Below are 144,179 nucleotides of genomic sequence, written 5' to 3'. Positions count from 1 at the left end.
TTGAATCTTATTTAAAATTAAATCAGATTCGTGGTTAACCTGTTTTCTTAATAAACAGAAGGATTGTTTTTCTAGGAAGTGAACATTGCTGAAACCTTAACACTCTCAACATCATTATTTTTATTCACTCCTTTGTTATTTACTTTAATTCTCTGTTTACAAGTTTGATTCCTCATTCCTCTGTTTTAATTTGTCTAATTAGAAGTGATTAATTAACTATTGTTGCTCAGTCCATTATTCCTCCTGAGAACGATAACTCACTCACTATGGTATTACTTGATACGATTTAGTGCACTTACCGAGTATTAAAAAATATCCATCAATAATATATTTTAAAAATTGTAAGTTAAGTATACTAGCTGTCAAATGGGTCATGATGAAAACTAACCACTAAATAGCTCAAATATGGTGTAAAAGTTAGTGAAAATGAGTATCTTAATGTTAAAGTTTCATATATAACACACATGTCATATGTGATTTCTTATCATTAATATTTTTATAATATATTTTATTATTTATTCATAAATATTAAATTTCTTATTTTGTAGAGAGTACCAAAATAATTTATCTAAAATATGTAATATTTTACAAATTTACTCACTAAAATGTGTCGTATGATACTATCTTTTTACAATTAAAATAACTTTTTTTTTCTTAAATAAAGAGCTCTTTCTTTCTCTGCCTCTCTCTTTCGTTCCACTTCTGTTATGTACTTAAGTATGTGTGGTGCGAATTTTTGAATACCACAACTTACTAGCAAGTGCACCGGGTCGTACTAAGTAATAACTCACAGTAAGTGAGTGTCGATCCCACGAGGAATAACGGACTAAGCAAGCAATGATTGATTAGCTAATCTAGTTAGACAAGTTGAAACAAATGGGTGATGTTCGAATGGCATAAAAAGTAATATATATATATATATATATATATATATATATATATATATATATATATATATATATATATATATATATATATATATATATATATACATAATATTAACTTACAAGCATTACATACCACAATTACTATCCCTCTTACAAGATTAGTAAGAATAAAGACAAGGGAAAAATAAATAATTAAAATAATACACAAATATCGTATAAACAGAAAACGAAATAAACTCTTCATGACTTTTTCGTCCATATCCTGAAAAGGAAAAACCTGTAGGGGAGTGAGAACATCGTCCTCGCTGGTTCTCACTATAGTATTAGAGAATTGCTATAATAAGATACGTAAAATAAAACTGTGTTCAAGATATAGTAATCGTTGCTCGTCTTATATATCTTTTCAAAAATCAAAGATTTACATTCAAAAATCCAAAATCCTTTTCAAAAGAAAAATTCGTTAATTCTTCAAAATTCAAAACCTTTTCCTTTTGTACAAATATTAAAAGTTTTCCTAACAGCATGAATGACCAACCTGTTCTAAGTATAGGTTCATTAACTCTATACTGAACCAGTTTGATTTTTAATTTCATACTTTACTAAACCACAAACACAAACCAATCACAAATTCCGGCCCATCACATAATCTATCATGGCCTCAGGCCCAAACAACTCAATCAGCATCTAATTCACCACAATCCAACCAATTTCAACCACAAACACAAGTAGAGAGGTTCAAACACAATCAAAGTTGTTACATCAAGTATAGCAATTAGCAGTTAAACATAATTATTCACATAGGCAAACCAATTACAATATGCACACCCAAACAATGTCACATAGATGCATATGATGAATGTCTGTCCTATTAGCTGTGATATCACATTGTCGGTTTAACTGCTAACCCGACACATTCCTATGGAAATGTTGCCTTTCAAATAAAAAAAATAATAGAAATATTAGAAGAAAATTATTATTTAGATTAATAATATTTCAAATAAGAAAAATATTAGAAAGTCAATATTCTTTAGATTAATATTTTATTTTTATATTATTAGAATTTAGAATTTAAAATTTAATATTTAGAATTTTAAATTTATTAAATATTAGTCAAAAATAATAAATTTTGTTTATTATATGATATTACTTTTGAAATAAATAAAAATGTCACTCATACATGCCACCTACAACTATTAAATATGGAAAAAAAAAACACACATACATGGGATAAATATTATTTTTGTCCCTAAGGTTTGAGTTTAAATTAAAATTGTCTCTAACTTTTTTTAATTTAAAATGGTCCCCAACACTATAATATTAAAATTATTCTTTTTGACAAATTTACCTTTTATAAAATTTGATAATTAAAAAAAATATCATGCTCTTTCTGCTCCATCACCTCCTTCATCTTCCATCTTCACACACACATGCACAATCAAAATTGTCCCTAACTTTTTTTTAATTCAAAATTATCTCTAATATTATAATATTAAAATCTATATTTTTGAAAAAATTCATCTTTTATAAAATTTAATAATTTAAAAAAATATCATGCTCTTTCTACCCCATCACGTCTTTCACCTTCCATCTTCTTTCTTTATCTTCCTCCGAAAAGACCTCTATCTTCTATGTTGATTCTCAATCCAATCCCTCCATTTTTCCTATACATTATCATTGGTATATTTCAAAGTTCACCAAGCAACACCGCATCCTCCATGTGTACGACACCATTTTTCATGGCTTCTCTACGGTCCTCACGGACAACCAGGTTGCATCCATAAGCCAACACCCTTCAATCCTCGTTTTCGAAGAGCGCCACCGCCAGCTCCTCTTCCCTCGCTCCCTGCAATTCCTTGGCCTCCGCAACCAATGTGGCATATGGTCAGAGTCTGATTATGGCTCCAACATCATCATCGGAATCTTTGATACCGGTGTATAGCCGAAACAATAAAACTTCTCCGACTCGAACCTTGGTTCCATTCTTAGCCGTGGAAAGGCGTATGTGAAAGGGGAGTGAAATTCTTTTCCAGAAACTACAACAAGAAGCTCCTCAGAGTAAGGAGGTGATAGATTAAGATGAAGATGAAAGAAGATGATGGAGGATATGAAGGCAGTGACGGAGAAAGATGAAGATAAAGGAAGATAATAGAAGATGAAAGAGGTGATACGATAAAGAGAAGGGCATTTTTTCTTAATTATAAAATTTTATAAAAGGTAAATTTATCAAAATGATGATTTTAATACTACATATAATGTTGGGGGACCATTTTGAATTAAAAAAAATAAAGGCGATTTCGATTTTGACCTCAAACCTTAGGGAGCAAAACAATATTTTTATATACATACTAGAATTTACCATATATATATATATATATATGGTAAATTCTAGTATGACTATACTATGGTGACTAAGCAAATGTTGATAAAATTAAAGTCATATTTTTTTAAGTGATACTTTTAAAAAACGTTGTTTAACAAGAAAAAAACGTTACTTTAATTTTAGCCACACTTTTTAAAATACTATATTATAGTAGTCACTATAACATAGTCATACTCATAGTTATCAAACCCGGCTCGATCCGGCCGGTTTGACCAAAAATTCAGTCACCCGGTCATCTGGCCAGGCCAAGCTACTCGTTGAACCGGCTATGCAATGAACCCGGTGAAACTCGGTTTGACTCGACGAGTTTTAGTGAAAACCGGTTACTCAGCCGGTTGATTTGACCCGGTCCGGGTGGTGAAATTTTTTTTTTAAATCATGTTGAAACGGCGTCGTTCCACATTCAGCCCCCTCCCCTCTTGTTGAAAGTGAAACCCTAATCTAATGGCTAATCCCCCTTCCCCCCATTGCCCCTAATGGCATCTGAGACTCTGAGAGTCTGAGTTCCAATATAACCGCCGAAATCCCTGATACACCACTATTTTATGATATATTTTGGACTGAATTAAGTGGATTTTTGTCAACTTCTTTCACACTTATTCATGTAAATTTTATGTTTTTTATTTCCTTCCTAATTTTATGCTATGATTGAAAGCATGCTTCCTAGGCCTTAAAATTATTAAATTTTAATTATCCTTTGTACCATTCGATGCCATGATATTTTTGTTAAGCGTTTTCAGGTTTACAGGGCATGAATGGCTTAAAGGATGAAGAAGAAGCATCTTAAAGTGGAAGGAACATAAGAAACTAAGGAGCTGAGAAGCGAGGAGCGACGCACACGCATGGCTGATGCGTGTGCGTGAATTGGAGCATCTCACAGCGACGCATACGCGTGACTGACGCGTACACGTGGCGACGCGTACGCGTGACAGAGCGTCACGTGCTGCACTTATCAGAACTTGCTGGGGGTGATTTCTGGACTGATTTGGACCCAGTTTCAAGCCCAAAAATGCAGACTAGAGGCAGGGGTGTAGCTGAGACTGAAGACACTTTCGTTTTCACTTAGTTTTAGTTTTTAGTTTTGAATTCTAGAGAGAAAAACACCTACTTTTCTCTAGGGTTTGGATATTCGTAGTTTTGCATTGACTTGGATCTTAAGAGAGTTGTTAATTCCTTCAAGTGGAGACATTGTCGTTATAGTTTGCTTCTCTATTACTTCTACTTCTTTTATTTTTCCATTTAGTTACTTTGAATTCATGTTTGGATTTTGTTGTTTTTAAATTTTATTAATACAATAAATTATTTTTATGTTTAATTTTAGTATGTATTTGATTCATGTTATTTATTGTTCACGCCAGTTTTAACTTTATTAATTTCTCAGAATTTTACCATGTCTTTTATTTATTCCTATTATATGTTATTGAAAATAGCATTCATGTTAATAAAGTAGAACTCCCAACTTGGCTTAGGAGTTGATTAATTTGAAATCCTTGAGTTGTGATACTCAAGTGTAATATGTAATTGGAAATTGCTAGCTAACTCGATTTTCACCAACTCTAGTCCCCTGAAGTGACTAGGACTTGTGAGCTAGAGTTAGTGGTACCCACTTGACTTTCCTGCAACTGCAAGAGGATAACTACGTGGAAGCAATAAACCTTTGCTATTACACTTGGGAAAGACAACAAGGATAGAAATTTCAATTATCTCTCCTAACCAAGGTCTTTATTTCAAATACAAAACACCTCTTGTTATTATTCATTGCTTTAATTTCTGGTTATTTAATTTTTTTGTTCTCATCCTTAAAAATACTCAAAAAAATCCTGATCAATAATTTGGATCATTGTGTCAACTCTTTGGGAAACGACCTGGGATTCTACTCTCGGTTATTTATTTTTAACTGTGACACACTTTTAAATTGATAGTGAAATCTTCGTCGGTTAAGACTGTACTTGCAACGCTGTTTTTATAAGAAATTCTTAACCGACATTTTTTCACCCATCAATCCCCAGCCAACCTCGTCTCTCCATCGGCTCTCTGTCGTTCGAGCTCTACACTCGGCAGTCCCTCACGGCCTCACCCTCTCCCTCATGGCCTCACCTCGTCAATCCGTCGTCTCTCCCCTCACCTCGTTGTCACTCTCAGTCTCGGCCTCACCTCGTCGTCACTCTCAGTGTCGGCCTCACATCGTCAGCGATAGAACATATCTGCCTCTGCTCCCTCAGGTCAGTTGGGTGGTGGTGGTGGTCGTCAGAAAGCTCAGAAAGCGTTCATCAAGAAGCATCTATGCCTCAGTGCCTTTGCTCTCTTGGGTCAGTTGCTATTGTATTTGATTTTTAGAGTTGTTGAACCTGAGCATATTTTAGTTAGTATTGTTATGGAATCTGGTGGATATTACTGTTGCATTTGATTTTTTAGAGTAGTTGTTGAATCTGGCCGAATTTTAGTTAGAATTGTTCTTGAATTTGGTGGTTGCTGCTGTTGTATTTAGTTTTTTAGGGTTGTTTGTTGCTGGTTGCTGTGTTGGTATAGAATTGTTGCTGGTTGCTGCTGTTGTATTTACTATATTTTTTAGAGTTGTTGTTGTTTGTTGCTGGTTTGTTTAGAGTTGCTGCTTGTTGAATAAGTGAACTTTGGTGGAATGGTGGTGGTTGCTGTGTTACTTAAAAATTGAGTTAAGTAAATCTTTTGTTGCTGAAAATATTTTGTTTCTTTTGCTAGAATTTTAAAAAAGTCTTCATCTTAAACACCGTCAGAAACCCTACCATCTCAAGAACAAACATCATCAGCAACTCCTACCCTTGACCTTATTACCACTAAAAGAGTTTATAATAATAGAGAAAAGACTGATATGCTTGGCGTCATTGTAAATTTTTCAATCGCTTGAATATTTTAATTGTCAGTTGCTATTACGAATTATTCTTGATATTAATTTGTGGAAAATACACAAATATAGATCAATTAAATTTGGAATATGACCAAGATAATGATGGACCGAGTAACAATGCTATAGAAGATATGGGTGCAAATCAAAATGAGAAAAATATTGATCAAACTCCAAATTTGTCTTATGAAGATGTTGATGCCGACTTTGAGCTCACCCCTTGGACTTGATTTACTGATTATGTTATCTTTCACTTGCTCTTATTGATTTAAATTGGGAACGTATTTTGTATTAGAGACTAATTTATTATCTTCTTTTTTAGATTATTAGTTATGTTTAAAAATTGATATTAGATTATTAATGTTTGTAAAGACTTGTATTTTAAGTTTTAAGATATTATTTTAATTTTATTTATATAATTTTATATTTTCTTATTATGACCGAGTTAACCTGATAAATCAGTGATCCACCGGTTAAACCAATGACCCAGTAATCCGATCATATAATCCGATTAATTATCGATTCGGTTTTGATAACTATAGTTATACTAGAATAACCCTATTTTATTTGGAAGTCAACATGTGTATTCGCTTCTAAATCACTTCTGTAAAAGGAAAATAATAAAGTAACAAAGAAGTCAGTTCATGATAACTTCATTCGGGGGGCCTTACATGCCTTTCAGGTTGCATAAATTGATTTTGTAATACTTAATCTAGTATTTTATTTATGTTGAGACTATTTCTATTCTAAAGTACTTTTATTTAATTAGTAGCTCTAAATAAATAAATAATACTCATTCAAGTTTATAAACATTAATCATCTTTATCTGGTTGAATATTTGGTTTAAAAAATCCTAAGTCAACAAGCAGGGACAGTCTATCATTAATTTTAAATGGGTGTGACGACTTTGAATTTCTTGGCTAAGTACAATTATTTGTCTGAGGAATATTGGAATGTAGCACGTTATGTCACGTCGCTGTTTTATATTTTAGAGGGCATACCACCTTCGTTTTCCAATAAGAACACTCAACATACTCCGGTGGTTTAGGTCAATGTCATGTTTAAAGTTTCACATCTTCCTCACTTCACTGTTTTCTGCCACAAAGATGATATGGAACAAAAAAAGAAGGTTGAAGTATACAAATACGTACTTGCTTCCATTCTTCCAAAATCTGATTAACTGAATTATCATAAGGTCAGCAACTTATTAGTTTCAACTTCATGTATGTATATATAGTACTTATCTTCTCACCATATATAACGAATAAAGGATTTTCAAGGAAAGAGGTTAATTTAATTTCAAAGTAGCAAAGTCTACACGTTACGTTAGAAAAATGCATGAATTTTCCCAAACAGAATATATACATTTTGTTAGTGGCAGATTGTGGTTGTTATATTTTCAGAAAAAATAGTTTTCTTAGTTTAAAATTATTTTATTCCAATATAATTTTTAGATCGATGACTTCATTATTGACTAGCAATTGCATAAAACGCGTCATTTAAAAAGAAAGTCTAAATATAATCCTTTTTTTAATCAACTATCAATCAACTTAAAAAACTTGAAATAATTTTTTTTATTAACTAATGTTCAGCCAATTTTATTCTTTTTTGTTCTTTACTTTCTTGTTAAGTTAAAAATAAAAATTGTTTAAAATTTTTTAAGTTAATTATTAGCAGAGAAAGGGTCCATTTCTAAATGAATCGAATTCAATTCCTAATGTTAGAATTAGTGGGTCACAATTAGTAAACTCTATACCCGCTTCCTTGACTAAATCAAAATCGCCTTGGATAAGAGACTCAGGCCAGGGGACACGCATGATGATATAGGAAACAACACCCGAGCCAGAAATTTAATTAAATTTTACCAAGATTATTGATATATACAAATAAGGTGGATTTTCTGGTGGCTTGGAATTTCATGGTTAAGGGTGATTATGGTTTGACCAGCTACTGTATATGTGTGACGAGTCACTAACGGGTTTGGAAAAGACTATTGTAATCTAACCTATAATCAATGTTTATGTGATGATAAATGTGTGGTGACTTGCACTGAGTTACTGCGACTACAATATTATTATTTCATGTCTGAAAAGTCATTTTTGTTGTTTGGACCTTAATTGGGTTAGCCAAAAACAAAAAGTGTGGAGCCTACTGGATTTAGGGAACAAAGAAACTGTACCAGCCCAAACAAAACAAAATTGAATTTATTTTATTAGTTGATTCTCCAAAACAAAAATGCCATACGCAACCCTCATGTTATTTTATTTTTCTTAAATTTCAGCTCCACAAATTGAAGCTAGAAAGCTCAGAACTATTATATTTTGACTATTTTTTTGTATTTTCTTAGTCCACTAATACTACTTCATGAGTGAATTCATCTTGATTCATTTCCTATTTTCCTTCTTTTATGTTACTGTATGTAAATTAATTCATCGGAAAAAACATAAAATCGTCGATGGATAGCCAAGATACACAACAGCAGAAACATTAATGTCTTCTAAATTAGTCGTAATGCATCTCATTCTGCAATACAAAACATAGTTCATAAATATAATTTTGCTTTTTAATTTTACAGATTTTTTTTTCATTGATTTACTCAACTCTTTAAATTTGAATTGTCAATCATTTACGTTTACTGATCCAATAATTTTATCGTGCTTCATTACTAAAATCACCATGTTTAAATCAATCAAACACTTCATCTTCTTTGTTCAAACATAACACGTGCCACATTATATTGCTCTCATCAGCTTGCCCACCTTAGCCACCAATAAATAAGTATCACCACAGACGTCACCTACAAATAAACAAGTAATTAAAATATTGCAGAGAGAAATACGAAATGAGAATCACTCTTGATCCATATATATAGTGATGGTATCAAGGACAATTGGGAGATAGAAAAAAAATGTTCAAAACAGAGAATAGAGAATTTTAACAAACATTATATATACACTTATTAGTAATTGGTAGGTTCCCGCCAAGGCGCCAACAATTTATTTTAGGGAAAGTCACATTATATTATTGTTCTATTTATAAACTGATCTACTTTTGAGGGACCTAAACTCAACAAGCTTTGCTTGTGGAAGATGCAACTTGTGGAGGATGAATAATCTCATTATTTATTATTGTTATTATCAAAATTGAAGTGGAAATATATAGCTGGTCTTTTTTTTTTGTGTTACAACCAGCTTTAAAATTGGGTTTAAGTACTACTTCCGGCAAGGAACATTTTGACCTAGAAAAGAAGCCATCTGGAATCTGGATTACGTTCTTAGAAATCTAGCATGGGTCTTAAATGAGACTACACAAATCTTTGTCCACCAAATACTATAAATAATAGAGGCCAATAATTCGCGTCTAAAGTATGACATCTACTTCTAATCCTTATGTTTCTTGTCTCTTGGATTGAGATTTGTAAGACCCGGTTAATTAACGGCTAATTAACCCATAAATGAGAATTTATTCTAGAAAGCCAAAAAAATGTTATTTTATGGCTTAATATGATAGAGGAAATTGAGACGAGAATTTCAGTACCAATTTTATAGAAATCGGATCAAGATTGGACCGAACGGGCCAAACCGGTCCAACCGGACCCAAAGTGGACCCTTGGCCCAACTAAACTAAAATAAAACCCTAGTTTTCAGCACTCTCTCTCCTCACAACACACTAAACACGCTGAAATGGAGGCTATGGAGGGAAGAACACTCTCTCAAGTTCTCTCCCTTGGTTGATCTTCAAACCACCATAACTTTTGATCTAGAGCTCCGATTGCCACACCATTTACGGCCACGCGTTCACTGCGGAGAGCTCTACAAAACCCATATAATCAATCTTGAGGTAAGCCACGTTTTGCTCTTCGAATTTCCAGCCTTGATTTCGAATTTCATGAGAAAAAATGTTGAGATTTTGGGCTCTTTGATGTTATAGGACCCAACTCTCTTGAAGGAAAAGGTTAATCTTGTCTCCTTGGACCTTGGGTGTGGTAAGATTCTCAACCCTAGTGTAAATTGTTGTTCTATGATGTTTGGGTATTGAGATGTTGTGTATGGATATGATGATTGTGGCTTAGGTTGTGTATATGTGAATATTGGAGCTTGATTGATGATTTTGGAAAGCTTGGAAGAGGGTTTTGTGTGATAAAATCTGTTCTTGGAGGTGTTGATACCTTGAGTGCTTGTGGACAAGTGGTTTGGAAGTGCTCCGGTTGAGCGTGGAAAATCGGCTAAGGTATGGTTTCGGTTTCCCGTATCTAATATGTAATGTGGTAGGAAATACCTAGGCTAGAGGCCCTAAGATAGGCATTGAATTGATGATGTTGTTGAATGATTGAGATATATGATGTGATCATATATGTGATTATGAATATTGATGCCTTGATTGTGAGATATATGAGAAAATACATGTTGTGATATATGCTTGATGAATGATTGAGATTGAATTGATGGGTGGTACCATGTTGATGGTGAGTATGATGATGATTATGTATAATGATGGTTGATTGGAAATGGAATTATTGGAAATTGGGATGAGGAAGGATGTATGACATGATATTGTGTTTGTCCTTTAGCCATTTGATTGAGAAGTGTTAAAATGGTTGGATGTGGTTTTGGAAATTTTGGTAAAGTGTCAATGTGTGAGTTGAGGATGGCTTGTTGTTGATTTTGGTACATTTTGAATGATTTCAAAGAAAATGGTTGAAATTGGAATGTTTTGATTGATTTTGAAAAGAGTTGAAAGTGGCTTGTTTTGAAACTGGCACTTTGTGGTTTTGTATGAAAACATGGTTTTTGGACATATTTTGACGGGACATAACCTGGACTACGGATCTCTGATTTGTGCCAAATCTGTTTAGAAATGAAATTGGATTCGGGATATCCATGCCGTTCAAAGAACGGGTGAAATTTAAAATGAGAGAGTTATGACCGTCGGAAGATTGGGGGTTGAATCTGTGAATTCTGCAGCTTTTAACTTAGAAAATTTTTAGCAGAATAACCCTCCGCGCGTAGGCGCACTTGGCGCGTGCGCGCCATTCTTCCAGGAAGCACCATCCACGCGTGCGCGTGGTGTGCGCGGGCGCGTCGATACGCTGCGCCATATGCCCAGCTATTTTCCAGAGAGTTGTGCCAGAATTGTGCCAGTTTTGTGCCTGGGCGCAAGAGCACCCATGCGTACGCGTGGCTGACGCTTGCGCGCCGTTTGGATATTTTTCAACCCGCGCGTTCGCGCGTATGACGCTTGCGCGTCAATGAGTTTTTGGCCATCCGCGCGTGTGCGTGGAGTGCGCGTACGCGTGGCCCTGTTTTCATCCCAAAGTTAATTTTTGAGTTTTAAAAGCCAAATTTCATACTTCTAAGCCTCCGATCTCACCACTTATATCTTAAATCATTATGATATGCCTAGCATGAGGAAAAGGGCTAGTGAATGTGGTAACTTGCGAGTGAAGCAAGGGAAAAATGAATGATCAATGAGGATCAAAGATGATTATGTGAGATGCGGAGAATGGCGGTGGAAGTGCTTGTTGTGCCATGGGCCGAAGGGCCGTAATTGTTAATGAATTGGCTGGTTATGGATTTAACCGTAAGCCGGATGGCTAGATTATTGCCGTGTTACGGCGGAGCCATGATTATGGCTAAGTATAAATGCATATATGCTGTTGAATGAATTGTGAATGTTTGCACTTCCACCATCGGAGATGAGGGTTTCCCTGGGAAGAAGCAGTGGCTAGCCACCACGTGCTCCAGGTTGAGACTCAAAGCTCTTTTGAACCTATATCGTAAGTGTGGCGGGGCACTGTGAAAGGCCCGGATGAGCTCGCCCCCGTAAATATTCACCAGTGAGGGTGATGGATATGGATCATGATTATGATCAAGTTTATGATGAGTATAACTCGAGTTGGGGATGCGCGACAGAGGAACAGTCCAATGGTTAGCTACCAGGACTTGTCGGGTTGGCTCTATAACCGACAGATGATATCATCAGCCACTAGGGACAGGCATGCATCATAAGCATACTACATGAATTGTTTGAGATTGCCTATTTGACTGCATATTACTTGCTAATTGTCTAAATGTCTTATCTGTTCCTATTTGTAAATCTCTTGTCTGATATAACTGTGTTTGCTATATTATACTCCTGCTGGTGGTTGGGAGGTCTGAAGGAATTGGAAAGGGAAGTATTAGTTAGACTGAAGAATCTTTAGTCAGTTGCCACTTATGGTTTAGCTTGTTTATAAGCTTTGATATTATTTGGAGGAAGTTCTAGGATTTGCCTTTGGCTTTCCTCTATTATTATGTATTATATATGTGGAAGCTGTTACTGTGCTGGGGACCTCTGGTTCTCACCCATGCGGATTTTGTGGTTTTCAGATGCAGGACGCGAGGCTTCTCATTGAGGCATGCTGGAAACTTCTGGATTAGCGAAGATCCTTTGTTCTCGGGACTCTGTTTTGGGTTATATATCTTGTTTAGATACTTTTATCTCCATTAAATAATACAAACTGTGATGACTCCTCTTATAGGAGGTTTTGGAGAATAGATTTCTGTATTTGTGTCCCTTTGGGTTTCCTTTGGGGTTTTCCTTATTTTATTATATGTACATATTGCTATGCTCGGACCGGTTATCTTCGCGGCCGGATTTTGAGTCTTGATATTCCTGTTTTTGACACTCCTTTGTATATATATGATCTCGCGTTAGCTTATCCCTGTTTGTTACGTTATCGATCGGAGTGTTGCGCTTTCGAGTTACGGTTTTTGTTTACCCCTTTTTTCTACGAAGGCTCCTAGTTATAATCAATTATTCATACTACTAAACGTACTAAATTTTGGTTTTAGAGGTCGTAATACCTTGCCATCTCTGAATTATGACTTAAGCATAAGACTCTGTATGGTAGGGTGTTACAAGATTAACTTAAGCGTCGAAACTCTTTATAAGTACTCTTACCAACTGGTTCAAGGACCAAGATTCAACAAAAATTTCCGTCTCGCTCATGAAGAGTTCATCCAGATAACCCTTACTAAACATCTTACAAGTTCTCACACATTAGCTTTAATTTTCTTAAAACATGGATCCCATACTGCTTGTAAAATGATATCATATTTCTTGATGATGAAGAATCAGAGAGGAAAGGCAGAGAATTGACATTGTGTCAAGTTGTTCACATTGATCAGAATATGAAAAGTATGGCAAGTTAAGTTTTTTTAGTTATCATTTGAAATTCATAATGAAAAAATCAAAAGATTACTTTTTTATTGATAAGCGAAGAAAAGTAGCACAAGATGTAAATGGTAAAAGAGTACCTTTAGTGTAATTAGGAGTTGGTGATTGTTCTGGTATAGTTAGTCACAGGTGTTATTATAATTCATATCTACAAACTGATTATTATCTTGATAATAATGCCGAAAGAATGATGGTTGTGTTTGTTGGGGGGATTAGAATAAATTTTTGTGAATGTCCTTTGTTAGTGATTCATGTTTGTTTAGAGAAAAAATGAGTATTATGATTTAGAGTTAATGTATTTTGCCGATTTTGTTTTCTCCCCATTTGGGTTGAGAGTTTAATTTCATACAAAATATCAAAAAAAAAAAAAAAAAAAAAGTTCCACTAGTTAGCGCATTGTACAATATATACCAATAATTATGAGTTAGTTAAATAATAGAAAAACATAAAATCGCCTCATGCGACCGCTCTAACAATTAAGTTCTTATTAACTTTTTGTCCTTTTCATTTCATTTCTACACTATATTTCAATTTCATTTGCTTGTGAATAAATAACTTTTGATAGATTATGAGGTAAATAATGTTGTTACGAAAATTTATTGAATCGGTCAATTTAATCATATTAGTTGCGAATCGATCACTTGTTAAAATTGTTCATGCTAAAAAAAAAGTTGCTAAAAATCAATAAAAAAAATATAATAGATAAACTGATCAAATCGATATTCATTTTAATAATATAAACCAATTTTAAAAGGTTAATTAAAATAAAAGAAAATTATTTTTAAGAACATATTTTATATAAATATATTATTTAATGACTTTTAAGTATTTAATTTTACAAGTTTAATGACAATTGTGAAAAATCTTATTAAGTAGTTCATCATTATTCAGAACTTTGATTTTACCAATTTATAGTTGAATTGAAATATTTTACTGTATAAATCAATTGTGAAAAATTTCTTAAAATTGGAAATTAATTTGATATTTCAAGAATAAAAGTAAATATTGATATTCATTCACAAAATTTTATGATTTAGATCTAGCCCTCTAATTCTCGTAAAAATTAAATCAATCATCTCATTTAAGCCTCTTCTTCTGTTATATATAATGTGGTATTTAGTGTTTTATAATCAACGAACATACAAATTAGAAAGTCAACAATTTCTTTATTAACGCTACAAATTTTAAATCAAATTTCGTAAAATTAAATCGAAGAATGTAAATTCTAAATACACATTTTAGATTAAATGGAAAGAAAGAATTAAAAAGGAAAAGAAAAGAAATATTTCTAAGAGATATAGCAACAATGAAAAACCATGACTACTGATAATAACATAAACACGCCCTTACACTTGTAGGAAAGCATTTTCAATGTAACACCAAAACAATCATTATAATAATAGAATTATCAATTATTTATCAAGTTATTCCGAATTTATCTTTTCCTATTATTTCTGCAACTTCTTGTGTAGGATACATGCACCATGCGCCTGTAATTTGTTCGAGTTTGTTATTAGCTGAACAATTATTTGAGCCAGGTAAACCCATAGTGTGGCAATCGGTTTCTCAGAAATTGAATATCTTGCAGAATTGTTTTAATTTCTCCTAATGAACCTTGAGATTTTATTGCATGAATGAATTGTTGGCTGTCTCTGTTCTTCCCATTCCTAGATTTTCTACTACTATAAATGTTTGTCTAATTGCATTTGCCTCAGTTGCTAAACTAGAGTGAACTTTAATTTTTTTGAAGAATCCGAACTCTAATTTTCCTTTTTTTTTGGTGACTGAACTCTAATTTTCCTTTAACATTCTTGAATATTACATCAATTGCCGCATCTCCAGTTTTTTTTTGTCAAAGGCGGCATCAACATTAGCTTTAAGTCAATTTATAGGAGGTGGTTTACTTGTTGAGTGCTATCTTTTTTGAGTTCTTTAGTTACTGTCTTTTTCTGTTTTGTTGCTTCTTTGTGAATTCTCTTTGTTAATTCAACTCTTATGATAGTGTTTTTGGTGTAAAATCTGAAATTTTTAAAGATTATATTATGAACCAGTTTTAATTTATTTTATTTGTTCAAAATTTTATTTTCAGAAATTATTTTATTAAAGGTAATCAAATCAAGTTTTGATAAATTGAATTTTAAATTAATTAGGACTTATAATTTTTTATAATAATGGGATATTTTCTTATTTAAAATTTAAAGTTTTAGTAATTGAAAAAAATGCCTTTAGCTTTAAGTTTCGTTCTTAAAGACTCTTATGATATGTAAGTAGGTAATACAGGGTATGCTCATAATATCTTTGCCATTAGCAATATCATGACTTAAATATGATATTCTGATAATAAAAGTGTTACATTATGGTATTAAAGCAATCATTTTTGTGGAACCTGAGAAATTAATTGACTATACTTCATTGCATACTCTAAATGCCTGTTATGCATTAGGTCTTGTCAAGGAAGTAGGAATTAGAGTTTTATGCGCATGACCGCCTTTCGATTAATGCTATTGTCTTACCTTTGCATAATTCGTGGTATTAAGTTTGGCTAACTTAATATTGTTGAATTGCGTATATGTGGATGCTATTAGATTGTCGAAAACAACTTAGAAATGTTAAAAAGCTAGTGATGATAGTTTGAGCACGTGAGAAATCAAAGGAAGTTGAAATTAGAAAACTATACTTGCATGAATGCTAAGTTATCTAGACGCAATTATGAATTGTTTGATAAATTGTTGTGTTGGTTGAAATGATTATTTGTATGATTGATTGTTTGATTTTGTATGAGTCTTTGATTCTCGGAAGAACTAGTTGCTTGATGTACATATGGATTTTGAGAATTCTAAGGGTTTGCTACCTAAAGTAGTGATGGTGAGATTAGAACCAATGTGACTCGTTTGAAAGAGCTCAAATTGAGTTAAGATGAAATTTGTTATATGATAAATCTTTCTAAGATTTTGTGTTGTTGGTACTTTGTTGTAAAACACGTCCTTAATCAATTAGGAGATAAGCGGTTTGACATATTATCGGGTACTCGGATAACCTTAGTGCCTAGCCATGATGAGGGCGTAGACCCCTTTGAAGAAAGTTCTTATTTAGATGAAAATGAGTTGGATAAGAACCTTTATGATTCATGATGATGCTGATATAAGATTTAAAGAAAATTGATAACGACAATCTGTAAATAGAGAATTGTGGAGTACTAAAAATTTTTCTTAAATTAATAAATTGATCAGTGATCATTAAGGTCAGGAAGAGTTCAGAGAGGATAATTATAAGAGTGTGATATTCAAGAATTATGAGATAAAGTTTCATTCAAGTTTCTTATTAGGTGTCGGATTGGTAGGACCAATATTTTACGAATTTTTATGGTTAGAGTAATAAGGATTATGAAATTAAGAGGCATAATTAAATTTGCATGACTTGCTGATGAACTTAATTGAGTTGGATTGTATTATATAAACCTGAATTCTGTGAAACATTTATTAAATTATTTTGGATTTTTTTCTAAATAAATAATAAAAAAATCAACACATGTTAAAGAAGTGTTAATAAGGGTACATGTAAACAGGCATCTCTTTCTTTTTTATATACATGCATTGTATGTGATTAAGTTTAGCACAGGATCACTACACTAAATTAGATGAATAACTATACTTATTTTATGACCCTTACTTAAACGGTCATTATTAAATAAAATGGTGATACTTCTTTATATAATTTTTTTAGCGTTACTAAAAATTTAAGTGTCCTAGTAATAAGAAACATAACAATTTATTCTTTTGCTTCTTTTTCTTCTTATTTTCTATTTTCCAAAACCCTAACTGATTTAATTGGTCATGTAGCAATTGGAGTTGAGATTAGACGAGAAGAGATGAGAAGGTAACAATGGTGTTCGTGCTCTTCGCGGTTCACGTTCTTCGTGGTTCAGCTTTCTTCGTCGTTCAGTCCTACTACTGCAGAGATGAGATGAAAGATGGCGTTCGCAGATTTGAATATGAATCTCTAGAAAGTTAGCATTTGTCATTCGCCACCTCTGAGCTAGTCTCCGATCAGCTCTCTTTTTCTCTTTTGTGCCTCTCTCCGCCATTGCTCTGTTTTTGCTTCAAATCTGCTCTCTGCTCCGATCCCCCAGTCTCCGTCACTGCCTCTGAACTCTCCCACCTTTGGTCAATTCTCTCCACTGATATGCTCTCGTCTAGTTTCTGTGCCTCTCTCAAGATCTTGTTTTCTGATTAATCGATTATTGATGACTTGATGTGTTAACATATATGGATTCAACTTTTTAAATTTCTTTGTTCATCGATCTATTTTACTAGATTAGCTTTGATATTGCCTCTTTATGAGATGTAAATTCAATGTGTGATTAAATTCAGCAGGAGCTCTTTAATCTCTGGGCTCTTTTCGGTAACCATTTCTTCTCTTTCAACTATAATATTCAACATGTTCGATGAAATGCTTCAACCAAAGTTGTTTGATTTTTTTTCTTTGCCTTCTCTTATTTCTATTGCTATTGCAGTACAAGTTTGACATTAAAAATGCTCTTATCATTAGGTTTTATTATAGTCTCCGCTTTGATGTTTTACTTTTGTTCATATTATATTGTGAATTAGCTCTTCAATTGAGTATTTAACAATGCTTTTAGTTGGCTCTAAGTTTATATTGTGGATTAGTCATAGGTAGAATTTGTGGTTTCAATCTAATCTCGTAACCAACTTCAGAGTTGCCGCTCTGGTTTTGTGCAATGCAAAATTTATCATAATATATGATGTTCTTCTTTGAGTTAGCTTTTGTGTGTGTTTCTTGTTTCAAGAACAAAGGCACAGATTTTTCCATGTGTCTAATATATCTTTGGTCATTTCATATGATTTGTGATTGCACTACTTTTGCTTTGCACTACGTTAGGCATCTGAATTCTGAAGAGGGATGGATAGATATTTGCATGGACCAAGGCCTTGAAGAATCTAAAGGAGAAGGGTGTGATTAATCCAACAGGAAGAGAAAGGAAACTTCCTTTGAAGGTAATAATCATGTATTTATTCAATTGCATATAAATAATGTGGCATATTTTTCTCTTACGGTATTAGGATATATGATCTTGAATTCTCTGATTTCTTTTTTCTGCACTTAACATGTTCGATGAAATGCTTCAACTAGATTTCTTTGAATTCTCCCTTTATTATTTCTTCTCTTGATTTCTTTGATGTTTTTGTGCCTTGATGACATCATGAATCGGTTAGTCATCTTCCTGAATTATGCAAATTGCTATACTAGAAATGGAAAAGCTAATTAGCTGAACTTTAGTCTTAGATTTCATCTCTCTATCTTATGTCCATCCTTATAAAACCTGGTAGTTTTGTTTTTGTGCACCTATAAACTTGATGTGAGCTTGATGACTAATTTATAGCAAAAGCTAAAAGCAAAAGACCACCATCACTACTAGTATAAAAATTCCATCTCTTACTAACTTTCTTGTGTTCATATTGACTTAGGTGTCTAACTTCTATATTATAGGAAATAAATTAATGTAGCATATGTGTCATGAGACAGAAATGAAATTGCTAATATATATATGAGATTTTCAATTCTCCATTGCTAATATATTTCACATCGCGAGACTACTGCTGTTGCTATTTTTACTAGTGCTTTCTTTCTCTTTAATACCAGTTTTGGACCAGAATTAGTGTTTTTCAATGTTGGACCAGGATCAGGAAGGATAGAACTAAGACATCTGCTATTGGGATCTTGGACCGTCAAATTTAATTAAAGCATTTCCCATATATATATATATATATATATATATATATACTTTGACTTTTTTATGATAAGGATTTATTTTTAAGAATCAAAACTTTTCTAACTATTAAAATTACTTTTCAAACCTTATTATTATTCCACAAGAGTCTAGCAAATTTTTCCACAAGAGTTTAGCAGTTGATAACTATCTTAGAGATTATAGAGATATTGTGAAGAAAAGATTAAGAAGCCGAACAAGGGATACTATTGACATAGATAAAAAGGTTCATAGAGAATTTGTTGATTGGTTCTCTAATCATGTAAGAGAAATTTCACTTATTTCATTTTCTATTTTTGCAATATGTCTATGACTAACACAAACATGTTAATGTGCTTTTAGATTTGTACTAATCTCAACAAACTTCCTGATGTAGATAAAGACATTCTTATCAGTCTTTCTCAAGGACCATATGACCAAGCAAGAAAGTTCTCTTCATATGATGTTAACGGATATAGATTTTGAACTTTGGCAAGGGATAATGGATTAAAAACTCAGAATAGCGGAGTCTTTGGTACATTTGGAACAAGAAGTTACTCAAGTAGTAAAGATACCCGAATGAACTTTGGTGCTGTACCTTATTATAGAAAGTTGGTAGACATCATTGAGCTTTTCTACAATGGCTTTACAGTTCTCTTGTTTAAATGTCAATGGGCAAACACAACTAGTCCTAGAGGAATCAAAAAGGACAATTTGGATTTTTTATCTGTGAACTTTACAAGGCTCATACATACTGGTGAACATGAAGATGACGAGCCATATATTAAAGCTTCTGAAGCCCAGATGGTATATTATGTGGATGATGAGAAGGAAAAAGGATGGTGCATACCAATTCACTTGAAGCCAAGAGATTTATATAACATGGGTGGAGATAATATGGGTGAAGATGACGAAATTGCAGTATCCAATGATAATTATCCACCACAAGACTTAGAGTCTCTTTTTCCAGATGAAAATACAAATATAAAATTAGCGAGAATAGTTGTAGATGATGATCTTCCAATAATCAATGAAAACTATGATGAGAATGAGGATATGCTTGTGTAAAAGACATTGAAGTTTTTCAGAAGTTACTAAATACATTTTCAGAGCATTCAAATATTTTTCTTGTTTGGCAATTATGAGGATCTAGAATTATTCTTGTATGTTAGATGACATTGCTTCATTTGAATGCCTAGATTCCTCCTTTGTTTGGATTAAATTGCCTTTATCTTGTAAGGAAGAGAAAGAGCTTTCAAAGTGCTCCTTGTTCTTCTCTGTTTAGTTTATAATATAGCGGGCAACTGGGCCTGCACTTTTACAGAATTTATTCTAGATTGCAGGTGATTCCGAGAAGTTGATAAAGGTGTTATTTGAGCTTACAAGACACCATGTCCCCCTCAACCATATTTCTTGATGAAATTGATGCAATCATTAGTCAACGCGTTGAAGCACGCAGTGAACATGAAGCAAGTAAACGACTAAAAACTGAACTACTCATACAGGTGATGCTTTCTTCTTAAACTAAATATATTTCATAATCACCAGCTTAATGATAGTAACATGATTTGTATTGAAAACACTTTATATGTTAGCTGTCCTTGGATAAAAATCAACTATGATAAGGTCGGTCTTTGAGCAAATCCTTACTCTAACTCTTTCTTTTCTTCTCCAGATGACGTAAATCAATCTATAATTATAAGGTCGGTCTTCTTTTATGAGCAAGTTATCATTATTGGTTTAATCTTAAGTTTTATCTTCTTGTTACTTGTGCAAGTAATGCTTAAAGAATACTGGTTTTAAGTCTTACACAAGATTAAAAGGGTTGCACAGTAACTCCATGCTTTTACTGCTCTAGAAAAGTATTTATTTAATTTCGACAAGATTTCAAATTTTGTTCAGATTAAAATGATACTTGATCAGCAAGAAACTGTTTAGTACTAAACTTGATTTAAATTTGGTGGCTGCAGGCTTGTAATAGCCATTCAGTAACATATGTCCCATTATATGACACACTTGGTATGTTTTTCACTCCTTTTCTCATTGATTTTTAGATGCTTTTTATTATTCCAAGCATTTCCCTAATGATTCTTGAGGTACCTAAGAACAGGTCCAAATGCAGTGGAGTTTATCATAAACCATGCTCAAGTTTCAATAGCATTTGTACAGGAAAACAATATTCCTTCTGTGAGTTCTACTTCCTGAGTTTGGATTTGAGTTAGTTCTTCAATTTGTTGGAGATGATTAACTGTTTTTGTATTTCACAGATTTTGTCTTGTCTTGGTCAGTGTTCTTCAAATCTTATAAGTTTGTCAAATGATTATACTTTCTTTCAGTTTTTGAACTTCTGTTATATTAAGGTTAATCTTTCCTTCTTCTCAATGCTAATCAACTTCTACAATCTAATAATGTAGCTATTGTGAGTTTTGGTAATGTTTCGACTGTGCAAAAGAAGGAAGCTGAGGAACATGGTACATCCTGCTTCTCTTGGGAAGAGTTTCTCCAGTTGGTAGGAAACAAAGCTTGATTTTTAATTTCATATTCATGTTTAAAAGCAAAAACTTTGAACCACTTTGATTTGTTTAATCCTGTATATTTTGCTCTGCATGCAGGGGACCTACCACCAAAAAAGAAGACTGACATTTGCACATTCATGTACACAAGTGGAACCACAGGCAAACTGAAAGGTGTCATAATTAAGAATGAGGCTTTCATAGCGAAGTTTTGTCTATTGATCAGATACTTCATTTAACAGACAAAGCAGTAAGATAGCAATCTTCTTGAATGTTCACAAGTTTCATACCACACTTTGTCCTGTTTCGAATTTTCTCTACTCATAATATATACTACTTGCTGCAGGCAAGCGAAGATGATGTGTACTTCTCTTTTCTTCCTCTTGCTCATGTCTATGACCAGAGAATGGAGACCTATTCCATTTAGAGGGGAGCCTCAATTGGATTCTGGCAAGGCGTAATATTCGGATTCAGTTTTCATCATTAGTATTTTGCTCTTTCTTGTATATGTCTCATTTTGATGCTTTGTTCCATGTTAATTGTTTCAGGATGTAAGGTACTTAATAGAGGATGTTCAGGTGTTGAAGCTAACTATATTTTGTGGCGTTCCTAGAGTTTTTGACCGTGTTTATGCTGGTAGAGAGACATTACTTTTGTCCTACTGCTACCTTAGCTCATAAATGTCTTAGTTATAACTAATGACTTGTTCCTGAAGGTATCAACAGCAAAATTTCATCCGGAGGAGCATTCGAAAGTGCATTGTTTTAGTATGCATATAATTAGTACGTTTTACCACTCTATTTTAGACCCTTAATTTCCAATATCATGCAAAGTAATTAGTCTAGATTCTGATGACAGCAAGTTAGGATACTTAGATAAGGGTCTTCCACAAGACAAAGCAGCACCATTTTTTGATAGGCTTGTATTTGATAAGGTAACTGCACTTTACTGTGATTTCTGTTGGTGAAATTTGACCTGAAAATTGGATTGATGTTTTCTTTTATGACAGATAAAACAAGGCTTAGGTGGAAGAGTTCGGCTTCTATTATCCGGCGCTACTTCTATTTATTTATGTCACATGCTGTTTAAAATCTCTATTAAATCATAAGAATGTTTCCTAGATTGAGATGCAATTCTATACTCATTTATTTTGCAGAAAGCGGCAACTAAGAGAATGGATATGCAAGCATCAAAAGAATTCCTTGCTGAACTCAAGGTTCTAACACACGTCCATCACTTGAACTTGGTATGAATGAATTTTTGCTTCATCTTATTCAAATTTGATCTGATTAGTCTTCTTTTTCTTTTATCTTCGACGAATTTGATCTGTTTATCTTCTTTTCCTATTAAAATAGAATGTGGGCTAGGCTATTATCTTTGACGAATCAACCCAGCTTTTTGGGCAACAAGTGTTACAAGATAACATCGAAGAAGAACCACTAAACCAGCTACTACATGGAGAATTTCCAGATGACACCTTGGTTAAGAAAGAAATTAACAGCATTTAACAATATGCTTCCTAAATGTTATTGTCATTCCTTCATACCCCTTCACTATGCTATATGCATTTAATTTTTAGTAGTATATATGAGATTTTTTCTTCTCTTTTTTTTGAGCCCCTCCACTCCATAAAATGGCTGGGGAAAAATTAGCCTCACATTGTTGTTATTTTTGTAAAACTTGTGGGATTGAATTTGAATTTGTTGAAATACAATGTCATTTTTGGAGAATTCAACTTTTGATAATAGAAATCTTTGATGTTGGAGAGATTATGACAGTTTAAAATAGTCACTAAATACAGGAAAAAATTGTCACAGGAATGAGTAATTTAGTAACGGCTTTAAATCGAAAAACTGTCACTAAAAATATTGTGACGGTTTAAATAGTCACTAAATATGTCTAAAAACTGTCATAAAAATTAGTAATTTAATGAAGGTTTTAAATCGTCGCTAAATATTCTGATGGTTTAAAATAGTCATGAACTATAAGAAAAAACTGTCACAGAATTTAGTAATTTAACGACAATTTTAAAACGTCGCGAAATATAGTACAAAAAACACCTTTACAAGTGTTACAAATTAGTGACGGTTTTATATTTTAAAAACCGTTACAAACAATTTAGCGACACTCCTTACCAACGGTGGTCCAAAACCGTCACTATGGCAGCTGGCGACGCTCAAATCTGTGACGCTTTTTTTAACCGTCGCAAAATCATTTAGTGACAATTAAAACCGTCACCAAGCATTAAAAAAACCGTCGCCAAAATGCTGTTTTGTTGTAGTGCGATGTGGAATCATTTATAGGAAAACATGTAACGAATTACTTCTAATCTTATAGGTGTAGTATCTGCCAATAGAACACAAAGTTATATCTCTATTTTTTTTTATTTCACCCATTTCATCTGGTAGGCTTAAACCCATTAAGAAACCATATCTGGTAGTTGTAGTTAATTATTTTTTAACCTTATGTTTTGGTAATAATACTCATAAGTTCCTCGCATGTAATTTTTTTAATCGTCAGCAATGCATTAAAACATAATGTATTAAAATACACTAGAATTACTTTTTATTTCATGTATTATTCTAATCACAGTTCACTCTTTTTTTCCTCTCAGACATAGCACTATAATATAGCCCGAGGACATTTCCTTACTTTGTTAGTTATGCCTGATAATCTATTATATCTATTATATTTATTATATATTACTAATTTTACAATTAAAATATATTATATATCACTCTATAATTAAAATCAAATCTTTTTTTTTAAATTAATAAGTTCTCTCATTCTCCCTCTCTATTTTTCTATCTCTTATTCTTTAATCCTATTCTAACTCTCTTTTATATTATTATCAATGACTAATTAATAATTATAAATTTAACAATTAAATTATATCACATGACATTTTCTAGTTATAATTAAAATTAAAATTAACATACAACTATATTATAATACTAATTTAACAACCAAAATATATTATATGACATTTTCTCATTAAAATTAAGATGAAATATTTTTTTTTTCAAAACTAATAAACTTTCTTTCTTCATCTTCTTATCTACCTCTCTCTATTTCTCTATTTCTCTCTATCCTTTTCACTCTAGAGAATGTCATGTGGTACAATTTGATTGTTAAATTTATAATTACTAATTAGTCATTGATAATAATGATATAAAAGAGAGCTAAAGTGTGGTGAAAGAATGAGTAGAGATAGAAAAAGGGAGAGATAGGATGAGAGAATTAATTAATTTTGGAGAAAAAAATTGATTTCAATTGCAATGAAAGAGTGATATGTGGCACATTTTGGTTGTAAAATTAGTAATATATAATAGAATTAAAATTAAAATTAAAATACAACTATATTATAATACTAATTTAACAACCAAAATATATTATGACATTCTCTCATTCAAATTAAGATTAAATATTTTCTTCCAAAACTAATAAATTTTTTTTCGTCATCCTCTTGTCTACCTTTCTCCCCTTTTCTATTCTCTTTATTCTTTCCACTCTATATATAACTTATTATTTATATTATTAATTTGACAAACCAAAATATGTCATGAGATATTTTTTCATTACAATTAAAAAATATTTCATAATATTATTCACATAAAAAATATATTATTATTATTGTATGCATACTTTTTTAATTTTTATTTAGTTTCAAATTTTTATTTCTTATCTTTTTAATTTATATTTTTACTTCTCTACCTTTAAATATTTATTACATATAGTTTAGAAAAAATACTAATATTGTGATTAATAATTAAAATCAAAATTTAATTGTTTCAGAAAAAATATTTTAAATTAATTTTATAATTATTAATATAATTTTTTTATACTAATATCTAACTATATTTTCATATATAGAGAGAGAAATTTTTTTTTAAAATAATCAGAATGAAAATTATTTATTTTTATTTGTGCCATAAATTTAATACTTAATCAAATATAAAAATATAAATATTAAATTCTTTTAAATTTTAAATAATGAACGTTAAAATTAATTTTTGTAAAAGATTAAACTCTTTTACATGAAAATAATAATTAAAAATTGATTATTTAATTTTTTTTATCTGGAGACTCTAGTCTTTTTAAATAAAAAAACTTTCGTCTTTTATGATTTTTTTATAAAAGTTGTTTGATTTTATAAATTTTTTTGTCATAATTGATAACATCAAAACAAAATTAATAAAATTTTAAAAAATTTATATTTCTGTAATATTATTTCAGACAAAAAAAAAGCTAGTGATTCTCTAATATCCTCATCTCCAAATTGCACGAGCTGATCCTCCTCCTTCAATCCTTCACTTCTGTCGTGATTAGTAGTAGCGGCTGATGTTGCCATGTTATGGCGAAGGTCTCACATGGAACGTAACTAACAAGAAGTCACGAATTAGAATTATTGTGCATACTTTAACAGGACACAAGAAAATCCTAAAGGGGACAAATTTTTTCTTTTATCAAAATATATTGTCAAATTATCACTATTTTTAAATTATTTGTATATGTGTTATTTTTTCTGTTTGACTATTATATATTATCCCCCTTTTTCCAACTGGCTTTAAGAAAAGTAGTTCTTAAATTCATTAACTTTGCTCAAAACTAATTAAGAAAAAGAAAAGAATTGACAGACCTAGATAGCTAAAGCCAACAAGCTTAACCAAACACATAAATGTAGTGGTAGAATCAGAAATTTTATATGAGAAAAGTCAAACTAAATATAAAATAAATTAGAACATAATATAATAAAATAATATTAACAAATTATAATTTATAGTATATATGTCAAGTCAATAATTATATTATATAAGAGTTACATTCAACAATATATTTTGACTTTTTAGTATTTTTAGACTTCTTTAGTAATATTTTATATAATTGAAATAATCAATGATCATATTTAACGTAAATTTTAAAAATGGTTTTTTTAATATATATACAATAATATAATTTGTTAAAAATTTGTGTTTTATCTTTGTTTAAAAAATTTTACTTTAATAGTCTTCATTGCTGAAAAATTACATTCAGTTGTTGTCATATGAAGAAAATATATTTAAATATTTTCTTACGAAAATTACATCAAAAAACATGAAAGAATAAAATTTTATTAAAAATAAATTATAATTTTAATTTGTTTTTGGATATTTTAAATTTTTAAATAGACTAAATTATTGTTCTTATTTAACCGATGTTTATTATAAATTTATTATATATTCATACATGATACAGTTATTATTATTATTATTATTATTATTATTATTATTATTATTATTATTATTATTATTAAACACTAGTCGCTATTGAAAGATAATGAAACCCCATAGGCCATAGATCCGCCCGCCACTGCTTAAATCAATACATAAATGAAACATGATGGTGTATACATTACAATTAACATGGAATAAAGCCAGTAGATCCAAACTAATATTATTACTATTATTATTATCACCTCAACCACACAAAACTCTACTACATTAAAATTCTTCATGGGTTTTCTAAGTCATCAAACTCATACCGATTCCTTCTTGTTTATTACTACTTTGTTCATATTTGTTAGCATCCATTTGTGTTTGAGCTCCGCGAATGACACAATCACATCAAACACATCCATTGAAGACAATCACACAATAACCTCAAACAACACTAACTTCAAGCTCGGATTCTTCAGCCCTCCAAACTCAACCAATCGTTACGTTGCAATATGGTACCTCTCTGACTCCAACATCGTATGGATAGCAAACAGAGAGCAAGCCGTGAAAGATTCTTCAGGGGTTATCAAGATTCACAAGGATGGAAACCTCGTAGTAATGGATGGAAGAAACTATATAGTTTGGTCAACAAACCTCACATTCTCAACTAAATATGTCACCAATATCTCAAGTGCTCAGCTTCAAGATAAGGGTAACCTTGTTCTTAGGGATGACAACACTGGAGAAACGGTTTGGGACAGTTTCACCCACCCTGCGGATGCAGCCATGCCAATGATGAAAATCACGGCGAACAAGTTCACAGGCAAGAAAATGGAGTATGTTTCTTGGAAATCCCCTACAGATCCTTCTTCTGGAGACTACTCCGTTAGCATGGAGCGGTTGGCCGCTCCGGAACTTTTCTTATGGTACAAGAAAACTAGGCCGTATTACCGAACCGGTCCGTGGAACGGTCGGACTTTCCTCGGCTCTCCGACGATGCTAACAGAGTATCTCTATGGGTGGCGTCTGGACCACGATCCAGATGGAACCAATTATCTAACGTATAATTTCGCTGATCCAGATGCATTTGCTATTGTCTGGATTACTTATGATGGAAAACTTAGGATGGCAAAATTCTTGAACCAGAAGAATTTCGCGACGATTGATATTTCTCCAAAAGACTGTGATTTTTACGGCGCTTGTGGGCCATTCGGAAACTGTGATCCATCTAGCAAACCGATTTGTAGCTGTTTTGAAGGGTTTGAGCCAAGGAATGTGCAAGAATGGAGTAAGAAAAATTGGACTAGTGGTTGTGTGAGGAAGAAAGAGGCACAGCTTCAGTGTGATAGGTTGAAGAATTTGAACAATAATAGTAATAATGGAGTTGATGAAGTGCAACAAGATGGGTTTAAGGTGTTTAATAATATGAAAGTGCCGGATTTCGCTGAGAGATCTGATGATGACCTAGACAATTGCAGAACGAGTTGTTTGGCAAATTGTTCTTGTTTGGCTTATGCTTATGATTCTTATATTGGATGCATGTTTTGGATTACAGACTTGATTGATTTGGAACAATTCTCAATTGGTGGAGTTGATCTCTTCCTTCGTGTCCCTCATTCTCAACTTGGTATGTTTTTTCATTTTATCTCTTTGAATTTTTTAATCGTTGTGACAAATAATTATCTAAATTTTGATGCAATACAAATTAAAAGTGTGCTAATGTTTCGGTTCTTTGAAGTGGTTCAAATCAGCTCAAACTAGACTAGTTTAATTTTATATCAATCAAACATTTAAACTTTATAGTCCAGTGGCTAAAATAATAACAAAGATGTCGATTATATTATATTGAGAGATGTTATTTGAATACAGAATATTGAAGTTAGAACAGTCAGATTTAATTGATCAGTGATAATTGATAAAGTGATTATTAACACAGAATAGTCTGAATATTAGAATTTGAAGTTACAATAAAATTATAAATACTTAGCTGATAAAGTGAGTATTAGCACGCCATACAAATATTTCTTAAATGTTATAAATAGTAATAATTATGAATCCAAAAATTAAACTAGACATAATATTCTAACGAAAACCTGAACTCTTTTAATATCTTTTTTATAATCTTATCTCTGTACATATCATTGAGTTGCCTTAGCTTTACAGTAGGGATCGAAGTTGATATATATGAACTTGTCTTGACTCTCAGATCCTTCTGTATATATGCTGAATACCTTGCACTTGCAGCTACAGGTAACAAGGGAAGAAGAGTAAACAAGTCATTAATCATTGCCATTATTGCTGGGGCGATAGGAATAGTTGCCTTAGCAATTTGTGCATACATTACATGGCAAAAATGGACCGCCAAACAAGCTCGTAAGTAACCCTACCCACTTTTCATCTAAAACAGCTAAACATTTAATTTCTCATTTAATACATATGGTTCCAGGTTCCACATTTTTTAGATCATTCAAAGAGTCTTGACCCAATGTAGAGCGACAAAGACTTTTGATAACGGTAGTGTATATAAAGAGTGGCTAGGAATAGTCAGCCATTATCCAATATAGTGAGGCAGTGAGTATTGACTACTGACTGCAACTTCTTATGACGACTTACGACTTACGACTTACGAGTAGACTATGTATATACATATCTTTGTCCTCCTGACGGGTATATATACTTACTAACTTTTTAATGCGATTTAATGATAAGTAGAAATAATGTTATTTTATTTTATTTATAATCGAATATATCAATATTACAATTAAAAAAAATTATTCTTATCAGTTATCACCATCATTTATATAATGTATTCGTGTTAAGTTTTATACTTTTGTTTTGAGAAATGTATGTTAATAAGTTATTTTTTATTAATGTTAGCTAATATTTTAAATTGATATTTTATTTTTATATTATTAAAATTTAAAATTTATAATTTAAAATTTAACATAAAATATTTTTAATAATTAAATATTAATTAAAAATAATAAATTTTGTTGGTGACATATATAACCTTTCTCTTTTGTTTGGTTATATTTGTTACTAATAAAAGACTTGGCGCGGCAAAAATACTTTCGGTGATGTTTACTTTTGTCCATTATGACTTTCTGATGATATTGAGAAATAATTTTCTGTTATATAACTACTAGTCAAAAAATATTAAGAGTAAAGACCCAATTTGTTTTTTATCTATTTTTAAAATAATAAAATAATTAAAAAATACTTCGATATTATCATTATTATTTTAGGACAATACAAAATTTTTCTTAAAAAATTTGTCAAATAATAACAAAATTTAGTTTTTAAAATTAGATTGATTTATAATTTACGAAAATTTTAAACTCCACAAAATTCTTTTCAATAATAGAGCCAATTATCATTACTATTATTATCACTTTTCTCATCACTATTATCATAATTTCTATTTCTATATTTTTACTTTTCAATCATACTTTGTCATCGTTATATATTTTCTTTATCCCCAACACTAACACTAATATCAACATCATAAACATCAACATTCCCTTTTTTTATTTCTTGTGAGATGTTATTTTTCTTTTGGAAAAATCTATATACTGTAATTATTTTTTTTCTTGCGATATCACTTCTAGCAATAATCCTTCTTTACTTAATCATTAATAGTGAATGAATTTTTTAAAAATAAACTTAATAATAATTTGTAATAATTTAAAATCCCTATAAAATCAATTTTCATTACTACTTGACAAATTTTTTTTAACAAAGTATTTATATTGTCTAAAATTAATAATGTTAGGAGTCAAAATATTTATTTTTTTAAAACAAAAATCGCATTGTTTTTCAAAAAAAAAAAGGACAGGAACTAAGTTAGATCATTACTCCTATATTAATCCTAAATTTGATTTTTTACTTTAAACATCTTTTGTTTGACTATTTTTAGTAGAATAGAAAAGATATTGTGAATTAGTAAGTAACAACTTATTAATCCACTTAACTATGTTAGGTGCATATCAGAATCAGCTATTAAAATTAGTTATTAATATAAAATATATATTAAAATATATAAAATATATATTAAAAATTAGTTAAAGAGCATATATATGTATTCATACATAAATAAATATATAATGATTGATTTTAATAATTGACTTTGATTAACAAATAGCATTCTTTTGATCCACTGGTATATAAAACATGTAGTTGAAATTCTTTAAGAGAATGTGAGAATCCAACTTTAAACAAACATGAATAAAGTAAAATAAAATAAAAAATTAGAAACACCCTTCAACTTCATGTTTCCAATAAAATTTCATTGGAGAAAGAAGCATATTCATCAATTTTGTTTCTGTGTGCAGTGTAGATTTCATTAATTTTTTAGTCCAAGAATGTATGTTTTTCTTTCTTACAAAAGAAAGTTTCAGGAACTCTGTCTCAAAAAAAGACTACTGTTGGAGAACAAAATCAAATGAAACTCGACGAACTACCGTTGTTCGAATTTCAAAAGCTTGCAACTGCTACAAACAACTTTCATGCTGAAAACATGCTCGGGAAAGGAGGTTTTGGTCCGGTATATAAGGTAATAATTCACCCTAAGATATGTCAATAATTCTTCACATTATGCTACAAAAATCAGTATGTATGAACATTTTTAACTATCGTTTAGGGCCATTTGGAAGATGGACAAGAAATTGCAGTGAAAAGATTGTCCAAAGCGTCTGGACAAGGGCTGGAAGAATTTATGAATGAAGTAGTGGTTATATCGAAACTTCAACATCGCAATCTTGTTAGACTTCTTGGTTGTTGCGTCGAACCCGACGAACAAATGTTGGTCTATGAGTTCATGCCAAACAAAAGTTTGGATGCCTTTCTCTTTGGTTGGTTCATCCATCCTTCTTAGTTTTATACTCTTTGGTCTTGTGTCATCCATTTTCCCTTCGACTTAATTAAGCATAGCTTTTATCTGTCATTATTATGTAGATCCACAACGAAGAAAAGTCTTAGATTGGAAAAAACGTTTCAACATAATTGAAGGGATAGCTCGTGGTATACTTTATCTTCACAGAGATTCAAGACTTAGAATCATACACAGAGATCTCAAAGCAAGCAATATCTTGTTGGATGATGCAATGAATCCAAAAATATCAGATTTTGGTTTAGCTAGAATTTTTAGAGGAGATGAAGATCACGAAGCTAGTACAAAAAAAGTTATTGGAACGTAGTATGAAATCCTTTTTAATTCAACATAATTAACTTTATGTCTTGAGTCGTTCAATAATAACTAGTTAGTCAATTAGTTAGTTATTGTATTTTGTTTTTTGGATGTAGCGGTTACATGCCACCTGAATATGCAATGGAAGGATTATTTTCAGAAAAATCAGATGTCTACAGCTTTGGTGTTTTGTTACTAGAGATTGTCAGTGGACGAAAAAACACCAGCTTTTATAACCATCGGCAATCATTAAGCCTTGTGGGATATGTAAGTCATTGTTCCTCTACCACTTTTTAGTGACAAACAGTTTCAATTTCATTTATTATACTCATATTAACAAAGTTTTGTTGGTGTTTTTCAAGGCATGGAAGCTATGGAATGAAAATAACGTCATATCATTAATAGATCCAGAGATTATGGATCCAATCTTTGAGAAAAATATTTTGAGGTGCATACACATTGGACTTTTATGTGTGCAAGAATTGACAAAAGAAAGACCAACTATATCCACTGTGGTTTTGATGTTAATAAGTGAGATTACACATCTTCCTCCACCAGGACAAGTTGCATTTGTCCACAAACAAAATCTTTACAATTCAGAATCCTCTCAGAAAAGTCACCCATCCACCAGATCAAACAACAATTTAACTCTTACTGAAATAGAAGGAAGATAATAATATGTGAAAATTGAATTCTTGAGATTTCAAGCTGAATATTGTTCTTTTTATTTTCTTTTTTGTGTAACTATTAATGATGAGAATGTTGAAGTTTTACATTAGCACTTAGCAATACAAAAAATGTCGTCAGATATTGTCGGATTTACTAACAGAATAAATTCGACAGTATAAACTTCGCCGGTAATTATTTTCTAGCAGATTTTTTCGTCTATCACTAATTACGAACGAATTTAGCGGCAGATATAAATTTTTAATTGACAAAATTTTAGATTGTTACCGTCGAATTTTTTTCCGGTAAATTCGACAGTAATATATTATTTATTATTAATAATTAAATTAATAGTCATTGACGGATTTAACCAACAATAAATCCGATGATAAACTTAAATTTTAATTTTTTTAAAAACTTATTTAAAAATTTAACATATAATTTTAAATATTTAAATTTAATAATTTTTAAACTAACAAAATTCAAAGTTTTAATGACATCATACTTAAACTAATAAAATTCTATATATATATAACAAAATTCAAAGTTAAACCATGTCAATTATCGGGTACCAAAATTTTTTAGTGTTATATATCAAGTTTCAGAGACTAGTTTATATATAAACACTATTAACGTTAAACCACACCTCCCCTTTCTTAGGCTCTGAAAATTCTTCTTGAGCCACCAACGGAACCCCACTTTTTTCTTAAAAAATATCAAATACAAAAGTTGCAATGAGAATGGAATAATCCACAGGCATATAATATAATGTTAAAAGATTTATTTAGTGATTAGGATATAAAAAAGTATAGGTAGACAATGAGAATATTAAACAATGTGAATAATGGATATGTCGGATGTTCAATTCAATAGGTATGCAGATGATTATGCTGATTATTTTTAATTGGATGGTTATTTCTTTTGATTCAATTTACTCATGTATAGTTAATAATGGCTGGATGTTTAATTCACTAGATGTGCAGATGATTATCCTAATGTTAAGGTTTAGGAGGTAATTTGAACTGGAGTGTTATTTTACTTTATTAGATCGATTCTAAAGTCTATTAATCACATTATTTAAAAAAATCATTATCTACCTAATAAAACCGTTATGATATTACAACATAGAGTAAACTATAATATACAGTATGACCCATTAAATATAGTTACTTCTAAGCTTACTCCCTTTCCAATTTTTTGAGATCATTAAAGTCCCGTGTATGTTGTTTTAAAGTTGAAAGTTCTGCTTTATTAATCAAATGCACAATAAACACTAGACGGCAAAAACTGAAACTTCAAATGTATAATAACTGATAGATCAAACAATTAACTTTTTCAATGACAAAAATATATTTTACTCAACAATATGCCACCATCAACAAAGCACATGAATTATATTTATTTTCCTTAATCTTGTAGTTAACATACACAATTTGAATTATACCAACTACCAAAGTTACCATAGTGTTCATTTATTAGAACTATATCTTGGTTTAATAAAGATATCACTCAAAGTATATTAACTAATGGTCATTATCGAGTGAGAACGCAAATCATATGCAGACCAATCTGCAATGCCAACACACTCAATCCCTCAATTCCTTCTAAAATACACAAAATGCAAATTCCAATCCATCAAAACATTTCTATCCAAAAAAAGACAAGGTATTTTTCCTCAAGTTCAAAATGGAAATAAATTTCACAAAATGGAAAAAAATTAGAAAAAAATATACAAACAAGCACACAGAAACTGAAATAGTAAACTGAACCTTTACTTATTTTTATGAAGCTGACTTTTCTTGATCCCCACAAACAATCACAAAAAATGAACCTTTATTTATTTTTACTGTAAATTTCTGCAATACACACGCACAAATTAAATTAAATTAATAAAATAAACAAATAGAGATATAAACTCCGAAAATTAACAATTTCAAAAAAATTTCAAACAACTAAACAAACCCTAAACCCCAAATGTTGAGAAAAAAATCAAAAGAAACTAACCAGAGAAAGAGAAGACCGATTGGAGGAGGCCGTAACGGTGCAGGACGTGACAATGTTGAGGCGGCGACAATGGTTGAGTGGCAATGACTGATGCGTGAGCATCATTAGTGTCTTTTCTATGTGATTTATAGGATACTTTGTTGATTTATTAGAGGATTTTAGTGAATTATACCCTAGTGGATGCTACTTTGAGTTTTTGTGGCTGTTTGTTGTTTTCAGAAAGCATTCGAATGAAGATTTGGTGAAAAATTCATAAAGAAGCAAAGGAGGACTCATGCGTACACATCATGCATGCGTATGCATCACTAGTGCAATAAGGGACTTCATGCATACGCATCTATTACGCGTACGCACGACTGTGCAAGCTCAACAAGACCAATTCTTCTCTGGACACGTGGCACTAAACGCCACAATTCGGCGTTTAGCGTCGAGTACCTCGTAAATCTTGCAAGGCTTACTGGACAATTGGCGTTAAACGACATTTCATTGACGTTTAGCGCCGGAGCCATTGATTTGCATGTCACCATTCTGGACTGGTGTCGTGTCGCTAAACACCACTAACCCGGTATTTAGCATTGAGAGGAGAATCAAGGTGGTCCCCATGCGTGCATCAAGACTCCGTTTGGTTAGTGGGTGACCATACATAAGACATAGACATAAAGACATAAAATGACACAGACACAATGGAACATAAATTTTTAACTTTGTTTGGTATTCAAGTACATGACACTGCATTCAAATTACAATTCTAATAAAATGACACTATTAACCTTACCACCATTATCACCTTTCTATCTCTATCACCATCACTATTATTATGTTAAATTGTTAACTCAGATTATCACCATTAATAATTTTTAACGCAATTACAAATTTAATTCAACAAATCAACAAATTAACACAAAATCACTCTAACAACAAGGTTAATCAAAATTCAAATAAAAAAACAGATAGCTCTCCCTCGATTTTCTTCTTCTCATCTTGCATGTGAAAAGCACAATCTAGTTACAGTCACAAACAAAAAAGTTAAAATTGAAATTAAAAACAAAAAATTATTCTCATCACAAAAAAAAGCTCAAAGAACTGGAAAAGGAAAAGTAGCAGGAATAGAACCAGAGCAAAATAGATGACCACATGGTGGAAGAGGCAGAGGCATGGAAGAGAGACGGAGGCAGATCTGAAAAGAGAGGTACGATAGTGGCAACAACAACGAGAAAAAAGGAGAACGACAGTGACTGCAACAACACATGAAGGAGGAGACAACAATGGCAAAGACGGCATGACAAAGGAACGCGACAGTGGTTGCGACGTGTGAAGGAAGAGATGACAGTAGTGGCCATGGCAACGATGAAGTGCAAAGGAGAGAGACGGTGGTAGAATGAAGGAAGAGTAGGAGAAGAAGATGAGAGTGTATAATGGAAGGAGGTGAATCAGAGAAAGAGAAAGAGAAGGAGAAGATGAAAAGGAAATGGATAAAGAATAAAATTGAAATTAAAGAAAAAAAGAAGGGATAATATTAAGAAAGTTTGTGTCTTATAATTTGTGTCTCAGTGTCTTAGAGTAAAGGAGAGACACTAAAGACACGTATTTTATGTGCTTCTGTGTGCCACTGTGTCCATCGAAAATTTGTGTCTAATGAACCAAACGTTGGACATGTACCACCGTGTCCATCTCTTGATGGACATGTATGACAAAACAAACACTGCGCAAGTTCACGGAAGGCCTGTTATATATTTGTTTTAAAATCTAAATAAATCAATAGAAAGGATATTGTTATGCTTTTAATTTAAGTTTTAAATCAATTACAATTAGGACTATAAATAGGATAGAGATTTGCCCTTGCAGAGATCTTCTCTCCTATTCCTCATTCCACAATTTACAGTTTTTACTCCCAGATTTTTCTCTACACCATGAGCCATTAAACCTCCATTGTTAAGCTTAGGAGCTCTGTTTACTTTGATGAATTAATAATTATTTGTTCTTCTACTATTGATTAATGCATTGATTTATGTTTAAGAATTGGTTTCATTATTTATCCTACGGATTAGTGTGTATTGGAAAATAACCTTAATCTAAATTGAATCCTTTTGAATCTTGAAAAAGTTACATCACTAGAATTAAAGCTTGAAACCTTTTCTCACAACTCCTTAATTGTCTGGATTTAATGTGATACATGACACATAATCGAATTATTTTTGGATTCTTAAGGATTGTGTGATTTATAAATCAGATTTTGAACTTAACCTTCTAACACAATTGATTGATCAAGGAATTGATGGTTGGCTGGATTAGAGGAGATTGAATTGCCTAGGAATAGGAATTCAATCACTTAGGATTTGCCATAAACTCAATCTTTGCATGATCAACGTAGTTGACATTGAATGTTAATATGAAAATGTAAACAACTCCAAAGCCTTAACTCTCTTCTCATACTATTTTCTCAATCATTCACTGTTTGTTTTCTTAATTCACTGTCTTTTATGCTATTTGATATTCAAAACTCTCATTTCAACTTGTCTAACTATAACAATTAATCAATCATTGCTTGCTTAGTCCACTAATCCTCGTGGGATCGATACTCACTCACTTGAATTTATTACTTGGTACGACCCGGTACACTTGCCGGTAAGTTGTGGTTAGAAAATCCGTACCAGTGACCAACAATGAGAGTGAGTGAGGGTGGCGGTGGTGAATAGTGGCGATGGGGGGCTAATGGCGAGAGACAAAGAGAAAGTAGAGAGAAGTGCTCTGGCCTTATTAGTCTTTTCTGAATCTTCTTTCTGATTATTACTATTAGTCCCAAAGGTTCCAATTGCAAGAAGTGCTTGAGGCCAATCACCGAACTCTTGTTTGCAAGGTTCATAATGTCTCATATAATCTGTTGTTTAGGGAAAAAAAAAGGTCAGTGATCAAATTAAATTCTCTCATAATATATATTGATGAATGAATATGTAGCTGAAGTATGTTATTTTTAACTGTTACTTTTTTTCTTATATATTCTCCTATTTGAAAATTTGGACATTACAATAACTCCACCTTAAGTCCTATTACGTAGTCACGTAGATCCCCCTGTTCATCCAAAACAAAGTTTAGGACTTTAGGTGTGACACATTCTTTAACATAAAGTGATTCCACAAAACTTAATTTTGTGGAACATTAGTATTTTTTTTTCTCTATAACTATATATGCGATCTTAAATCCATAAAATAAAATTAAAAAAAAAGAAAAAATTTCATAGAAAATACTGTGTTATATTGTTATCTAAACCTAGAAACAAAAAACCTTAGTCAAAATCTTTACAAGTTATGATTAAAGAGACAAGGACTTATAACACAGTGTAATCTAGCTTTTAAGAAATTTCCTGTGTAACTGGATACTAATGTTGATGCAAAACAAGAATTAAAAGTTGGATTTAAGAAAATTAAATCTAAACTACCCTAAATTCTAGAGAGAAGGGAGAGCTTCTCTCTCTAGAATTCTCACCTAAAACATGATGAAAACTAAACTATGACTACTTGGTTCATATCCCCCTCGATCCTTGGGTTCAATAGCATCAGAAATGAGTTAGATTGGAACCAAAATGCTTCAGAAATCGCCCCCAACGAATTGCTTAAAGTGGACCCACGCTGCTCCATCAGCGCGCACGCGTACAGTGCACGTGCGCATCCCTAGACATCAGGCAACTATGGAAAATTTTATATCATTTTGAAGCCCCGGATGTTATCTTTTCAACGCAACTAGAACCGCCTCATTTGAACCTTTGTAGCTCAAGTTATGGTCGATTGAGTGCGAAGAGGTCAGGCTTGACAGCTTTGCAGTTCCTTCATTTCTTCGTGAGTTCTCCCACTTTACATGCTCTTCCCTCATTCCTTCAATCCAATCTTTGCCTTCTAAACCTAAAATCACTTAACAAACATATCAAGGTATCGAATGGAATTAAAGTGAATTAAATTTAGCTACTTTAAGGCCTAAAAAGTATGTCTTTACATTTAAGCACAAATTTAGGGAGAATTACAAAACCATACTATTTCATTGAATAAATGTGAGAAAAGTTGATAAAATCCCCCAAATTAAACACAAGATAAACCACAAAATCGGAGTTTATCATCAAGCAGAACAAGAGTCAAAGGATCGTCTCAAGGAAGCAATGGATCGACTTCAAGCAACCATCCGTCAAAAGTTCGACCCATGTGAGAACCAAGGACTGAAGTGTGTTTTACAACAAGTGGAAGAGATGGAGAGTGATGAACCACCTTCCTATCATGAACCTTTCCTCCCAATCAATGAACCCTCATATCCACCCCAATCTCCAATGGATGACACTCTTGGTGTTCTTCTTCAAGAGCAAAGAGAGATGCAAAGGGAGGTACTAGAATTCACGGCTGCCTTGACTGAGGTAGTAAGTCGATTAGCTTCCCAACGTTTGGACACTCAAGGAACTCCCATAGCTACATGTAGAGAATCAATAGAAGAGTGTAGCATGAAGGAGACACTAGAAACTCCGGTGGAAAGTGAGGAACGTGACTTCATCTTGGAGCAAGTGGAGGAAGCCGTAATAGTTGAAGAGGAAAAAGTGGTTGAAGACTTAGGAGATGCTGAACCTCCATGGGAATCTAGAGTAGAAGAGTATTCCTCCAAGAAGCTTGAAATCGATGTTGAGGATGCTAGTGCACAACCTCCAATGCATATTCCTTATGAAGAATTGGATGGAATAGATCAAGAGGCAAGTTCCCTTGGTGATGATGATCATGAATCAAGTCTTTCTAGTGATGAATCTACATCCGCAAATGAACTCCTTGGGTATGAAGAACCTTCTCTGATTGAGTTTGAGAATGATGTGGAGGTAGAAGTCCTTCGAAAAGGATGGACGAGAGTTGAATATGCTTTGTCAAGATCGTTGGAGACTTCTCTACCTAGGCTGCCATCTACTACTTCATTTGAGTGGGTAAAACTTATCTCTATTCGCTTTACTATCCCACTTGCGTTTGGTATTCTTGAAACCGATGGCTAACTTAGGAGGCTTTGTGGAATGAAGCGAAAGAGAAGGATGTTTAGTGGTTGGAATTACAAATCGAGACTCATCAAGGTTGAGATTTCAAGAGCTAGATGCAAGGGTTGGACTAGTGATCACTTGCTGGGATCTAAGAGAAGAGTTTGGTATTGCATTGAGAATTCGGATTGCTTGCCACCCGGTTGGAACAATAATGATCAACTTGAGGACGGGTGTAGAAACAGGATTTGGGATCTCGGCATACATGATGATCAATTTTGGGAGCTCAAAACTTGTAAAGAACTTCATCGAGGCTTGGTGACTTCACTTGGGAATGTTGAAGCTTATTGGAAGTCCAAGCGTTGGTGGAAGTTTCAAGATGAGTTCAAGCACAAGCCACCATGACAAGGAGCTCACCAACTGTCCAACTTAAGGACTTTAACTAAAAGTGCTAGGTGGGAGATACTCCACCATGGTAAACTCTTCCAATTTTATCTTTTATTTATGTTGGTAATAAATTGAATTTTTATTTTTAGTTAGAATTATTTAGTTTAAGTTGTGGTTTTACTGGTTTAATAATATTTGGATTTATCTTGGCAGCTTGTTAGTTTATTAAAAAAACGGGGGGAAGCTCACGTGTGCGCGTGGCCGACGCGCACACGTCGAATGGAATTTTGCTCTTCACTCAAATGAACAGAAACTTACGTTGGAACTGTGCTGAAGGGGGTGCTTGGCGCACAAGCCACCCCACGCGTACGCGTGACCCATGCATACGCGTCACCTGCAATTTTGCCAATCCACGCGTAAGCGTCAGCGACGCGTACGCGTGGAATGAAAATTGGCGTAGTGTGGTAATTGGACAGAGAGTTGGGCTGGAGGTGTGCTGCAACCGTGTGTCTGGCACGGACAGTAGTCACGCGTATGCGTGACCGACGCTCACGCGTCATTTTTCATTTTGGGGCATCCACGCGCATGCCTGGACGACGCTTACGCGTCACTTCTTCTTACTGCAACCCACGCGTACGCGTGGGCGACGCTTACGCGTTGCGCCCTGTTTTTCATTTCTTTCTCCTTTCTTCTCTCCTTTCTCCTTCTTTCCTCTTCCTCTCTTACTTTCTTCTTCTTCATTTCTTTAACTTCTCATCCTTATTATTTTTCATTCTCTTTTACTTCTTATATTTGTATACTTTAATTCATTGCATTTTTACTTTGTGCATGTTTTTGTTGTCTTTTCTAAGTTTATTATTTTTCTATTGGTGTTAAATATTTTTATTCAACTGTTGCATCTTTTCTTGCATTATTTTGGTACTTCGTGACTTGTTTTAAATTGTTGGGTATTATTATTCATAGGTCAATGCTAATTTTTTATGATACTTGTATTCCATTTGCATCGATGTGCACTTATACTGTCTTTCATGACCCACTCTCTCTCCCATTGTTGCAATTTTTTTTACACTATTGATATGCCATGTGCTTCTACTGTTTTCTCACTTGCATGTTGTAGCTACCATGTAGTTGAGACCCTCATTATTCGGCAGTAACCCACCCATATTTTATTTGTTTTCTTATCTTTGTTTCTGGGTTACATTTCTTTCTTTTTATCTTCTTTCAGGATAGCCATCGGGAGGGAAAAGGAAAAGCTTCTCAATGGGGCAACAAATAAGTCCATCTGCACAAGCTTTGGAGAAAAGGCATCAGTTGTAGCCACCCGTCCACTTGCACATCTTTGCATGCACCGAGGACGGTGCAATCTTTAAGTGTGGGGAGGTCGATACCGACTTCCGTGGGTTAGTTACTTTCTTTTCAACACCAATGTTTAGTTTTCTTTGTTAATGAGTTGATTGCATGATAGATTGCATGTGTAGTTCATTGCTTGCATGTATGTACTACTTGGTTGAAGTGATGAATTATTTTCCAAGAAACTATTCTATAGCATTTCACTAATTTGAATTGACACTTTTATTGAACTTGTTTGAAGAAATTTTTTTTTGGAACATAGTTTTGAGCTAGAACACAAATCAGTGAGATTTTGAGGCTATTTCATTGGTTGCATTTTATCAACTAATATTCTGTTTTGGTGTGTGTTCTTCTTTCTAGAATTGTGATCTTTGTGTTGCTTAATTCTATATTTCCATTGTTTGATGTATGCATGCACCTATATGATTGAGGCCTTGTTTCACTGAGCTTACATACCCATATGGCCTTACCATTTCATTATCCTTTGCAAACCAATATTGAGCCTATTTCACCCCTTTTGTTCTTTATTTTAGCACATCATTAACTCTAAGCGAAAAACAATGTCCTTAATTTGAATTCTTGGTTAGCTTAGACTAGTGAGAGTGCTCATGAATTAAGTGTGGGGAAATTGGGTTTGAAAACGTTTGGTTTGGGAATTGGGTGTTGTGTATTTTTATTAAAATGTGAAAAAAATGTTGAGAATATATTCATGCATTCAATACCTTAATCATACGCATTGAGAAAAATACGAAAAAAATATAAAAAAAAAGAGAAAAAAAAAGAAAAAAATAATAATAATAAAAGGGGACAAAATGTCCCAAAATAAATGATGATAGCAATGCATATGTACTGTATTCAAAATTGGGATGCATGAACATGTGGAAAAGATAGTTAATGGGTAGTTGAATTTTATATTCTAATTACATGGGTTGTCTTAAGTTAGGTGAAAAGTTTAGATTAATCAAGGATTCTGATTATAGTCCACTTGACCAAATACAATCTTACCTTGACCCTAACCTCATTACAACCCTTAAAAGACCTCTTGATATGTGTATTTGTGCATTAAATTTCTGTTGATTGGTAGAAGAAGAGCAAGTCTTAGAAAGCAAGGTTAGTAGAGAATTGAGAGAATCGAACCTTAAACACTTGAGTGATTAGAGTGTATACACTTCCGGTGAGGGTTCAATGCTCGATTCTTTGTTTCCGGCTTTCATAAGCTTTCTTCTTGCAAGTTTACTTGTATTTTATTTCATGATTTGAATTAGTGAGATCTAATTCATATTTGTTCTTGAAAAATTTATTTACTTTTAACCAAGTAGGTAGAAGCATTTTGCATTTAGTTGCATTCATATAGATAGGTTGCATTTCATAAGTTTTACCATTCATCTCACTCTTTATAGCTTCTCTTGAGCTTAGCATGAGGACATGCTAATGTTTAAGTGTGGGGAGATTGATAAACCGCTATTTTACGGTTTATTTTGTATTGAATTGAGCAAATTTTATCCATTATTCTCACACTTATGCATATAAATTGCATGTTTTACATTTTCCTTTCTAATTTTGTGCTTTGATTGAAAACATGCTTCTTTAGCCTTAAATTACTGATTTTTAATTCTCTCTTATTATCATTTGATGCCGTGATATGTGTGTTAAGTGATTTCAGATTTTTCAGGGCAAGAATGGGTTAGAGGATAGAAAGGAAGCATGCAAAAGTGGAAGGAACACAAGAAATTGATGTTTTGAGAAGCTGGCAACGACGTGCACGCATGGACGACGCGTACGCATGACCAGCGCATCAGGCAAGCGACGCGTACGCGTGGATGATGCGTACGCGTGACCGGGAAAATGACCAACGACGCGTACGCGTGACAGAGCGTCACATGCTGCAATTTACAGAAAACGCTAGGGTGATTTCTGGGCTGTTTTTGGCCCAGTTCTAAGCCCGAAAATACATATTAGAGGCTGCAGAGTGAAGCTGGGAGAATCATTCATTCACACTCTATTGACACAACTTTAGGTTTTAGATGTAGTTTTCTAGAGAGAGGCTCTCTCCTCTATCTAGGTTTTAGAGTTTCTTTTAGTTCTTCTCAATTTCAAATTTCTATCTTAGTTTAATTAGTTTTCTTCTACTCTTACTTATTTTAGCACTTTAGTTATCTACTTATCTTATTGATTCATTTATTTTGCCCATTTAGTTTATGAACTCTTATATTACTTTCAATTCCCTTTTAATGCAATTTTATGTTTCATGTTTATGGCTTCTTTCTTTATTTGTTGTTATTGATTCCTTGCAATTGGTTGTTTAGATTTTATTATCTCTTGTTAATTTTCCATGCTTTTATTTTGTACCCACCAAGTGTTTGATAAAATGTTTGGTTGGATTTTAAATTAGTTTTTTATGTTCTTAGCTTAGATTGAGTAATTTGGAAACTCTTGAATTGTCAAAGTCTCTTGTTGGTTGGTGATTGAAAGTTGCTAGTTGGCTTGAACTTCACTAACTCTAGTCTTTGATTAGGACTTGTGAACTCAAGTTGAATTGTTTACTTGACCTACCTTCAATTGTTAGAGGTTAACTAAGTGAGAGTAAAATACAATTATCATCACAAGTGACTATGATAATGGGGATAGGAATTTCAATTATTAATCCTTGCTAGGACTTTTCTTAATTGTTATTTTATTTCCTTATCATTTACATTACTTGTTCCTTATTTCAAAATCCAAAAATATACTTTCTCATAACCAATAATAACTACACTTCCCTACAATTCCTTGAGAGACGACCCGAGGTTTAAATACTTCGGTTTATTTTTATTGGGTTTACTTTAGTGACAAACAAATTAAATTTTGATTGAGGTTTAATTGTCGGTTTAGACTATACTTGCAACGCGATAATTTTTGTGAAATCTTTACCGACATTTTTCTTCCGTCAAGACTCCACTCCAAAGAAGTCGAGATCGAAGGATATAGCTGGCAGATAACACTTATTCAAATAAGTAACTACCCATAAAATCTCTCAACCCACTTCCAGGAGCCATATCTCAACTTCCCTAAGATAAAGGGACGGTTACCCACTTTAAAAGGTAGAATTACTCTAACGGTGGTTATTGGTTCACCACTATAAAATACACTGATACCCCTCAGGTATCTCTAGGTTCCAATACTTTTAAAATCTGCTAAACCCTTTGCTGACTTAGGCATCGAAGTGTCTTTACAGGTACCACCCCCCATTCCTTCATACACACAAGTCGGGCGACGGCTCCCAGATGCAAAACCAAGTCGGAGACTACCTCCTCCTAACGTTTGGGCTAACCTTATAAGTCCAACCCATTAATCTCCGGTTACCCATCGTAAAACATAAATTTGGACAATTCAGGAATTGAATGACAAGAATGTTGTTGTAGAAAAGCCTAGTTGGTGTTAATGATTTCATCCGCCATAACTAAAGGTGTAAAGGGGAAACGAGTTGTGCACTAAGACTTGGTATTTTGTCTGATATAGTAACACAAATATGGTTTTGTAACTTAACTTATCAAGTAATTTATAGACTTGAACAATTGCACTAGATTCGTAATAATACTATAAAAAACCTTAATGACCAAACTTCTTTAGTCTTTCTTTGAATTTTATATTTAAAAGTTGTATTAGTTAACAAGTTAACCAAAATAATTTACCTAAGATAAAGAGTCAAAATGATATGAACATAATTGATATACAGGTCCACACGGTGAGATCTAAATTGAGAGAGTTGAATTTTGTAAACAATATTTAGTATATAGTAATCTATATTAATTAATAATTTCACTGCGAGTATATCTTTTATGATAAATACTATTTTGATATTAATATTTTTTAAACAACTAAATATACATTTTTTTATTTTATAAAAAATAATTTAAATACATAATTAATTGTGTTGATTATGTTATCTTTTTTGTAAGACATACATATTTTGTCGATCTAATTTTGGGCAATCTAAATTTGTTAGAGTTGTTTGCTAGTGAAATGTTTTTACGTTCTTGAAAAATTTACGTTAAAAATTTCTAGTAGAAGATTTATAATGTAATGTTTCTAAAAATTTAAAAACATTATATGAACCACAGTACCACACATTTTTTTTTTTTTAAAATTCCTTTTCCCCTTGTAGAGGTAGCTCGGTGAGCTACTCTCAGTGAACTACTTGATACTTCTCGGTAGAAATTAAATTGTTTTTTTTTGTTGGTTTATTCTTGCATATTTTGAAATTTCAAAATAAATTGAAAAATAGGACATACTCGGTAAATTATTATTGGTGACTAATAATAATATTTGCAGTATATTTAGCATTGTTCTTTTTATCTATGACGCATGAACACTGATACGGATATGAGACATGATACGGAATACGTCGACATACAAATTTTAAAATCTTATAAAATACGAGGATACACATATATAAAATATAAAATACTTTTTAGATAAATTGTAATGATATTTTGATATTTTATTGATCAGAAAAGCTCTACATACAAGCCCTAATGGCTTGTATGCTTTACAAGTTCATTAACAAATAAAATCCAAAACGCGCTGCTACACATACGTCGTATACACGCGCTATATTAGGGCTCCCGCTTTTATCTAACTACCAAATTTAAAAGATTTCTTTCCTTCTTCGTTTTCGTTATTTGCGGATTTGCTCGTTCTTCTTCTCGCGCGTCTTCTCTCCTTCTTCTCCGTCGTTCTTTTCCTCTCCTTTCTCACTGGTATGTTCTTCGTCATTTACGTTAGTTCTTCTCTATGCAACTCCAGCTTCGTTTTCTATTTGATTTGTTGTTTTCTGAAATCAAAGTTTGAACTCGTTTTGAAGATTATGGATGATTCAAGCTCAGATTGTCAGCTGAATCAGGGCGAAGTGGATTATGAATTTGAATCTAACGAAGTCCCTGAGGTTTGATTTACATACTCTGAATTTTGTTGCAGTCATTTGAATAGCATTGTGTAGCTGAAAAATTCCTGAACATTGAAGTAACACGTTAACATGAATCTGTCGATTGAATGTAATGTATTAATTTTGATTAATTATCTGGAATTTATAGCAGACGCTCGGGTGTAGATCAGAACTTTTTTGGGTGTATTTTTGCGAGAAGTGTGGGTGTATTTACAGTTTATGGGTTTTTCTGTTTTTAGCTGAGTTGTTGTCGTTCGGGTGTATTATATCAGACATGATTGGGTGTGTTTTTAGTTTTTGACATGGTGTATTCTGCAACTTGTGTATTTACAGTCTATGGTTTTTTTTTTGTTATTTTAGTTGAGTTGTTGCGGTTCGGGTGTATTATATCAGCAATGATTGGGTGTATTTTTAGTTTTTGACATGGTGTATTCTGCAGCCTCTCTCTGTTATTGATGACCAGTTTGTTCCGAAGGTTGGAATGACCTTTACCACCCTTGAAGATGCTGGAAAATTTTACAGGAACTATGCCAAGGCTGCAGGTTTTTCTACAAGAGTTCAGAGCACAAATAGGAAGGAAAACGAGATTAAGAATCAATTGATTACATGTAGCAGAGAGGGAAAATGGAAATCTAAAATATCTCCGACCGAGAAGACTAATCCGACAGCCGGTTTAAACTGTCCTGCAAGAATTTATATACACACATTGAATGATGTCGGTGCTTAGATCATTTCAAAGGTTGTACTGGATCATTCACACCCCTGCTGTCCAAGTAAAGCAGAGATGCTCAAACAGCACAGGGAACTAAGCATGTCCATTCGTCGTACAATAGAGAATAACGAGGAGGCCGGTATCAGACCAAGCAAAACCTACCAATCATTTGTTGCGGCTGCCAGGGGTCACCGCGAGTTAAATTTTATCGAAAAGGATGTGAGGAATTACATTACCAAGGAAGTGCGGAATGTTTCCGAACAAGAAGATGCAAAGGAATTCGGGAAATATTTGTTAAGAATGAAAGAGAAGAATCAGAATTTCTTTTTTGAGCTCGAACTCGAGGAGGATCAATCGATTAAGCTGGCTTTTTGGGCCGATGCAAGAAGTAGAGCTGCCTTTGAGTATTTCGGAGACGTTATTTCATTTGACACCACCTACAATACAAACAGGTAACAAACTGTCCCTGTTTATGATGCTAAATTAACGTATTTTTATGAATCCGCAGCAGAGGTGTATATTGGCTATTTTTTTGGGTGTATACGAAGCATTTGTTGGGTGTACCTAATGATTTTGCATTCTGCACTATGGAAATTTGTTTCAGGTATAATTTGGTTTGTGGTTTTTTTGTCGGGGTGAATCACCACGGTCAGTCAACACTTCTCGGATGCTCTTTGATGAAAAACGAAGAAATTGAATCATTCAAATGGTTATTTGAATGTTGGCTTCGTTGCATGGGAGGAAACGCTCCAAAAGGATTTCTCACCGATCAATGCGCATCAATGAAAAGGGCTTTAGAGGCCTGTATGCCAACAACAATTCACCGTTGGTGTATTTGGCACATCATGAAGAAGATACCAAGCAAATTAAATGGGTACAAGGGACATGCAGATATCGAACAAGAAATGAGCCAAGTTGTTTGGAACTCTCATAGCAAAGACTCATTCGATAGGAATTGGAATGATTTCCTGCTGAATTTTGGTCTTGTGGACAACAAGTGGCTTTCAGGTAATGTTTGTTAAAAATCTGCAGCAGAGGTGTAACTTACATTTTTTTTCGGGTGAATTTATAGTCTGTGTTTGGGTGTATTATGCAGATCTGTATGAAGACCGTCATATATGGGTTCCTATCTATCTGGATCACCACTTCTGGGCAGGGATGAGAAGCACACAAAGGAGCGAGAGCATGCATTCATTTTTTAACAAGTTTATCACCCGGAACAGCTCGCTTATTCAGTTCGTCAAACAATACGATAATTGCCTCGGAAGCCGGGAGCAGGCAGAGAGAGAATCAGATGCTGCAGATTTTCATACGGTCATTCCGTGTGCAACCAAATCCTCCATTGAAGCTCAGTTTCAAGATGTGTACACTCATCAAAAGTTTAGGGAAGTCCAAGCGCAATTCAGAGGAAGGGCGAATTGCATCACCAGATTAACGAATTCCGCTCTAGGCTATTCAGTATACAAAGTCGGAGAACAAGTTTCCAGCTCAATATTCAACAAGTTTGTGGTTACTTACGACTCAGTTGCAGCCAAGGTAAAATGCCAATGCTTATTATTCGAGTCGAGAGGTATACTTTGTCGTCACGCACTAAGCGTGTTAAGCTTTGAACGAGTAAGCCAAGTGTCACCGAGATATATACTGGAACGATGGAGCAAGAAGGTAAAGAGGCGACACACACACATCAAGAGCAGCCACGATGAGCCACTATTGGAGCCAAGAAGCAAGAGGTTTGACCAATTGGTTTTTCGTTCACAAAATATTTGCGAATTTGCATCCGAATCAGAGGAGCTGACTGTAATTCTGCACCGTGCGTACGATAACATCATGGCTGAGATGGAATCATTAAAAGCCAAAAGGAAGGGGACATCTTCTTTATCTCACGAAGACGCCAACTTGGAATCCGTTAACGAGCTTCAAAGCCCGCCAAGGATTCGAACAAGAGGACGTCCAAAAAATAGGCTAGGTTCAAAGTTGGACAAACAGATCGCAAATGCCACAAAGAAGAAGAAAACGAAAGTTTTAAGCGAGGTAAAAGTAATGTTCTTTAAATTTGTGGTGATTGAGTTTATTTTTCTCGTTAATAGTTTAGCTAATATGTGAGTTTCTTATATTCAGATAAACTTGTTTGATGCCGCATCAGTGGTGCATTCAAATTCTAGCCAATATCAAGGACATGTTATGAATTATCAGTTCAGGGTACCAGGAGCAGGGGATAACTCTTTGGTTGTATAGTTACAGAATTTGGGTGTAAAAGCACTGTTCTTTTGGGTGTATTTTTCTGAATTTTCTTGTGATTCACATTTTACATATAGATACATATATATAATATTAGGGTTCAGGGTTTTAGGGTTTACAGGTTAGGGGTAAGGGTTTAGGTTTTAAGTGTTTAGGGTTCAGGGCGGGGGATAGATTTCAGGGTGTATATTCAACTTTTGTTGGGTGTAAAAAATCGCAGGTTATGGGTGTATATTTGATTTGATGTTTTTCTTCATATTATAGTACCTGTAATTCATACATTTTGAATACAGCACAGACAGTTTGGGTGTATATTGAATCATATCTATGGGTATTTTTCATTTCAGAGAAAATATAAGGTCTAGCAATATCAAACCACCGAATCCCAGATCCCTCACAATCGCCTTCTTCTCCTCACTCATGTTTCTGAATTTATCACTTAGGAGATGTGTGGCACACTTAAGGTCTTTTGTTTGCTGTAAGACAAAAATAAAATTATAGTCAGATATATATCTATTATATAAAACTGATTTCATGTAAGACATATATTTGTTCTTACATTTCTTCCAGGTTGGTTTCTCGCTGTCATTTTCTCTGAAATGAAAAATACACCCAAAGATATCAGTAAGATACACCCATATATATGAGTCAGATACACCCATTGATAACAGTAAGATACACGCATATATATGAGTCAGATACACCCAAAGATATCAGTAAGATACACCCATATATATGAGTCAGATACACGCAAAGATATCAGTAAGATACACCCATATATATGAGTCAGATACACTCATTGATAACAGTAAGATACACCCATAGATATGATTCAGATACATCCATATATATCAGTCAGGTATCACTCAAACATGCATCAATATCAAGCAACATTACAAGGTCAAGCAATATACACCCATGGACAAGCAAATATAAGCAAGTGCTGACTATTACAGTATATCAGTTCAGAAATATACACCCTACATTTTATGCCATATACACCCAACAAATTACTCCATATACACCCACCAATCTACGGAATATACCCCCAAAAATCAGCTACCAGAAGATCTAGAACAACAAGAACAGTAACACCTACAAGAACGAAGAAGAACAGTGTAACATAGAACCAAGAATAACAGTAAAACCTAGAACATTATAAACTGTAAAATGAGATGTAGAGCAAGAAGAACAGTGAAACATACAACAACGTAGATGAACAATAAAACCTAGTTCGTAATCCGGAAAATATACAAGAATCGTAATGTAACGTACCTTGAGTATTATAGCTTTGTTTTCTCTGGAGATTCTTGATCGAGAGTTTGATGGTGTGTTGATGGAGGTTTCGAAGGTTAGCGACGAGTTGTATATCTTGATTTTCGAATTTTGCTCGAAAATGGAAGGGTTGCGTTTTCTTTGAATTGCTTTGAGAAGTTGAAGAGTCTGCCATTAAGGGGTGGTTTACTCGAAGCGAAGCGTAACCGTTTGAGTGGGAGCGCGTGAATGTTACGCTCCATTCAATCTAATTAGTGCGCGTCTGGAATGTGTGTAGGCTTGGGGCTTGTAAGACTTGTAAGGCCTTATTGCTTGTATGTGTAGCAGGCCCGTTTATTGATATTAAAATATAAATTAATTTTTTAGTTATTTTTAAAGTTTTATTTTAATTATATAAAATATTTAAAATATTTTTTTAATAAATAATAATATATATTATTTCTAAATTTATTTCAAGAATACATATTAAGAATAATATTAGACACATTGATACATGATGGTATTTAAATATGTCTAAATATATCTAAAAATATATTTTTATTTTTTTATTAAAACACAGTTAAACACAACACGCGTGTCAGACGTATTGATGAGTGCGTGTACGGCAACTCGACAAAATGTCGGTGCTTCCTAGCTCTTTATTTATTGGTGAATATTATGGTACTTAAAATGTGGTGCCTATTCACTAAAAAGAGTTAAAAATCAATATTTAATTTAAAAGATATAAAAATAAATAATTTTTAAAAAATTTAAAATTTACTACAAAAAAAAGTTAGACAAAATTTAGGCCCAAGTCATTCGCACCATAGAATTGGTCTTATTTATTTGCACAGTAGTGTGTACTCGGAAGTCGGAAGCATTAAGGAGACCAGTGGTTTGTTCTTATTCAATTTAGGGAGTAGACTATGGATTAGGGAAAATTAAGTAGACCGTAATTTGTCTAGTTTAGGAAATTACGTGAAGATGATTTGTTTCGAAGTTGACACGCTACAAGGAGGGTCTGCTACTTCTTTTCCGTCATTGAATCAGTCGGGACTTGGAGACCATTTTGTTTCTCTCTATATATATTTATCCATCAAAACATTCCCCGTCTCATTCCACGAATCATAATCTTGAAGCATACAATGACTTTGGTCTCATTGTAGGTCTATCATTTGGAATTGTTTTGAATACACCATAAACCCACAATCATCATTTTCTTAACCAATTCAGTTTCCTCTATTGCCACCTCTCTCTTGCGTTCTCTTCCCTCTCTCTGTGGTTCGTAACTCAGTTTCTGTTCCAGTGTTGCTAGCCCTTTTTTTCTTTTCCCATAGGTTCCGTGTTATAAATTATAAACCTCGTCATTTGTTGGTTTAAGAATTAAGAACATGATGAGACAATGACTTTGGTGTTTCTTTTGAGTTTTTAGTTTAAGTTCTATATCTTATGTTTTATAGTGTGTTATGACTTGATGTTATGCTAATTTGTTGAATTTATTGCTGCATATGCTGAACTAAATGTCTTATGTGTAGAAAATTGTTTAAATTGATTAGATTTTTCTGCATGTTTATTGTGCAGGTAATCTATCATAATTTTATGATGGACTTTTGGCTGAACGTCATGAGCTACCATCCGCAATCAAAATCTATGCACGAACAATGATTCAGTAATTGAGGAAGTTGTTTCTAGAATGGGAGTTTGTCTGAGCGCCCAAGTTAAAGTTAAGAGAGAGGGAGAGATCTTTCACTGTTCTAATTTAAAGAGCTTTAGTTTATCAGAACTTAAGAAAGCCACAAGAAATTTCCATCCGAACAGTTTGTTAGGAGGTGGTTTTGGTTCTGTTTTTAAGGGTTGGATTGATGAGAATTCTTTGATGCCTGCCAAACCTGGCACTGGCATTGGTATTGCGGTGAAGAGACTTAAACAAAGTGGCTTACCGGATCACACGGAGTGGTTGGTGAGTTTATGTCCCTTGGACTGCATTTGGTTTTGAAAATATGATAAGATAGAGACACAAAAATTAGTAATTTTATATTTTGTGTTTCTGTGTCCATGTTTCAGTGTTCTGTAAACAAACGCAGCCTTGCTTATGTTAGTTTATTTTTCATTTTCAGGCCGAAGTAAACTATCATGGACAATTTTCTCATCCTCATCTAGTGAGGTTGATTGGATATTGCCTTGAAAATAAACACCGCCTTCTCGTCTATGAGTTTATGCCTCGCGGTAGTTTGGACAATCATTTGTTCAGCAGGAGTGAGTATTTTCTGCCCCATCATTGCACATACTCTTAAAAGTTCAACTTAGGACTAGTTTTAACATTTGGATATACTATTGTAGCAGGACACTCACTCTTACAACCTCTATCATGGAGTCTCCGTTTAAAGGTTGCTCTTCATGTAGCCAAAGGGCTTGCATTCCTTCACAGTGCAGAAACAAAATTGATGTGTGTTCATTTTAACACTACCAATGTCTTACTTGACTCAGTATGTGCTTGCAGTATATGACAGATTCATGACACAGTGTTTTGGTAATTTGTTAAAAGCAGGGGTAATTATTTGGACATCATAACTGAATATATTTCTTGATTTGGTTACAGAATTACAATGCAAAACTTTCGGTCTTTGGGTTGCCAAAGCATGGACAGATAAGCAACATAGGTCATGCCTTTGCCACGGAGTTCATCTCTGGTAGATATATAGCTCCCGAAATTTTTTTAACTGGTACGGTTGGTTTCAAGTTGCTGAACAACTTTTGATCCCAATTTATATTAACAGAAAATCTTGGAGACCAGCAGTTTTCAATAATTTTGGTTATCATTTGGTCAACACAACAATGAAATTGTCTTTAACAAATAAATTTTACTAATGTGGGTAAATTCTAATAAATGTGGGTGCAAGCTATGTTTAAACTCTAATATAGGTGTAAATTATGTGTTTTATGTGTGTAAACTCTTGTAAATGTGGGTGCAAACTATTAAAAGCCAAATATTGATCTAAAATAATAATATTTTTTAGTCATGTAATATTACTATGATATTAATTCATGATTAATATCTTTTTGGTTAGTTGGCTAAACACAATGTTAGTGCAGGCCATTCTACTGCTAAGGCTACTGTCTACAATTTCGGAGTAGTCCTACTTGAAATGTTTACCGGCGAGAGGCTGATCGATAGGAATCGACCAACTGGGCAACTCAATCTGATGGAGTGGGTTAGACCATACCTGGCTAACAAATGCAAGGTCTTAAAAGTTTTGGACACGCATCTTGAAGGGCAGTATTCAGTTGAGGAAGCCTATGAACTAGCCACACTCACCTTGCGATGCATATCATCATCACCCCGTTTCAGGCCAAAGATAGATGAAGTTGTTACATTACTGGAGCAGCTGCAGGCTCCTAATAATGCTGATTTAGGCAACCAAAATCCTTCTTCTAGCGAGTCTCGGCCCTCTGCCTCAATTCTATATACTTGAAACTTAACAAAGCCTAATAATATAAGGTAGATACTACAATGAAAACTTTATAATTATCTTCATGTGAAAATCTTTTTTTTTTTTTTGGATGTTGGATTATATGGTTAAATTTTAATATGATATAAAAGTGTGTCTTTGTTTAAAACGTGGCTAAATAAATAAATCATACTTTTAAATAAAACATCTTTATGAAAAGATATTTTTGCCATCTTCTTTTGAGTAGTTGCTATAATATAATGCTCCGAGGCAGGGTAAAAACCATGATGCATGAACTCAGGCACTTCTATAACTAATAAATTTTGCACATATGATATAATTCAGCTGATGTTGCAAGTATGCTGAGTTGGTTCAGTGTTTGTAACAATTCAAAATGGCTAGGAGTGTAAGTACCTCTATCACGATTAGCATATTTTGGGGTGCTGTAGTTTTCTAGTCTAATTATGTAACACCTGATTTCAAACACATGAAATACACATGGCATTATTTAATTAAAAGAAAAAGAAAGTCTTGCATAAAAATATAAAACACACTAGAACGATCCTGTTGACAAAAAATTATTATCAAAGAATAGACTTCACGACTCTAACGATCCGTATTTTTTAAAATTTAAATATAAATAAGTTATCATTTATTTTAGGGTAAAAAACAGAAATAAGCCAAGGGAGAAAATAATTTACGTGAATAAGCCAAAACGAAAACTGCTTCATGAATCTACCAACGCACATTTATATGTAGTTCGAACCAACTTGGTTCGAACTCTATTTCTACATAATTCGAACCAGCTTGATTCGAATTATACACAAACACATGCACACACATAATTCGAACCAGCTTGGTTCGAATTACACACAAACACACGCACACACGTAATTCGAACCAGCTTGGTTCGAATTACACACAGTAATTCATAGTATAATTCGAATTATGCTGTTAAAAAATTAATAATTTATTAAAAAAAATTTATTAAAAAATTTATTAAAAAATTTATTAATTTAAAAATTAAAAAAATATATATTTTTATTTCATACGTTAAAAAAAGCTAACAAAATATTTAATTACAAGACTTCTTTAAAATATTAATGAGCTATCAATTCGAATTCCATACAATACTTTTCTGTCCATTTTTAATAGTTCATGAATATTTTTTAATAAATTTTTTTAAATTATACTACAAAAAATATTTTATCCTATGCAAAATAATTTAAAAAAAATGGCTTAAAAAATATTAGGAGTACTATCAAAATTTGTAATGTTATAATAACTTAGGTAAATACATGCATGTACTCAAATTTTAAATAAAATATTCTACATAGTCAATAATAATTTAGAAATGAAAGAAAATATTTTATTCCATACAAAATAATTAAAAAATATATTTTATTCTATACAAAATAATTTTAAAAAATGGCTTAAAAGATGTTATGAGTACTATAAAAGTTTATAATATTCTAGTGATTTAGGTAAATACATGATAAAAATATTTTTTCTTTAATTTCTAAATTATTAGTGATTATGTGGAGTATTTCTTTAATGTCCTAAGTCATTAGGACATTACAAATTTTTATAGTACTTCTAACATCTTTTAAGCCATTTTTTAAATTATTTTGCATAGAATAAAATATTTTTTTGTGGTATAATTTAAATAAATTTATTAAAAAATATTCATGAGCAATCAAGAATGGGCAGAAGAGTATTGTATAGAATTCGAATTGCTCACCATATAATTTGAATCAGAGTAATTCGAACTTCCCTATGCGTAATTCGAATCATGTAATATTTCACCATATAATTTAAATAATTTTATTAAAAAATTATCATGAATATTTTTTAATAAATTTATTTAAATTATACCATAAAAAAATATTTTATTCTATGCAAAATAATTTAAAAAATGGCTTAAAAGATGTTACTATAAAAATTTTTAATATCCTAATGACTTAAGACATTAAAGAAATACTACACATAGTCACTAATAATTTAGAAATTAAAGAAAAAATATTTTTACCATGTATTTACCTAAATCACTAGAATATTACAAACTTTTATAGTACTCAAAACATCTTTTAAGCCATTTTTTAAAATTATTTTGTATAGAATAAAATATATTTTTTAATTATTTTGTATGGAATAAAATATTTTCTTTTATTTCTAAATTATTATTGACTATGTAGAGTATTTTATTTAAAATTTGAGTACATGCATGTATTTACCTAAGTTATTATAACATTACAAATTTTTATAGTACTCCTAACATTTTTTAAGCCATTTTTTTTAAAATTATTTTGCATAGGATAAAATATTTTTTGTAGTATAATTTAAAAAAATTTATTAAAAAATATTCATGAACTATTAAAAATGGACAGAAAAGTATTATATGGAATTCGAATTGATAGCTCATTAATATTTTAAAAAAGTCTCGTAATTAAATATTTTGTTAGTTTTTTTTTAACGTATAAAATAAAATATATATTTTTTTAATTTTTAAATTATTAATTTTTTTAATAAATTTTTTAATAAATTTTTTTTAATAAATTATTAATTTTTTAACAGCATAATTCGAATTATACCATGAATTATTGTGTGTAATTCGAACCAAGTTGGTTTGAATTAGTGTGTGCGTGTGTTTGTGTATAATTCGAACCAAGCTGGTTCGAATTATGTAGAAATGGAGTTCGAACCAAGCTAGTTCAAACTACATATAAACGTGCATTGGTGGATTCATGAAGCAATTTTTGTTTTGGCTTATTCACGTAAATTATTTCTTCCTTGGCTTATTTTTGTTTTTTACCCTTTATTTTATTAAGTTTGATTTTTTTATTTTATTTTTAGAATTTATTTATTAAAAATAATTAAATTGATTGGTTGATAACTAAAATTTAAATTAATTAAAATTTTTATATAATTTTTATTATAAAAGATATAATAACAATAATAATAATAATAATTATTATTATTATTATTATATTGATATTTTATTTTTATCCGTTTGAATTAAAATAAAAATTTGTTTAATAATATTATTATCGAGTTCAAAATTTGTTGATATGAATAAATATCAGTATTTTTCGATGAACTTAACTTTGTTAATGCTTCATCAAATATCTTCTATTCTTATAATCATTATGTTACTAATAATGTCATTTATATTAATAATTTATATATATTCATCTCTATATATATTATTACTTGTGATTTAATATATTCAACTTTTATAATTATTCGTCTAAGATATTTATAACTTAACTCACTCACTCAGCAGGCCTAATGCTTGACACCCAACCCCCACCCTTGCCGCCTAATCATCATTAACACCATTAATCATTATCAAATTGTATGGCTGAATTCATTTTGAAGAAAAAAAAAAGGGGAAGCTGAGAGAGAGGAGAGAACCGTGATCCTTTCAAGAACTTTCAACCTCGATTTCTTGAGCTCCATAACTTTAATAACTCCTTTTCACGTTGACGTCACTTTTGTTCAGGAGAAATCGACAATAGAGTTTTTTTCCCAAGCTTGCATTATTCGGCCAAAGTGAGGAGAAGGTTGAGTAGCCGATTTTTAACGTTTATTTTCAATTATTCGGTCAGAAACTTTTCCTAGAGCTTCAGTTGTTGTAATTATTGTATAGAGGTAGAGTTTGATAAATTAATTAAGAATTAATTGTGTTCTTGAAATTTAATTGATACACTACAACATTTTTCATTTGAAACAACATTTAGAAAATGTTGCCTAAAGATTGAAAAAGAGTTGTCTTTAATCTATGGCAGCAGTTTTGGACCTAAACCAACGTTTTCCAGGCCCTTGCAGATACGGCCGTTGCATTAGGTCAAAGACAACGTTTGTTTGCTTCAAAAGCAACGCTCTTAGAAGCAACTCTTCAAAAGCGTTGCCTATTTTAAAACAAAAACAACGCTTAAAGTCTAATGCAACGCTTATTAGAGACTCTCTTTTCTACTAATTTTATAACTAGTGAAAAGCGTTGTCTATTCATTTATATAGCAACCCTTGGAAGAGTTGCATATTCAAGTGACTATGACATTTTATACGCGTTGTCATTTCTTTTCCTACTATGGCATCAATTTAGAGGCCTTGCCTCTTCTATTATTACCATACAAATCATTTTAAAACCATTGCTTTTTTATTGAGATAATACACTACCTAATAATTTAAACATTCCATTATAATTAGGGTACAATAAAATTAAACACATGATAATAGAGACAAAACCTCAACTTATTCTAGTTGAATAGATATTATCAAATTAAAAAATTTCAAATACATTATTATATTATAACAATTTCTAATTCACATATGTCAAGCTAATTAAAGTTCAAGGATTATTCTACTTGAATACATACATATAAATTTTAATTTGCTAGATAGTAAAGCTCAAGGATTATTCGAGGGGTTGTTGGTTGAAGGAATTGTTTCTAGCATTTACCAAAATGGTCTTGTATCAGCTACTTTGAGGTATGTTGCTCCACCCACCGTGCGTTGAGATTATGCGAACTTGAGCTGTGTAATTCAGGTTTCCTTTGTCCCATGGCAGCATCCTTTACTCGTTAGCTGCAATTAATTCAAATGTATTCACATCAATATTATTATAGTCAGTACACATTAAATGTTAATTGATTGTTATTTGAACGAGTAATGGTAATACTAATTAATACTTACTGTTGGAATGGCAGTGGCAATGCCAGTAATATTAGCTGCCTTAGCTCCAGTCATCACTCCTTCTATTTAGAGATCAAATCATTATGAACAAACCAAATTATTATAAAATAATTATTACAAGATTACATGCATGCATACAATGCAAGTTCAAGTTTAATTATTTCTAGCTAAAACAAAAAAGAGAAAATGGAAAATTATTGATACCAAAAGATCATAAGTGCATATCTAAATCATGAATTATAGACTATTCTCAACCAACATAATTTACAACAAAACTCAAATAAAGCACCTCAAAAAATAATCTCTATCCTCAAAGAACTAGCATAAAGGAGTCAATCAAATAACAACTCTAACAAAGTGAACCACCAACAATTAGCTGCCAAAAAATTGCACCACTAACAATAAATCCCCAAAAGAACTAAAGAAATTCATGGTACTTAAAAGATGTACTCTGTTTTATACATTCCCAAAACATCATCTCCCTTAATAGTCAAACATTATCTCTATTAAAGATCTACCTTATCTACCTTATATAATTGAGGTTTTCAGAACAAAAGAAGCTCACCGATCAAGAGGATTCACCATACCAGGAAAATAATCACCAAAAGCTAATCTGTTGATGTGGTGACTTAACTGTATCACATGTAGATTATTTAGTCTCTTGAAATATGAAGTCTCATGATTGACAAAAAAAATTATATTTCCAGATCATGCATAGTAAAAATTGCAATTAGTTCACCAAGAAGTATGCAAAGTAAACAGATCAGCTCTTACATTAAACGAGTCCTTTTGAAAAGATAGCAGATCATGTACATGTACACCAGATTGCTAAAAGCTTTTGCCCGGAGCAAATTGAAAATTACCTGCCACCTTATTTACTTCCAAGAAGCCATATATGTTGCATCCTTCACCGTCTACTTCCTTGATTCTTTGCAAGAATCCTTCCCTTTTGCATTATGTGATGTACAACATACAACAAATAAGCACCAAACTAAATTAATAATTTAATTTTAGAATTGTTATTTGAATTGAAAAAATCATAAAATGCAGATCATTATTGAAGATACAGCTTAGAGAAATACAATAAAATATTTATGCTAAATACTAGAAGGAGGAACAAAAAGGAAAACTATGTAGCATCCATGGAGCCAGTTAATTTGAATGAACACATGGCATTTATACACAAATTCAAGGTGAAAGTCACCAAGGAAAATAGTATCTGTCCTTAAATATACTAGTGTCGTGACCTTGTTCTGAGAGTACAAACATCAAGCAATAATGCAGAACTCCAACAAAATGCCACAGGATGTTAAATGCAAAACTAGTTGTTGGATATCATCTTTATCAAACAGCTTTATGCCTGTAGCCAAGGAATGATTACATAACCATTTTGGTTATCATATTCACCATTTCCACATATTTTACAAGGTACAACCCAAACCGAAGTATACTAATCAATAAAAGACATGATTACCGCACTATGAAAGGTTCAAAAACCAGCTAATGTTATAAATTTTCGGTTACCAGTTAATTCCAAACTAACATAGTAAGCATCTTATTAGAATGGAGAAAAGAGATCTGTTAGGACATGCAGTTTATTTTATGATGAAAACCAGGTATAGATGAATGCGAAAAGAGAGGAACACAATTTTTGCCGTCTCAGGACCACTTTTTCAGCCCCTTATCCAACGTCTCCCATTCCAGTCGCCAAGGTTTCTGCCGTCACCGCCGCAATGCCACAGGAAACTGCTCCCCTTTCAACCATGCCATTTGATTGTTCTCTGTGTCCTTAGCGATGACGCTGATTGTGAAGCAGGTGCTGCCTTCGAGCTATACAATGACGACGGTGACGAAAGCGATTTACAGCCTCTGCTGCCGGCTATTGCAGAGTTTCTGTTAGGTTCGTGATTTGACCAGTGATGAGCGGATATTTTATACGCTTTTTGGCATCATTTTCATATAGTTTTTAGGATGTTTTGTTTAAATTCTATTAAGTTTTCATAGGTTTTAGTGCAAATTTCACATTTTTGGATTCTACTTTAAGTTTGTGTATTTTTATGTAATTTCAGGTATTTTCTGGCTGAAATTGAGGAGTTGGAATAAAAGTCTGATTCAGAGACAGAGAAAGCACTGCAGATGCTGTCCGGATCTGACCTCCATGCACTCAAAAGAGCTTTTCTAGAGCTACAGAATTTCAAATGGAGCGTTCTCAATGGCTATGGAAATCTAACTTCCAGAGCTTTCCAGCAATGTATAATAGACCATACTTTTTTTCAGAATTGAAGGTCCAAAACTGGCGTCCAACGCCAGCCTCCTACTCCAGTCCAGGCGTCCAGTGCCCAAAGGAGGAGACCAGCATCCAAACGCCCAAAGAGGACCCCCTAGCCACCGTTCAACGCCCTAGAGGCCTCCTAGCACGTGGATCTCAATCAAGCTCAACCCAAAGACTCACCAAGTGAGCCCCGGAAGTGGATTTTAGCACTAAAATACTGTTTTACCCTTCTTATGTAATTCTTAGTCATTAATTTAGTATTTAAAGACCTTTTTCAAATATTCTAAGGGGGGGATCTGCCATATTTCAGTTTTCACATTGTATTTTCTATTAGTATGAGTTTCTAAACCTCCTAGGTTGAGGTGAGGAGCTTTGCTGAGTTTTATGGATTAATAAAAGTATTATTGTTTCTCTTCAATTCGTGTTTGATCCAATTCTAAGATATATCTTCGTTCTTCATCAATATGAATGCATTGAACTGGTATAAGGTTATCACATTCTACATGGGTTCAGAGTGAGTCTTTCATCGGACAATGATGAACCACCAGCTTGATTATACATCTCTTAGACGGCTAATCCACGACTTCGTTGGGGACTTCTCGAAACATCAGTTCAGCCGAAGTACGGGGAGATTAGGGTCTCTGTGGTAGAGGTTAGAACCCAAAGGCGCAGCATTCTCTGATTCGGAAGATCCGACCTTATCTGTGGCATTTTGAGTAGGATCATGAAGGGGAATGGACTATAGGACTTCACCCTCAATCAGAATGGATCCGCACTAACCCTGGGGTTCAGATATGGAGGAGTATTGGCGGCTGCTCAAACCAGCGTCAATCACATACAGCCTGCCATAGAAGAAATCATTCACAATTGAAGAAGACAGTAATACCAGAGTTAATCCAGAAGGACAAAGCATCTCTAAGCCTTAACTATCTTCTTATCACTGGTTACATTCGAATTCACAAAGTATTTTATCCCCTTTTTTTTTTCTTTATTTTATACCCTGACTCACTCAGGTATTACTTGGATGACCCAGTGCACTTGCTGGTTCAGTTGTACGGAGTGTGAGGATTCGTGCACCAACCAGCTTTTGGAGCAGTGATAGTAGAGCAGAACAAGTTTAAAATTAATGTGCACAACAACAAGTTTAAGCCAAAATTAGGATTCAAAATACAAAGGTGATAAAATAGAACAGAAAAAGAACGGTAGAATCATCAGGTGTAGTACCTACAGAAGAACGCCAAAAATAAGAATCTCACAAAAAATGCGAGCAATGATAATCGAACAGTGACCGGTGATGATAAATGCGAGCAGAAAGGATCGAAGCTCAACGAGCAGAGAATCGAAGCTCAACGAGCAGAGAATCGAAGCTCAACAAGAAGAGGAGCAGAGGATCGAAGCTGATTCGCGAGCAGAGAAGATCGAAGCTCAACGATCGAAGTTCATTCGCGAGCAGAGATTGAGATCAAATCTCAATAAAGGAACGCGCATCATCATCGAATGGATTGAAGAACCAGAGAGGAACGAAAGATTTGGAATGAATTGGAGTTAGGGATTTTGTTAAGGTTGGGGTTTTGTTAGGGTTAGGGATTGAAGAACGAGAAGACTCTTCTTTCTTCTTCTCCCTCTTTTTATTTCTCTGCAAAATAATTAGCCATGCCGTTTGGATTTTTTCTTTTAAGAAATATTAAAAATTTTAGGCAACACTTGATAAGTGAAGTTTAAAATAAATTTTAAGGCAACTCTTAAAAAGAATAATATATTATTTTTATAATGGTTGTTTTTGTATATTTGATAGAACAACATTTGATAAGTGTCTTTTAATTTATCAATAGCATCACTTATAGTATGTTGATTAAAATTTTTTGTTATAATCTTATTTTATTGCTACTAGTATAAAATGTTGCCTATATATATATTAGGCAATTTTTTTTAAGTATTGTCTTGAATATATGTTGCAATAGCCAAAAAATGTTGTAGTGATAATTGATTGTTTGGTGGTTGAAATTGAGTGTTTATATGTTGATTTAATAATGTTTCTTTGAAGAAATTAAGCTTGGAAGTCATTGTTGTTGTTGTTGAACCGTGAGCTTCTAAGGCTTGAATTCAAGCTTAATTGATGTATTTTGATGTGTTTATGATGGCTGAAATATTGTTCTTTGGTTTGAGAAAGATTGGATAAATTTGGTTACTGAAAATATTGAAAAATTAGTTAAAAATTAATGAATGTTTGATGAGTTTGCTTTGGTTTCTTGAAGAAGACTAAACCCTCATGTTTTTAATTATTTCATGGCTAAATTCTAATTAAGAAAGAGTTTTGGGACTGAAAATTAATTAAAAAAAATTTGAGAGTTAAAATGAAATTTCTAAAAGTTAAGTGATTAAAGCAGATGAAAAGTTTTAGGAGTCAAAATGACTTTTTTAGACTTTTGAGGAGTTAAATATTATTAAATAAATTTTGAAATATTATAATATATTATTATTATCATTTAAATAATTATCTTAATAATAAAAGAAGGAGGTTAAAATAATTAATGAAAATAGAGAATTGATAAATAAAAGCATGACTGAGGATAGATTATTGATGACTGAAAAAAAAAATATTATACAACTTAGAAATTGAGAATTGAATGACTAGACTAGGCACTGAATGATTGACTGAAAACTAAAAAATGATTTAAGAAAACTGTATGTGAGAACTGAATGTTTGATTAGGCTTTGGGTCAAACACAGGGACAGAGACACTCGTAAACTGTGTGCTGCTTTTTCATTAGCCCTAAAGATCTTGTAGGCCGAAGTTCATCTATAGAGAGTTGCTATTCCTATAAGTCAAAGTTTACTTGTAGAAGTGTTATTTTTGTAGACCAAAGTTCACCTACAGAGGGTTGCAATGTTGTGTTTAGTTCTGGAACAGCCATATCCAGCTAAAAATAATAGGTTACGTCAGGAGCGGATAGAAACCGATACATGAGCTCATGACTTACACTAGAACTAGACATGCATCATACTTGTTTCCACATATTTCTCTTTGATATATTTTCTGTGTATATGTGTGGGTGTTTTGTATGTACTTTATGATTGTTTGACTTTTGTGTTCTTTATTTATTAAGTTAAATGTATTATGTTGCTTGTTGTTGGCTAATAATAGTAAAATGAATTTAACTTCTAACTCCGACCCTACTAAGGACTCCCCAGTTCTTAACACTCCCCTCCCCCCCCCTCTCCCCCCTCTTTCTAACCTTTTCAGCTATAGGTGCGAAGGCTTATTGCGAAGCTGCAGAAGCATAGAAGAATTTATTTACAAGTTGTGTTATTATTAGAATTAGAATTTATTTCTTCCCCCTCACCTTATTAGTTGAAGTTTTATTTAGAGGGGTAAGTTTGTATTTATTATTCATTGATTAACTATAATGTATATTATGTAATTGTTTTTTATTGGAAGTCTATGTTAAATGATTTTTAATGAATAAAAACAAAAAATTTACTAGTTTTTACCTAAAATCGGAACGTGTTAACGTATAAAGGCTCAATATTAAATAAATAATAAAAGAAATAGGTTTGTAACATCTTAATTTTGGTACGATTATGATGTACTGAAAGTTGGACCGTTATATAAATAATATTTAAAATTAGTTAATGTTTTAATCAGCTATGTTATGTATACACTAAAATTAGTCATTAAAATCAGCCATCAGTATAAGATATATGTTGAAATATATACATATTAAAAATAAATTAAACTACACATATATTTATATATAAATACATTAGTAGCTGATTTTAGTATATAAATAGTATTTTTATTTTTTTTAATAGTTATGGAACTAATTAATCAAATTAATTACTTAAACTTAACCTGAATTAACTAATGGCTTGTCATTTGATTGCATTTCATTACCTTAGTAGAGTTTTTTTTTTTTTTTTCCTAAAATGATTCTTGTTTATGTGAAGTTTAAATTTTTTCTTTTCATACTTTAATTTTTATTGACTAAAAAGGCTTATAGATTTGGCACCCCTAATTAGATAGGATGTGTTTGGTTTAGTGTTAAAAATTTTAAATGTATATTTAATTTTTTTAAAAACTTTATTTTTTTGTTTGACTATTTTTTTTCTATTCTAAAAATGTGATTCCGTAATCTAATCCGCGATCACCAAAAGTTAAAAATTCCAATTCTTGTGTTCACTTTTTTTGCTAGATCATTAATTAAAAAAAATTATTTATTATCTACTAATTCTACCCTTCATTATTTATATCATGAATTTTATTATTTTTTTATAATTTTTTTTAATGCTCTCTCATACATGTTATTATTTTTTATAAAATTTTTATTTTTTTATTTATATGAATTTTTTATCACTCTTGTTATTTTTTTGTATGGAGCTTTCTATTTAGATATTATAATTCTATTAATTCTATTAAAAATACTAGATTAAATAAGAAAATTAACATAAAAATAATATTAAAATCATAAGTAGTAAAAAATTATAAATAAAAAATACTAAAGAGTATTGATATTTAATTTATTATAATTTATTTTAATATAAAAATTATCAATCATAAATTATATTAATACCAATTCTTTTTTTTTTTTTTATGGAAAAGGGGCCTAAAACCCAATAGACACAAAGAAACTAATTGTTCATCACTCTAACAAACATAAAATATTTTCTATCTGCATCCAGCGCTTGAACAAGGAAAGGAGGCGAGGCTGTGAAATGATGGAAGCCTACCCGAAGATTATGGATTTGCTTAGCAATTCGCTTCTAATTGAAATTAATTTTACAAAATTAATTTTATATAAATTTTATTTATAAATTTTAATTCAAACATATATAATCGTTAAATCAGTTAACATATATATATATTACTAATTAAAAATAATTTTATAAAAATATAAAATTTAAATTTTTAATATATTTATTTTATATTTATTAAAATAAAATACTTAATTATTTTATTAATAATAATCTTAACATGTTCTCTAAAAATACATATTAGCAATATCCTTTTAATAATTTCTTCGCGCTAAGTAGAGTGAAATATTTACATTGATTCATAGTTATTAGAACCGAATCAGTAATTAATCCAGTCATATGACTGGATCACCGAACACTAATTTAATCGGTGCCTGGTCATAAATAAAAAAATTAAAATTATATAAATAAAATTAAAATAATATCTTAAAATTTAGAATGTAAGTCAAATATTAATAATCTAATATCAATTTTAAACATAACTAATAATCTAAAAAAAGATAATAAACTAGTCTCTAGTACAAAATATGTTCTTAATTTAAATCAACAAGAGCGAGTGAAAGATAACTCAATTGGTAAATCAAGTCCAAAGAGTGAGCTCAAAGTCGTCATCAATATCTTCATAGGACAAATTTGGAGCTTGATCAACATTTCTCTCATTTTGATTTGCATCCATATCTTCCATAGCGTTGTTACTAGATCCATCATTATCTTTGTCATCTTCCAAATTTAATTGATCTACATTTGTGTATTTTTCACAAATCAATATAAAAAATAATTCGTAATAGCAACTGACAATTAAAATATTCAAGCAATTTAAAAATTTACCAAGATCATCTAAAGTTGGTTGAATGAACATATTTGCCAAATCATTTCGTAGAGCATCAACCACTTCAGGAGTTAAAAACGACGGAAAATCTTTCAATATCCAATCCGAATAGTCATCAAATGCATCAAGACAAATTGGATCATAGTTTTGCTTTCTCATTTGATTCCTATGTTATCAATTTATGTAATTACTAAACTAAAGCATAAAAATGAACAATACCTTTTAAAATTAGGTAAATAATTATAGAAGATACCTTTGTTTTGGCCTCAAGTTATAATGAACGAAAACAAAATCGTTAAGTTTTTTATGTTCTAACCAATTCCTCTTCTTTGTGTGGATGTATTAAAAAATATTCCAATTTCGCTCACAACACGAAAAACTACAAGTTTGACATAAAACATGAATGGCTAACTTTTGTAAATTTGGTATTCCGATTCCATAAGATTTTCACCATTGGTCTTAAAATCAAAAGATGCAATGCATCACAATTAACTTTTTTAAATAAATAAACTAATAAAAAAAGATAAAACCAAATAAAATATTTACCTGGCTGTGCTTCGTTCACATAGTGTAGATTGTCTTCCAAAATCATCTTCAGCATTTTTATATATTTTCATCTCTTGTCAACTTAGAATTCAATTCTGGATCACCATATGCATAATTCTCAATTACATCTAGTAGGCCAAAAGTGAGTTGCTTATGTTTTTCAAATTCATCAGAATTGAATCGAAAAGCAGGATTTAACCAATAGCCCGCAGCATAAAGATTTTTGTGAAGTTGTGAATCCCAACAAGTATCCAAAATCTTCAAGTAAGGCTCCACAATCTTCTTTCTTCGTTGAAACCTCTTCACCATCTCTTCTTTATCCTTATAAAAAGCTTGATAAATAAAATCCATTGCAGCTTTATCTTCACTATCCACAATACGGAGCACACGAACAAGTGGCTCAGTAAAATTGACAATGTCTGTACATTGATTCCAAAACTTAGAGTCTAAGACTTCATCTACAAATGTTTTAGCTTCTTTGGAGTAGGTTGAGATTGTCCATTCTTTAGAAGTTACCATAGCTCTAAATGCATCTTTTTGAGCTCCAAGGCGACGAGCATGTACGACTCATATTTGACATCTATGGGAGAATCACGGCGGAATAAGTGATGAAACTTTCCGCCAAAGTTGATGATGTTAGTGGTGGTAGTTCTGTACACTTGACATTTGTGCAGATGACCCACCTCTCGCACCACCACCGATTCATGTTGCCAGTTCAGTGGAAGACATAGAGGTGGGTAACGAAAACTCCGACGAAGAGTACGTTGCGAATAGCAACAATAGTGATTCCTCTGAAGATGATGAGGAGGAGAAGTTTGTACCAAAGACGCCGGCCGAGAACTTGGTGCGCTGTGTTTTGCCTCTCCCCCACCTGATTTCGGCGCTATCAAATGTACCAAGTCACTATCATACATTGGATTTAGACGTAATGCATGAAAAATCTCTGTTTTCCAACACCAGGAAAAAGGATTACAACCTAGATGGTGGGGTAAAGTTTCGGGTCGGCCACAGATTCAAATGCCGAGATGCAGTAATGCAGGGTGTGAAGAACTACAATATTCGCAAAAATATTGAGTACTGAGTGGGCATGTGCATTGTCGTCAAGCTACAAATGGATATCCATGGAGTCTCCGTGTTGTCCTCCGACAGAACCTTGGATACTAGTGAGTTCAAGTTTAATTGAGGCGTACTTACTCATTTATGATTGCTAAATATTGAGTAGTTTCTAACCATGGATATTTTATTTCATTAGGGAGGTCTGGAGAGTTGGTGGAGCGTATACTTGTTTAGCACCCACCATGTCCCAAGACCATCGACAGTTGGACAACAGCCTCATCTGCAAGATCATCTTGCCGTTGATACAGTCAAACCCATCCATCAGCATCCATATCCTGCAAGGTGCAATTCAGCAAAGCTATCACTTCAAACATTCCTATAAAAAGGTCTAGATGGCGAAACAAAAGACAATTACGCAGATATACAGAAATTGGAAGGAGTCAAACAACAAGGTGGCAAAACTACTGCAAGCACTGTAGACTTGTTGTCCTGAAACTATTTGTGAGCTCAAGGTCGTACCTTACTACGATGGGCACCTTCTGTAGATGGACCAAGTTGTTCGACTTGTCTGTCATCAGGTACCCCCCGATCAGTAATAAGATGCAACACCTCGCATACTGTCGGAGTGTCTCTAGGTCGTCCGTCTGTGGCATCTGACGTACACGGTCACACAGCCATGTAAGCTTCAACGAAAACGACTCCTTTCTCTGCGTCCCCTGTTGTGGTACCATTGAAGGCCGAGCACTGAGTAGCCGCTCCACCAACTCCCACATCTCCGTGTCGTACCACTTGTAGAAGTCACAGAAGCATCCCCAACTGGCTCCCTGTGTTCACGTAACCCAAAGTGGTACGCCACGTCCTGCAGGGTGATAGTGGTCTCACCCTGCGACAGATGGAACGTGTAGATCTCCGGACACCATCGCTCCACGAATGTCGTGATTAGGGAGTTGTCGAATACGAAATTTCTGAGAGGCACCATGTCGCCGAATGCAGCCTCCCTCAGACACGGGACGATGGCCTCGGGTGGTGGAAACATGTGACTCACTCGCCGGAGCAGGAGTAGGCGAGGCCTCTGACAACCAAAAATATTTCAAGATCATTAAAAATTAAAAATTTGTATAGGTCCATCAACATATCAAGCTGTCTTAACTATTCTATACATTTGCTTAACAGAATTTTACACGTAAGTACTAACTGAATTTATGTCGACACAACATTTTTCGTTAACATGTACTTACTTAACTAATACAAATTTTCTCAATACGTTACATGAAATTAAAACATTTAATAAAATAATTAATAATCTAACCATCAAACTTTGACTTAATAATCTAATTATCAAACTTGGATAGTTAATAACTAAATAATAAATTAACAAATGTGTGACCAAGAAACTAACGTCAACGGTCGGATAACATCTACCCCAATATTTAAACTCTAAATAATTATGTACTTAACAACTTAATTACCAAAAAATAATAACCACATTCCTAGAATTATTAATTACTATCAGTAACCTATTTTTAATGATACAAATTGTATTCTAATTCTTGACAAGTACCCTAACCATGGCTATATATATATGGAATTACATCAAACTTAAGTTAATAAAACTAACCGCAAAGTCAGCTATCCCGGCGTAGTGCCATATCGCATTCAGCCTGTTGATGTCCCGATCACGTGTATCTGCGCGCACCATCTTTGTCTTACTCAATAATATAGTCAGAAAGGGATAGAAGAGAGAAGAAAGTGGTCGAAAGATTCAAACTGGGACCCAGAACCTCATTGTAAATGATATCTATACATAGGCATCCCCCAGCCTGTGTAAACGAAATATACACGTGTTAAGGGTATACATGGTCCGGTCCGACCCGAAGACCCAACCCAAGACAAAAGAATTTTGGGCCATGATGGCCCGGACCCGAAGTGGTCCGGGGCTGACCCGGAAAAAAAAATGAAACCAGAGAGAGGGATGAAACCGAGACCGGACCATAGCTCAGGTCACCCAAACCCGACCCGATGAGAATCATAATTAACAATGAAGAATGAACTAAGGCACACATTCATAGTTTCATATAGCCATTAGCCTCACGCAGTCACGCCTCACAAGCCCTCAACCACGCACCCTGCCGCTGTGCCACAGTCCCCTCTTAGCCCTTTCCCCTCAGAACTTCACGGCGCCGTCACCTGCTTCTTGTTGCAGCCCTCTCTGTGCCTCTCACCGACCGTCGCACTCTTTCCCTTTCAGCCCTCTCTCTGTCTCTCACCAGCCACCATGACAACGCCCATCACCGCTCCCCAGCCTCGAAGTCACAACGGTGGTGCACTGCTTCTCGCCTCCCCGTGATGACGTCCCTCAATGACTGCAAATGGCTACAATTTCTATGACCATCAAAACCTGAACAACGACGACAACGACAACGACTGCTTCTGACGCTGGTCTTCTTTTTCTTCTTCTTCTCTTCTTTGGCCCCTACTCAAGCTTACATATATAATTAATGTTTTGAATTTCTAATTAAGGGTTTGATTATTAAAATTTTTTATTAGAAATTTCAATTATTAAAATGTCTGATTAGAAATTTGATTATTGAAATTTCTTATTGAAATTTCTGATTAAAAATTTTGATTATTGTCCTAATTAAGTGTTTATTATGCTTCCTTTTTCAGTGAAGTGTTTATTGTTCTAATCAAAATTTTGATTATTCTTCTAACTCTTGATTATTGAAACTTTTGATTAGGTGCAACTATGTTCTTCCTGTTTAAGTGTTTTGTTCTAATTATTACTAAACTTTTGATGAGTTGCTAATTATTGTTAAATTTGTTTAGGATACGAAAAATGAGAGAAGAGGATAATTGTGTTTCTCCACCAATTACCGAAGAAAACAAAACAATAAAAATTGAGATTGAAAATCTTGCTGCTCCTGCTCTTAATGCCTCCACAACTCCTGATTAATTGTTCTAGATTTTTTTAGGTAAATTTTACTATGTGAATTGGGAAATAATGGTCGAAAATTTTCACATGATAAAAGCTCAGTTTTTACCCGATTTTCAGCCAACCTGAAGGTGTGTAAATTTCATCGAGTCTAGGACCAAGTTAAGGTCTAAGAAATAGGCTCGATATATATTTCGAACAGGGTCTAGATTAGGACAAACTCGATGTAACCCAACCCATGTACACCCTAACACGTGTCACGCGTACTAACAAGATAAGGCTAGAAAACGTATTTTCGTAATAATTTTTTTATAATTATTTATTTCAGTAAATAAAATATTTATTTAATTTATTTAAATAAAAAATCCTATATATATATACAAGATACAAAATAAAAAAAAAATTACAATATTTTATAATATTTGGAATCTTATCTTGTACTTGTTACCCAGAACAAAGAATAATGAACAGAACGGACATGATAGACAAAATAATTACACTTAGTTTGAGCTTGGAAAAAAAAAAGTACTACAATGAATACGTACTTTTTTTTTTATAATTTGAAGAATCTTGAATTTCTTCTATTGTTTTATTATTATTATTATTATTATTATTATTATTATTATTATTATTATTATTATTTTGTCATTGCTTTATTAAAAGCCACATTCAAGAGTCTTAACTTTCTCTCACCGGCGTTTACTAATAGCATACTCAGATTCTAAAAACACCCATAATGATCTATAAAAAACAGAAATGAGGCAAAAATTGAAAGCAGAAGTTAAGACTATCCTGTCGTGCTATTTTTACAAATTTTTATATGGTTCCCAAAACAAATAAACCCGTGTATAGCTTCGTGTTGTACTGTCATATACTCATATTCCTCCCACTATGTTAGAAGAGGTTATACGTGTTTCTTCTTTTTGTGAAAGAGTAAAGTATCCGTATTGTTAAATTCATCCACATTCAAGTACAGTCACATAAGGCAGGGTAGAATCAGCTAGTGGATGGACCCCAAACAGTGTAGAGGGACTCGATCCATAAAGAACATTAAATGCAAGAATGTAGACTATCATTGATCTCCCAATGCATTAAGCCTATCTTTTTGTACAGATGTGATTGTAAACAATATTAGCACAAAATACCACACCCCATAAAGAGGACAAAATACATTAGGAACAGGTAAGTGTTATTTTCCGAATTTTATTGTACCTCTCATGTTTTGAACGAATAAGTGGAACCTAATGAAATGAGGATCCTCTAGTTGCCTGTTCCTGCAAAGACAGCAAAAAAAAAAAAAAAAAAACAAAGAAAGCAGCAACTAATGTACAAATCAATAAAAAATTCATGCCAATAGGTATAGATACGATAGACAATACAAAATTACTCTTCACAAAATTCATACCTAAGGCAACAATTGAATCTTCTGGGACTAAACTGTTCCTTGCCACAAATGTCATCAAAAACCAAATTCATACCTGCAAGTAACTTGCACAATATTCCAGTGAAAAATTTCAGGCTCAACTTAAGGGTAAGAAAAGAAAACCAGAATCACAAGCCTAAACGGGACCAGAGATACAGAAAGAATTTAATATCATTTAGACAATGTACTGCCAAATGTAGAAGCCACCCATGGTTGCTGGCAACACTACTTTTGCTTTGTCAGTCATTGCAAACACAACCTCCTTATCGCCACCGATAGCACATCCCTTTCACTTTTGTTAATGTGGCCAGAAGCATTGGTGTTATTATTCTGCTGAACCATATGTAGAGTTAAAGGGGAACGGTGAAGCAAAAACAGATCAGAATTATAAGAAAAATTAGTATGGACCGTCATTTAGAGTAAAGGTGGATCTTGACAATGGATTTCAGAGTACATGATAAAAAGGTGGAGTTGAGGGTGGTGTTTTTGATGGGGATGGAACTTGGAAGGTGTTTTTTTTTTTTTTTTTTTCAGTGGATTAGACTTGTTACGATGTGAAGAATGTATAGGCAGATAAGTCGTAAAACCTGCAGTTTATGGCATTGAAGAATTTGTAGTGGCAAAGGAGTTAACAACTACTGCTAGAGGTAGAGATAGTAACTGCACAAAATTTTTACAACTTATACCTGGAGTGTATACTCCCATTGTCTTGCTAAAATTCTTCAGAATGTCAACCCTTTGTCTATGATCACTTTATTCCTAAAGCTCTATGTCATGTTACTTTCAACCTTAGTTAGAAGCCTTAATTCCCTCACGGTGACCTCAGGCCCCACCAAGTGAATCCCAAGCATCATCCCTTTCCATTACATGACACCCTATCTGAGCAACACAACACAGAACAAACAAACAGCCGAAAACACAGAATCGCTCCCATAGCTGCGTTCAAAATAGCCTAAAATAACCTTAAGCATATAAGGCATGATTACTTCTGGCAAAAGGATGCAAAAATCCCTTCACCCCTTTTCAATCACTGATAGTGGCTTGGATATACTAGTTCACCATCATGTTTGTCACATTGCTGCATTTTCTCTCAAGCTTTGAAAACCCAAAATCTAATTCTTAGATTGATGTTCACGGCTTATCTAAGAAAATAATCAAAATATAGAAATAAAATCAAAACATGATGTAAGCACAATATTTTTATTAGGTATATCAGGTAGATAAATCTTGTCAAAGTATGGCTCCAGTTTTGTACAGTACTAAATGATGTGCAGTAGAGTAAGCCAAGTATTACAGAATAAATTATATACCATGATAATCATGAATGCATAGATTATTGTGAATCAACACATGAAATAGAAAGAAAATGAATGAGAGTTGTTCAAGCTCAATAGGATCAAAGAAAGAGACCAAAACTGAACTCCATAAAAAGGACTGAAATATTAATAAGTACTCTACCCATCAATATAATAGATATTCAAATATTCAAATATAGTAAACAATGTACCAGTTTTATCAATCTGGTAGTTATATTGAACAAAATGAGTAATCATGTTAGTGACTCAATGCGCTACAATACAATAACTTTATTCAATCTATGTGGTCCAATTCTTCAATAATAGAAAGAATATGCCTATTGTAAAATTTGTTTGTTCTACTCAACTAGCCCCAACAAATTGGATGGACAAAATGACTTCCTAAAATAGTTCCACCACAGTTATAGAAGATTAGACCTAGAATATTACCATCCATCACTGTGAAAACATTAAAATAAGCTAACACTATTCTATAACAATAAAAAGGTCCCCTGAAAAAATAGGAATTTGATAATCAAAGTAGCCATTTTCACAATGGCAGATCATACTGGTTTATCTATTTTATACAATAATAACTAAGTCAAGGAAACTACCCAAAAATGCAATCAACATGACAAGGTTTTCCTTGGTTGTGTTGCAAATTAAAAATGTAAATGTTATGGAGCATCAACCATTGATACATAATGCTAATACGTGTAAAAAACCAGAAACATCTGCCAAGATCCATATGTTTCAAATGCAAATATGCGTGCATAGTCACTATATATTGTTCATTGTGTAAAACTTTTGATAAGACGAGAAAACTGATATAACTATTTTGTGCAGAAGGAAATTAGAGATAAATATATACCCAAACTTAGCCACAAGCATTTTAAAGTTTGGGTTGTCATATGGACATATGGAGGCTTCTTGGACCCCTCAAGACTAAGAGACATTATCGCAAACCAAGCATTGGATTAAAAACAGTAAAACCTTATACTAAAATAACATTGGTTTCCATATCGATTACCTGCTCAAACACTAAGTGGTTTGGCTTGTTGCCAAGAGGCCCTAACAATCGATCAACATAAATGCAAGAGTTTATAGAAATAACTTTACCATACAATGCAGCATGTCCTAAAAAAGGCACCAAGAGGCACTGACCTTTTCAATTGCCTCTCATCAATGCCATAGCTGCTTCACCTTCTAGATTATGTGACTACAAATATAAGAATAGCATAAGATAGGAAACAGGATAGAAAACAGACCAAGAAAAAGTCATTACAAAATATTACAGAGACATTTTGTATTCCAAATTAGACAGAAGACGAAAGGTTCATGAGCCAACAACACCAGTTATTCCTTCTTTTTTCTTTACTCTCTTTTTTTTTTTTTTTTTTGGCATTTGTTTGAAATGACATAAAGAAGATGGCTCTAAAACCAATAACCCACATCACAATAAGCAATACAAGTTTCAATTTTTCATATCTACCCTCAACTCCACAATCCTACTAAAGCTTTTTGCCTCCACCACCTGCATTGTTGCCTCCAGCAGCCTGACCTGCTTTCTTTGCCGCTTTCTCCTGTAGAGCTTTTGCATCTCTGCCCATGAAAATAAATAAACAATCACAATCGAGCATTAATCAGATATAGAAGATAGAGTTTATGTGTTGTTGGAAGAAGAACAACCTTTCCCTGCGTTGTTCTGGGGTCAATCCATCACTCTTAGACTGTTTAGCTTTTCCAGCATTTCTGGCCTGAGCCCTCTCACGGTCTCGATCTCTTTGGTTACCGCGTTCGCCAGAGTTAAGTCAAATTTTGGAAAAATTTGCATAAAAAAATTTAATGTATCATAGCATTCATTATGCAACAGGTTATCAATTTTTCTCAAGAAACAAAAGGAACTTGCTATACAAGAAAAGGTAATCAGAACGCATCAAAAGGATATGAGTCATTGTTGATCGATGATTCTTGTGAAAACCAAACGAGATCGTAGACTAAGAAGAGCCCCTTAGGAATCAAAACGCAAGCAAAATAATAAGCAAGATTTCAACACCGAAATGAGGAACATATAACGAAATTTATATATAAGAAATGGGGGAGGGGGGAATTGTTGAGAGAGAGAGAGAGAGAGAACGGAATGTGGCAAAGGAAAAGTACCTGGCGAACAGAGAATAATGAATGATAAAGCCCTGCGAATTGTGGAGAGAATGGAAGAGAAGGTGACTAAATATAATGCAAAAAAGTGAGGATTTGAAAACAGGAATGGAAGAGTCTAGAGACACAACTCAAATCATGAAATCAAGTGGGAATAAATAAATTAATGGGCTTGAAATGACGCGGCAACTGGATTTTTTATTCTAATAAATAAATTAATTATAATAATTACTGAAAATAAATAATTTAAAAAAGAGAAAGTATAAGGAACTAATGGAATATCTGTACAATGTATATAATGGGGGGTTTAAGAATGTTCAATTCAGTAGAATATCTCGGATGGTTATTCTGGATAGTATGAATGTATTGTGTTTGAGAAATTAGTAGTATTTTACCTAAATGTTTATTTTTTAACTCATATTAAGCCAAATAAACAGCTCATTGTACACATTGTACAGACTCCATTAACTCTCTAACAAAATTTTTTAAAAAATATTTATCATAAACGTGGAAAATAACCGTTTCATCATGCAACGTGTGACAATCATAAACGGTTATCTCCCACTCTTCAATTCTTTTTCTAATTTATTTATCTTCCATTCTTTCATGAAACTTGAATTGCGTACTAATTTTTTATTTTTTAAAATTTAAATTAATCTAATTTGAACATAATTTAATCTAAAATTTTTTATGTACTTTTTAATTGAACAAACATATTTATTTTAATCTCTTTTACCAATTTTTTTATGGATTGATTATAAGCTAAAAGTTTGGATTGTTGAAATTATTGATATTATTAATATTTTTTATTATTTTTTAAAAATATATTTTTTTACAAATACACGTATAAACGAGATATATACGTATCACGTCCACTTGTGTTACCTCGTTTACAATGTAAATAAGGTAAAAAAGTATTTATTTTGATAAATATTTTTTAAATTATTTATTTCAATAATTATTATAATTAATTTATTTATTAAAATAAAAAATCCCGCGGCAACTTCACCTTATTCCCCCGTTCGCAACGTCCCTTTTCCCCTTTTCTATAAATTCTAATTAACACCATTTTATACTTAATGTAATTTTTTTTTCTTCAAATAAACCACCAATTGTAATATTGGTTGTTCAATTGGTTAATCTTTTTTGTTTTCTAACCTTCTGTCCTTTTTTCCTTTTAGAAAATAAAACTCTTTTTTAATCTGAAAAAAGAAACCACAAATACAATACCTTTATAATTTATTTATGTTTCATTTGACTCATATGATCATGCAGCTAGACGCCGATGACCACGATTTCACGGTTCCTTTTCTTCGTTTTTAACCAGATATTGTCATTTTCAAATGGATAACATTATTCTTTAAAAATTATAAATAACAAATAAATTTTTTATTTGATAAATGATTGATGCATTTTATTTGGATTATTGATGAAGATTTTGATTTATTATTTAAAAGCTACATGCAAAAAATAATTGATAGGGTTCCAGACGCCGCATAGGCGGTAATAGCTTGCCAAACACTATATAGGCGGTAATAGCTTGCCAAACACCATATAGGCGGCAAGTCTTTAGCATAGAAAATTAGAAACTCAGAAAAGCAAGTTATTACTGACCTATCATGAACCAAAATCCAATCCGATATTTATAATTTGGTTAATTTAAAAACTAAACCAAATTTTTAGTTAATTAAAAATATAATTTTTGATTAATTAATTAAATTAGTTGTATACAATAAAATTGGTTATTTATGGATTAGTAAAATTTGAAACCAATTTTTAATCAGTTATTAAAATAAAAAATAATTTTAAAAAAATAATCAATTTTTATATAGAAAAATCAGAAAAATTGATTTTGAATTGAAGATTTTTATACAAAAAATTAGTTTTTACATCTAAAAATCGATTTTTACACAAAAATTAATTTTTTTACATACAAAAATTTAAATTTTTATCTTTTTTAAATTGAATTTTTTTAATTTAAAAATTAATTTTTTTCTTTTTAAATAATACGACTAACCTTTATAAATAATGAAATCTCTTCCGTTAACATTTCTAATTTTCTTCAACACCTTTTCTATTCAAATAAGGCACAATTTCCTTCACAAAACCAACTTTGGAAAAGCAAGTCTAATCACTTTAGTAATTAGAAAACATAAACATAAAGATAAGTCTAATCATATATGGAAAAGCAAGTCTAATCTCTTTACCACCTAAGTGTTTAGAACATAACTAAAGAAAACATAAACAATAAGACTTTCTAGTCATTCTCAAGTGCAATTGAATCTGAACCTACCGAGCAAGTAATGTCCTCTGATAAAATCGAATCTGCACAAAAAAATAGCTATAATTATCAATTTAAAAAAAATTATAAAAATTAACAAAATAATTTAATTAATTTTATTTATCATTTGAATCTACATAAGTTAAACTAAAATATTTTCTAAGTAAATCAAACAAACCGATTCTTTTTACCAATTAAGCAACAAATAAAATTATGCTCTATATTCAATTAACATGGTTAAATCTCCTCCCTTAATAATTTTTTTCCCTCCAATCATTGCTCATGTTCCATATAACTATGATTAGAGTGTTAAGCATGTTCCATATTCAAGCTAACTAACAGAGAAAAATTATAAAATATATATTGGAATTGATAAATTATCATATAATATATTTAAGAGACATTTAATATTTAATTTACCTTGCTCGACTTTTTCAAGCTCTTCGAAATTCTCAGGTGCAAGAGAAGAGAAAAAATCTTCTTTAAGCCAACCTTCAGTGCATACGATGGCTTCTACCATTTAGGAGTCAATGCGCTATGATATTGATCGATGATTCTTCTCCCATACTAAAAGCAGACTCGAAAGCTATTGTTGAAACTGGTATAGCCAATATAATATGTCCTGTGCCATATTTGTTAGGACGGAAAACCGATTTGAGTTAGCCTTCCACCATCCTAGAATATCCAAAGGCTTATTGTCTGGCTTACAGTCTTCATCCAAATAACGATCAAGCTCAGATTTAAGATTGGATTTGCAAACCGGTTGATCGGCGATATAACCCCATATCATAAATGTCTTTGGCTTTATCACTTGCACTCGGTTGGGAGAGGGTATCATCTTGGTTTCCTTCATCTGCACCTTGATATAAATTATAAAGTGAATGAAGACAAGAAGACAACTTTGTCTTCAATTCATCGCCCACTTCTGCACCAAAAGAATTAACTAGGCACCACTCAACATAATCCAATTTATGGCAAGGATCTAGAACTACGGCAATTAACAACATGTTAATTTTTGCATTTCCTCAATACTTGTTGTATTTTGCTTTCATCTTACTTTTCATAAGACTTATGCTCAAATCATCATCATCACAATATTGTGAAATCCTCCTTCCAAGAGCAAACACTTCTTTCATGTATAAGTTACTAGTGACATAAGAGGATCCAACGATGCAAAGTGTAGCATCATAAAACATCTCTAAAAATGATAAGACGGACTTAGCATAATCCCAATCTTGAATTGAAGGTACCCCTCTTTCCTTGTTTAATTCTTCAACAAATTTTTTGTCTTGCATCTCTAATAGTTCAAATGCCTTCTGATGCTTTAAGGTTGCTACAAACATTAAGTATGTAGAGTTCCATCGCGTTTCAACATCTAGACAAACAAGACTCTTATGTGGAATATTCTCTTGTACAATACATGCCTTGAACCTAGTTAATCTTGAATTTGAAGATCTAACATACTTCACAGCATCTCAAATTTTGGTGACCGAATCATTAATCTCCTTCAATCCATCCTTCACAATCAGGTTTAAAATATGCGCACAACACCACATATGGATACTCTCCATTCAAAATTGAACTCTTCCAAGAAATGAGCCTTCTTTATAAATACATAACTCCTACATCGTTAGAAGATGCACTATCAACTGTCAAACTCAAGATCTTGTTCAACTTCCAGCTATTCAAGCAAGCTTCAACATTTTGAGCCATAATCTCTCTTGTGTGGCCGGTGACTTGGCAAAAATTTAGTATTTTCTTTTGTAACTTACAGTTCACATCGATGAAATGAGCAGTCAAACACATACATGCCATATTCTGTCACGAACTCCAGTTATCAGTTGTAAGACAAACTCTTCCTCCATATTTGGAAAAGTATTTTTGAAGTTGAACCTTCTTTGTTTCATAGAGCATCAAGATGTCACGTGCCAATGTAAAACGTGAAAGAGAGTTGAATCCTAGTTGCAAAGCCATCGAATATTCTTTAAAACCTTGACTTTTTACAAATAAAAAAGGAAGTTCCTCGCAAACAAACATTGATATCAATTTTTTCCGAGCATATTCTGCATCAAACCTACCCACTTGTGCTTCTGGGCTAGGCGATGTGCTTGTTTTCTGTCGTTTGCCTTTATCTGAACCGGGATTGCTTATGCAAAGCTTTAAATGTGATTCATTGCACTTGTTTCATTCTCGCACTTGATCACTTTCAAACAGTGTTGACATTGAGCCTTATTTTCATCGTCAAGGATTCTCTTGAAGTGGTCCCAAACTGTTGATCGATTTTTGCGCTCAGATGATGTGGTTGAGAGAGGAGGTAATATAGAAGTCGAATGCTTTGCAGACTCTGACATGGAAACATCACGATCAGCTACCTCATTCTGAATAAAAAGTCATAAAATCTAATTATTAAATACTTTAACAATATTAAATCTATAAATATATACAAATTAAAATGTAAATATCCATATAGTATACTAGCACCAAAAACAAATTAATTCATATAATATTAGCTTCTTACATAATGGACTAGTTATCAAGCACAAAGCAAAGTTCAAACAATATATACATATACTTGAAACCGATTTAAGTTCAGTTAAAGGTAATAAGATTAACACTAGTTATCTACCATGTTGCATCCAATCCGATTTATTTAAGAAATGACCACTTGCCATATGTAATGTTGAATCAGATAACCATTGAGAATTTGTTAGAGTTTGAAAGTCAAGCACCAAAAGTTGAGTATCATTAATTATTACCATGCCTAATTACTAATTAGCAAGTAAGATTTTAGGGAACAAGAGCTAAGAAATGTCATCAATTATAACCATTTAAGAAGTTAAGAAATGTATATTATGTAATATATAATAAGAAGAATGCTAGGGGCCAGTGGTACGCGGAATCGTGATTACACTTTTAATTCATTGCTCTTTCTTTCCCTGGTAAAGGCGCCAGAACATGATGCCAATACCATGGTTTACAATTCCGTGTAACTGACCAGCAAGTGCACTGGGTCGTCCAAGTAATAACTTACGTGAGTAAGGGTCGAATCCCACGGAGATTGTTGGTATGAAGCAAGCTATGGTCACCTTGTAAATCTCAGTCAGGCGGGTATAAAATAGTAATGGGGTTTTCGAAAATAGATAAATAAGATAGGGATAGAAGTACTTATGTAAATCATTGGTGAGAATTTCAGATAAGCGAATGGAGATGCATTTGTTCCTCTGAATCTCTGCTTTCCTGCTATCTTCATCCAATCAGTCTTACTCCTTTCCATGGCTGGCTTTATGCAAGGGCATCACCGTTGTCAGTGGCTACATCCCCTCCTCTCAGTGAATAATATGCTAACATGCTCTGTCACAGCACGGCTATTCATCTGTCGGTTCTCGATCATGTCGGAATAGAATCCATTGATTCTTTTGCGTCTATCACTAACGCCCCACAATCGCAAGTTTGAAGCTCGTCACAGTCATTCAATCATTGAATCCTACTCGGAATACCACAGACAAGGTTTAGACTTTCCGGATTCTCTTGAATGCCGCCATCATTCTAGCTTACACCACGAAGATTCTGACTAAGAGATCTAAGAGATACTCATTCAATCTAATGTAGAACGGAAGTGGTTGTCAGGCACGCGTTCATAGGGAATGATGATGATTGTCACGTTCATCACATTCAGGTTGAAGTGCGAATGAATATCTTAGAAGCGGAATAAGTTGAATTGAATAGAAAACAGTAGTACTTGCATTAATCTTTGAGGAACAGCAGAGCTCCACACCTTAATCTATGGAGTGTAGAAACTCTACCGTTGAGAATACATAAGTGAAGGTCCAGGCATGGCCGAGATGGGTAGCCCCCAAAACGTGATCACAGGATCAAATTACAATCCAAAGATGTCAAATACACTTGTAAAATGTCCTATTTATAATAAACTAGCTACTAGGGTTTACATGAGTAAGTAATTGATGCATAAATCCACTTCCGGGGCCCACTTGGTATGTGTTTGGGCTGAGCTTGAGTGTTCCACATGCAGAGGCCATTTGTGGAGTTGAACGCCAGGTTTTGATCCATTTCTGGCGTTCAACTCTGGTTTTGGATCCTTTTCTGGCGCTGAACTCCAGAATTGGGCAGAGAGCTGGCATTGAACGCCAGTTTACGTCATCTAAACTTGGCCAAAGTATGGACTATTATATATTGCTGGAAAGCCCTGGATGTCTACTTTCCAACGCAATTAGAAGCACGCCGTTTTGAGTTCGGTAGCTCCAGAAAATCCATTTTGAGTGTAGAGAGGTCAGAATCCAACAGCATCAGCAGTCCTTCTTCAACCTCTGAATCTGATTTTTGCTCAAGTCCCTCAATTTCAGCCAGAAAATACCTGAAATCACAGAAAAACACACAAACTCATAGTAAAGTCCAGAAATGTGAATTTAACATAAAAACTAAAGAAAACATCCCTAAAAGTAGCTGAATCCTACTAAAAATATACTAAAAATAATGCCAAAAAGCGTATAAATTATCCGCTCATCAGCCAGCAACTTTTGTAATTTGTAACCATCAAATAGCCATCAATGATAATTTTAATGGTGTGAGATTGGTGTGAGATTTCATCCAATAGCTCACTTTTCTTTGCTGGTTATATGCTGGCCAGAATTTAACAAAGTTGCTGGCCCCCTAGACTTTTCTATATAATAATTAGATTACATGATGTAATATATAATGCTATTAAAAAGGTCACTGAAAAAAGGATCATAAAATGGATCTCTGCTTCCAAACACATTTGGTATCATCATCATACTTCTATCGAATCCAAAATCTCCAAAACCATATCTGGATTAAAAAATATTATCTCCAATTTCTCTTTTACAACAAAATTCTATTTTAATTTTTCAGAACAAAACTTTATTTACAACAAAAATCAGAACAAAGATGTTGGAAACATGTATAAGATAAGTTAGTTTTCTTCAACTAAATAATGATTTTTCATATGATTGACAAATTAAATAAAACAAAATAAAAGCTCAATCACAGAAAAATAAGAACTGATATGCACTTGAATTGCCAAAGCCATTTACATAATCAGAATTCAAAAACTAAATGTTGTTCATCTAGTTCAACAAAATACAGAAGGTGGAATGGGGTGGCATCAACATAATAGATTAAATCTCCAAACCCATATCTGGATTCAAAATTATTATTTCCAAACCCAATAGGTTATGATCACAAAAACATCAAATTAGATTAAATTAAATATAGCATAATTTACATAACAAAAGATTAGGATTATGCATAACCCTCTTTTACTGTTAGAAAGGGTGATTTGATTACTGGTGAAATCATGGTATCAAATTTATGATTATACAAAGTGATCCTACAACCCCCTTTAATTGAAATCAGTGGCCAAATTACTATAGTTTAATATTGCAGAAACACAACATAATGCAGTAGCCAGAACAACAATTCTCCATTCAATGAGACAGATAATTAGAACAACAATTCTCCATTCAATTCATACAAATTAATTAAGTCCTAACTAATAAAAAAGTGAACCACAATGAAGAAGAAACTTACAGCAGGATCCATTGAAATGAAGAGTTTAATACTGAGAGATTTTAAAATCTGCACATTTTCAATCCACTGAAATGAAGAAGTCAGATGTATACTAATGAAGGAACAAAACAGAACAAATAAACAAAATAGAAAAAACCCAGATAACAAACCCAGGATAATACTCAGAACTTAGAACCAAAGGCAAGGAGGAGGCTTACCTCAATTGATGAGCTCCGGCGAGCCACCAACGAAAGAAGAAGAGAACCAAAAAAGAGAGATACTCTAGCGAATCAAAGTGAAGACAGAGTTGCGAATGGGAGGTCGAGGCAGAGAGAAAGAGTCTCGAATCAAAGTGAAGACTCGAAGAGGTAGAGGTCCAACGGACCACCGACGAGCTCTCGCGAGAGGTAGAGGAAAAGAACTATTAACGGTGGCGAAGAGTGAATTTGGTTTTGTTGAAGAGGTTTTGTCGAAGAGGAGAAGAACTGTCATTTTGAAATTAGGTTTTGATTTTAGTTTGGTTTTGGTTTTGGTTAATCGGTTAAAAACCAGTTTTTTTAATTTGGTTTTGGTTGACCAATTCTAAAAAATATGGATATGATTCTTAAAATTATTTTATTAAATTGGTTAACCAAAATGTGGTTATGGTTTTTTAACTGGTTAATGGTTTTTTAACTGGTTAACCACATTTTGATTTTTTTTTATGAACACCCCTACAATCTAACTCATAAATGCAATCCATAAGGCTTCACCCAAGGATCTAACTTCTATCATGTAGGCAGACCCTTCTCTAGGTGGAACATTAACTTAATGGACCCATTTCTCGTCATGCCGAGACAACTCAAGTTTTTCATTGTTGCAATCAACTACTATACTACATGGATCAAGGCCGAAGCTTTCTTGACCATCACAACCTGAAGGAAGTTCTTCTTCAAACATGTAATCACCTACTTCAGTATCTCTGGAGTTGTTATCTCTAACAACTATACCCTATCCATAAACAAGTGCGACATGAGATCCTGAGCATGTTAGGTATCAAACAGAACTTCTCTTCTGTAGGGCACCTACAGTCCAATGGACCAGTAAAATCAACTAACAAGGTCATTCTCAAAGAGCTAAAGTGATGGCTAAAAAAGCCATGGGACTAATGGTCAATTAGTGAAACGCTCTTTTGCCTTATCTACAGATCAAAGCCATTGTGCCATAGAAGTTAGGGAACTAAACCCAATAATTTTTCTTAACGGATCAAATAAAGCAATAGAAAAAGATCTCATCAAACAAAGCAGTGAGTCTATTAGAAGTATAATTGAGATGTCAAACAGATGCTCTTTTGAGAAGGCGACTGGTGCACGAAATTGTGATCTCTGGTAATGGCTCCAAAGGTTTGGTGCTCTAATCTCAATTCATAATTTGTCACAACTTCGATACAACTAACCAGCAAGTGCACTGGGTCGTCCAAGTAATAAACCTTACGTGAGTAAGGGTCGATCTCACGGAGATTGTTGGTATGAAGCAAGCTATGGTCACCTTGTAAATCTCAGTCAGGTGGATATAAAACAGTTATGGAGTTTTCGAAATTAATTAATAAAAGAAGGATAGAAATACTTATGTAAATCATTGGTGAGAATTTCAGATAAGCGCATAGAGATGCTTTCGTTCCTCTGAACCTCTGCTTTCTTGCTGTCTTCATCCAATCAGTCTTACTCCTTTCCATGGCAAGCTTTATGTAATGCATCACCATTGTCAATGGCTACTTTCGGTCTTCTCTCGGGAAAATGATCCAAATGCCCTGTCACGGTACGGCTAATCGTCTGGAGGCATCACCTTTGTCAATGGTTGCATCCTATCCTCTCAGTGAAAATGGTCAACGCACCCTGTCACGGCACGGCTATTCATCTGTCGGTTCTCGATCATGCTGGAATAGGATTTACTATCCTTTTGCGTCTGTCACTACGCCCAGCAATCGCGAGTTTGAAGCTCGTCACAGTCATTCAATCCCTGAATCCTACTCGGAATACCACAGACAAGGTTTAGACCTTCCGGATCCTCATGAATGGCCATAAATGACTCCACCATAAATAAACTAAGCCCAATTACCCAAATTACTATCAATATTGAAGTGAAGAGAAATAAAATAATATGACACCAAATCTCTCATTATTTATTTGCCTCATATTTTCAACCTTTGTTTTCTAGTCCTTATCTAGTGGTCAACTTCTCTTCATCAAAAGATAAATTGTAAATTTTTTATGTTTTTTTTATATATAGCTTTCTATGACTCTGTATTTTTCCAATTTCATTATTCATCTTTTTGATGTTTTCAATTACAAATTTTAATTCAATCAATTATAGTTTAGGTGTTAATCTAATTTTTTATTCTCTTTATAATTTTATATATTTTATTTTATTCTCGATTCATTGATCATTGTTATTTATTTTTTTATCTTCCATTTTATTATATGTAATTATGTTGCATATAAATTTTTAAAGTGAATTAATCAATTTACTAATTTAGAATATATTTTATATTTTTAGAAATAGTAATGGAGAAACATTTTAAAAGAAATCTACCACTAAAATTTGAAGTCACTCCATTAGTCTCTTCTAATAAAAAGAAGTTCTTAGGATTCAATGTGAAAAGCCTGATAGCTGATCTGGATAACGATCTAAAATTTCGAATTATGATCTAAATGACAGAGACAAAATTAGACAAACTTATTTGCAAAATAGTTCTTGTCAACCAAGAGAACATGATTTTTCATAAACATATTTTGGGACTTCCCTCCATAGATTTAATGCTGATTGGTTTGATGACTTTGGCAATTAGTTGGAATATAGTATTTCTAAAGATGTTTTTTTTATCTTTATTGCTATCTTATGAAACCTAATGGTGTGAATGGTGAAGCTTTTGTACAAGAAGGCTTTTCAAATTGGAATAAGAGGGAGTGATTGCAAACACATGTTGGAAATAATGATAGTGCGCATAATTAAGTTCGAAGAAAATGCGAAGCACTCATGAAGCAAAAGCAACATATGGAAGTTATTTTTCAAAAGCATGCAAACCAAGCTAAAAGAGATTACTGGACTCGATTAATATTAATAATTGAGTGCAATAGGTTCTTATTGCGATAAGAATTGGCTTTTTGTAGTGATGATAAATTGTACAATTCAAACAATCAAGGAAATTTCTTAGAGATTGGTGCAAAAAAATTGAATTTTCCACAGCTTGACCGGCAAGTGTACCGGGTCGTCCAAGTAATACCTCAGGTGAGTGAAGGTCGATCCCACGAGGATTGTCAGATTGAGCAAGCAATAGTTGTCTTGCAGGATTTAGTCAGGCGATTAGAAAAACTAGTTGTTGGTTTAGGCGCATAAAACAAGAAAGTAAAGAAAAGCAATTAAAGATTGATAGAAAGATAATATAAAGGAATAGTTAAGAACTCGGAGATACTTATCCTTCTGGATTAATACTTCTTATGGATTACTTCAACAATGATTGATTCATTCAATGACAAGGCTATTAGTGATTAAAGCCGGTGCTAATGGTCATTAATCTCCTCTGATCCACATCAAACGCCAGTGCTAATGGTCATGCAATCTGAACGAGGGTGAAGCTCTAGCATCAATCTCTGGTGATCCTACTCAAAACGCCACAGACAAGGTCAGATCTTCTGGATTAGAGAGTGAAGCTCAATGGTTCTAGCCTTAGCGCCACAGAGACCGCAGTTACCCTTGACTAACTGGATTTTATGTCACTTATCCCAATTAGTCCAGATAACATGTTGGAATCCGCGATGTATTCTCAAGCTTGTGGCTCACTGTTATCCTGCTAAGACTCAGAATGAACCCATGTAGAATGAGGGGTCATACTCTCGTTCCACCCTAAATTCATAAAGATGAAGAACAACAATACATCAGAGGATGGAATCAAAATGTTTATTGAAGTAGAAAAGTAATAATATTAATCCATTGAGATGAGCAGAGCTCCTATCCTTAACTTAGGAGGTTTAGTTGCTCATGATTTATAGAAAAGAAATATGAAACGTGTAAAGGGTCAAGTGTGTCAAACAAAGGTGAACTCTTGTCTAAATATACTAATCTAATGACTAAAGATTACAAAAATAAGATAAACTGGACTCCTGGTGCGAAAATCCACTTCCTGGGCCCACTTGGTGAGTGTTTGGGCTGAGCTTGGGGTGAATTCACGTGCTTAGACTCCTCTTGGGGCGTTGAATGCCAGATTTGGTCCATTTTGGGCGTTCAACACCGAGCTTGCTACTTTTGGGGCGTTGAATGCCGAGCAGGAGATGATTTGGGCGTTCAATGCCCGTTTTGGGCCATTATTTCCAAAGTAAAGTATAGACTATTATATATTGCTGGAAAGCCCTGGAAGTTAGCTTTCCAACTCCGTTAAGAGAGCATTATTTGGACCTTTGTATCTCAAGATATGTTCGTTGAAATGCACAGAGGTTAGGATCTGACAACATCTGCTAGCCTTTCTTTGCCTCTAAATCTGACTTTGCCAAAACTTGCAGTTTTTGCCCAGAAATTACCTGAAATCACAAGAAAAACACCAAAACTCATAGTAGCATCTAAAAAGTGAATTTTGCACTAAACCATATTGAAACTTGATAAAATATGACTAAAAACTCTAATAAAATAATACCAAAAAGCGTATAAAATATCTGCTCATCAGAGCTTCTTGACTTTCTTGCTCAACATAATATAGAGATTGATCGTGTTTTCAAAAATGCTTGTAAAAATCTTAAACTAGTAGCACCTAAGATTCAAAAAGACATTGTAAGAGCTGCTGTAAATGAAACTACTAAAGTTATTATTGATGATCTTGAAAATGGTGTATTTGTTGTTTTAGTTTATGAAGCTCGAGGCATTTCTGTTAAAGAGCAAATGGCTGCTTGTTTACAGTATGTGAATAAAGAAGGGTATGTAATGGATCAGTTTCTTGGCCTTGTTCGTGTTTCTAGCACAAATGTGTTGTCGTTAAAATAATAGCTTTGGAATCTTTATTAGCAAAGCATAATTTAAACTTAGCAAGAATACGTGAACAAGGTTACGATAGAGTTAGTAATATGCAGAGAGAATTTAATGGCTTAAAAAGTTTCATCCTAAAGAAAAATACTTGTGCTTTTTATGTTCATTACTTTGCTCACCAACTTTAATTAGCACTTGTGATTATTGTAAAGAAACATGTTGAAATTGCACTGCTTTTTAATTACTTGCTAGTTTGTGCAATATTATTAGAGTTTCTTGTAAATATAAAGACATGCTCCGTGAAGGTCAAATACAAAAGACAATTGCTTTACAAAATGGAGATGCTTCTAATAGGTGTGGCTTAAATGAAGAAATAACATTGAAAAAGGCACGTGATACTCGATGGGACACACATTATGGTACAATACATAGCTTTATTTCTATTTTTTCTTCCATAGTAGAAGTTATTGAAGTCATTGAGGAAGATGGAAATAATCCAGAACAAAGAGCTAAAGCATGCCAATTATTGAATCATATTCAATCTTTTGAATTTGTATTTAATTTAAATTTGATGAAAAATATATTAGGGATTACTAATGAGTTGTCTTAAGCTCTACAAAAAAGTGATCAAGACATTGTAAATGCATGCCATTAGTTAAAGTGTCCAAACAATGATTGCAAAGTATAAGAGATAATAGTTAGTATCATTTGCTCACTGAAGTTTCACTATTTTGTGATAGTCACAATATTCATGTTCCAAATATGAATGACATATTTGTAACACAAGGAAGATCAAGGTGCAAAATTCAAAAGGTCTCAAACTTGCATCATTTTCAAGTTAAATTATTTTATCAAGTGGTTGATAACAACTTCAAGAGCTTAACAATCGTTTTACAGAAGTAATACCGAGTTACTTCTTTGTATAGCCTGCTTGAATTCAAGTGACTTGTAAAACTTGTAAGATTAGTAAATAATTAGCCAATAGAATAATTATTAATCCAAGAAATTAGAAAATAAAATTTTAGAGTTTAATATGGTAGAATTAATTAAAAAATAAATTTTGACACCAATTTTAAAGGAATTAGCCTAAGATTGGGCCGAATAGACCGAACCGGGCGAACCGGGCCCGTATTGGACTGAAGGCCAAAACCAATGAGTTAAAGTGAAGGGCAATAGCCCTTCCTTTCCCCTAAATCAAACACAAAATGTTGCACACTCATGGAAGGGGGAAGAAGTACTTCCATGAAACCTAAACCTTGATCAAAATTCAAATCCACATAACTTTTAATCCGGAGCTCCGATCACTGCACTGTTTACTGCCACGCGACCAGCGCGACTAGCTTTACAAAGGCCGGTTCTTGATTAGGTATGAAACCCACTTCTCAGTTTCAATTTTCTTCTCCCAAGTTTTTGAAATTCAATATGAATGCATGTTGAATTTTATGTGATTTTGGTGTTTAAGTTCAAATTAGCTTGTGGGTTTTGTCGGCTTTAGCTCGCTTGAGTTGTGGGTAAGGTAAGCACCCTCAAACCCTTTGTGAAATGTGGAATTAGTGAACTTCATATTGATTATAGAGAGTGAAGATTGAGAAGAAATTGAGTGCTGTTTGGGCCTTAGTGCCAAGTGTCTAGTGGGGACGGCGATGCGTAACGTTCACTTGATACTATAGGGATGGCTCAGTGAGGACGGCGATGCGTAACTCTCACAGGAGATTGAAAGGAAGGTTCTCCCATGAGGACGGCGATGCGTAACGCTCATGGAGGGATCGTTGGCTGAGATAAGGACGGCGGTACGAAACGCTTATCTCAGGACCAGTGTCAGGAATCGAGCAACAAATCGACACATGAGCTCATGGCTTGTATAGGACTAGATATGTATCATACTTGTTTGTGCATATTTGTTTGTGATTGTGTTTTCTATGATTGTGTGTCCTTGTGATTGGATTCTATATTCTGTAATTGCTGAGTTGGATTATACTTTGTTGACTGTTGCTATTGATTGAGAACATAATGAAATGAACTTAACTTCTAACCTCAACCCTACTAAGAACTCCCCAGTTCTTACCGCCTATTTTCACCCCTTTCAGCTACATGTGCGGAGGTTTAGCGCGTAGCTACAAGAACATAGAAGATTATGCTTACGAGTTCAGTTGTTAGAATTTATTTTTCCCTCATTGTTTATTCTTTTTGTTTTTAGAGGGGTAGGACTTGTAATTGAGGTTCTTTGAATAATTCTATGTATATAAAGCGATGTGAATATATATACTTTCGTGATTAAGTGATTTAAAATAAAGTCTCCTTTTGTTTTCTTAATAAGAGTTTCGGTTCGTATTCGCGAAGGCTCTATATTAAATAAACATAGTACATAATTAAAGGAATAGAGGTAAGTAGCGCTCATACTTTTTGTAACACCCTAATTAGCCTAAGCTTTACCTCGCATTGTAAAGTAAAGGTTAATCAAGGATTACGACAGTTCTAAGCTCATACATATAATATATAGAAAGAATAGTATAATCTAGAAGCCCGATGAAGGATGCAGCTCAAAAAATAGGATTTTAAAAGCGCAAAACGTGCTAACGAAGCTACTGACTTAAGGCACAAGAAACATGTATAAAATAACAAAATATCATAGTATAATAGTATAATATCATAAGACTCTAGCCACGGCTCGTGGAGTTTAAGCCGGCTAGCCATATACAAACCATACATGAAATTAGACAGTAAAAATAGCTTATACAAGTTTTGTTCTCTCAAATTCAAGCCTCTAGGCAAAGCAAAATACAAAAGATGAGAGACATATACAAAAGAGATCAAAAGACTTCAAAACAGATAGATATCCTCCGCTCCTGTCACCATCAAAGCAACTCACCGAGGTGGGTTATGACCAACATCTGAAAAATACAACAAAAATATGGTATGAGAACCGGAGGTTCTCAGTATGGTAACAGTGCCCAGTGATGTAAGATATAAGACCCCGGGACGCCAAAGGCAATCCTAGACTTCATATCCATCACAAGATTCAATCTTAAGGCATACTAAAACAAATAAGTATCTTATATAAACTTTCACATAAATAAATAGGGCATTCTATCTTAGGAGATTTCTATTCTAACTAAACACCGCTGCCTTCCAAACCTCCTCAATCCCAGTAGAAAACACAATTTTATACAATGCAAGTAAAACACAAGTAGAAGCATAATAGGCAATTAATTCAAATAGCACTTAGACATGTTATACAAATAGGCAAGCAATTTCAAGTCGGCAAAGCATGCAAATAGATAGAAAATGCACATGATGAATGCCTGCCCTATTGGCTGTGATATCACATTGTCGGTTCAACTGCCAGCCCGACACATCTCCATGGAGACGTCGCCCTTCGGAATCATCATATGGGAACCCCCGAGATATAATGCTCGGATCACTGTCCAGGATTTTGCGCCTGTACGCTTGATGAGCGGATAATTTATATGCTTTTTGGCATTGTTTTTACATAGTTTTCAGTATGATTTAGTTAGTTTTTAGTATATTTTTATTAGTTTTTAAATAAAAATCATATTTCTGGACTTTACTATGAGTTTGTGTGTTTTTCTATGATTTCAGGTATTTTTCTGGCTGAAATTGAGGGACTTGAGCAAAAATCAGATTCAGAGGTTGAAGAAGGACTGCAGATGCTGTTGGATTCTGACCTTCTTGCACTCAAAGTGGAATTTTTGGAGCTACAGAACTCTAAATGGCACGCTCTCAATTGCGTTGAAAAGTAGACATCCAGAGCTTTCCAGAAATATATAATAGTCCATACTTTGCCCGAGTTTAGATGATGTAAACTGGCGTTGAACGCCAGTTTCATGCTGCATTCTAGAGTCAAACGCCAGAAACAGGTTACAAACTGACGTTCAACTCCAAGAAAGACCTCTACACGTGTAAAGCTCAATGCTCAGTCCAAGCACACACCAAGTGGGCCCCATAAGTGAATTTCTGCATCATTTACTCATTTCTGTAAACCCTAGTAACTAGTTTAGTATAAATAGGATTTTTTACTATCTTTATAGGGGATCTTGGATTAGTTTTATGCTATCTTAGACTTTCATGGGGGCTGGCCATTCGGCCATGCCTGGACCATTATCACTTATGTATTTTCAAACGGTAGAGTTCTACACACCATAGATTACGGTGTGGAGCTCTGCTGTTCCTCATGAATTAATACAAAGTACTACTGTTTTTCTATTCAATTCAAGCTTATTCCTATTCTAAGATATCCATTCGCACCCAAGAACATGATGAATGTGATGATTATGTGACGCTCATCATCATTCTCACTTATGAACGCGTGCCTGACAAACACTTCCATTCTACATGCAAACAAGCTAGAATGAATATCTCTTAGATATCTAATACAGAGGACCGAGTCCGAGATATTAGAATCTTCGTGGTATAAGTTAGAACCCATGGATGCCCATTCTTGAGATCCGGAAAGTCTAAACCTTGTCTGTGGTATTCCGAGTAGGATCAGGGAAGGGACGGCTGTGACGAGCTTCAAACTCGCGAGTGCTGGGCGTAGTGACAGACGCAAAAGGATAGTAAATCCTATTCCAGTATGATCGAGAACCGACAGATGATTAGCCATGCAGTGACAGCGCATTGGACCATTTTCACAGAGAGGATGGGATGTAGCCATTGACAACGGTGATGCCTTACATAAAGCTTGCCATGGAAAGGAGTAAGAATGATTGGATGAAAACAGCAAGAAAGCAGAGGTTCAGAGGAACGAAAGGCATCTCTATACGCTTATCTGAAATTCTCACCAATGGATTACATAAGTATCTCTATCCTAGTTTATATTTCAATTATGTTTTAATTATCAATTCATCATAACTATCTGAATCCGCCTGACTGAGAGTTACAAGGTGACCATAGCTTGCTTCAAGCCGACAATCTCCGTGGGATCGACCCTTACTCACGTAAGGTTTATTACTTGGACGACCCAGTGCACTTGCTGGTCAGTTGTGCGAAGTTGTGACAAAGAATTAAGATTATGAACGTGCGTATAAAGTTTTCAGTGCCGTTACCAAGGAATGGAACCGTCACGATTTCTGTGCACCAAATTTTTGGCGCCGTTGCCGGGGATTGTTTGAGTTTGGACAACTGACGGTTCATCTTGTTGCTCAGATTAGGTAATTTTATTTTAATTTTAAGTCTTTGTTTTTATTCTTTTTATTTTCGAAAACTTTTCAAAAAAAAATACATTTCTTCTTTTTCGTTTTTCCCAAAATAATTTTCAAAAAAAAAAAAAAACCAAAAAAATTAACAAAATCATAAAATCAAAAATAATTTGATGTTTCTTGTTTGAGTCTAGAGTCAAGTTTTAAGTTTGGTGTCAATTGCATCTTTTTAATTTTCTAAAAAAAATTATTTTCGAAAATTTCATGCATTGCATTCTTCATGATCTTCAAGTTGTTCTTGGCCAGTCTTCTTGTTTGATCTTCATATTTTCTTGTTTTGTGTCTTTCCTTATTTTTCATATGCATTCTTGAATTATTAATGTCTAAAGAATAAAAATTTTTAAGTTTGGTGTGTTGCATGTTTTCTTTTCTTGAAAATTTTTCAAAAATAAGTTCTTGGTGTTCATCTTGACATTCAAAGTGTTCTCTTGGTGTTCATCTTGACATTCATAGTGTTTTTGCATGTATTTTTGGTTTTGATCTTAATTCTTCATGTTTTGTTTCATTCTTGCTGTTTAGTGAAAAAAAAAAGAGAGAAAAACATCAAAAAGATATCTTTTCCTTTTTTCTCTTTCTTTATTAAAATTCAAAAATCAAAAAAATATCTTTCCCTTTTTCACTCATAAATTTTCGAAAATTTGAGTTGACTTTTTCAAAACTTTTTAAAATCTAGTTGTTTCTTATGAGTCAAATCAAATTTTCAATTTAAAAATCTTATCTTTTTCAAATCTTTTTCAAAAATTAAATCTTTTTCATTTTTCTTTCATAATTTTCGAAAATTCCAAAATGATTTTCAAAAATCTTTTTCTTATTTTGTTTCATAATTTCAAATCTTTACTAACAATTAATGTGATTGATTCAAAAAAATATTAAGTTTGTTACTTGCCTAGTAAGAAAGGTTCAATCTTTAAACTCTAGAATCATATCTTTTTGGTTTCTTGTTAGTCAAGTAATCAACTTTAATTTTCAAAATCAAATCTTTTTAAATTTCTTTTTCAAATCTTTTTCAAATTAAGTTTCAATCACATCTTTTTCAAAATCAATTTCAAAATCTTTTCTAACCTCCTTTCTAACTTCTCACCTTTTTAAAATTAATTTTCAAATCTTTTTTTTTCAATCAATCCTATCTTTTTGTTTCAATCATATCTTTTTCAAAACTACCTAACTAATTCTCTCTCTCTAATTTTTGAAAATCACCTTCTTCTTTTTCAAAAATTCCTTTTTAATTAACTAATTATTTTAATTTTTAATTTTAATTTTATTTCTTTTCTAATTTTCGAATTTTATTTTAATTTTAAATTAAAAACAAAAATATTTTTATTTTAATTTATTTAATTTTCGAAAGTTCTTCTCTCTCACCTCCTTCTAATTATTTATTTATTTACTAACACTTCTCTTCATCTCAAAATTTGAACCCTCTCTTCCTCTTGGTGTTCGAATTTCTCTTCTTCTAGTCTTCTATTCTTATACTCACATAAAGGAATCTCTATACTGTGACATAGAGGATTCCAGATTTTCTTTTCTGTTTTCTTCTTTTTCATATGAGCAGGAACAAGGATAAGAACATTCTTGTTGAAGCTGATCCTGAACCTGAAAGGACTCTGAAGAGGAAGCTAAGGGAAGCCAAAGCACAACTCTCTGGAGAAAATCTGACAGAAATTTTCGAAAAAGAAGAAAACATGGCCAAAAATAATAACAATGCAAGGAAGATGCTTGGTGACTTTACTGTACCAAATTCCAATTTACAAGGAAGAAGCATCTCAATCCCTGCCATTGGAGCAAAAATTTTTAGCTTAAACCTCAATTAGTTTCTCTGATGCAACAGAACTGCAAGTTTCATGGACTTCCATCTGAAGATCCTTTTCAGTTCTTAACTGAATTCTTGCAGATCTGTGATACTATTAAGACCAATGGGGTTGATCCCGAGGTCTACAGGTTTATGTTTTTCCCATTTGCTATAAGAGACAGAGCAAGAGTATGGTTGGACTCTCAACCTAAAGATAGCCTGAACTCCTGGGATAAGCTGGTCACGACTTTCTTAGCCAAGTTCTTTCCTCCTCAAAAGCTTAGCAAGCTTAGAGTGGATGTTCAAACCTTCAAACAGAAAGAAGGTGAATCCCTCTATGAAGCTTGGGAGAGATACAAGAAACTGACCAAAAAGTGTCCTTCTGACATGCTTTCAGATGGACCATCCTGGATATATTCTATGATGGTCTGTCTGAGCTATCAAAGATGTCACTGGACCATTCTGCAGGTGGATCCATTCACCTAAAGAAAACGCCTGCAGAAGCTCAAGAACTCATTGACATGGTTGCAAATAACCAGTTCATGTACACTTCTGAAAGGAATCCTGTGAATAATGGGACGCCTATGAGGAAGGGAGTTCTTGAAATTGATACCCTGAATGCCATATTGACTCAGAATAAAATATTAACCCAGCAAGTCAATATAATTTCTCAGAGTCTGAATGGATTGAAGGAATCATCCAACAGTACTAAAGAGGCATCTTCTGAAGAAGAAGCTTATGATCCTGAGAACCCTGCAATAGCAGAGGTGAATTACATGGGTGAACCCTATGGAAACACCTATAATCCCTCATGGAGAAATCATCCAAATTTCTCATGGAAGGATCAACAAAAGCCTCAACAAGGCTTTAATAATGGTGGAAGAAACAGGTTTTGCAATAGCAAGCCTTTTCCATCATCCACTCAGCAACAGACAGAGAATTCTGAGCAGAATCCATCTAGCTTAGCAAATAGTCTCTGATCTATCTAAGGCCACTTTAAGTTTCATGAATGAAACAAGGTCCTCCATTAGAAATTTGGAGGCACAAGTGGGCCAGCTGAGTAAAAGAGTCACTGAAACTCCTCCTAGTAATCTCCCAAGCAATACAGAAGAGAATCCAAAAAGAAAGTGCAAGGCCATTGATTTAACCATCATGGCCGAACCTACAAGGGAGGGAGAGGACGTGAATCCCAGTGAGGAAGACCTCCTGGGACGTCCAATGATCAACAAGGAGTTTCCCTCTCAGGAACCAAAGAAATCTGAGGCTCAATTAGAGACCATAGAGATTCCATTAAACCTCCTTCTACCCTTCATGAGCTCTGATGAGTACTCTTCTTCTGAAGAGAATGAGGATGTTACTGAAGAGCAAGTTGCCAAGTACCTTGGTGCAATCATGAAGCTGAATGCCAAATTATTTGGTAATGAGACTTGGGAAGATGAACCTCCCTTGTTCATCAATGAACTAAGTGATCTGGATCAACTGAGATTGCCTCAGAAGAAACAGGATTCTGGAAAGTTCTTAATACCTTGTACCATAGGCACCATGACCTTTGAGAAGGCTCTATGTGACCTTGGATCAGGGATAAACCTCATGCCACTCTCTGTAATGGAGAAACTGAGAATCTTTGAGGTGCAAGCTGCCAGAATCTCATTAGAGATGGCAGACAACTCAAGAAAATAGGCTTATGGACAAGTAGAGGACGTGCTAGTAAAGGTTAAAGGCCTTTACATCCCTGCTGATTTCATAATCCTAGACACTGGGAAGGATGAGGATGAATCCATCATCCTTGGAAGACCCTTCTTAGCCACAGCAAGAGCTGTGATTGATATGGACAGAGGAGAATTGATCCTTCAACTGAATGAGGACAACCTTGTGTTTAAAACTCAAGGATCTCCTTCTGTAACCATGGAGAGGAAGCATGAAAAGCTTCTCTCACTGCAGAGTCAACCAAGACCCCCACAGTCAAACTCTAAGTTTGGTGTTAGGAGGCCACAACCAAACTCTAAGTTTGGTGTTGAACCCCCACATTCAAACTCTAAGTTTGGTATTGGGAGGTTCCAACCTTGCTCTGAACATCTGTGAGGCTCCATGAGAGCTCACTGTCAAGCTATTGACATTAAAGAAGCGCTTGTTGGGAGGCAACCCAATGTTATCTAATTATATTTATTTATTTTCCATTATTATTTTATGTTTTCTTTAGGTTGATGATCATGTGAAGTCACAAAAACTACTGAAAAATCAAAAACAGAGTGAAAAATAGAATGAAAAATAGCACACCCTGGAGGAGAACAGTCTGGCGTTTAAACGCCAGAAACAAGCATCTGTCTGGCGTTTAACGCCAGAAACAGGCACCAAGCTGGCATTTAACGCCAGAAACAAGCATCTACCTGGTGTTAAACGCCAGAACAGAGCATGGAAGTGGCGTTTAATGCCAGAAACAGGCAGCAGTCTGGCGTTAAACGCCAGGATTGCATGTATAGGACGTTTTACACGTCTAAAGGGTACAGGGATAAAAAATCCTTGACACCTCAGGATCCGTGGACCCCACAGGATCCCCACCTAACCCTATTCTCTCCTCTTTACACCTTTTCATAACTTTCTTCCCCAAATGCCCTTCACCAATCACTTCAATCACTCTTTCCCATCACCTCCTCACTACTCACATCCATCTTTTCTTCTCCATAAACCCCACCTACCTTCAAATTCAAAATATTTTCCCTCCCAAACCCAACCCTAAATGGCCGAACCCTAAACCCCTCCCCACTTCTATATGAACCCCTCATTCCTTCTTCTATTTCACACAACACAACCCTCTCTTCTTCCACTTGGCCGAAACCTACTCTCTCTCCCTTTCCTCCATTTCTCTTCTTCTACTTCTTTCTTTCTTCTTTTGCTCGGGAACGAGCAAACACTTTAAGTTTGGTGTGGTAAAAGTATTGCTTTTTATTTTTTCATAATCATTTATGGCACCTAAGGCCAGAGAAACCTCTAGAAAGAGGAAAGGGAAGGCTATTGCTTCCACCTCTGAGTCATGGGAGATGGAGAAATTCATCTCAAATGTCCATCAAGACCACTTCTATGAAGTTGTGGCCAAGAAGAAAGTGATCCCTGAGGTTCCTTTCAAGCTCAAAAGGAATGAGTATCCGGAGATCCGACTTGAGATTCAAAGAAGAGGTTGGGAAGTTCTCACCAACCCCATTCAACAAGTCGGGATCCTAATGGTTCAAGAGTTCTATGCAAACACATGGATCACAAGGAACCATGATCAAAGTGTGAACCCAAATCCAAAGCATTGGCTTACTATGGTTCGGGGAAAATACTTAGATTTCAGTCTGGAAAATGTAAGGTTGGCGTTCAACTTGCCAATGATGGAAGAAAATACACGCCCCTACATAAGAAGGGTCAACTTTGATCAAAGGTTGGACCAAGTCCTCATAGACATAAGTGAGGAAGGAGCTCAATGGAAAATTGACTCAAGAGGCAAGCCGGTTCAACTAAGAAGGCATGACCTCAAACCAGTGGCTAGGGGATGGCTAGAGTTTATTCAACGCTCAATCATTCCTACTAGTAACCGGTCTGAAGTTACTATAGACTGGGCCATCATGATCCATAGTATCATGATTGGAGAGGAGGTGGAAGTTCATGAGATTATACCTCAAGAACTTTACAAGGTGGCTGACAAGTCCTCCACTTGGACAAGGTTAGCCTTTTCTCACCTCATATGCCACCTCTGCAATTCAGCTGGAATTGACATAGAGGGAGACATCCTCATTGAAGAGGATAAGCCCATCACTAAGAAAAGGATGGAGCAAACAAGAGATCATGGACCTCAACATGAGCATGAGAAGATTCCTCAACATGAAATCCCTGAGATGCCTCAAGGGATGCACTTTCCTCCACAGAATTATTGGGAGAAAATCAACACCTCCCTAGGGGAATTAAGTTCCAACATGGGACAACTAAGGGTGGAGTACCAAGAGCACTCCATCATCCTCCATGAAATTAGAGAAGATCAAAGAGCTATGAGGGAGGAGCAAGAAAGACAAAGAAGAGACATAGAGGAGCTCAAGAGCAGCATTGGTTCTTCAAGAAGAGGAAGACGCCACCCTCACTAAGGTGGACTCATTCCTTAATCTCCTTGTTTATTTATTTTCCTGTTTTTTTATTTTTGAGCTTTATGTTTATTTATATTTGTGTCTTATTACATGATCATTAGTGTCTAAGTGTCTATGCCTTAAAGTTATAAATATGAATCCATCACCTCTCTTGAATGAAAAATATTTTAATTACAAAAGAACAAGAAGTACAGGGTTTCAAATTTATCCTTGAAACTAGTTTAATTATTTTGATGTGGTGACAACACTTTTTGTTTTCTGAATGAATGCTTGAACAGTGCATATGTCTTTTGAAGTTGTTGTTTATGAATGTTAAATATATTGGCTCTTGAAAGAATGATGAAAAGGAGACATGTTATTTAATAATCTGAAAAATCATAAAAATGATTCTTGAAGCAAGAAAAGCAGTGAAGAACAAAAGCTTGCAGAAAAAAAATAGCGAAAAAAAAAGAGAAAGAATAAGAAAAAGCAAGCAGAAAAAGCCAAAAGCTCTTAAAACCAAAAGGCAAGAGCAAAAAGCCAATAGCCCTTAAAACCAAAAGGTAAGGGTAATAAAAAAGGATCCAAGGCTTTGAGCATTAGTGGATAGGAGGGCCTAAAGGAATAAAATCCTGGCCTAAGCGGCTAAACCAAGCTGTCCCTAACCATGTGCTTGTGGCGTGAAGGTGTCAAGTGAAAACTTTAGACTGAGCAGTTAAAGTCAAGGTCCAATGCAAAAAGAAGAGTGTGCTTAAGAACCCTGGACACCTTTAATTGGGGACTTTAGCAAAGCTGAGTCACAATCTGAAAAGGTTCACCCAGTTTATGTGTCTGTGGCATTTATGTATCCGGTGGTAATACTGGAAAACAAAGTGCTTAGGGCCACGGCCAAGACTCATAAAGTAGCTGTGTTCAAGGATCAACATACTGAACTAGGAGAATCAATAACATTATCTGAATTCTAAGTTCCTATAGATGCCAATCATTCTGAACCTCAATGGATAAAGTGAGATGCCAAAACTATTCAAGAGGCAAAAAGCTACAAGTCCCGCTCATCTGATTGGAGCTAAGTTTCATTGATATTTTGGAATTTGTAGTATATTCTCTTCTTTTTATCCTATTTGATTTTCAGTTGCTTGGGGACAAGCAACAATTTAAGTTTGGTGTTGTGATGAGCGGATAATTTATACACTTTTTGGCATTATTTTTACATAGTTTTCAGTATGATTTAGTTAGTTTTTAGTATATTTTTATTAGTTTTTAAATAAAAATTACATTTCTGGAGCTACAGAACTCCAAATGGCGTGCTCTCAATTGCGTTGGAAAGTAGACATCCAGGGCTTTCCAGCAATATATAATAGTCCATACTTTGTCTGAGTTTAGACGACGTAACCTGGCGTTGAACGCCAGTTCCATGCTGCATTCTGGAGTCAAACGCCAGAAATAGGTTGCAAAGTGGAGTTAAACGCCAGAAACAGGTTACAAACTGGCGTTCAACTCCAAGAAAGACCTCTACACGTGTAAATCTCAATGCTCAACCCAAGCACACACCAAGTGGGCCCCGGAAGTAGATTTCTGCATCATTTACTCATTTCTGTAAACCCTAGTAACTAGTTTAGTATAAATAGGACTTTTTACTATCTTTATAGGGGATCTTGGATTAGTTTTATGTTATCTTAGACTTTCATGGGGGCTGGCCATTCGGCCATGCCTGGACCATTATCACTTATGTATTTTCAAATGGTAGAGTTTCTACACACCATAGATTAAGGTGTGGAGCTCTGCTGTTCCTCATGAATTAATACAAAGTACTACTATTTTTCTATTCAATTCATGACCTCAAAAGAATCAAGCTGCAAAGTATGAAAATACGAAGGCAATCCAAAGAGGTCGAACAACAAGGCTCCAACACTCCCAAAAACCTAAAAAATGTCAGATGAGGTGCAGACAAACACATTATTCAAGAAAAAAAGGTTATAATAAAAGGACTCAAGAGGCCACCTGATGTCAACCCCAAAGAGTCTGAAAAGCTACCTTTGTTCTTTTCAAAAATAAAGTTTCTAACAGAGAAGCAACTAAAAAGTATCCAATAGTTACCGCAGACTACAAAAGATAAAAAGTTTAAAGCCCACAAGTCGGGCTATACACAAAAACACTAAAGAAATAATCATTGAAGATCCGAAGATTTCTCAGCTGCATCATCACAGGGTGAAGGAGGGCGAGTCTGAAGAGGCACCGCATCTACTGTCCCATCATTCCGGTTCAATATCTGACAATCAGGATCCGACTCGGGATGAACAACTGCAGGGGTTGAAGAAGTCGGCGCAACAGAGACCTTGGCGGCAGGCACGGGAGGAGGCTCGATGTCGTCATCATCATCAGGGTCATCTGGGACAATTTTACCATCCTTTACAATATTGTCCAATCTGAAGAGAGAGAGGTCAACATCGGGCGCAAGAACTCGAACTTGATCCTTTAAATTCTCATAAGCAGCATTAACACTACCCACAAGATGACCCTAGAGCTCGGCATAATTAGCTCGGGCAGACTCCAAATTCTCCCTAAGATGCATCATTTCTCTATAGGTCATAACATAGCTCTCCTTGTGCTTCAATGCTGTATCCTCAGCCAACTTTGCAGAAGCCGCCAAGGCAACAGCTCTAGTCTTTTCACCCTCCAATTCTTTCTCCAACTTGGTCACCTTCACCTCGAGCTCCTCCTTTAAACCCTTAATCCGGTCAAACTCTGATTTGGCCTCCTCCATAAAGGCCTTCATCGCATGGATAGGAAGATCTTGGGCAGTACGGTATAGAGCCGCCCCCATATGCGCCATCTTGATGCTACTCTGAGTTATGAAATCCAAATGGCGAAGAAAAGAAACATCATCCATAGGAAGGGCACCATAGGGACCAATCTGCTGGTCAACAAATCCAATGGCATCAAAATCAGGAGCGTTCAGATTAAAGGGCTTAACAGTCCGAGGTCTTTTCGAAGGAGGAACGGCCGTAGGAGAAGAAACGGCAGCAGAGGATTGGGGAGGGTCGAGCACATGGACCCGAGGGGTAGGAATCATTCTCCTCGATCTAGGAGAGCTCGGTACTGATGGCTTCGGCAGAACATGAGAGAATCCTTCCCCAGCCACCTTGCCCGAGATGTTCTGGGCAGCAGTAGCCTTCCTCGCCTTTTTGAAGGCCCTCATGGAGTCATTATTTTTAACCATCTCTGAAAAAGAAATTAACCATAGAAGCAGATTACAAACTAGAAAATGAAGAAAGCAAGATAAAATAGAGCAAAATATAATGAATACCCAGCACAGTTCGGACAAGGGTTGGATTTCCCAAAAATTTCTTGGTATCAAGATAGGGAGGTTCCCCCCAAATATCCTCCAAGACAGTTACAAAAGCCTGCTCGACCTCATCCAACATTTCCCAAGTATACCTTGACACCACTACATTCTTCTGCCATTCTAAAGGAAAGCGGCGCTCGCCATTCTCATCCAAGAAGAAAGGACGAGCTCCTTCAACAGCTCGGATCTTAAAAAGGTAATTCTTAAAATCCCTAAAGGACTCATCATACATGGAAAAAACTTTATGTCCCTGGGCAGACCTAAAATAAATCCAAGAAGCCTTCTTTTTGGTAGTCCCAGGTTTGGTCAACACAAAAAGATACAGAAAAAGGATTTGAGAAGGTTTAACATCAAACTCCTGACAAACCAACTGAAAAATCTTGATAAAACCCCAAGAATTCGGATGAAGCTGAGATGGGGCCACATTACACGACCATAACAGGTCGGTCTCAAAAGGAGTGAAGGGAAGGGTGATGTTCATCTGGCTAAAAAAGAAGTCGTATGCGTAGAAAAAGAGACGCTCCCCATGGGTCAGAACAGGGAAGCAAACCCTTTCATCGGAATCAGGTGCTACCAATTCATAGTTGTTCTCCTGATCCCTACTACTACAGATTCGGTGATGTTTCCTAAGCTCCACACAGAATTCAGAATTAGCCAGAGAAACACACAGCAACACAAAGGAGTCCAACCAGTCGGACATCCCCTCGGGAACCTTAGAAGATGCCTCAACAATATTTTTGTGAGAAGACATGGCCAACTAGTCCTACAAACAGGAAAAGAAAATGGATTACTAACCAAATATAGCTTGGGCGATATCAGAACAACTCGGACAATATGACTCAGATATACAAAAAAGGAAAGCCCCAAGACGCACACCAAGGTCCAAAGGCATCCTTTGGAGGCAATAACGCAGAGTAAAAGACTCAGAGAAGCCTACAGAGGCTAAATCATCCCAAGCAAAGGACTCTAAAGCAACGCTCCAGGAAGAAAGACGCAAATCAAAACAAGAGTATTAAAAGACCATCGTTCTCTACAAAGCTACCCTAACAAAGAAAAACCCTTTCTCAACTAACACTCCGAGAAGAAAAAACCAAATAAAGCTACATACAGTCTATCAACAAAAGGAACTGCCAAGTAACAGAGCATGCCAAGGGGAAATCACAAAAGACGCAACCTTTGCCAGAATCAAACAAGCCATTATCCCAAAAACCACAAAATCAAAAACTATAGAAACAGGCAACAAACATGCAAAAAGCTTCAATCATCAGGAGAAATACCAAAGAAAATACATAAGGTCGAAGAGGAAGCCAGGAAAAACACATCACAGAGACAAACAAACACAAAGAATATGAAAAGGTTCAATCTTTCCAACATGCATTCACAAAACTCTACCAAGTAATAAAAGGAATGACGAAAGAAGTAAAGAAACGAGAGCCAACCTGAAGAGAAAGGAGAAAACTCTGAAGAAGTTAAAAGACGGAGCAATAAAATCTAAATTGCCTTTCCACAACAATCGCCAAACAGCGTCGCAGAGAAAAACGCGAATATGCAAGTCTCAGGTAAAACAGAAAGATAGAGAGAAAAGGGAGGAAGTTACAGAGAAGAGAAAGAGAAAACCATTTCTTGTGTGTCAAATTCAAAATAAAAGAGGCAAGAGAAACAGCGCATTAAAACTAATTAATGAGGTTATTAAAAACCTCGCACATTCCCAAGACAAAGAGTGCGAATGGGAAGCGCGCGCGCTTTCAAAAAGAGAAGAAGAAACGCTTCACATTCAAAAGCTTCAGCGAAGTCGACAAAATGCTCGAGTTCGACTTCACTAGAGAAGGATCGAAGTCCAAAAACTAAGACTCGACCTCAAAAAAGAAGAACGTACTCGAGCAGGGGCACTGTTCATACCCTGGGTCGAGTTGTCCAACCCAGGATGTTTTGCGACAAGGCGACCGACCTCTTCAGGTCAGATTATCTGACCTCTTCTTAAAGAGCTCGGCCAAAATTTCCAGGAAAGCCCAAACAAGGGCCCAGATAGGGAACACGACCCAAATCCAGAGGCAGCCCAAGCCTATAGAGATAAGGGCGGTTCCCTTGAAGATAAGATGACTTCACTTGAAGATAAGATAAGATAAGATAACTATCTTATCCCCAAAAAAGGTCATCTCCTACTCTTATAAATATACTGGAGCACCCAGGTATAACTCATACTCTGATTCTACTAAAAGCCTGTTTAATACCCTTACTAACTTAAGCATTGGAGTCCCTTGCAGGTACCACCACCCCCCGGTGACAGAAGATCAGCAGCATTGTCAGTTCAACAAGTCGGGCGCGACAGCTCCGGCCACCATCCACCATCCGGATACATCATCTCTGACCAGCACAGAAGATCTCGTCTGAGATCGACCTATAGTTTTTAAGGTAACCCCCGGAACAGTGGCCAACCTCGAAGGGCTGGAGCTCCCGAGATCATGGCACACCTGTAACCTGAGAAGGTACTATAGCTAGAAGGCCTTGAACCAAGGTGCACTCTTTTTCCCAACAAAAGGATTTTTTAACGAGGCACCAGGTCAAGAGCTAGGAGTCACCCGATCTGCAGGGTGACCACACTTGTAAAGAAACCCTTTTTGTCAACTTTACCCTGAAATTACTATTCCTCAAAAGTTTCCTACCCAGGCACATTAATTTATGCTCGAAAAAATGCAAAAAGTTATTGTCCGACCCAAGGTGGTCAGCAAGAATTAGCGACGAGGTTCAAATTAATGTGAGAAGTTATAAAAGCAACTTGTATAATGTGATCCATCAACAGATCAGATAAAAAACAGAGTTGCAAAAATAACTTAAGGACCAACAGAACAAAGTCAGACCATACAAAGGAAAACTAAAAAGGAAAACCCTAACAATCCAACTTCGCAAAGGTCGGGGCGAAGACCAACGTTCAACAGCACTAAAATGTTGCTCGAGCTCGAGCAGAGGCACCCATGGAGTCCCGAAAAGGACAAAGTGCTAGCTAAAAAGTTGTCAAGGAACAACTAAAAGGCAAAAGCGAGTCGGCCAAAAAATGCACGACAAAGGCCAACGCCCGGCAACTAAAGATAAAAGTTCAGGAATTTGAACATTATCTGGAAAGTAGCCAGAAGGCCTGCCCAAACCTAGGCAAAGCCTAAAAAACGCTACCTAGAAAGTTGTCAAAAAACAACTAAAGGGCAAAAGGCAAGCCCCAAGAAATCAAGCTAAACAACTACATGTGACATAGCTTAAAAAAGTTAAACATTAACCAAAAGTTGTTCGAAGGCAACTAAGGGCTAAAATGTTCTAACTACGGGCTATTACAAAAAGAAAATATTCATTCCAAACCCACAAGTCGGGCCATAACAAAATATAAATTGTTCACAAAGAGAGGTTGAAGAACTGAAGATTGATGGTTTAGAAGTTATAATAAACTCTCGTTGTAAGTATAGTTACTAAACCAAGCAATCAACCTTTCTTACAAAAGTTTTGGTTGTCACAAGTAACAAACCCCTTTTTAAAATTGATAACCGAGTATTTAAACCTCGGGTTGTCTTCTCAAGGAACTGCAGGAAAGTATGTTCTTATTATTGGTTATGGAGATTGTAATTTAGGGGTTTCAAGTATGAGGAACAAATATGGCAAATAATTTAAATGGCAATTAAAAATAAATAAATAACTGTAAAATAAACTTTTGGCAAGGGATGAGAAATTGGAAGTCCAAATTAGTTACTCTTCTCAACAATAAAGAAGATTGAATCTTAATTCCACTTAGTTAACCTTTGCTAAGCAAAGGAAAGTCAAGGGATTAATTAGTTTAACCTTCAAATCCTATTTATTTCCTAAGAAAAGATTGGGATTATTGAAAGTCAATTCAATTAGCAAAGATAACAGTTATCAATTATGTTGAGCTAAGATAACTCCTGAGTTACTGATTTCTGAACCAAGACTAAAAGGGAAAAAGTAAATTTGCTGGAATAAAAATGTCTTCAGATTGAAAGCAATGGTGACGTAAATAAAAGAAAGCAATAATAAACTGAAATACCTCAAATAACATTAATTCAAATAATCTGGAACATAGAAGAATTCATAAATTAAATGGCAAAAGTAAATAATCAACTAAAGTAATGGAATGAATAAAAGTGAAAAGGAAGCTTAAAGTAAAGGAACATTAAACCTGGGATCGAGAGTCACTCCTAAAACTAAGAGAAGTCCTAAATCCTAAGAGAGAGAGGAGAGAACCTCTCTCAAAACTAAATATAAATCATGAGAAGTAAAAATTGGCGAGCTCTCCTTTGAATGGATGCATTCCCACACTTTATAATCTCTAATCTATGCCTTCTGGACTTGGATTTGGGCCAAAAAGGGCTTCAGAAATCGCTGGGAGTGTTTTCTACATATTTTGGTGCGTGGCCTCTGTCACGCGTCCGCGTGGGTCACGCGGTCGCGTCATTCGGAGCTTTTCTTGTCACGCGGTCGCGTCAGTTAGGCGGCCGCATCATATGTGTTTTGCTTAAGGTGCGCGGTCGCGTCATTCATGCGGTCGCGTCGCTGTTGATTCGCACTTGGCATGCGTCCGCGTCGCCCATGCGATCGCGTGGATGCCAGTTTCTTTAGAAACTCCGTTTTGTGCTTTACTTTCATTTTTGTATTTTCCTTTTTCATTCTTTAAGTCATTTCTGCCTTAGAAGATCTGAAACTACTCAACACACTAATCACGACATCGAATGGAAATAAAGGTAATTAAAATAATTAATTTTAAAGCATAGGAAACATGTTTTTCACATACATCACATAATAAGGATGGGAAAGTAAAACCATGCAATTAATATGAATAAGTGGGTGAAGGATTGAATAAATCACTCAAATTAAGCACAAAATATATCATAAAATATGGGTTTATCAACCTCCCTACACTTAAACAATAGCATGTCCTCATGCTAAGTCCAAGGTAAAAAGTAAGGTTAAAGTGGTGGAATGTCATGCAGTGCAATCTAATCTAAATGCAACTACCTAGATGAATGATGCATCATGCAATTCTAATTTTTATTTTCTTGAATATAAAGCTTGCATGTAGTTAAATTAATTCACATTCTCAAGGAGTCATGTATATATATATAGCCAAGCCTTAGATAGTAATAAAGTGCCTTTGCAATTGAGATGGGAGCGAAAAAAAAACATTTTAAAAACTTGCAAGACAATTAATAATTTAAACAGAGATATATGTTAATGAGCTATTGAACCCTCACTGGATTTTGTGTTTACTCTCTAATCACTCAGTGTTTATTGGGTTAATCACTCTATTCTTCTTTTTATTCTTTCTTTCTATAACTTTGTTTTTCATCTAACCAATCAACAATTATAGAATATAGACATACCAAAAATCATGAGGTCTTTAATTAAGGTTGTAATGGGGCCAAGGTAAAGGTAAGTGTATATGTATAAGGCTAAGTGAGCTAATTAAGTGAATCTTTGATTAGTCTAAGATCTCACCTAACATACATATGTTGTAAAGCAAAGCTTCTTTACCTAATTTCCCATATTTTTCTCACTTTTGATGTTACATGCTCATGCCTCAATATTTATTTTTATCCCATGTGCATTGCTTTATTTCATAATTGGGGAGTTCTTTTTGTGTCCCCTTTATTCATAACATAATTTTTTTTTTAATGCACATGGTAATTCAATTATTTTGATTTTACATGAGCATGCCTCCCAAAACTTTTATTTGAGTTATTTTATTCTTTTCAACTTTTCTACCTTTTGTTTTTATCATCCATGTTCCCAATAGGTTTTCCCACATTTAAACTATACATAATTTTCTATCTTAAGCTAACCAAGGATTCAACTTGGGATTTTATTTTGTTTTTCTGCTTAAGGCTAGTAATGTGGCTAATAGAATAAAATGGGATTTAAAGGCTCAAGGGGGCTAACAAGGGTGATGTAAAAGGTAGGCTATTTTGGGATAAGTGAGTTAAAATCAAATAATGGCCTCAATCACTCTCTTGGTATGTATCTACATTCTATAATCGGACATATAGATTAAAACAAAGTAAAGAACACCAGAATATAAAAGAAGGGAGGAACACACAGGAATAAAAATTATGGTTTGAATGTAACCATACAATTAAGCTCAAAACTCACAGGCTGTGTGTTCTCTAGCTCAAAAATCATTTATCAGTTATATATGTCATGCAGGTTTAGTTAAAAATTCCCATTATTCTCAATGTAAAACTTATATCGAATGGCTTTAAAGTTCTAGTGTTTCTCCTTGATGAAATGTTGTTTAATTAACTAACATGTAATGCTATATATGTAAGGTGTGGGTTGTTTTGATTCTATTAAAGTCTCTAGTTTACTTCCTTTTTCTTTTCAATCTATTCCGAGTTATCTTATGCTAAAAAGGGTAAACTATACTAATCAATCCACAATTTCTATAACTAACAAGTTAGAATTGCAACTAAACTAAGTGACTAAAATATGAACTAAAAATGCAAAATGCAGGAATAGAGTATAAATACATGAAAATAGCAATGTATAAGTACTGCAAAATAGAAATAAAAAGAAAAATACAGAAAAAATAGCAAAATAAATAAAAAGAGTATGTAGTGGTTCACCAAAAAAGAATGCTAGAGATGGCGACCTCCTCACACTTAAAATGAAGCATCGTCCCTGATGCTCACTCAAGCAGGGTGTGAAGGGGTGTCATCACCGGAAGGATGTGTGGTCGGAGTCTCTGTGGTGGTGATCTGAGGGTCTGACTGCTGTGGAGGAGGTGCTGACTGAAGAGGGATCTCAGGGTCTACAGCCTGAATCTGAGGCGGAGCCTCCTGATGGTGTGCTATCTGCTAGGTGCCTGCCTGCTCTGCCTCACTCTGTGGGTGGGTCTCTGCCTCGGGCGCTTCTGCCTCCTCTTCAGATGCCTCAGATGGTGTGTCGGACTCAGAGGGGATGTCGCCAGATCGTATCATCAGCTTCAGGTGCTCATAGCGTCGTTTGTTGTGATGCTCCATCTGATCAAGCCGTCGAAACAGGCGGTGCACTAGATGATAGATGGGCTCTGGGGCAGGTGGAGGTGCAGTGGTGGTGGCAGGTGTAGCTGTGGAGGAAGAGGGGCCGACAGATGGTGTGGCAGTGTCACCAGGAGCAGTGAGGACTGGAGGTCTGTAGCCCAAAGCCAGAAAGTTCCTACTGTGCGGGATAATCTTCTTGCATTCTGCAGCAGGTGGCCTCTCATCAGCATCCTCCCACGGCACGTCAGCTCGACGGCCCAGTTGTGTAACCAAATAGGGAAAGGGAAGAGTGCCTCGGACGTGGACCCTGGCCATGTAGAACCGGATAAAGCGTGGCAGGTACAGGTCCTTACCCTCCATCACACACCATAGGAGGGTGATCATAGCGGTAGGTATATCTGTCTCGTGAGTACTCGGCATAATGAAGTTGCTAAGTATCTGATGCCATAGCCGAGCCTCATCATTCAAGTATGCCCGCTTGATTCCCTTGGGCATGGTGGTGTTCTGACCCATAATCCAAGGAACGGTCGGGTTAAGAGCTATCCGGGCCTTAACTGCATCCCAATCAAACTTTAGAAAGTGCATGTCTTCCTCAGCTTTCTGATAACCATCTGGCTGATCAGATTTAGGCAAAATCTTCAGAACATCTTCAATTGCCTCTTCAGTAACCAGAATCTGCTTCCCTCTGAGGTTCACTGCATCTAGGGAGGTCTTGAAGTAATTGCAGTAGAATTCTCTAACCCAAGATGCATTGACCTCAGTCAAGGGTCTCTCCAGGAAGAACCAGCCTCTTTGTTTGATCTGATCAGAGGTGTATTGCTGGAGTTCTTCTGGGATCTTCAAGGTCCTTTCCAAGTATAGGTTCCTGGAGGTTGCAAACACCGGATACTTTAGCTCACAGTATCGGTTTGCAAATTTTATTGGATCAGTGGCAGGAAGCAGTTGGTCAGCCTTCTCCTGCGGGATAAAGTTTTTCTCCCGCAAGGAGGCATCATGCATGAGATCTATGATAGATATAGAGGCTTCTCCTCATTTTCGTTTGCCAGTAGTAGCCTTGCCTTTTTCTTTTCTCTGGAAATCTGACATCCTGAAAAATAGAAAACCAGGATATAATAAAAATAGAAAAATAAATAGGCAAATAGTCAAAAGAAATACAAAGTGGCAAAGGAGAATTAGAATGATGAAAATGAGTTAAGTAAATTTGCATTAAGGATTGTATAGGAGTTAAAAGTTCGAAAGGAAAAATTCACAATCCAAAATGTAATAGAAGGCATGTTAAGTAGGAAAAATAATCAGTATGCCATGGTTAGAGGGTTAAAAGAAAGTGAAAAACCAGAAAAAAGAATTTTAAAAGGTTAGTTTAGTTAGAAATAAAAAAAAGATTTTAGAAAATTAGAATTAGTGAGTTAATGAAAAATGGGTTAAGGTAAGTGGCATAAGGATAAGTTTCTAAGTAACAAGCATTCATAATTAGAAGCGATAGGTAACTCATAACCAAACAAGGAAAACAGGTTGATGATGATTCAAATAGATATAGAAATAGTACAAATTGGAATCAAACATCAAAAATGCAATGTATGAACCAGGAAATCAAAGAGAATAAGAATGCGTGCCGGGCATTCATGAATGGGTTTGGGTAAAGCAGAGGAAAGCAGATTTCAAAATGCCAAAATCAAAACATGAATGAAAACATTTTACAGAAATTTGGACAGTATGTCGGCTAAAATTAGATTCTCCTGGAAAATAAACAGCAATCAAATAGTTCATATGAATTAAAATTAAAGCTTGCAATTACATATAAGGAATATAAACATGAGAATTTAGTGTAAAGAGCAGCATGAGACAAGAAATCACAGCATATGAACATTACAAACATCACAGCAACAGCAGAATTACAAATTTGATAAAACAGAAACATGAACAGTGCAAGTAAACAGGCCTAAATCCACTAACCACATCCTAGGCTACCTAACAACCTAAAATCCACTATAACATGCATATCTAACTAGCCTAAACATGAACATAAACAGAAAAGAATGAAATAACGACTAAGGATAGAAGGGTGGCATTCGTCGGAACCTGGTAGGCCGAATAAGGAGAGTGGGCAGAAAGGTGGTTGGGGTTGGTGGTGATGGTTTCTGGCGCGGTGGCTGTCGGTGGTGGGCACGGCTGTTCGGGGCAGGGGGGAAAGAAGGGATGGGTAATGGGGTAAGAGGGGAAGGGAGGGGTAGGTGTGTGTGTGGCGGATGGAGGGGGCGCGGCTGGGATGGGCGGCGGTGGTGGGTGGTGGGTGGTGGTTGCGAAGGGGGCAGTGGCGGAGAGGGGGGGAAGAAGAAGAACGAAGAAGAAAGAAGGAGGAGGAGGAAGGGGGTCGGTGGCGGCGGTGTCTGGGAGGTCGGCGGCGTCTGGGGGTGGCAGTGATGGTGGCTGGATGGTGGTGGTTGGATTGGAGGGGAAGAGAGGGAGGAGAGGGTTTCAGGGGGGAGGGGCGCGACTGATAGGGTTCGTGTGGTTGGGGGGTTATAAATTTGAATCAACGCGGCCGCGTAGGGCACGCGGTCGCGTGGCTGGAGCGGAAGGGGGGTGATGCGATCGCATAGGGCACGTGATCGCATGGAATGGCTAAAAGAGTGAATGACACGATCGCCTGGGGCATGCGATCGCGTCGCTGGAATTTGTGTGAAACACACGAATCCAGCGTCGTTTCCGTGCAACTCTCTGTCTCCTTCTGGGGTGTTGTGCAATCCACGCGACGCGATCGCGTCGCTCACGCGGTCGCGTGGGATTGGTTGTGTGCAAGTGACGCGATCGCGTGGGTGACGTGATTGTGTGGGTCATTTGTGCGAAACGCACAATGGCCGCACGATTCCAGTCTAACTTTCTGGACGTTGGATCTTTACGCCGATTTCCATATCACGCGGCCGCATGGATGACGCGGTCGCGTGGGTATTGTTTTTCGCAATATGACGCGATCGCATGAGTGATGCGGTCGTGTCGCGCACCCTTTTTTTTTATGCAGTATGCAGAATGCAATGATTAACATGAATGCGATGCAAAATTCCAGGTTCAATATTATAAAATAAAACTTTAAAACAAACAAAACGAAATAAAAATTGAAAAATGAACGATCATACCATGGTGGGTTGTCTCCCACCTAGCACTTTTAGTTAAAGTCCTTAAGTTGGACATTGGAGGGGCTTCCTGTTATGGCGGATTATGTTTAAATTCATCTAAAAATCTCCACCAATGTTTGGAATACCAATAGCCTCCGGGGTCCCAAACTAGGCATGTAAAGCTCCTGAGCAGCTTCAAACATATTTTTAGGCTCCCGGAATGACGAATGTCGGAATTGATTCCAGGATCCCAAACTTTGCTTTTAGATCTGCTTCCGTCTTGATCTATACTTTTCCATCCGGGCGGTTTAGAAAGTAGATTCTCACCATGGTGACCAAACATTTTTCGAGATCCATTCAATTGAATATGATACCAATCCGTGCACTTCAAGTTGAAGCGTGGAACCTTATTGAACCTTGTGCACCAGCTCTGAGCACAAGCCATTTCCCTCTTACTCTTAAAGCCACAGAGAGCTCTAAGCTGGCCATCTGTTTCAAGCAAACCATATTCAAGTAAAAAAGTAAAGTTAAAGGTTAATGATTGTACCCAGTTGAAGCTTGTATTGGGTGGTAATGGCCTTGGGGTAGTGTTTCCGGTGGTTCTGTAAGTTCTACTCCCTTGTGCTCTTCTGTGAATTCCTCCACTTCTTTGCAAGGCTCTTCAAATGCATCTGTGTCCTGGTCAAAGTCTTCTGTGTCTTCCTCATCACTCAAGTTATAGTTTGGAGGTCGAGAGAAATCTACCTCTGCATCATCTTCGTATTCATTTGGGGAAGATTCTTTGATCTCAGAGAATTTACTTGCGGATGCAAGTTCATTACTAAGAGAACTTGACTTGTGACTATCATCATCAAGAGAATTTGTGTCCTGGGTTATTCCGTCTAGTTCTTCATAAACGACTTGCCTTGGGGATTGTGCACTGTCCTCCTTAACATCAACTGTAACGTCCTTGACGGAGTTCTCCTCAGCTCTGAATTCCCATGGAGGTTCAGCGTCTCCTAGATCTTCAACCAACTCTTCTTCTTGCGTAATGACAGCTTCTTCTACTTGTTCTAGTACGAATTCATTCTCTGTCTTGTCCACTGGAGTTTCTAGTATTTCCTTCATGCTACTCTCTTCGTTAGATTGTCCACATGGGGCTGTGGTTGGTCCTTGAATGTTCGAATGTTTAGAAGCTAATTGAATTACTGCTTGCTCCAGTTGTCGAATGGTTGTTTGAAGTTTATTTATTGTTTCCTTGAGGCGAACCTCTGATTCTCGGGGTGATGGATTTGGACATGATACATAGGAAAGTGGTGGTGTTTGGGAGTGATTAGATTGGAATTGGGGTAAATAGGGATCATGTGGTGGCGAATGGTGAAGAGAAGCTTGTGAGTGTGGTGGTTCGAGGTTATGTTGAGAGGATGGTCTATAGGCACGGGGTAGGACTTGTTGGTAGTTACAAGGTTGTCCACCATATCTATCAGCTGGGTATGCATTGTAGAATGGTCGTTGTCCATGATATCTTGGAGGGTGTTGTTGCCTAAAGGGTTGATTAGATCCTCTTGGCTCCATCCATCCTTGATTGGTCTGACCTTGATGCATATTCCTGCTGTAACATTCAATTTTCTTCAACAAAGTTAGAACCAAACTCAAAGCGAGAAGGGTGAGAGTTCATAGTAGCTAATAAAATTAAAAAGGAAAAATAGAAATAAATAAACAAGTAAAAGAAAAATATTTACAGTAACCAATAATAAGGCACACGTTAGCAGTTCCCCGGCAACGGCGCCATTTTGAAGAACTGAAGATTGATGGTTTAGAAGTTATAATAAACTCTCGTTGTAAGTATAGTTACTAAACCAAGCAATCAATCTTTCTTACAAAAGTTTTGGTTGTCAAAAGTAACAAACCCCTTTTTAAAATTGATAACCGAGTATTTAAACCTCGGGTCGTCTTCTCAAGGAACTACAGGAAAGTATGTTCTTATTATTGGTTATGGAGATTGTAATTTAGGGGTTTCAAGAATGAGGAACAAATATGGCAAATAATTTAAATGGCAATTAAAAATAAATAAATAACTGTAAAATAAACTTTTGGCAAGGGATGAGAAATTGGAAGTCCAAATTAGTTACTCTTCTCAACAATAAAGAAGATTGAATCTTAATTCCACTTAGTTAACCTTTGCTAAGCAAAGGAAAGTCAAGGGATTAATTAGTTTAACCTTCAAATCCTATTTATTTCCTAAGAAAAGATTGGGATTATTGAAAGTCAATTCAATTAGCAAAGATAACAGTTATCAATTATGTTGAGCTAAGATAACTCCTGAGTTACTGATTTCTGAACCAAGACTAAAAGGGAAAAAGTAAATTTGCTGGAATAAAAATGTCTTCAGATTGAAAGCAATGGTGACGTAAATAAAAGAAAGCAATAATAAACTGAAATACCTCAAATAACATTAATTCAAATAATCTGGAACATGGAAGAATTCATAAATTAAATGGCAAAAGTAAATAATCAACTAAAGTAATGGAATGAATAAAAGTGAAAGGGAAGCTTAAAGTAAAGGAACATTAAACCTGGGATCGAGAGTCACTCCTAAAACTAAGAGAAGTCCTAAATCCTAAGAGAGAGAGGAGAGAACCTCTCTCAAAACTAAATCTAAATCATGAGAAGTAAAAATTGGCGAGCTCTCCTTTGAATGGATGCATTTCCACACTTTATAATCTCTAATCTATGCCTTCTGGACTTGGATTTGGGCCAAAAAGGGCTTCAGAAATCGCTGGGAGCATTTTCTGCAATTTCTGGTGCGTGGCCTCTGTCACGCGTCCGCGTGGGTCACGCGGTCACGTCATTCGGTGCTTTTCTTGTCACGCGGTCGCATCATTCATGCGGCCGCGTCATATGTGTTTTGCTTAAGGCGCGCGGTCGCGTCAGTCATGCGGCCGTGTCGCTGTTGATTCGCGCTTGGCATGCGTCCGCGTCGCCCATGCGATCGCGTGAATGCCAGTTTCTTTAGAAACTCCGTTTTGTGCTTTCCTTCCATTTTTGTATGTTTCCTTTTTCATTCTTTAAGTCATTCCTGCCTTAGAAGATCTGAAACTACTCAAAACACTAATCACGACATCGGATGGAAATAAAGGTAATTAAAATAATTAATTTTAAAGTATAGGAAACATGTTTTTCACATACATCACATAATAAGGAAGGAAAAGTAAAACCATGCAATTAATATGAATAAGTGGGTGAAGGATTGAATAAATCACTCAAATTAAGCACAAAATATATCATAAAATATGGGTTTATCAGAGGTCATAAAACAGAGGGGTCACAGAGGGTCAAGCTTTTCCCCCGTAGCTGCATCTCGGGAAGGGGGAGAGATAATCGTGATCGGAACCGCCCCTATAATCCCATCGGCCTCATTCAAGATCTCCACGTCAAGATCGGCCTCAGGATGGGCAGCCTCAGTAGAAGAGGTCGGAACAGCCTTAGCCTTGGGGTCAGGTACCGGGACCTCATCCTCATCTGGAGCAGGAACGATCTTACCATCAAGCACCACGTTATCCATGCTAAAGAGAGTGAGGTCGAGGTCAGGAGCCAGGACGCGAACTTGTCCCTTTAAATTCTCATACATCTGAGTCATTGATGAGCGGAAAATTTATACGCTTTTTGACATTGTTTTTAGTATGTTTTTAGTAGGATCTAGTTACTTTTAGGGATGTTTTTAATAGATTTTTTGTTAAATTCACATTTCTGGACTTTACTATGAGTTTGTGTGTTTTTCTGTGATTTCAGGTATTTTCTGGCTGAAATTGAGGGACTTGAGCAGAAATCAGATTCAGAGGTTGAAAAAGGACTGCTGATGCTGTTGGATTCTGACCTCCCTGCACTCAAAGTGGATTTATACATCAAATACTTACTCATGTAAACCCTAGTAGCTAGTTTATTATAAATATGACCTCTTACTATTGTATTAGGCATCTTTGGATTACCTTATGATCCTTTGATCACGTTTTAGGGGGCTGGCCATCTCGGCCATGCCTGGACCTTCACTTATGTATTTTTAACGGTAGAGTTTCTACACTCCATAGATTAAGGTGTGGAGCTCTGCTGTTCCTCAAGGATTAATGCAAGTACTACTGTTTTCTATTCAATTCATCTTATTTCGCTTCTAAGATATCCATTCGCACCCAAGAACGTGATGAAGGTGATGATTATGTGTGACGCTCATCATCATCTCCCCTATGAACACGTGCCTGACAAACACTTCCGTTCTACATGAAATAAGCTAGAATGAATATCTCTTAGATCTCTTAACCGGAATCTTCGTGGCGTAAGCTAGAATGATGGCGGCATTCAAGAGAATCCGGAAAGTCTAAACCTTGTCTGTGGTATTCCGAGTAGGATTCAATGATTGAATGACTGTGACGAGCTTCAAACTCGCGAATGCTGGGCGTTAGTGACAGACGCAAAAGGAGGGTGAATCCTATTCCAGCATGATCGGGAACTGACCGATGAATAGCCGTGCCGTGACAGGGTGCGTGAGCATATTATTCACTGAGAGGAGGGGATGTAGCCACTGACAACGGTGATGCCCTTGCATAAAGCCAGCCATGGAAAGGAGTAAGACTGATTGGATGAAGATAGCAGGAAAGCAGAGGTTCAGAGGAACGAAAGTATCTCCATTCGCTTATCTGAAATTCCTTCCAATGATTTACATAAGTACCTCTATCCTTCTTTTATTACTTATTTTCGAAAACACCATTATCCATTTATATCTTCCTAACTGAGATTTGCAAGGTGACCATAGCTTGCTTCATACCAACAATCTCCGTGGGATTCGACCCTTACTCACGTAAGGTATTACTTGGACGACCCAGTGCACTTGCTGGTTAGTTGTATCGAAGTTGTGACAATCATGAATTAAGATCAGAGCACCAAGCTTTGGAGCCATTACCAGGATTTGTTCGAGCCTGGAGATCACAATTTCGTGCACCAAGTTCTTGGCGCCGTTGTCGGGGATTGTTTGAGTTTGGACAACTGACGGTTCATCCTGTTGCTCAGATTAGGTAATTTTCTTTTTGTTTTCTTTTCAAAAATTTTTCAAAAATAATTTCTAAAATTTTCTCATCTGTTTTCGAAAAAAATAAAAATATTTTCAAAAAAAAATTATTCAAAAATTTTAAGAATGAATTCTAGTGTTTCATGAAGCATGTTGGAGCCTGGCTGGCTGTAAAGCCATGGGCTATTCCTTTGGTAATGAGTATGTCAGGCATGTCATATCTGAATTACATGCTGAAGCTTGGCTGGCCATTGGCCATGTCTAGTGTTTTGGACTGGAGCTTTCTTTGAAAGCTTGGCTGGCTAGTGAGCCATGTCTAATTCCTGGATTGAAGCTTTAGACTAAGAATGCAAGATTCCTGGAATTCATATTAAAAATTTTGGAATCCTTATTTTTCTTTTTCATATTAATTTTCGAAAAATACAAAAAAAAAATTTAGAAAATCAAAAAAAAAAAAAATCAAAAATATTTTCTGTTTCTTGTTTGAGTCTTGAGTCATATCATAAGTTTGGTGTCACTTGCATATGCATCTTGCATTTTTCGAAAATATCATGCATTCATAGTGTTCTTCATGATCTTCAAGTTGTTCTTGGTAAGTCTTCTTGTTTGATCTTGATGATTTTTTGTTTTGTGTCTTTTCATGTTTTTCATATGCATTCTTGAATTCTTAATGTCTAAGCATTAAAGAATTCTAAGTTTGGTGTCTTGCATGTTTTCTTTGCATTAAAAATTTTTCAAAAATATGTTCTTGATGTTCATCATGATCTTCATAGTGTTCTTGGTGTTCATCTTGACATTCATAGCATTCTTGCATGCATTCATTGTTTTGATCTAAAAATTTCATGCATTGCATAATTTTTATGTTTTCATAAAAATTTCAAAAATAAAAAAAAATATCTTTCCCTTTTTCTCTCATCAAATTCGAAAATTTGAGTTGAATTTTTCAAAAGTTTTTAAAATCAAATTGTTTCTTATGAGTCAAATCAAATTTTCAATTTGAAAATCTTATCTTTTTCAAAATCTTTTTCAAAAATCAAATCTTTTTCAAAATTCTTAGTTATTTTCAAAAATTCCAAAAATATTTTTCAAAAATCTTTTTCTTATTTTTATATCAAATTTTCGAAAATAACATAATCAATTAATATTTTGATTCAAAAATTTGAAGATTGTTACTTGCTTGTTAAGAAAGATTCAAACTTTAAGTTCTAGAATCATATCTTGTGATTTCTTGTGAATCAAGTCATTAATTGTGATTTCAAAAATCAAATCTTTTTCAAAAACTAATCTCTATCATATCTTTTTAAAAATATCTTCTCTTCTTATCTTTTTCAAAAATATCTTTTCAAAATATCTTTTCTAACCTCCTAACTTCTTATCTTTTCAAAATTTGTTTCAACTAACTAACTAACTTTTTGTTTGTTTCTTAACTTTTTTAAAACCACCTAACTAACTCTCTCTCTCTCATTTTCGAAAATATCTTCCCTCTTTTTCAAAAATTTCTTTTTAATTAACTAATTATTTTTATTTTTTATTTTTGATTTCAAAAATTTTCGAAAAATTACTAACATTTTTCAAAAACCATTTTCGAAAATCACTAACTCTTTTTCAAAATAATTTTCGAAAATTATCCCTCCCCCATCTCATTCTATTTATTCATTCATATCCTAACATCTCATCTCACCTCTCTTCCATCCTCACAGTTGTGTTTCTTCCATTATATTACATTCTTTGTCTCCCCCTCTTCTTCCACTCACACAGGAATCCCTATACTGTGGTATAAAGGATCTCCATTATTATTATTATTTTTCTGTGCCTTCTTCTTTGTCATATGAGCAGGAGCAATGATAAGAACATTCTTGTGGAAGCAGATCCAGAACCTGAAAGGACTCTGAAGAGAAAATTAAGAGAAGCCAAAATACAACAATTCAGAGATAACCTTTCAGAAATTTTCGAACAGGAAGAGGGGATGGCAGCCGAAAATAATAATAATGTAAGGAAGATGCTTGGTGACTTTACTGCACCTAATTCCAATTTACATGGAAGAAGCATCTCCATTCCTGCCATTGGAGCAAACAATTTTGAGCTGAAACCTCAATTAGTTTCTCTGATGCAGCAGAACTGCAAGTTTCATGGACTTCCATCTGAAGATCCTTTTCAGTTCTTAACTGAATTCTTGCAGATATGTGATACTGTTAAGACTAATGGAGTAAATCCTGAAGTCTACAGGCTCATGCTTTTCCCTTTTGCTGTAAGAGACAGAGCTAGATTATGGTTGGATTCTCAACCTAAGGACAGCCTGAACTCTTGGGATAAGCTGGTCACAGCTTTCTTAGCCAAGTACTTTCCTCCTCAAAAGCTGAGCAAGCTTAGAGCTGATGTTCAAACCTTCAGACAGAAAGAAGGTGAATCCCTTTATGAAGCTTGGGAAAGATACAAACAGTTGACCAAAAAGTGTCCTTCTGACATGCTTTCAGAATGGACCATCCTGGATATATTCTATGATGGTCTGTCTGAGTTATCTAAGATGTCATTGGATACTTCTGCAGGTGGATCCATTCACCTAAAGAAAACGCCTGCAGAAGCTCAAGAACTCATTGACATGGTTGCTAATAACCAGTTCATGTACACTTCTGAAAGGAATCCTGTGAGCAATGGGACGCCTATGAAGAAGGGAGTTCTTGAGGTTGATACTCTGAATGCCATATTGGCTCAGAATAAAATATTGACTCAGCAAGTCAATATGATCTCTCAGAGTCTGCATGGAATGCAAGCTGCATCCAACAGTACTCAAAAGGCATCTTCTGAAGAAGAAGCTTACGATCCTGAAAACCCTGCAATAGCAGAGGTAAATTATTTAGGTGAACCTTATGGAAACACCTATAACTCATCATGGAGAAATCATCCAAATTTCTCATGGAAGGATCAAAAGCCTCAACAAGGCTTTAATAATGGTGGAAGAAACAGGTTTAGCAATAGCAAACCTTTTCCATCATCCACTCAGCAACAGACAGAGAACTCTGAACAAAATGCTTCTAATTTATCAAATCTAGTCTCTGATCTATCTAAGGCCACTGTAAGTTTCATGAATGAAACAAGGTCTTCCATTAGAAATCTGGAAGCACAAGTGGGCCAGCTGAGTAAAAGGATCACTGAAATCCCTCCTAGTACTCTCCCAAGCAATACAGAAGAGAATCCAAAAGGAGAGTGCAAGGCCATTGACATAAGCATCATGGCCGAACCTGTGAGGAGAGGAGAGGACGTGAATCCCAAGGAGGAAGACCTCTTGGGACGTCCAGTGGTCAATAAGGAGCTTCCCTCTGAGGAACCAAAGGACTCTGGGGCCCATCTAGAGACCATAGAGATCCCATTGAACCTCCTTATGCCCTTCATGAGCTCTGATGAGTATTCCTCTTCTGAAGAGAATGAGGATGTTACTGAAGAGCAAACTGCCAAGTTTCTTGGTGCAATCATGAAGCTAAATGCCAAATTATTTGGCATTGATACTTGGGAAGTTGAACCTCCCTTGTTCATCAATGAACTAAGTGATCTGGATCAACTGACATTGCCTCAGAAGAGACAGGATCCTGGAAAGTTCATAATACCCTATACCATAGGCACCATGATCTTTAAGGCTCTGTGTGACCTTGGTTCAGGAATAAACCTCATCCCCCTCTCTGTAATAGAGAAACTGGGAATCTATGGGGTGCAAGCTGCTAAAATCTCATTAGAGATGGCAGACAGCTCTAGAAAACAGGCTTATGGACAAGTAGAGGACGTATTAGTAAAGGTTGAAGGCCTTTACATCCCTGCTGATTTCATAGTCCTGGATACTGGAAAGGAAGAGGATGAATCCATCATCCTAGGAAGACCTTTCCTGGCCACAGCAAGAGCTGTGATTAATGTTGACAGAGGTGAAATAATCCTTCAATGGAATGAGGACTCCCTTGTGTTTAAAACTCAAGGATCTCCCTCTGCAACCATGGAGAGGAAGCAGAAAAAGCTTCTCTCAAGGCAGAGTCAACCAGAGCCCCCACAGTCAAACTCTAAGTTTGGTGTTGGGAGGCCACAACCAAACTCTAAGTTTGGTGTTGAACTCCCATATCCAAACTCTAAGTTTGGTGTTGGAGAGTCTCAACAAAGCTCTGCACATCTGTGAGGCTCCATGAGAGCCCACTGTCAAGCTATTGACATTAAAGAAGCGCTTGTTGGGAGGCAACCCAATGTTTATCTAATTCTTATTTTTATTGTTTTTCATGTTTTCTTAGGTTCATGATCATGTGGAGTCACAAAATAAACAAAAAAAAAAAAAAATCAAAAACAGGAATAAAAAACAGCAGAAGAAAAATCACACCCTGGAGGAGCATCTGTCTGGCATTCAAACGCCAGAACAGAGCATAGTTCTGGCGCTGAACGCCCAGAATGGGAGCATCCTGGCGCTGAACGCCCAGAACAAGCATGGTTCTGGCGTTCAACGCCAGAAATGGCAGCAAAGGGGCATTGAACGCCCAAAATGGGCACCAACCTGGCGCTGAACGCCCAGAGTTGTGTGCAAGGGCATTTTGCATGCCTAAATTGGTGCAGGGATGTAAATGCCTTGACACCCCAAGATCTGTGGACCCCACAGGATCCCCACCTACCTTCACTCACTCTCTTCTCTCTTCTCAATCATCCTCTATTCCCAATAAACACTCATCCCTTCTGTCTTCCATTTACCACTCACACCCATGCACCCACTTACCTTCAAAAATTCAACATCTCTTCCCCACCCAATCCCACCCATATGGCCGACTACACACAGCCATCCATCTCCTCCATATCCTCTTCTTCTTCTATTCTTTCTTCTTTTGCTCGAGGGCGAGCAACATTCCAAGTTTGGTGTGGTAAAAGCATAGCTTTTTTGTTTTTTCCATAACCATTGATGGCACCTAAGGCCAGAGAAACCTCTAGAAAGAGGAAAGGGAAGACAAAAGCTTCCATCAAGGGTCTATAGCTCAGTGGTAGAACATTTGACTGCAAATCAAGAGATCCCTGAGACACCTCAGGAGATACATTTTCTTCCACACAATTATTGGAAGCAACTAAGGGTGGAACATCAAGAGCACTCCATCATCCTTCATGAAATCAGAGAAGATCTAAAAGCAATGAAGGAGGAGCAGCAAAGACAAGGAAGAGACATAGAAGAGCTCAAGGACATCACTAAGGTGGACTCATTCCTTGTTCTTACTTTCTCTGTTTTTCGTTTTCTATGTTATGGTGCTTATCTATGTTTATGTCTTCATTACATGATCATTAGTAGTTAGTAACTTTGTCTTAAAGTTATGAATGTCCTATAAATCCATCACCTCTCTTAAATAAAAACTGTTTTAATTCAAAAGAACAAGAAGTACATGAGTTTCGAATTTATCCTTGAACTTAACTTAATTATATTGATGTGGTGACAATGCTTCCTGTTTTCTGAATGTATGCTTGAACAGTGCATATGTCTTTTAAAGTTGTTGTTTAAGAATGTTAAATATGTTGGCTCTTGAAAGAATGATGATTAGGAGAAATGTTATTTGATAATCTGAAAAATCATAAAAATGATTCTTGAAGCAAGAAAAAGCAGCAAAGAACAAAGCTTGCAGAAAAAAAAATAGGCGAAAAAAAAATTAAAAATATAGAAAGAAAAAGAAAAAAGCAAGCAGAAAAAGCCAAAGCTCTTAAAACCAAGAGGCAAGAGAAAAAAGCTAATAACCCTTAAAACCAAAAGGCAAGGGAAATAAAAAGGATCCCAAGGCTTTGAGCATCAGTGGATAGGAGGGCCTAAAGGAATAAAATACTGGTCTAAGCGGCTAAACCAAGCTGTCCCTAACCATGTGCTTGTGGCGTGTAGGTGTCAAGTGAAAACTTGAGACTGAGCGGTTAAAGTCAAGGTCCAAAAAAAAAAAAAAGAGTGTGCTTAAGAACCCTGGACACCTCTAATTGGGGACTTTAGCAAAGCTGAGTCACAATCTGAAAGGGTTCACCCAATTATGTGTCTGTGGCATTTATGTATCCGGTGGTAATACTGGAAAACAAAGTGCTTAGGGCCACGGCCAAGACTCATAAAGAAGCTGTGTTCAAGAATCATCATACTGAACTAAGAGAGTCAATAACACTATTCGAAATCTGAAGTTCCTATAGATGCCAATCATTCTGAACCTCAATAGATAAAGTGAGATGCCAAAACTATTCAAGAGGCAAAAAGCTATAAGTCCCGCTCATATGATTGAAGCTCTGTTTCATTGATAGTTTGGAATTTATAGTATATTCTATTCTTTTTATCCTATTTTGATTTTCAGTTGCTTGGGGACAAGCAACAATTTAAGTTTGGTGTTGTGATGAGCGGATAATTTATACGCTTTTTGACATTGGTTTTAGTATGTTTTTAGTAGGATCTAGTTACTTTTAGGGATGTTTTTAATAGATTTTTTGTTAAATTCACATTTCTGGACTTTACTATGAGTTTGTGTGTTTTTCTGTGATTTCAGGTATTTTCTGGCTGAAATTGAGGGACTTGAGCAGAAATCAGATTCAGAGGTTGAAAAAGGACTGCTGATGCTGTTGGATTCTGACCTCCCTGCACTCAAAGTGGATTTATACATCAAATACTTACTCATGTAAACCCTAGTAGCTAGTTTATTATAAATAGGACCTCTTACTATTGTATTAGGCATCTTTGGATTACCTTATGATCCTTTGATCACGTTTTAGGGGGCTGGCCATCTCGGCCATGCCTGGACCTTCACTTATGTATTTTTAACGGTAGAGTTTCTACACTCCATAGATTAAGGTGTGGAGCTCTGCTGTTCCTCAAGGATTAATGCAAGTACTACTATTTTCTATTCAATTCATCTTATTTCGCTTCTAAGATATCCATTCGCACCCAAGAACGTGATGAAGGTGATGATTATGTGTGACGCTCATCACCATCTCCCCTATGAACACGTGCCTGACAAACACTTCCGTTCTACATGAAATAAGCTAGAATGAATATCTCTTAGATCTCTTAACCGGAATCTTCGTGGCGTAAGCTAGAATGATGGCGGCATTCAAGAGAATCCGGAAAGTCTAAACCTTGTATGTGGTATTCCGAGTAGGATTCAATGATTGAATGACTGTGACGAGCTTCAAACTCGCGAATGCTGGGCGTTAGTGACAGACGCAAAAGGAGGGTGAATCCTATTCCAGCATGATCGGAAACCGACAGATGAATAGCCGTGCCGTGACAGGGTGCGTGAGCATATTATTCACTGAGAGGAGGGGATGTAGCCACTGACAACGGTGATGCCCTTGCATAAAGCCAGCCATAGAAAGGAGTAAGACTGATTGGATGAAGATAGCAGGAAAGCAGAGGTTCAGAGGAACGAAAGTATCTCCATTCGCTTATCTGAAATTCCTTCCAATGATTTACATAAGTACCTCTATCCTTCTTTTATTACTTATTTTCGAAAACACCATTATCCATTTATATCTTCCTAACTGAGATTTGCAAGGTGACCATAGCTTGCTTCATACCAACAATCTCCGTGGGATTCGACCCTTACTCACGTAAGGTATTACTTGGACGACCCAGTGCACTTGCTGGTTAGTTGTATCGAAGTTGTGACAATCATGAATTAAGATCAGAGCACCAAGCTTTGGAGCCATTACCAGGATTTGTTCGAGCCTGGAGATCACAATTTCGTGCACCAGTCATGCCATTGACCACATGGCCCTGCAACTCAGCATAATCATCATAAGCTTACTAGAGTTTTTCCCTCGCCTCCAGAAGCTTGCCATAAGTGCGGGTATAACTCTCTTCAGTTTTCTTCTTCATATCCTCTGCCGGCTTGGACGCCGCCTTGGCCTTAGTAGCTCGGGCCTTCTCCTTCTCCAAGGCCAGCTCCAACTCGGCATTCTTCTCCTCCAGCTCAGCCTTCAGGCCAGTAACCTTTTCAAACTTAGCTTTCACACTCCCCAGAAAAGCACTGGTAGTATTAATAGGAGATTTCTTAAATTCTCTCGCCAAGTTGGCATTCAGACTAGCCATCTGGACACAGTTGCGGGCAATGTACTAGAAATGGTTGAGAATGGACACGTCGTCAGTAGAGTCAAAGGTATGGGGCACGATATATTCCTCACTCCAGGCCGAACCATCAAACTCCTTGTCATTAATATCAACCACACCAGATGTCTTTTGCTTCTTAGGAGCAGACCCTGGAGAAGAAGGGGAAGAAGTAGCATCCGAGCTAGCCAAAGGCAGGTCAGAAGAAACCAAACGAGCATGAGGAGTGGGGATGATCTTTCTCGGGCCCTGAGGACTCGTGCCCGACTTCTTGGGAGGAAGCTGGGAAGAACCCTCACTAGCCACCTTCCTCTGAAGATTCTGGGCAGCCACATTCTTTTTTGTCTTGTGCAAAAACTTCATGGAGTCAGAACCCGAAGCCATATCTGAAAACAGAAGTACAAAAATGTCATCAAAAGATACAACTAAGAGGAAAAAGTAAAAGAGCAAGAGGTCGGGTACTACCTAACTCGGGCCGGTGAAGGCTGGGATCCCCTAAAAACTTCTTCATGTCTAAGTGAGGAGCTCGACCCCAGTGCTCCTCCAACACACCCACAAAGGCCTGCTCTACCTCATCTAAGCTCTCTAGGGTATACTTGGCCACTATCGAGTTCTCTTGCCACCAAAGTGGTAAGGAGGGCTCATTATTCTCATCCAAAAAGAAGGGATGGACTTCATCTACAGCTCGGACCCTGAAGTAAAAGTTTTTAAAATCGTGGAAGGAGTTGTCAAAAATGGCAAAAACCTTCCTGCCCTGGTTGGCACGGAAAGAGATCCAAGAAGTCTTTTTCTTGGTTGACCCAGGTTTGGTCAAGACGACAAGATACAAAAACAAACAGAGGGAAAGTCGGATGCCCAGCTCCTAACACAAGAGCTGAAAAATCTTCAGGAAGGCCCAGGAGTTGGGATAAAGCTGAGTAGGGGCAAGATTACAATTCCAAAGGATCTCGATTTCAAAGTCGGTAAAAGGGAGGGTAACACTCAACTTGGTAAAGAAGCAGTCATAAGCATAGAAGAACAAACGCTCAGTCTGACTTAAAGGGGGAAAGCAGACCCTCTCCTCGGGATCGGGGGCAACTAGCTCATAATCCTTTTCATCCTCCCTATTCCCACATACCCTATGGAACCTCCTAAACTTCTCACAGTATTCCTGATCCACTACTGTCACACAGCACAAGACTATAGAATCTAACCAATCGGCTAAACTAGGGGAAACTTTTGTAGACATTTCGATAAGTGATGAGCGGATATTTTATACGCTTTTTGGCATCATTTTCATACTGTTTTAGTTATATTTTGTTTAAGTTTTATTATAGTTTCATAGGTTCTAGTGAAAAATTTACATTTTTGGATTCTACTTTGAGTTGTTGTGTTTTATGATGATTTCAGGTATTTTCTGGCTGAAATTAAGGAGTTTTGGCAAAAGTCTGATTCAGAGGCAAGGAAAGCATAGCAGATGCTGCCAGATTCTGACCTCCGTGCATTCAAACGAGCATTTCGGGAGCTACAGAGGTCCAAATGACGCCTTCTTGACGGCGTTGTAGAGCTAACTTCTAGAGCTTTCCAGCAGTATATAATCGTCTATACTTGCAAGTAATGAGCTCATTTGTCAGTTTCGACCTGTGCCCGACGCAATCCGACTCGCAAGTCAGATAAGGCATTCCAGCAACATAACCTCTGCAAGCTGCTACTTCTTGCAAGCGCTGATTCTCCAGCTGAAGTATGTTGAACATGACCTCTGCAAGTACTTGCAGGCACTGATTCTCCAGCTGAAGCATGTGCCCCTTTCTCCTGGAAGCCATTCCATATACACGGGCATCCCCGTACAATCATTCACATATAAAGCCCACGGCTTAACATGTTCGCATCAACATTATAAGTATTTACTCTCTGTCACCCTCTCGTGACCTTTTAATCATTTCATAATCACACGTGCCGATTTATCTTCTCTTTTTCTTTTAAAACCAAAACCAATCCCCCTTTCATCGTTAAAACTAATTCTTTAACTTTTTCCAAGATATTACAAAATGAAATCAATCAATAAAAATTCAATTACTTTTAAGATTCACTAAAACTCCTCCAAATAAAATCTTTGAGTCAAGTTCAAAACATAAGCCCTTTTCATTTTTAAATCAAACTTAAACTAATACTTTTCTTAAATAATTTAAAATCGTAAAATAATTCTTTTCTAAATAAATCGAGTTCAGAATATATACTTTTATTAAATGAATAAAATCTGACATATAACTATTTTCTGAATAAATCAAAAATCAAATAATACGATTTCTCAAATCCAATCTTTTTATTTTAAATAAAATTTCAAATAAATTCTTAAAGTTTATAACAAAATTTCGACGTCATCTCTCCTAAAACCCAGACTCTGTCACCCTTCTTGAGTTCCATCCAAACCATTTCCAACAAATCAAACCAGACAAATTCTAACATTTTCAAATTATCCTATCGTAATCCAGAAATCAAATTCATCAGAATAACCCAGTTTCTGGTTGCATTTAAACCCTCCGAACCTCAAACTTATCACAAATATCAATATAAATTCAATCAAATTCAACCAACAAATAATCACGACATCAATTCACTTATCAAATACCAATTTAACCGGTGAGAATTTACCAAAACCTTACCTTAGTACAAAATCAAAATATGCGAAACTCCAGAGGAGCCTTCTGACCGAGCTGTCAAAGAAAAAAACGTCCGGAATCGTCTGTGCCTCTTAGAACTCCAGTTGGCCAAACTTAAGGGGTAGGAGAGTTATGTTACCGTCGACTTCTACTGGACAAAAGTAACACCAATGTATAGAGGAGAAGGACACGAACATTTTTATTACCGGATTAGATTTTTTATTAGGATTACGGATCGCAAGAAATCGAAGTCGGAAATTCGATAGAGGTTACGGTTCTCTCTCTTTCTCTCCCTTGGTCACTCTTCTCTCTTCCTCACGGTGCATGAAATGAAAAACAAAGGAAGTGAATTGATGATGATTAATATGATATAAAATGGCTAGGTGTCATGCTTATAATGATAAATAATTAGGTGTCACAAGCTTCCTTTTTTCTTTCTTCATTTTGTTCGGTCACGTTGAGAAAAGAAATAAAGGATATGCTGATGATAATATATGATGATGATTAAGGTTGTGTTTAATAAAGTGCCATTGTTTAATGTAATTCCATATTTCTTTTCTTTTCCTTTCAAGGAGTGGTCCGGCTACTTCTTTTTTCTTTTCTTTTGAAATAATAATAATAATAATAATAATAATAATAATAATAATAATAATAATAATATATAAGATTAAATATGTATGAGTTACTAACATAAATGACATTAGTAACTTAAAAATTAAAAGATATTTGATGAAATATTAGTAATTCTAAGCTCATCAGGAAATACCAATAATTAATTTTATTGGTAAAAGTCGGACTTGGTAATAATATTAATATTATTATCTAGGCTCCATTATAATTAGAGCAAGTAAAATAAATAAATAACATAATAATAAAATTATATTACTATTTATTTTACTTCGGGGTTCGAAGTCGACTCGTCAAAATAAAACTAATCGCTTTAAAATATTATTTTAAGAAAAACTTGCATTAGTGCAAAAATTAGAGTTGTTACAGTTCTGATGAGCGAATATTTTATACGCTTTTTGGCATAATTTTCATACTGTTTTAGTTATGTTTTGTTTAAGTTTTATTATAGTTTTATAGGTTCTAGTGCAAAATTCACATTTTTTGGATTCTACTTTGAGTTGTTGTGTTTTATGATGATTTCAGGTATTTTCTGGCTGAAATTAAGGAGCTTTGGCAAAAGTCTGTTTCAGAGGCAAGAAAAGCGTAGCAGATGCTGCTAGATTTTGACCTCGGTGCATTCAAACGAGCATTTCTGGAGCTACAGGGGTCCAAATAACGCGTTCTTAACAACTTTGGAAAGTTAACTTTTAGAGCTTTCCTGCAATAAATAATGGTTACTTTTTTTCGAATGAGCCTACCCATATTGGGCGTTGAACACCAAGGAGCTACGCCCTTGCTAGTGTTCAACGCCCCAAAGGAGATCTAAAGCTAGCGTTGAACGCCCAATACCTCCTTTGGGGCGTTCAACGCCCACTAAGACACAAGGCAGCGTGGATTAACACCCATTCCTAAAGTTAGACGCCAAGCTCAGCCCAGGTACTCAACCAAAGTGGGCCCAAGAGTGGATTCTCGCACCTCTAGTCTAGTCTATCATATTTTGTGCTCCTTAGTTATTAGATTATTATATATAGAATAAGGATAACCACTGTTAGGAACTTTTGATCCTTGCCTTTTGTACATTTCATTATTTTCTGTAACCTTTGAGCAACTGAACCTCCTAGGTTAAGGTTAGGAGCTCTACTAATTCTCATGGATTAATAATATCACTATTCTATTTCAATCTATACTTGATTCTATTCTAAGATGTATCTTTATTCTTCAACCTAATGAATTGGGAGCGTAACGTGACTGTCATCCCTATTCTACATGGATTCTTGCGAGTCCTTGACGGGATAGTATTGAACCTCAAGCTTGATTATACATCTCATAGACGGCTAATTCACGACTTTGTTGGGGACACGGGAACATCTGTTCAGCCGAGGTACGGGGCGATTAGGGCCTTTGTGGTATAGGCTAGAATCATAAAGCGTCATTCTCTGATCTGAAAGATCCGACCTTGTCTGTGGTATTTTGAGTAGGATCATCAGAGATTGGACTGCTAGAGCTTTACCTTCGTTCAGATTGGATGACCATTGACACCGGCGTTTAATCTGAAGCAAAAGAGATTAATGACCACTGACCCTGGCGTTAATCACCTACAGCTTGCTACAGAATGAATTATCAGAAGTTGAAGTAGACAGTGAGAAAAGTTGATCTAGAAGGAGGAAGCATCTCTGAAGCCTCAATCGTCCTCCTATCATTGAATTCACACCAATCTAGTAACACTTTACTTATTCTTTTTTTATGCGTTTTCACAACAACCATCTTTTCAATCACCTGACTAAGATCTACAAGGTAGCCATTGCTTGCTCAATCCGACAATCTCTATGGGATTCGACCCTCACTCACCTGAGGTATTACTTTGACGACCCGGTGAACTTGTCGGTCTATCTGTGCAAAACTTGCGGAGTTCATATTCACACACCAGTAAGGTTCCTACGAGACATATACACTACACCTACAACAATAAAGAACAAAACCATCACCACAAACAGCTCGGCTAAGGATAAAGAAATCGGGCAAAAAACAAACAAACAACACCCAACCAGCGAAAGGGCGTTCCAATCCCGCAACATTGACGTCGCGACACAGCAACACCCTTTGGAGGCAACCTAAACACAGACAAAGTATGAATTAAAAGCACAAAAACCCACAAGCCCCAATCATCAGGCAAAAGCAGTAAAAATTAAAACTTTGAAGAAAAAGCAAACACGCAAAATCACTAGAAGCAAACAAATAAACAAAAGAAGAAAAGTTCACAATCAAATGGAGCGATAGAAAGCCAGAACATCATCACCAAGAACACAAAGCAGAAACGAAAAACGAAAGAAAAAAACACCAACCTGGAGGAAGAAACCGAAATAAGGAGCGCGTGAAAACGTCTGTGACAGTAGCGCGAACCTCACTAAGAAAGACGCCAGGAAAGACAAACAAAGAACTTCTTGATCACAAAGACCCAAATGAGAAACGTCACTAAGAGGAAAAGGAAAGTACAATAGGGTATTCGCATTTCGAAAAAAATGAAAAAGAAGAAGCACTAGGGTTTTTAAATGAGAGACAAAGGAGAGAAATTGAAAGGGCAAAGGGGAATAAAAGCCCAATCAATGAGCCTTAAAAGCACTCACAGATACCCAAGAAAATTTTCGCGCTCAAGCTAGACCAGCATTAAAAGCAGGCGTTTCGTGCTTCAAGAAGATTAAATAGCACAAAACCTACCCGAGAAAGATCATACGCCTGACCTTAACGGAGTGGACATATCTATCAAAAGGATACTTGAGCACGACCTATCCAAAAGATCGAAGCTCAAGCAGGGGTACTATTCATACCTTGACACAAGTACTAGGTCCGGGTCGGCAAAGAGTAAAAGGGCCGACCTTAAAGAGAGTCCTCTCACCTCTAGAAGAGGTCAGACGACCATCAAAAGGCCCAAAAAGGCCCAAAACAGCAAGGCCACCGCCTATCCAAAGGCGGTCACCAAAAAGATAAGATCCCACTAGTGGATATAAGATAAGATAAAGATCCTCCTCCTAAAGGAGGCCATCAGGTTCAATTATAAATACACTGGAGCCCCCATGTATAAGTCATACTCTAAATCTACAAAAAAACCTGCCTAAAGCCCTTGCTAACTTAAGCATCGGAGTCTCTTGCAAGTACCACCACCCAACCTCTCGGAGAGAGCTCAGCTAGGCGGCACCCCTGTGCCAGAGAGTCAGATATCAATCCCCTAAGGGAACCCGAAGCTCACGCCCGGTCTAGACTCTACATTTCAGGTAACCCTCGGAACAAAAATAAATTTGATTAAGTTTCGAATTGGTACCAATGGACAGGAACTATCATCACGTACTTTTGTGGAGACTAACATTTTCGAGGGCAAAAACTTTTATTAGGAAGGGAGAATGTAAGAATCGCGAATCAATTAACCACTTAATTATAAAATAAAATAATTTAATGCCCATAATAGGTTCAAAAATATAGAAATGTTATTTTAAAAATATAAAGGTGAAATTAGGATTCAGTCAATTTTTTCAAGCGGGAAAAAGTATTTTTCTATGAAAAATTACGTAAAAATGTGTACTGGTAAATTAGCCAGTAGTACCACCTTAAGTCTATCCGGTACTGCGTGAGAGCAATAAAAACTATAGAAAAACTTAGGAAAACATTTAGAATTAAAAAAATCGGGTACCAATCTTTAAGGTTTTAGCCCAAAGTGTGCCAAACGGACCAAAAACGCTAACGAATTGGACCGAATCTAAGTTGGGCCCAAGCCCAACATATATAAACTACTTTAATGAGCAATTCAGCTCATTTTTATCCTAAACTAAAGAAGGAGGCGCTGAGTTGAGAAGAGAGGAGAAGAGGGTTTGGTTACTATTCATCTCCATCTTCATTTGATCATATCTTGAGCTACGGAGTTCCGATTGACGAGCCACTTGCGGCCACGCGAAGCTCTTGACAAACTCTTCAATTCTAGCTAAACAAAGTTGATAAAAACTCAAAAGTCATGCTCCAAATCCTGCCCAAATGAAATCCATGATTTTACATTTAGTTTTTTAGTAGATTTTGTGATTTGTCCCAATTCACAGTGGGTAAGGTAAGAAAGCTCTATACCCTTGTGATTTGTCATATTTGTGAACCCTAGGTTTCGATTTTAGTAATTTATATGGTTTAGCTTGGAAATTCTTGTTGGTTGGAATTGAATTGTGCAAATTGGTGCACTTGGAATTGATCTTTGGTGGCTAGGCATTGTTAAGCTTGTTTGAGAACTCAACTTGGTGAATTTGTATATATTAAAAATCGGTTAAGGTATGGTTTTGGTTTTTTTCTATGTAATATGTGATGTTTCGTGACACTTAGACTAGTTGAACTTAAGATAGAATTGAATTGAATATATGTTTGTTTGGTTGTTTTTGTGGTATATGTATGTTGTGGAGAATGGATAAAATGTATGTGTTGAGATATGATTGTGGTGGATTCTAATATGATGATGATTGATGATTTATGATGATAAATGGTGTTGATTATGATTTGTTGATATTGATGATTAATCATGTGGAAGGGGATTGATGATAGCCATGAATGATTATGATGAGCATTGATGATATGTTGAGATTTGATATAGATTGATGATAATGCGATTAATTGTATGAGAGATTCGATATATGTAATATTGATGATTGTTGGAAATATTGAATGGTAATATTGAGGAGCTTTGATGTGTTTTAGGTTGAATTTGGAGTTAGTCGATGTATTTATTAAATTGTGTAAGTGATTGAATGATTGAGAAATTGTTGGGAAGTTTTTACTATAAATATTTGATTTGTGTTGAGTGTGTTTTGTTTGGTTTGATTTTAGGAGTTTTGGAAAAACTAGAGAATTGTCACTTTTGGTAAAAACCTATTTTTGGTAAAGTTTGACGGATCATAACTTGAGCCTAAGATATTGAAATTGAATGATTTTTGTTTTAAATTAAAGATTATTTCAAGATCTTTAAAATGATATAAAGTTTGAGGAAAATGAAGTTTTATAGAGGAAGTTATGAGCTTTTGAAGTTCGGTATAAAAATCTGATTTTTACAGCTTTACAATTTTTCCAAGTCTGATACAGCATGCATACGCGGATTTGTGCACGCATACGTGGGTAATGACTTCTGTCCAGCACTTCCGCGTACGCGGTGCATGGACGCAGACGTGGCATGGTCCAATTTTAGGGAATGCGTACACAAGACAGGGGTTCGCATACGCGAGACCCTTGTTTTGTTGAAAAATAGTTTTCTTTACCTTTTCAAGGATTCTCTAGCTTTCTAAACTTCTTTAATTACCGTTTAAGATTTCTATCTAATAATTAGGCCCTAAGACTATTGGATATGAGTTAGTAAATTAAATTGATGAATTTCTGTTATAACTTTAGAAGATGGTGAATTAGGCTTGGGAAATTCTGTAGATGAAATAGCTTGAGTGTCTTGGCAGAGTGTTGAGGTGACAACGAATTGAGATACCTGAATGATTATGGTTAATGAGATGAGTATAAGTAGACTTGTACTATGAGCAGTGATCTCCGAGATTGAGTATGTGATTGTGATATGCATTGTTCTCCATCGTAGGGGCTGTGACCATCTCCCGCCTACATTCGGATGTGAGGGTTGTGCCAATCTCCTTCTTGTTGAGGTAGCAGTGTCGGTGTAGAGGCTGAGGTAGTCTCCCACCTACGTTGAGATGTGAGGGCTGTGACAGACTCTCGCTCACATAACCTTTCTACCGCCAGAGTGAACTCGGGCACTATAACCCGAAAGAGTGTGTCGGGTACTATAACTCGCGGGGAGCAAGAAAGAGTGAGCAGGGAACTATAACCCTGGTCGTGGCAGAAAGGCAACATCCCGGGAATATGTCGGGTTGGCATTTTGAACCAACAAGTAATATCACGAGCCAAATAAGATAGGCATTCATCATATACATTCTCTATCTGTTTGATTGCTTTGTCTACTTGCATCCTATGCCTAATTGTATAACATGCTTAACTGCTTCTTGATTTACCTGTCATATATGGACATTACTTGTGTATTACTTTTATGCAACTATTTGTGTTTTCTATTAGGGTTGAGGAGGTTCGGTAGGCGGTGGCGAAAGGGTCCCGTGGATGTTAGGCTGGTGAAGGCTGTGGGACAGCGGTGTTGGTTTAGTTAGAAATCTCCTAAGTTAGATTATCTATGTTTCATTATGGTTTTAAGTTATGGTCTTAAATTTAGCATTACTTTAAGTTTGAATCTTAAATTTGATGTAAAGTTCTAGGATTGCCTTTGGCGTCCCGGAACCTTATATCTTACATTATTGGGCACTGTTACCATATTGAGAACCTCTAGTTCTCATACCATATATTGTTGTTATTTTTCAGATGCAGGTCGTAACCCATCTCGGTGAGTTGCGAGATGGTGATGGAGTAGAGGATTATTTATCACCTTCTGTATTTTGAATTATGTTATTATAGACTCTCTCTCATTTATCACCTACGGTATTACAAAAAGGGTAGTGCAAGATTTAGTTTTAGAATATGCAACAAATGGAAGAGAGAGAGAGACCAAGCTACCTAATTAGATATGCCGCCACCACCATCAATTCCTTCAGGTTCAAGGGGGAGGAAGTTTTGTCATGAATCTTAGCAAGCTGGTTTTGCTGTGCATGTAAGTGAAAAATCTGCATTTATTGATTCAAAAAGTGAGTTAGATTATGATCTTGAAGAGAGACAGTGCCACAAACTAAAAATGATTTTGAGTAAATTGGTGAAAATCAAATGGAGCAAAGTTTCCTACTTTGCAAGCTATTGCTAGGGATTTTTTGGCGATTCCTAACTCTACAGTTGTCTCTAAGTCTTTATTTAGTACGGTACACCACATCGTCGTAGGTTACGCCCAGATACATTAGAGGCTTTAATGTCTAATCAAGATTATCTTTGAATGAACTTGAAACCACAACTAACATAGAATTTGAGTGCTACACAATTCATAACATTGAAGAAGATGTTGATGTAAGTAAACTACAATATTATATACAATACACTATTTTTTTCATATTATTCACTTATTGTTGAGTTATTATACTTTTTTAACTTTAAATTATTTTCTTTTTGATGTAGGATTCAAGTAAATCGAAATCTACCATCACTACCATTACAAAATAAAAGGATTGAGAATTGTATTTTTACAATGTGATGGATATGTACGATGTTTGGTTGTTTATGAATATGTTTGCTTGTTTATGAATATGTTTAGTATCAAATATTTGTTGGTTATTTCTATTTAAGTCTTTGAAGACTATAAAAATTATGTTTGTAATGATAATTGAGGATTATCTTTATTTTTTATTTTTTTATTTTTATTTTTATTATTTATTACAAAAATCTGTGAATATCTGCGGAGCCTAGATCGCTGGCGGATACGGAGTCCCCATTACCCGTCACGCGGATGGGGCGGGACAGGGACAAATAATGGAGGCAGAGGGCAAGGGGTCGGGGACATGTCCCGCTCCATGGGACCCATTGCCATCCCTAGCAACACAACAGCTTTCGTTACAATTCATATATACATGATTGCGGCCATACCCTCCTACCTCAAGTTCTTTATCTTATTCTTATCTATCTAGTTCAAGTGCGGCTCTTCCTTCTAATTCGTCATCTTCTTTTCTGAATATATTCCTTCACTGTTAAATAATTAACGAAATAGTATCTTAGTAGAGGTTAGCCATTTTTTTCATATTTATCAACAATACTACATAACAAACATCATATTATTTGATTTGTCAAAAAGTATAATAAAATAAAAAAACTATATTTTTTAAAATTATTATTTTATCTATTTCCATTTTTTTTCTTTCTTCCAACACAACAATTTCATCCATATACCATCTATTACCGCCACCCATTATCACCCGCTGTAAATCACCCTAAATCCTAAATTTGAACCATAAATTCTAAATTAAAAATTCTAAATTTTAAATTTTAAATCCTAAATTTTAAATCTTAAATTCTATACACTAAATTTGGTTTACTTTGTTTCACTTTCAAATATTCTTTTACTTTAATTTTTGATGTTTTTAGTTTTATATATTTATTTTTAAGGATCAATTATTGGCTACTTTATTAGTTGAAAAATATTGACTTTCAATACTTTTTCTTTAAGTATTTGCATATTAATAATTAAATATTTCAATTATATCATAAGAATATATTTGAAATTGTATATTAATAACTTATGAGGTAATGTTTTTTTTTTTTTTTGAAATTGGTTGGGTGAGTTAATTCAATTCCAAAGTTTTAAAATAATTAAAAAATAGACAAAAATCCTCATAAATAATTACACTCAGAACAAAATTACACACTAATAATTTAATGAGAGAAGTGTGCACATAAATTATATACTCTCCTAATCACATTTATCTTTCTGGTATTTCACGAATATTTCCATTAATTGAGATTAACAGGTGACACACTTTATATCGTAGTGGCATTGTACAACATATGGCCTCAACATTAAAAAATAAAATATAAAATAACATCCTCTTTCTCTTCAAATAAGTTTATATTGGAGATCAAGAAAGTTGTAAACCCTAACGAATAAAAATATCCACATCTCAGCAAGGAAACAACATACCTCAAATTTGTGCCAATGCTTGTAGTAGCTCATCTTTTATGTCGAATAATAATAATAAGAAGTTTGATTACAACAACAGTAAGTGTTTGCACAATTTTGATGTAGTGATGCTCGAATCTGGGATGAAGTAGAACCCAAAAAAATTGTTTTTTCGAAGTCCGTTATGGGAGGTATGCATGTCACCACTTGCTTTTCTATTTTTGATGTAAAATTTGTTATGTAATTTTGTGAAAATGATTTAGTTTGTTCTTAGATGAATCAATGCAAAAGGTTGATGTTATGTGCAATTATTTCATCTACACTAATGAAATTGGTAATATTGGAAGAAATTAGGGGATTTGAGAAAAAAGGGAAGAAAATCCACAGAAAAATGATTGTCAAAACAAGATAAAAGATCCGACTTTGGGTTCAAATGATGAAAATGTAAAAAACAGTTGAAAATAATTCTTGTAAATTTGCTTTGGAATAAAAATATGTATTTTATTGTTGTTTATTTATACTTTTTAGCAATCTTCTCTCATTATTCACTCTCTAATGGGACTCTCGTATACAAAGTAACGAGAATGAAAAAAATGGCTCAAGAGTTTGTTTTTTTTCTTATGACAAAATTATTATTTTAGAATTTAATTTTCATGGTGTTGTATATTTAGCCATATCACATACTGCACAATACTACTATGACATAGAATGTGTCACCTGGCCTGTTAACCCTAATTAATGGAAACATTAACGAAATGATAGAAGGGTAAATGTGACCAACAATAATTAATCTATTATTTTCTATAATTTTTTTAAATTTATAAATAAGCCCTTATATATTTTTCAATTGAATCTTTATACTGCTTTTAATTTTGTAATTTGATTCTTATCGTGTAAAAAGTGTTAAAATTAATAGAATATTCCTCCAAAAAATATGTGACCAAAGATCTAATAGAATACCTTCAATTTGTAGTGAAATATTTTGTTAGTTCTAACATTTTTTACATTGGCAAAAATTTAATTAAAAAATTAAAAAAAGTGTAAGGATTCAATTCAAAAAAAGGGTAAAGTACTATTTTGATTCCCAACATTTGGGGTGAATCCTATTTTGGTCCCTAATATTTTAATCGTCCTATTTTCATTCCAAAACTTTTAATGGCATTGGTGCGCAGAAATCGTGACGGTTTCATTCCTTGGTAACGGCGCTGAAAACTTTATACGCACGTTCATAATCTTAATTCTTTGTCACAACTTCGCACAGCTGACCAGCAAGTGCACTGGGTCGTCCAAGTAATAAACCTTACGTGAGTAAGGGTCGATCTCACGGAGATTGTCGGCTTGAAGCAAGCTATGGTCACCTTGTAAATATCAGTCAGGCGGATTCAAAAGGTTAAAGAGTTTTAATAATTAAAAGATAAATAAAACATAAACTAGGATAGAGATACTTATGTAATTCATTGGTGAGAATTTCAGATAAGCGTATAGAGATGCTTTCGTTCCTCTGAACCTCTGCTTTCTTGCTGTCTTCATCCAATCATTCCTACTCCTTTCCATGGCAAGCTTTATGTAGGGCATCACCGTTGTCAATGGCTACATCCCATCCTCTCTGTGAAAATGGTCCAATGCGCTGTCACTGCATGGCTAATCATCTGTCGGTTCTCGATCATACTGGAATAGGATTTACTATCCTTTTGCATCTGTCACTACGCCCAGCACTCGCGAGTTTGAAGCTCGTCACAGCCATCCCTTCCCAGATCCTACTCGGAATACCACAGACAAGGTTTAGACTTTTCAGATCTCAAGAATGGCCATCCATGGTTCTAACTTATACCACGAAGATTCTAATATCTCGAACTCGGTCCCCTGTATTAGATATCCAAGAGATATTCATTCTAGCTTGTTTACATGTAGAACAGAAGTGTTTGTCAGGCACGCGTTCATAAATGAGAATGATGATGAGCGTCACATAATCATCACATTCATCATGTTCTTGGGTGCGAATGGATATCTTAGAATAGGAATAAGCTTGAATTGAATAGAAAAACAGTAGTACTTTGCATTAATCTGTGAGGAACAGCAGAGCTCCACACCTTAATCTATGGTGTGTAGAAACTCTACCGTTGAAAATATATAAGTGATAAGGTCCAGGAATGGCCGAATGGCCAGCTCCCTAAACGTGATTAAAGGATCAAAAGATGAAACTAAAGATGTTCCAAAGATGTAAATACAATAGTAAAAAGTCCTATTTATACTAAACTAGTTACTAGGGTTTGCAGAATTGAGTAAATGATGCAGAAATCCACTTCTGGGGCCCACTTGGTGTGTGCTTGGGCTGAGCATTGAGCTTTACACGTGTAGAGGCTTCTCTTGGAGTTGAACGCTAGTTTGTAGCCTGTTTCTGGCGTTGAACTCCACTTTGCAACCTGTTTCTGGCGTTTGACTCCAGAATGCAGCATGAAACTGTAATTGAACACCAGTTTACGTCATCTAAACTCGGGTAAAGTATGGACTATTATATATTGCTGAAAAGCCCTGGATGTCTACTTTCCAACGCAATTAAGAGCGCGCCATTTGGAGTTCTTTAGCTCCAGAAAATCCACTTTGAGTGCAGGGAAGTCAGAATCCAACAACATCTGCAGTCCTTTTTCAGCCTGAATCAGATTTTTGCTCAGGTCCCTCAATTTCAGCCAGAAATTATCTGAAATCACAGAAAAATACAAAAACTCATAGTAAAGTCCAGAAATGTGATTTTTATTTAAAAACTAATAAAAATATACTAAAAATTAACTAAATTATACTGAAAACTATGTAAAAACAATGCCAAAAAGCGTATAAATTATCCGCTCATCAGGCATCCATTTTATCCCACCATCAAATCCTTCACTAATACTTAATAAAATTGATGTATTATTAATAATTCTTTTGTTAAAGCTACGTTTACTCAACCTCCTTCTCTATATTCCCCCTCTCAACAAGTCCAAATCCCATTTTTTTTTACTCTCTCTTTTTCTTCCTTCTCAAACCCCTCTTAGAGAATTAAAGTGTAAAAGGAAGAGGAAGAAGGGAGTAGAAGAATGAGATTTGGGCTTGTTGAAAGGGTGAAGTTAGGAGAAGATGGTTGAGCAAATGTAGCTTCAACAAAAATATTATTAACAATACATCAATTTCGTTAATTGTTAGTGAAGAATTTGATGGTAGAATAACATTGATGCCATTTTAAATATTTTGGGATAAAAATAAGACGATTAAAATATTAGGATCCAAAATAGGATTCACCTCAAACGTTGAAGACCAAAATAGTACTTTACTCTAAAAAAATATAGAGACCTAATAAATTTAGTAAAATTATAATAACTAACAAAATAATTAAACCATCATATAATTCATCTGTACACTTGACTCAATAAATTATTGGTATTTAATTTATCCTTCGTGTAATTATTCCAGAAATTATTTTTTATATTGGCCCTTTTTCGGTGTTATGCAGGTGAGTGGGTTTAAGGCCGTTGGACACAAGTGCGGTGACGCGTGCATCTCACAAGTGGCAAGAAACTACCGCTACCATCTCGCAGGTGGCGAGAGGACGTCACTGCCATCTCGTAAATGGCAAGAAGCTGGGGACACGACATGTATACATGGACCCTGCAAGCTTTGCTCAACATTGGATTTGTTTCCCGTGATGAGCGAGAAAGTCATTCATGAAAGGTAGCTGTTCCCCACCTCCTACGCTTCTATAAATGCAGTTTGTCCCCTCTCATTTTTTTCAAACACAAAAAATTTGTAATAGTAGTACATACACTTTGAAGTGAAACTAAGAGCGAGAGAGAAATAAAAAAATAAAGGATAAAAATAGTATTATGTCTCTATAAAGTGTGATTATTAGTATGTAAAGTGTGATATAAATAAAAATGATAAAAAATTTAATTCTACCAAAAGAACATATTATTGCACATCTAAACCATCTTCAATATGTAAATTATTATTTTGTCAAAATTATTTATATCACTGTACGTGTTAAATTGTTAGTGTTATTTTTTTTCTATATGTTAATATTATTATCATTTTGAATATTCAGACAAATTATTACTAATATTAATATTACTATTAAGTTTATTAGAATGGGTATCTGAATGTTAATATTAGAAGAAAAAATACATAATTAAAAAAATTTTCCTTTTTTGTAATATGTAAGTAGGATTTTTAATTTTTCTTTTGTTCATTATTGTTATATATTAACATTATTTTGTCTAATAATATAAAAATTATATATTATATATTATTAATTTTAAAATCTTAATAATGTGTAATACTTTAAAAATAATATGTTATTGTTAACTTTAAATTAATATTATATATTAATAATCATATTTCTAATTATAGTAAATTATTACTGAAGATGAAAGTTATTATATGTATTAATACTAAAGTATTTTTTATATTCATGTAAGTAAAATATATTTATATTAATATATTTATTCTAAATATATTGTAAATTAATTATGCAACATACATAAATATATTGGTAGTAAATATAGTATTATAGTAATATAGTAATATATATTATTAGTATTAAAATATATATGTTAATATATATACACTATGTAAGTCATGTTATAAAAAATATATACGTCAGTTAGATTTTACTTTTTAATTTTTATATTGATTTAATTATGAATATGTATTAACATTCAAGTATTTTCTATATTTATGTTACTAAAATATATTTATATTAATATATTTATTCTAAATGTGTTGCTGTATGCAACATACATAAATATATTATTAATAAATATAGTTTTATAATAATATATATCATTAATATTAAAATATATATTAATATATATACTATATATGTTATGTTATGAGTATAGTTTTTGTTATTTTTGTTGCATGTTAGTATAATTTATTCATTTTTATTTATATTCAGGTGATGAAAGTTTTAAGATCGGGAAAATTGGTTCTTCCAGAACGATATAGTTAATTGGTGATTGATGCATTACAACAAACTGGTTTCTATCACGTATCTCAAATAGAAAGAATAACCTATAAATCATCCCTAATGACGGTATCAATAGACAGATGACGGTCAGAAACACATACGTTCTATCTTCCAAAGGGTGAATGTACAATCACTCTGGAGGATGTGACACATATCTATGGCCTCAAGACTGAAGTTCGTGTTGTAAGTGGAAGAAAAGACAATAATTTTGCCCACATGGTCGACGAATGCATGGCCAACTTTGGAATACTGCTGGGCCAAAACGATCATGTATCTAGTGCGATCAAGTTGTCATGGATAAGACAAATCCGTGATGCGAAAACGTTGGACACTCCAAAGTTTGTACAATGCTATGCCCGATGTCACATATTCTGCTTGATTGGAACCACTTTATTTCTTGACAAGTCGGCATTGATGGAGAGCTGCAAGTACTTGCGCATGTTGAGGAATTTTGCAGAAATTAGTTCTTACAGTTGCGGATCGGCGTATTTGGCATATCTGTATAAGTCCCTGTGCCAGGTCTTGCGTTATAATACCAAGGATATGGATGGTCCACTAGTGTTGTTGCATGTCTAGACATAAGAGCGAATGCCTTGGCTAGGTTTGATTCGCGCACCCGTCCTGCAGGTGGAATCTTTTTGTTGACACGAAGGTAAAATTGTTTTGTCACTTTAAAAATATTATTATTACATGGTGAATTGTATATTACTATATTAAGTCATTATTATTATATTTGTAATTAGAAAGCTTAATATTTTCAGGTGGAATAACTAGAGGGAACATGTAAGCCCCAGAATATTTGAAAAGTCTTATTATGATCGAGTCTCAAATCCTACAGTTATTTATAGCCTTAATTTCAGGGATTAT

The 144,179-nt window shown here is 34.7% G+C and overlaps 6 protein-coding genes, 1 long non-coding RNA gene, 2 other non-coding genes and 2 pseudogenes across 18 annotated transcripts; 6 read left to right on the top strand and 5 right to left on the bottom strand.

Moving 5' to 3' along the window:
* Positions 1 to 9,834: 9,834 nt before the first annotated feature.
* Positions 9,835 to 12,590, top strand: LOC148574906 (uncharacterized). The gene is made up of 4 exons (XR_015904746.1): positions 9,835 to 9,988; positions 10,079 to 10,133; positions 10,221 to 10,378; positions 12,517 to 12,590. It is a non-coding gene; the product is annotated as an uncharacterized LOC148574906 (long non-coding RNA).
* A 4,658-nt stretch (positions 12,591 to 17,248) lies between these two features.
* Positions 17,249 to 20,201, top strand: LOC107625510 (uncharacterized; annotated as a pseudogene).
* Positions 20,202 to 27,045: 6,844 nt separating this feature from the next.
* On the top strand, positions 27,046 to 32,912 carry LOC107625509 (G-type lectin S-receptor-like serine/threonine-protein kinase At1g11300). Of its 2 annotated transcripts, none has more exons than XM_016328155.3 (7): positions 27,046 to 28,468; positions 29,086 to 29,214; positions 31,239 to 31,393; positions 31,481 to 31,691; positions 31,795 to 32,035; positions 32,143 to 32,293; positions 32,389 to 32,912. In XM_016328155.3, exons 1-7 carry the CDS (start codon positions 27,139 to 27,141, stop codon positions 32,698 to 32,700), a joined length of 2,529 nt encoding a protein of 842 aa, XP_016183641.1. In that variant the 5' UTR covers positions 27,046 to 27,138; the 3' UTR covers positions 32,701 to 32,912. The 2 variants fall into 2 exon arrangements, with proteins under 2 accessions (XP_016183641.1, XP_088359666.1); XM_088503540.1 differs by having other exon boundaries at positions 27,064 to 28,468; positions 31,795 to 32,032.
* Positions 32,913 to 38,843: 5,931 nt separating this feature from the next.
* Positions 38,844 to 40,091, top strand: LOC148574905 (uncharacterized; annotated as a pseudogene).
* Positions 40,092 to 51,604: 11,513 nt separating this feature from the next.
* LOC107627441 (putative serine/threonine-protein kinase PBL9) lies at positions 51,605 to 54,881 on the top strand. 3 transcript variants are annotated; one of them, XM_088504913.1, is made up of 6 exons: positions 51,605 to 51,832; positions 52,133 to 52,511; positions 52,669 to 52,807; positions 52,892 to 53,037; positions 53,151 to 53,241; positions 53,645 to 54,881. In XM_088504913.1, exons 2-6 carry the CDS (start codon positions 52,245 to 52,247, stop codon positions 54,022 to 54,024), a joined length of 1,023 nt encoding a protein of 340 aa, XP_088361039.1. In that variant the 5' UTR covers positions 51,605 to 51,832; positions 52,133 to 52,244; the 3' UTR covers positions 54,025 to 54,881. The 3 variants fall into 3 exon arrangements, with proteins under 3 accessions (XP_088361039.1, XP_088361038.1, XP_088361037.1); XM_088504912.1 differs by having other exon boundaries at positions 51,610 to 51,832; positions 52,895 to 53,037; positions 53,151 to 53,274; positions 53,645 to 54,868; XM_088504911.1 differs by having other exon boundaries at positions 51,611 to 51,832; positions 53,151 to 53,274; positions 53,645 to 54,865.
* Positions 54,882 to 66,171: 11,290 nt separating this feature from the next.
* On the bottom strand, positions 66,172 to 68,169 carry LOC148574904 (uncharacterized). Its single transcript, XM_021116014.2, has 3 exons — positions 67,095 to 68,169; positions 66,548 to 66,714; positions 66,172 to 66,457 (listed from the first exon to the last, which is right to left on the bottom strand). The coding sequence occupies exons 1-3, from the start codon at positions 67,163 to 67,165 to the stop codon at positions 66,300 to 66,302; spliced, it is 396 nt and encodes a 131-aa protein (XP_020971673.2). The 5' UTR covers positions 67,166 to 68,169; the 3' UTR covers positions 66,172 to 66,299.
* A 144-nt stretch (positions 68,170 to 68,313) lies between these two features.
* Positions 68,314 to 75,025, bottom strand: LOC148574903 (uncharacterized). 7 transcript variants are annotated; one of them, XR_015904772.1, is made up of 5 exons: positions 72,488 to 75,019; positions 72,295 to 72,356; positions 69,769 to 69,836; positions 68,670 to 69,222; positions 68,314 to 68,485 (listed from the first exon to the last, which is right to left on the bottom strand). XR_015904772.1 is itself a non-coding variant. In XM_088503538.1 (5 exons), exons 2-5 carry the CDS (start codon positions 72,556 to 72,558, stop codon positions 68,836 to 68,838), a joined length of 588 nt encoding a protein of 195 aa, XP_088359664.1. In that variant the 5' UTR covers positions 72,559 to 73,647; positions 74,965 to 75,025; the 3' UTR covers positions 68,314 to 68,835. The 7 variants fall into 7 exon arrangements, 4 of the variants coding, with proteins under 4 accessions (XP_088359664.1, XP_088359662.1, XP_088359663.1 ...); XM_088503538.1 differs by having other exon boundaries at positions 68,314 to 69,222; positions 72,488 to 73,647; positions 74,965 to 75,025; XM_088503536.1 differs by having other exon boundaries at positions 68,314 to 69,222; positions 72,488 to 73,092; positions 73,192 to 75,019.
* A 56-nt stretch (positions 75,026 to 75,081) lies between these two features.
* Positions 75,082 to 76,056, bottom strand: LOC107625508 (uncharacterized). The gene is made up of 4 exons (XM_088503539.1): positions 75,961 to 76,056; positions 75,750 to 75,810; positions 75,490 to 75,596; positions 75,082 to 75,402 (listed from the first exon to the last, which is right to left on the bottom strand). The coding sequence occupies exons 2-4, from the start codon at positions 75,753 to 75,755 to the stop codon at positions 75,312 to 75,314; spliced, it is 204 nt and encodes a 67-aa protein (XP_088359665.1). The 5' UTR covers positions 75,756 to 75,810; positions 75,961 to 76,056; the 3' UTR covers positions 75,082 to 75,311.
* A 20,008-nt stretch (positions 76,057 to 96,064) lies between these two features.
* Positions 96,065 to 96,172, bottom strand: LOC148574902 (small nucleolar RNA R71). Its single transcript, XR_015906735.1, has one exon. It is a non-coding gene; the product is annotated as a small nucleolar RNA R71 (small nucleolar RNA).
* Positions 96,173 to 120,745: 24,573 nt separating this feature from the next.
* On the bottom strand, positions 120,746 to 120,853 carry LOC148574901 (small nucleolar RNA R71). Its single transcript, XR_015905819.1, has one exon. It is a non-coding gene; the product is annotated as a small nucleolar RNA R71 (small nucleolar RNA).
* Positions 120,854 to 143,528: 22,675 nt separating this feature from the next.
* On the top strand, positions 143,529 to 143,888 carry LOC107627440 (serine/threonine-protein phosphatase 7 long form homolog). The gene has a single exon (XM_016330272.1). It carries the CDS (start codon positions 143,529 to 143,531, stop codon positions 143,886 to 143,888), a length of 360 nt encoding a protein of 119 aa, XP_016185758.1.
* Positions 143,889 to 144,179: the final 291 nt, after the last annotated feature.

The sequence above is a fragment of the Arachis ipaensis genome, chromosome B2 (assembly GCF_059453495.1).
Source record: "Arachis ipaensis isolate K30076 ecotype BB chromosome B2, ASM5945349v1, whole genome shotgun sequence".
NCBI lineage: Eukaryota > Viridiplantae > Streptophyta > Magnoliopsida > Fabales > Fabaceae > Arachis > Arachis ipaensis.
Note: the sequence above shows the minus strand (reverse complement) of the source record. Positions and strands in the feature narration are given on the sequence as shown.

Bases quoted from the DNA above. Each gene is read 5' to 3' on its own strand.
- LOC107625509 (XM_016328155.3), top strand. From the start codon at position 27,139: ATGGGTTTTCTAAGTCATCAAACTCATACCGATTCCTTCTTGTTTATT. The intron at 29,215-31,238 runs GTAAGTAACCCT...AGAAAGTTTCAG, and splicing joins ATGGACCGCCAAACAAGCTC to GAACTCTGTCTCAAAAAAAG. The intron at 31,692-31,794 runs GTTGGTTCATCC...ATTATTATGTAG, and splicing joins TTTGGATGCCTTTCTCTTTG to ATCCACAACGAAGAAAAGTC.
- LOC107627441 (XM_088504911.1), top strand. From the start codon at position 52,245: ATGGGAGTTTGTCTGAGCGCCCAAGTTAAAGTTAAGAGAGAGGGAGAG. The intron at 52,808-52,891 runs GTGAGTATTTTC...ATACTATTGTAG, and splicing joins CAATCATTTGTTCAGCAGGA to CAGGACACTCACTCTTACAA. The intron at 53,038-53,150 runs GTATGTGCTTGC...ATTTGGTTACAG, and splicing joins CCAATGTCTTACTTGACTCA to AATTACAATGCAAAACTTTC.
- LOC148574904 (XM_021116014.2), bottom strand. From the start codon at position 67,165: ATGAAAATATATAAAAATGCTGAAGATGATTTTGGAAGACAATCTACA. The intron at 66,715-67,094 runs GTAAATATTTTA...TTGATAACATAG, and splicing joins TGTGAACGAAGCACAGCCAG to GAATCAAATGAGAAAGCAAA. The intron at 66,458-66,547 runs GTAAATTTTTAA...ACACAAATGTAG, and splicing joins ACCAACTTTAGATGATCTTG to ATCAATTAAATTTGGAAGAT.
- LOC148574903 (XM_088503538.1), bottom strand. From the start codon at position 72,558: ATGAATTTGGTTTTTGATGACATTTGTGGCAAGGAACAGTTTAGTCCC. The intron at 72,357-72,487 runs GTATGAATTTTG...CTGTCTTTGCAG, and splicing joins AGATTCAATTGTTGCCTTAG to GAACAGGCAACTAGAGGATC. The intron at 69,223-69,768 runs GTTAGTTTTATT...TTTGGTTGTCAG, and splicing joins CCGGGATAGCTGACTTTGCG to AGGCCTCGCCTACTCCTGCT.
- LOC107625508 (XM_088503539.1), bottom strand. The intron at 75,403-75,489 runs GTTGTTCTTCTT...TTTCATGGGCAG, and splicing joins CCAGAACAACGCAGGGAAAG to AGATGCAAAAGCTCTACAGG.
- LOC107627440 (XM_016330272.1), top strand. From the start codon at position 143,529: ATGGTCGACGAATGCATGGCCAACTTTGGAATACTGCTGGGCCAAAAC.